Raw genomic sequence first — 144,179 nt, 5'->3', positions numbered from 1 at the left:
CCCAGACTTTTCTGCTCAAGCAACCACTTCTAAATCTCAGAAGAATGAACACATGCAGTCTTGAAACAAAAGAAACTCCAGCCTGGTTATAACACTAAATCTCCTGCCCTAGGCTGGCTAGGTCCTGCTGCATGCTGGGGTCCTACAGGGATTGGGCGCGGGGTGGGGTGGGGGGGTGAGGGGGTGGCTAGGTCCTGCTGCATGCTGGGGTCCTACAGGGATTGGGCGTGGGGTAGGATGGGGGGGGTTGGTCTCTTTTCTCTTTTTCCAGCTTATGTTCAACTGTCAAACAGTTTCTTACTCCTTCAAGATCAAAGCAAGAAGATGGAACTGTCTTAATTCTCTTTAAACACCCTGTGTGGGTGCTTCACTGATATTCCTTTCCTTCAACTGACTGCTTACTCCTACATTAGCCTCTGGATTTCTGGGAACTCTAGCTGCTGCTGTGCTCTCACTCTTGGGCTAAATTTAGAGTGGCCCTGGCCAGCCCTGTTGCCCACATGGCCCCATCTAGTCCTCAGGACATCCTCTGCCATCCTTTACTGTGACAAACTCTGGAAAAGTGGGTGATCCTGTAGTCCCAAGGCAGGAAACACATGTATGGCTCAACTAATGGTTCCCCAAAAGGCTCCCGAACTAGGTTTAGGACAAAGGAAATGCCAGTACATCCCTTCAAAGAAATCTCTTTAACAAAGTCTCCGCTCTCAAGCTTTACATTCTTGAAGTGATCAGTGTTTCATGAGTTATGGGAAAGTCCTCAAACATCTTTATGAAATTTTCTTCTTTGTGGTTGGTCTGGCAATTTTCTAAGAATGTTCGTCTCAGTCAAAACTTTAATACTCTATTTAATACACACACATAAGTGTTTAGAATAGACCGTTAATTTCCAATTGTTTTTAAGTTCATTTTACTGTTAAATATCTAATAAAATTAAGGAATTTGAACACTGAAAGGGGCATTTAGAGACACAAAATTCAACACCCTCCTCACCCAGCATAGATTCCTCTCCTCACTCCTGACAGAAGACCACCCAGCTTTGGTTTGATCTTCCTCTGGTACCAAGCCCACTTCCCTTCCTGAGGTATCTGAGGACTGACATCATAGCTGGCCAAGGCTCTTTTTTGCCAGGTTAAATGCTTCCTGTTTCTCATATGACTTGTTATTCAGAACCTTGTCATCTGGGTCACCTTCCTCAGGACATTTTGTAGTTGGTCTCTGTCCTCTACAAAGGGGCAACCCAGAATGACACACTGAATGGACCTGGGCTCCTTTGACCCAAATGTCATAGTGGTTGAAGGGCTCAGGTTGTATTTGTAGCTCTACTGCTTATTGGTTATGTAATCTCAGGAAAATTACTTAATCCCTCTGTGCCTCAGCCTTTTCATCTGAGAAATGGGAATGGTGATAATTACATTCACTACACATGGGGTTATTACAGGGACTGAGATAAAATTGTGAAACAAGCATAACCATGCCTGCCGCATAATAAGCTCCATACAAATATCTATTTAAAAATGCCTGTCCTAATCAATACAACCCAAGTTTGCTGTGGAGCAGCAACTTCACGCTATGGTTCCATGAAAACTTGGTGTGCCATTGAAACCTCCATTTTTTTTCTCTCACATAAAGTGCTGCTCAGAGGGGCCACTCCATCCTTTACTTTTTATATTTACTCTTTGAACCTAAATGCAGATCTAGACCTTCAACCCCACTACGAGCTCAACATTCTAATATTAGTATCTCTCGTCCATATAAAAATGGGTCTCATAGAGTATCCTCCCAGCTTTGTAGTTGCTGCCTCTCTGATGAATGTCCCATCTTTCTCCTGATGAGTGATACCACGGAGGACAGGGACAGAGCTTTGGTTTATATCTACTTTTCAATCCCACCTTATCCTTGGGAACAGTATAAAACTTTGTCAAATGCCTCTGCAAAGGTAGGACAAGCTTTAGATTATCCACGATCAGGAAGGAGGTCAGTGACTGAATTCTTTGTAGGTCCCTAACTTTGGGAACCATCATTTGTGAAATGTAAATAGCAATACCCATCTAGCCGTAAGGACCAATGGGGACTATACATTAGAAAAAACTATCCAAGATGCTGTCAAACCAAGACATTAAAAGGTCAACAATAAAGGATTTGGAGATGAATTCTGGTAGGCAAAATACCTCAACATCTGGGGCCTAGGAAAATGAGGAGGGGAGGCTATATTTTCCAGAAGGTGCTGATGAAATAATCTGCAAGGAAAAAAGTGATCCCTACTCTGAGCAGAGTGGGGTTAGCCTGGAAGAGCAAATGAAGGCAGCCAGGGATAGGTATGCATGCCCAAGCAGAAGCAGCAGGATAAACAATGCAAAACAACACACACACACACACACACACACACACACACACACACTTCACAAAACAATACTTAGTCTGGCACAGACAATGAACTCAGATGCCTTCTCTTCCCTTCTACCCCTTCTACTGATTTTGTTTTAAAAGTGCTGATGCAACTCACTACACTGCTATCATTACCCTAATGAATCATAACACACATTTGAAAAACAATAGATTTGGCATGCCCCAATCTACAGACCAGTAGTTTGCTAGAAAAGAGAAATAAATTCGTTTGGCATAAATTGTCTTCGCGAATTTCTTCTAAGGTGATCTCTAGCTATCTTCAATCATTTATTTTGGAATGCTGCCAGGATTTAATGTTCCCCTCTTTTGAAAAGACTCCTGGCTCTGCTCTTGTCTCTCAAGCCTGCTCAAAGGTTACTGCTAATGCTTTCATGCTCTAGATGTCTGTTATTTGGGCCTTGAACAACCCAGACCAGTTCCAGTCTTCCAAGCCCTGTTAAAGCGGTTTGGGCTGGCCTTCCTATTTTGAAAAGAAAGAAGTAGACTTAGGAGCAACTCTGTCTTCTGTCACCTGTTAGTATCACCTCATCTTCTGTAAACATTGAATTATCTTGCTGATCAGAACAGAACTCCTCCATTGTGGGCACTACAGCTCACGGTGGCCTCTTGCCTTCTGGACTTTACCCCTGCAGGCCCAGACCACCTTCCTGCTTTCCCGGTGATGTGTCCCGTGCGATGCACCTAAGGGATACTAGACTCACAGTTCTAGTTTCCAGACCCCTACTCACCACTATTAACTGGGGGATTCAGCTGGAAATTTTCTTTAATATCTCGACCTAATTTTCTTCACGTATAAATTGGAAATACTGCTGCGATTGGAAATACCTTTGCGATTTTCTAAAGAATTTATTTATGGGCGTTCCCTTCTATTCCCTGGAATAGCACAGACACTTCCCCCAAGCTCCCTTTGCTTTCAGAAGACCATGGAGTGTTATGATGTCGTCAGATTAAATCCAGGGTAATAACAGATTCCTCGATTCATCTAAACTGCTGCGGAAACCACAAAACCTTAAAACAAGTCTCTAATGAGGCGATTCTTTGTCTTCCTTAACTAATTACGAGGAAAGGATGCAAAAGGGAGAAAAACAAACCCAATATTTCCCTCTAATCAGCAAAATGAGCGGGACGGAGGCTTCCCAGTACAAACAAAATGAATTCACTGTCAAGCAGGGTTCATTCTGAGAACCCTGCCCACTCAGGGACACGCACCCGGGGTCAGAGAACAGCGCGTTCATTTCGCCTTGACCCGCAGGGACCCCGCACTGAAAGGGTGTCTCAGTTGCAGGACACAAAGGGGCAAGCGGGCAGAGCATGGAAAGTTTTCTCACCTTCAGGCGTGACCCGACCCTCCTCAGCAGAGAGGAGGAAACCCACCCAAGTCCCTAGCGCCGCTGCCTCCAGTCTTTTTCAACGCCCACCGGCGGGAAACACATCGCCCGGCTCAAAGAAAGGTTTTAAACTTGGCTGCTCTCCACGGAGACCCCACTCTTCCCCTGGGCACCCTCAAACCCCAGTTATCTTCATCCCACTCCCATCCTTCCCTCCCCCGAACAAAATCCCAAACTAAAACCACCCCAAACCCAATAGAGCCCGACTGCCTTCAGCGGGACCTCATGCACCCTGCGCCCTGGCTTTGCGCGCCCCTGGGCGCCCCCTCCCGCTCGCGGTTACCGGCTGGTCCGCCTCGGCCCACAGGCGCCGCTGCTCTGAGCACCGTCGGCCGGCGCTGCCTCCTCTGGTAGCCCGGGTCTGGGCCAGTCGTTCCCGGCGCTGCGGTGCTCTGGGCGGGGACGCGCGCTCCCGACCAGGGGCGGCGCGGGGTGCAGGGGCCGCCTCCCCGGCTCGAGGACGGAAGGGAGCTTTGCAGAACCGTCTTCTGATAACGCTGCCCTCCACTCTCAGTGTGGGTAAGACCCTGTCAGGAGGAAAGGGAACAGGAATATGAGAATATTCTTTATACCACCCCTTCCCCAAGCTCTGCAGTGGGTCCCTCGGGCCAAGTTTTAATTACACAGGAGTGGGGCAGCATGAGTGAGATTTATGAAAAAAAATTAGCATTGAGTTCAAGTTCAGTCAGGCTGGAGCCTCCATCACACGCTGTTTAAATTACTACCTCAATTTGAGTACCTCCTCCTGCTGCCTGGTACATACAGATGCCAACAGTAAGTCAAATGCCTGTCCTAACAGGGCCCCCAAAGAATAGGACTGGGCTGGGAGTAGTTTCAGGTTACCAGATGTGGCTCATTCCTCACACCCAGTAAATATTTATTGAGTCCATATTTTATACCAGACACTGATCTGGGCACTAGGGGTATGGCCCCCCTGGAGCTTATATTCTAGTGAAGACACAGGCAATAAATATAGGTAAAATATATAGTGTGTAAATTAGCGATAAGTGCTGTAGAGAAAAGTGATACCTTTTGAGTAAAGAACTTAAGATGAGCCAACAAGTTACGCAGTTATCTGGAGAGAAAGTATTCCATGCCCTGACGTTCTTTATCGTATGAGTCACTTCTTTTACAACTCACAGTTACTTTATCAGGTAGTGTTATTACCATTTCCAATCACAGATGAGGAAACTGTAGTTTAAAGAGATTAAATGAACTGCACAGTCACATAATGGCAAACAGAGGAACTTGCCCTCAATCTCAGGAAGCGTGATACCCAGCTTAAGCAGACCACACTGCAGTAGGGGAAATGCAGGAGAAGCAGCACCCATACAGGCTTGCAGTTTTATGATTAACTCAGTCTCCTGGTGCCAGAAAAGGATGCCTGGAAATGACATCGGATTCATTGATTTTTTTTTTTAAAGCTAGTTTCATTATTACATGTAAAATAAAATATTTTGCAAACCATCTTTACAGCTGTATGCATATTCCTCAGCCTCATTCACAGGCAGTTTAATTCTAGGTGACAAAATTTGACTATCTTTGATGAAACTCATTAGTCCTTTCCTAATTCTCCACATTGATTTCATTCCACATTCCTGTTCATGGGAATGTAATCCATCACCAAGGCAGTAGAACCAATACTGCATGTCAGCAGGGTGTGGTAAAGCTGGTCAGAGAGCAGAGCAATAGAAGGAAGAAAGGAAGGAAGGAAGGAACAGAATGAAAGCTTGCCATTCGCGACAATACGGAGGAGCCTAGAGGGTATTATGCTAAGTGAAATAAGTGAGACAGAAAAAGACAAGCACCACATGATTTCACTTATATGTAGAATCTAAAACGAATAGAATAAAAATGATCAAACAACATAAAACAGAAATAGACCCATAGATAGAGATAACAAGTTGATGGCTGTCAAAAGGAAGGGTGATGGGGGCATGGGAATTTCAAGAGAGAGGAAGAGAGAGGAAGAGAGGTGGGGGCGAGAGAGAGAACATGCAGAGCGACAGAGCTGCTGCTGCTGAAACGCAGCAGTGCACACAGGCCAGTCTTCGCCTTCGCAGTCACAAGCAGATGGCCTTTTGGGGGCAGAGTGCCAGTGAGGCAGAGAACAAGGGCGCCTTGTACTAGGTGGAAAGGCCACTAACCATCAGTTGTAGAGGCTGAAACTGCAGCACCCAGTGGGAGAAATATCAACAGGGTGGCAGAGCTCCCATTTCTCTCCTAAGTATCTGTGCCTCTCCATGGCTGCATTCATTCCCTCATCCCACCCCCAGGGCCAGCAATAGCTTCTGGCCTTACCTTCAAGGGCCATCTCAAATGTCTCTTCTTCCAGGAAGCCTGCTTCATTGCCCCAGCTACAAATAAACTCCTACTCCAAAATCTGATACCTTACTTATAGCCCCTGTCATTTTAGAGTTAATTCTAAAATAATCTCCTCTTATTCCACACTAGTGGACATTTAATGAGTATTTATGGTTAATAAATGAATCTACAAGAACACAGCTTCATTGTTTCTTAATTTCAGCTTTTCGTTCAAAAATAACTTTCAAGCTCACAGAATTTTACTGATAGGACTGAGTTATATGTAGTCACAGTTGTTTGTCGATATAAATCGACAACTGTTTACTGTGAGGTAAGTTCTACTTGTTCCATTCCGAAACTGGAAAAGTGAGGGTTAAGAGCAATTTCCCCAAGGTCATAATACTAGTCAAGGATAGAGCCAAGATTTAAACCCAGGACTGTTTGACTTCGGAGAGCATGCTTTTCACCCCAACCTCATGCAGCTCCTCATTCAATCATTCATTCATGCATGCATTCATTTGAGCGTTCAACAAATATTTATATTTGCTGTGTTCAGCTCTGCACCAGCCACTGTGAAAATAGCAATGATAAAACACAGTTCTTGGGGGATTGGAGGAAGGTGGTCGAAAGGTACAAACTTCAAGTCGTAAGATAAATAAGTTTAAGGGATGTAACGTACAGCATGGTGACTGTAGTTAATGCTACTGTACGATATATGGGAAAGTTGTTAGGAGAGCAAGTCTTGAGTTCTTTTTACAAGGAAAGCTTTTTTTCCCCCCTTTTTTATTGTATCTATGTGAAATAATGGACACCAACTAACCTTACCGTGGTCATCATTTTATGATATATGTAAGTCAAACTATTATCCTGTGCAAATTAAACTTTTACGGTGGTCTATGTCAATTGTATGTCAACAAAACTGGATAAAAGCCCACAGTTCTTACCCTCGAAGCTGCTTTCACTATAGTTAAAGGGACAGATAAGTTAGGAAAAGTCAGACTTCAGTGTTATATACCTTATAAAAGAGATGCATAGAAGCCCCAAGGAATACTTTGTTTTATATTAGGTGACGGGAAAGTAGAAATGACACTAAGGATTCACTGAGAAGATGGGATGTAATTTTAATTCTGAAGGAGATATAGTAGTTTGATATAATGATAATGAAGACAAGTGAATGGTAGACAGAGTAAAGATCATATGCAACGATATGGAAGAATGAAAGAAAAAGATGCATTCAGAGAAGATTACGATAATTCAAAAAGGCTGCAGGATAGTAAGAGTGGTATTAAGATGAGGCTGGAAAGGTAAGCAGAGCCAAACCTTAGGGGGCCCATAAATAAGCTTTGTGGAGTCCATTACCTCCTGAAAATGTATACAATCATGGATGTCCATGAACGTGAACTTTTCACAGGAGAGGTTTGACAGCTTTAGTCAAATTCTCTAAAGTGCTAACTGACCCAGGACTGGGGCGTGGGAAATATTTTCCCTTGCCAAGGCCACTGCCCAAGCCGTGGGCCACAGGTAACCTCCAAGGGATTGCAATATCAGCCAGGACACACTGGATACCTGGGTGTGGGTACAAGGCTTGCCCCTGCTAAATCACCTCCAAACATGCAGTCATGCTGCCAGGCCTGGGCAAGGATGGCTAGATCCCGACCTTCCAAGCATCTGCACTCAGGCTCCCTCTGAGGGCAGGAGTGGGTAACTGGGCAGCTGGCAGGCCAGGAGGCAGGGAGCTGGCAACTGAGATCATCTCCCAGAGAGGCAGTGGAAAGCGGAACCACAGTGAGCCAAGACTCTAAGTGCGCAGTGCATGCTCCATGGCCCCATCAGACTTCACTTACTATTATACGCTGAATTGTGTTCACCAAATTCCTGTGTTGAACTCCTAACTCCAAGTACCTCATAATGTGACTATATTTAGAGACAAGACCTCTAGAGGTCATTAAGATTAAATGAGGTCATATAGGTGACCCCTACTCTAATCTGACTGATGTTTTTATAAAAAGAGGAGATTAGGACACAGACACGGGGGGCACTCACGCACAGAGGGATGACCATGTGAAGAGCCAGCAAGAGGACAGCCAACTGCAAGTTCAGGAAAGAGACCTGAAACAGATCCTTCCCTATGGCACTCAGAGGAAACCAACTCTGCTGGGACCTTGATCTTGGACTTCTAGTCTCCAAAACTGTGAGAAAGTAAACTTCTGTTGTTTAAGCCACCCAGTCTATGGTATTTTGTTATGACAGCACTAGCGAAGCAATAGGTTTACAAAACAGAAATTTAGAATTCAAAAAATAACATATTTAAGAGGTTCAATATGGTAACCACAGATCATTAAATCTCAAATGAGGGCCCTCATAAGCATGGGCCACTGCACTGGTCACATGCCCATGAGGCAGATCTCAGGAATGTAAAAATGGCCATCTGAAAACAACTTGGGATTCATCAGTGGAGATATGTGGTTGAAGACGAGGAAATGGGTAAGATTGACCTGGGAACATGAAGAGAAGACAAGAGAAGAGGGCTGACCGATATCGGAAGCTTGGAACATGAACCTGTCAGGAAGACAACTAGAGAAATAGAGGTGAAGAAGAGAAGGTGGAACCTCATGGAGAAATGGTGTTCAAGGTCCAAGATCGTGATTAAGAACCAAAACCCACTGGCCTCTGCATGGAGGTCATGTGGTGGGAACGGATACCAGATTGCTGCTGGTTAAGGAGGAAGACTGTTATTTCAGACTACTCCTCTAAGGAGGCTGGGGAGGGGGTGTGTAGAGGGACTGCTGAGGATATTTGTGTAAGCCTATAAAGGCCAAGGGACCAGGAGACTGAAATCCAGCCCACACTCTGTCACTAAGGCCACATCAACCCATAGAAAGGGCTGATGGAAGATGTTTTAATGAAGGCACCAACTGTCCTAACCTTGAGTAACAGAGCTGCAGTAGAGCTTGTGTTGTTTGTATATTTATTATCTGAGTTCCCTCACTAGCTCCTGGAGGGAAGCAACTGCTCTGTCTCCATCATCAGCAGCAATAACTGGCCCGTAGGAGGTACAGGAACATAGGTTGAATAAATGATTGGGATGCAAAGTTAAGGGAAAGGCTGCATTTGTTTTGTTTTGTTTTTATTCATTTGTTTGTTTCAGATAAGAGAGAGTTAAATGTGCTTACAGATTGAGAGAAAGGACCCAGAAGGAAGAGAGAAATTGAAGACAGAATTGAGAGAGGAAATAACTGATAAAATAAGATACCAGCAAATAGAATAAGAAAATAAATCAAAGTAAATGCTGGAAGCAAAAATAAATTATCTGAATCATCCTTTGGGAAATTTAGGCATTTATTCATTCAATGGTGAATACCTCACTTTATCCTGGACCCTACCCGGAATGGGAAACTTTGGGGAAGGGGAAGATAGATAGATACATGAAAAAACATAAGAGATATGTACTTCCAGCTGTACAAGGTGAGGTTGTCTAGTTAAGAAATTTCTCATGGGAAAGATAAACAATGAAACACAGCAAAGGTGTTACCAAGTAGATTTGGAAACAGAATGAACTTGGAAAAAACCTGGAGACATTAGGAAAATTTACTGCAGAGGAGGTGAGATGATAAGCTAAAGGAGCTAGAGAGTGAATAAGGGACTGTGGGCTCTGGTATGACTTGCTAGCAAAGCGCTGGTTGGCAGCTTTCAGGATCCAGAAGGCAGGGGCTCAGTGTTGGCCCAAGACCTGGGACAGCTTAATTTATTTTCCAGTTGACTAGGACCCATGCCAGTGGCCCCAGCAGAAAGCAGTAAAATCTAGACCTGTCTCAAAGAAGGACACATCTCTAATAATTAATGTGTCTGAGTGAGGAAAACTTGGCAGTGTTTCAGTGAGGCCAAATATGAGGCAAGGATCAACTGAAGAAAATGAGAAAGGAAAATCGACATTGTTTTCACATATAATTTGACACAGTTACCTGTCCAACTTGATAGTTTTTTTCAAAGAATAGGATGATCTCTTACCATCCAAATCTAAGGCAAAATTACACACGACAAACACATATATACTTTACTATGCCAAGTTGTCCAAAGGAGCAGCACAACTCGATTCAATGAAACAGTTGCTCCATTAAGTTTCAGAAAATAAATAGGAGGTGAATGTTCAGACATCTGAACTTCTGAGATGTGAGGTCCACAGGCTGCAGATTCCTAATCGGGAATCTCTCCCAGGTCATTAATGGTAGAAGCTCCCACCTATTTTCCTAGGGGATTTAAGGATTGTCACATCTTTCTTGCTCTTTGCATAAATCGAGTTTCATTGCCTTGTCTTAGCTTTACATTGTTGCTCTTTTCAACTGAACAAATTACCCCTCGATGTATGTAAGCTCCTTTCCCTTGCCAACTATTCCCTCGTTTCATGGAGCAAGCATACACAAGGGGACACCATATGCATTCACGTGCACACCCAGGGCCCCTCCTTGTGGGATCCATCCCATTCCCTCCCTTCCAGTGCTCCAGTGTTTGTTGAGAGCTTCCCTCTTATACCAATCCTGTTGTTCCTCTGGCAGAATTGCACAGACTACCACCCACAGAGCATAGCATCAGGCAGACAAAACATCGAACGTGTTTTAGTTCATGTTTGGCATTCAATCAAGAAGATGGAGCTGCCAGCCACTCTGAAATGTCAACTAGAATACATTTTACACTACCAGAGAGAGACACAGTGCGCCAGGGAGAAATCACAGTTTCAAGGCGATAACTTGTAGCCTGAAGCTCTAATACAAGAATATTTTTTTCCCCTCAAAATCAAATTGTGCATTTGGGAGTGAATTTCTAGTGGCTTCTTATTTGTTTACCATCACAAAATAACGAGGAAGCTTCAGTGTATTGGTTCTGGGCTCATCAACTCTCCGACAGCAAATGGAAAAGAGAGCATAGCTTGTCCTGGCTCCTTGCTTCCTATTCTTTCTTAAATTGTATCACAGCCAATATAAAGCATGCAGCAATAATTCTGAAATGGAAAAACACATCGACTCCAGCTCTGACACTGGAGGTCACAGCCACATGAGTGTCCCGTACATATTCATACCTCTCTCAGTTGACATATCAGTGAGCAAGATGAAGTCCTGCAGCACTGTATGCATCATCTTCCCATGGAGTCCACCTTCCTTCTACCTTTCTCTTCCCAGTCTCTTTGCCTCGGGGGAATTTTCTTTTCACCATATTTACATGAAGGACTTAAATCTCTGGTTTCAGTTCATACTCAAGCCAATGTATCCCGGCCATTGTAGAACACAAGCTGCCCCAAACACAGTCCCCAAAATGCCACTGCAAATGGGAGCCCACCGCTACCTGAATTCCTGCAGACTCTTAAGCTGGTCTAAAACCTGTCCAGTATACTCTACACAATCCTTGTTTCTCCCTCATCTCCCAGGAGCATCAGGCAGTCAGGCCCCTGCTGAGCTTACCTGGGGGAGACTGCCTCAACCTCTCAGCCACAGCCCTGTTGCCGCTGGTCCCCTTCCCCTCCAGCCTTCCTGGGCAACTCACATTTCTACACATACACACACACATGCACAATTTCAATGCATTGGAATTTTGCAACTATCTCAGAGTAGAAGTCAATAATCCCCAGAGCACATACTTCATGCCATGCCAAGTCCCTTGTAGACATCACATCTGATCCTCACGGCAATCCTATGAAATAGCCATTATTATCCCCATTTTATAGATGAGGAAACTAATGCTTAACAAGAACGGAATGTGCCCCATGTGCTAAAAGCATTCAGCATACTTCTGCCTCTCCTCAAATTCTAAAATATGCTTAAAATTTGCAACTCCACCAAAGTACGTGTCTCTTTTTTTTTGTAGAAAATGACTCAATGTGAAGAAGATGAAGAATGAGGAGGAAGAAGAGGAGAAAAAGAAGAGGAAAAAAAAATGTGTGTGCGTGAATCTGGGTATGTGTGTTTGTATATAAAAAAGGCTCAGAAAGAAATGTTGAAATAAATTTTCATTATTTTAAAAGTAGCATCAGCACTTTATAAAAAGCTGAAAAGAAGAAAATGATCTGTAACCTTACTGGCATAAAACTATCAATGGTAGCATTTTGATTTTAGACTGTTGTAAAATATGGCTGTTTACGACTGTTGACCTAGTAATCATATGGTACTGATAAATTCATGTTTATTTCACGTAATCCCATTATAAGCATTTTCTACTTTATTATATAATCTTTATAAGCATCAACTATTAATAGCTATAATATTTCATTGAGTAGGTGCCACAATTTATCTCTCTCATTATTGATAGACAAGTAGATTCCAGGGTTTTTTTCTATAAGTTTTGCTGAAATTATATTTGCATTATCTCATATAATGGCAGATGTAACAAAATTCACAGCAGTCATTCTCTCTGTACTTTAACATTCATTTTACATTTGCAGACATTTTTCAGATGTCTACCAATTGGTGGTGCCAGAAAGGCCCACCTTCATAAAAGCCGGCATGGGTAACAGCAGTCATATAGTAGTATAAGGTTTTGTTTTAAAATTCTCAATTTCTACTTATCTTTCTAACAAGAAATATGGTTATTAAGTGCCCTAAGTTTATAAATTATTTGATTGAGTCTAGACACAAGAAATCTGAAGGCAGGGAGATGGGATAACTGTCTTTAAATATTTGAGGGCGGAGGAGCTGAGGCAGAATTATTCTGTAGCCTCAGGTGGAGGCAGGTTTCAACTGAGTGAGGGGAACTTCTGCCAAGGGAGAGCTCCCTCGGTGGCTGTGATGTGGAACAGGCTGAACAAGCCTCCGGCAAGGACTGAGTCAGGGAATTCAAGTCAGCCTGCAGAGCTGGACTAGGTGCTCTGTAAGCTCTCTCCCAGCCCTGAGATGTGGTGACTCTAGAAGTTACACAAAATGAGGTTTTTTTCCTTTTGTAAAAAAAATATTCAATTATGAAAACTTTGAACTGTTTAAAGTGAAAAGGCAAGATTTTTTTTGCTATTGTGTGCATTCATTTAATAAACATGTATCGTGCATATATTATGACTCAGTCATTGTTTTAGATGATAGGAATGTAAAAGTGAGCAAAACGAACAAAAATCCATGCCTTCAGATACTTGACACAGTCTTCAAAATGTTCGTGTTTCCTTATTTGCCCTCGTGATGATGGTGTGAGATGGCAGGAGAGGGGATTCTCTGTTATGCATGAGGAAGCTAAGGTTTAGAGTGGTTTGATGGCTTCCCTAGGAGCACTCACTGAGCTGTACTCCTACGGTCTCACATCAGTTTTGGGGAGTGGGCAACATATCCTGGGTTCCCTAAAACTTACATTTTTAATGCAGCAAAGATATGAAACCTCACAAGCAATGCTCCTTGCAAGCCTAATATATTCTAATTGCTAGGCTATGAGGTTCTCAAAGGCCAATGTTGATTTGTTCATTTTTTAAAACTTTATGCCTGGTACATAGCATGTGCTTTGTCAGTATGTGTTAATGGAGAACCACAAGAATCCTAAGAATCAAGTGCTTTCCTTACATTGTGTTTTTAAAGTATGCTATTCTTGTGAAATTACAGTACCTAGGAAATTGAAAGCTATACCATTTCATATGACTTTGAAGAAACTTGGAAGGGTAAAATAAGGATCTATGTATCAACAACAGAAATGGTTGGTAAAACATGTACAGCACCAATGCCTTAGCAAAACAGGGGTCTGGCTTAATCTTCATTTTAAGGCGCTGATAATTTTGAGAGTTTCCTGGTTATTTTCCAGTACTTTACGTACATAAGTTCTTTGATATTATAACTATATTATATTTACCCAGAAGTAGAGTCATCTTGTGAAATCACAGTCATTCTCTACACTCAGAAGCTAAGAAAAGTAAACATATCTTTTCATGGCAGGTTTCTAGCAGGTCTCTGTTTAGAGGGAGAAGTTAATGAAAAGATGGCAGGATGCTCCCTCTTCAAATTCTCATTGAGGACGAAGCCATATTAGCCCCCGATTCGAATCTCGGTTCTGCCACTAACTTGTCCTGTGTCTCAAGTAGAGATGAATACTGTCTTCGGGACTTTTGCAACTAAAATGAAATCACTTATGCGAAGAGCTTTAGATGGGGTCTGTCATGGAGTAAATACTCATCACAGAGCAGCAGCTGTCATTCTTGGTTATGCATGATGTTGACAACAATCACATGGTCACAGTCTCCACCTTGGATTCAAAATGAGATTTCGAGTCTTGACTTTTAAATTTGAGCCTCAAAGTAAATAAAGTTGTACTCTGGGTATATCAGTGACTCTGTTTTATGCTCCTTTTGGTGATAAAGCATCAGCCATCCAATCCTCACTAGTAACAACTAATTTTGTTTCCATTCCAGAGTCACATAAAGAGTATAATCAAGGATGGGCTACTTCAAATGAGCATCACTGCAAGATCTGAATGGATTATGCCTCTAATAGGCTGTCCATAAAATTGGAACGTCTCCCAGGGAGATGATGCAGCTGCTCTCTGTGGTTCATGTTGTGGTTTTGATCTGTGCCCAAGAGCATTTTCTAGAATGGGTGTCTTCCTTTTCACAAGGAATGGTGACAGCTTGGTAAAATTAAGCAAAACATAATGAGAGAGGAAAAATCACTGGGCTGAAGTATTCCCATCTCAAATAGAAAAAAAGTTTCTCACTATCTGCTGTTTTGGGAGGTCTCAGAACATGGCTCTTTCTTGTGATGAGTAGACTCTGTGCTGTTTGCTTTCAGCGTGGATTCCCTAGACAGTGCTTCCCCAGCCTTTCCCAGTAAGCAGCCACTTTATTACTGGAGGACAAAATTAGTAGCGGGTCTGTAGTCCATTCTCCCTGTTGTTCAGTGGGAAGGGAGGATGGGTCGCAGGAAATAAAGGTGACCTGGACTAATCTCCTTGTGAAGATGCTAATGACAGGTCTCCTGCCAAGCAGAATAATTGAATTGCTAGGGGGAGACTCCTTCTCTAAGAAAGGTTTGGCCATGTGTTCAAGATTGCCTACTATTGCTTCTGAAAAGAAAAACTGAAATGTATGAATGTATTAGATCGAGGGCTCTGAAAAGTCAAGTAAGCCATGAAACCAGCTGAGTATAAAGTGGAGAAATTTCAAAACCAAAATGGTCCTCTTCTGTGTAAATTATCTGACCCACACACATCACTTAGAGACCTCACATAGAGACCTCACATATTCATTTGGGCCAGAAACAATCTGGTATTTCGAGAAAGGACCTAGATACCTGAGTTGACAGTCCTAGACAAGATCCTACTTACCTTATGCCTGTTGATTACTTGTTTCCTTAAAATCATTAGTAAAGTTTGAGCCTAGGTAAGATCTCTATGTCAGTCTGATTTGACAGTTCCATCCTTGTGACCTGTCAGGAGTCTGGTAAAGGAAGAGGGAAGGGTGTGTTCAAATTTTCAGTAGCAGGCATTAGGCTGTGGCGGGAACTTCGTGCCTTTTGGGGAGAGTCCATAAACTAAAGACAGGTACCCATTATCAATTGCCTTTGAGATCTGCCATATGGAAGGACCTGGGACTTGGTCCTCAAAGAAGAGATAGTCTAGATGAGTATTACGAGAAATAAAAAATGGAATTTACAAACACAAGTCTATGTCATCCTGAGCCCGCAGATTTCTCTCAAATTCAAAATAAAGGGCTTTCGTTATAAACAGTTTCTTTGACTCTGAATTCAGCTCAGCCCATAATAATACCAAACATTGTTAAATCTTGCCAGATGGATGGAATGTTTGAATAAAAGTAGTCATTCAAATAAGACAACCATGTCAGGCAGGAAGGCAGATATCGTTCAGGTAGCATGCGGATCAGTGTTCCTAGGCACACATTTCTTCGCGCTGCCTCTAGTTGTGCCTCTTACCAAACCTGCCCCTTTAGTCTACATAGTCTACCTTTGTCCCTGGACTTTCCAAGTATTTTAATTTTCTACCCATTTTTTCTGACTTTTATTTTCATCCCTCTGGGCTCGGCCTTGGTAGATATCTGCCTTATAAGAAAAAAGCCAGAGTCCACAAATATTTCTTTTCATGATGGAAGGAGCTTTGGTTTTTTTTAGTCCTTCTGAGAGCATTTTGCTGTACACTTAAATGAATCAGTAAGCAGCATGTCACCTAATTAAATTTAGAACATAAATGTGCATGTGGTTGCTTTAGTCACCAGAAACAGTCACCGGTGGAGTGGAGTTGAGAAACTGAGCTGTCAGCCCCCTCTGGGACCAGGAGAAATCATTTAACTCAAAAATCAGATGAACTAAGCAGGGTATGTCTTTAGAAGGCAATTCAATGGTTTGGAAACCAGTTCTTCCCTCCGCCTTCTGATGAAAACTCACGGTTTGCTGTGTGGATTAGAGAGCAGAGTTTCTGGCATATTCTAATGGATATTCCCCTAGATTTTGGAAGCAGAATGAAAATCAAGTCATCAAAGAGTAACCAACTGTGGCTCCATTTCAGACATCTCATTGGGCAGGAGAGGTTTAACTCTACACCGGATGCAACATTTTATTTAATAACTAGTGCTCCTTAAATCTCATGCAGACGTCATGGACTTCCTGTAAAGAAGACAAGAAATATAGACTATATGTAACAGAATCAGAGACCAGAGGCTAACGTACATGGCAATGTCCTTATCTTCCTTTCTTCAAAGACCATTGTTTATATTTAACACACATTTATATATTTTTACTATAAGTCATTCATTGATATAAGTACTTTACAAAGATTAACTCGTTTCATCCCCATAACAACCATATAAATTAGGTAGGAATTATTGTCTTTATTCTCATTTTGCAGTTGAGGAAATTGAGGCACAGGGTGTTTAAATAACTTGCCCCAGGTCACACAGCCTGCCTGATTCAAATCCAGAGTCTGCTTGAGAATCTATGCTTTTACCCATTCTACTATGCTACCTTATTAAATATTTTAGTAAAAATATTTAAAAGCATTTAATTTATTCTCTAACTTAAAGCCTTTCTTCTCTGTCTACAAAGATTCATGCATGGAAAACTCAGCATGTGCGTTGAGGAGATTACTCACAAGGCAGTGGACAAAATGGACAACTGCTGCTTTAATTCAACCACCTTACTAAAGCCTGGAAAGCTCCCTCTTCTACCAGTTTTGTCTCTATCAATTGGATCTGAGTGGAGGGTCTCACCTGCTTCCTGTTCCCTGTTTTATACCCAGCATCCCAAATTATTGTTGCCCATTGGAATACTAAACTCTCCAAAGGTCACTTATTCATTCATTCTATAAACTCCTTCCATGCACCAAGTCTGTGCTTGACATGAAGGATAATTGAGAACATCTTCTAGGTGAGTGAAAATATGAGAATGCTACTACAATATAATAGAAGTGGGGCTGGAAACCCCTGAAGTTGATGCAAGTTAATTCAGCATATACCAGACAGACCAAAGGACATCAATTCATCCCACTTTAATGGCACACCAGTGCTAGACACTATAATAATGTGAATCAAAACAAACATTAACTGCCTTTACGTTCTTGGCTCTGTACTAGGTTCTAGGAATATATTAATGAACAAGATAAACTCTGCCCTGCTTCATAAAATATATAGGCTTTGGACAACACTACTATTTTTAAAAGCAATTATAAGTTCATTATAAGAATTAAAATGATAAGTTTAATTATAAGAATTAAAAATTCTACATTATGTTTCTGGGTTTGACTTTGTTAAATGCTGGGATTCCCTGACCTGACAGTAACATTCTCAGGAGCACTATACCGAGTCAGATAATTTCATTTTAGAACCTTTGGAATGTACATGATACTGCGCACTAAGTAATTGAATTGTAATTTCTAAGCTGGTATTGCTGGGGAAGGAGAGATTCTTTAGTTATATAGGCAGTGCCATGGTGGGGTGCACAAGGGATGCTCCCTGGGGAGGGATTCTGCCTACATAGAGAGAAAGTCAGCCAGAGCATACTGGAGGGGGGCAAACCCTCCCTTAGAAGTCAACTGACAAAAATGCAGTACATAAACTCTGTCTGTAAGGGAAACATGTTAAAAAAAAAATTAAGACAAAGACTTAGTAACATAGGTCCCTAAGCAAAAAGACAGAAATTAATCCTGTACAGATGGGGAGGACAAGAGCCACAAGGTCACACACATGAATCCAGACTGTTCTGCTATGAAGAGCACTTCCTTTGTTATCATTCTCTTAGGAATGAAAAGTGGCAATTGGTACTAAGACCCACTTTGCAGCCTCTGAAGATTGTTGCTTAAGTATAATGAACCTAAATATTCTTCTTAGTTGGAATGGGCTATCATTTCATTATGTAATCTTCACAAACTTCTCTATACTTCCCTGGAAAAGGTGGGTCGTTTCTGACTAGAATGAGCCAACCTAGTTAAACAGAGACCCCAAAGATATTTACAACTTTTTTACCAGAGCAGTGTTCTCTGTTCTTAGCTTCATTCAGCTGCAATTGGAAGTGTTTTGGAGAGGGACAATCTCATCAAGAAAACAACTTTCAATTTGCTTTAAGCTCCACTATTTCTTCTTGCAAGAAGACATTGACTCCAAACAAAATGTTCAGTGCTGTACCCTTAAGCATTGTGTATGGTTAGCATTTCATTTCCATACTCTCTAGGGAAAACCCCAATACCTTTCAAAAGAATTCATTCATTTAATAGATATTTACTGAAATGTATATAAGTATGACAATACATGATAAATGTGCCAACCAATGTAATAGAGCACATTTAACTAAAGGATCTCTCCTATTGAGAATCTCAATGTCCTAAATAATGTGGGTAGAAGCCCTTGGCACAGCTATAGACTGATGACTACATAAGTGTGTTTAAGAAAAAGCTTTAGGGGCTGGGCCTCTGTGCTCAGTGACCCTGGCAGGCTTTCAGAATCTGGTTAAACACATTCCAGGTTAGTGTGAGCCATTAGATACTCTTCTCTGGGACAATAGCAGGAGTTTGGAAAGGGAGGGGGGAAGACAGATCTGAGCAGTGCCCTGCAGTAACCACAGAGCACTTGCCAGAGCTGTGTGCCAAGAACAAGGATCTGAGATGCTGCTTCAGGCAAGTAAAATAAGGCTGGTCCAAACCAGCACAAAGGGCAATGAAGCATACAAAAAAAACTAAACTGAAAACCAAACCCCTCAGGCTTCAAATGATGGAGTTGGCAGATTTACTTTCTAAACTGGCCAACTTTCCCCCAACCCCGGTAAAAATCATTTGTCTCTAATGCTATCTGGTTAAATTATTGGTGTTGTATGACTAGTCTGGGGATCCAGATTTGCATATAGGCAATGTATTAGTAAATGGGATGTGTTAAGTGACCACAGAACCTTGAAATGAAAAGCAATTATGGGCTCAGAAATTGTTTTTATGTCATTTCCATTTGAGAAGCGAGACCTGAAAAAGAGATATTAAAAAACAACGACAACACTCCATTCTAATGGACATATGAGAGCTTTAATTCATAGAGTATAAGAAAGGATTTAGGTAAGGAAATATGCTCAGTCAATACTTGCTTTCCAACCCCAATGGACATACAGATAAAGATTTGGGAGGCAAGACATAAAACCATGCAATTAATTACATAGCCTTTGATTAGTTTAGGGTTTGGGATTCAAAAGACCACATAGTTTACAGACCTCTAAAGAGTGTCTCTCAATATTATCCAATATAACAGTTCCATTGGTACCTTTATAGGTAGCTCTGGTACTTTTACATTCTATCAGAAAAGTATATTTATGAGCTCACACTTGTTTTTGTAGCCTGACTAGTTATAAGTAGCCAGCACATTGCCTTAGGAACCCCTGTGTCTCTTTAGAACTAAATCTGAGGCCCCTAGTACAAAGAGAAAGGGAAAAAATTCAATCGTGACTTTTGATGCTGTGATTCGAAGTGCTAGTACCTTCTTTGAGAGAGCTACAAAGACAGCAGGAAGTAGAATTCACAAGGTTATGCTGTGTGGCAATAGAGGAAAGCTTGAGAAAAATGTTATTATAAAGCTCTTCATCAGGCAATGTCTGGCTCCTATTATTTCTCAAGATGAACTTGCTTATCCTAACACACACCTTGCAATGCTCAGGTAATACAAATATTTCCTTCTAGCCAATTAGGTATTGTGTATAACCCAATTGACAGTAAGTGACCCTAAATTCAAAGTCCACCGCCTCATTTGTTGATGCTGAGAAAGACAGGTTCCCAGCAATGTGACTTTCTGAGTAAAGGAAAAGGAAAATTGCAATGGAAGTTTAACTCTTTTACTTTCAGTCTTTTGCCACAGTTTAAGGACTTGGCCATGAAAATCACAACACATGAAGAAATTCTACCCATAGTTCTAAATGTTAAAAAATAAACAATTTCATTTTTTCTTTCTACGGAGAAAAATGATATCAAAGTTTTACTTGCATTTGTGTTCCCTTTCTAAATCCAGGATCAGGAAAATACAAATTTAGTGAAGAAAATCAGGACAAAAGTAGAAAAATAGTATTTAAAATAGCCCAGGAGCTGACAATTTTTTTGGGGGGGAGGGGGTTGCTTTTTAGAAAAATATTTTCCTCAGTACCTCCTGCATTTCAAGAAAGAATGCCTGTTAGCAGGGCGAGCACGAATTTTACCAAGGGAGTTATAAGTTTCTTTCTCCGAGAAAAATCGAAACCTGACCCAGAATGTCTTGCCGGAGTCACCACCTAAATATGACTCATGCTTTATAAGTTTCTGCTTCTACTGGTGAATCTTCACCTGTATTTTTATTTTATAATCTTTTCCAACTGAAGTTGAAGGCATTATTGATGGCATCATGCAGCTTTAAGAAATGAAGAAATGAATGGGAGACAGTAGAAAACAGGAAGAGATTATTTATGATCATATTGATCCTTGAAGTTATGTCTACAGGACTATAATTTTGGTTAGAGTATTAGTTTCCCAGAACTGCCATAAATAAGTTCCACAAACCTGATGACTAAAAACAACAGAAATTTATTTCTCACAATTCTGGAAGCTAGAAGTTCATGATCAAGGTATAAGCAAGTTTCATCCATTGTAGAGGGCTCTGAGGGAGAGTCCGTTCTATGCCTCACTCCTGGCCTCTGGTATTGCCAGTATTCCTTGCATTCCTTGGCTTGTAGACCCATCATTCTAATGTCTTCCTTTATCTGCATATCTGTGTCTGTGTTTTCTCATAGCAATGCTAGTCATATTGAATAAGGGGCTCACCCTCCTCCAAATAAGGTCATGTTCACATGCAGCAGGGGTTAGAACTTCAACATATCTTTTTGTGGGATGCAATGAAACTCACAACAGAGGTTTGTTTTTTTTTCTTCTGATTTTAACAAAAATGACTAAAGAGCAAGAAACTATTTTGTGTAAACCGTTTCATGAATCCATTCACCTCTAAAACTGTAAACCTTTGGCTTAACCTATGAAATTTGGATGTCAGGAGGTTATGTGTTATACAGAAAGACAAACTGACAAGTGACTTTTAAAATAGACCCATCAGGTCAGTGCCCTTTGGCTTTATTAAAATAAACCACGTGAGTTGCTATCCTTTGGCATTCTCTAGAAAAAGCCTATTTGAAGTTGACTTTTAGCATCCAGATTTATCATGTATGATGAGAGACCAAAATTTTAAGTGCTGAAGTTAGTTTATGCAACTCACATATTGGATGCCCAGGTAGGGGACATAAAGCTGGAAACCTATTTTGGATTTTTCTACATGACCCACCAATCTTAGACTGCTTGCAATGGAATTCCAGGACAAGATTGCTTGGGAAGTAGTTTTTTATTTCAAAATAGTAATAGGAGAGTTGCCTTTGTACCATTTCCACTGAAATTAGCTCTATTTGATGTTGGTCTCATTATCCTTTGAGAGGTCCTAGCCAAGAGCACTTTACCTTAGACATTCAAGTTAGGACAACCCAACCTCTTAACTTAACAAGCCAATCAGACGCCTTTGAGAAAAAGGCATAGTAGAGAAAAACCATTATGCTGCTATGACTGACTCCCCAATTTTTACTAATTGAAATTAAAAGTACCAAGCCCTTGATTTGGGAGCAATTGCAAATGCCATGAAATCAACAACTGCATAGTAACTGCTTTCACTTCCACAATCTTCCCCAACATTCTGCAATGAAAAATTTGAAGCATACAGCTTCAAAGAATTTGAAAGAATTTGACAGTGTGCATCGCCTAGAATCTATCATTAGCATTTCACTACACTTACTTTCTCATATATCTGTCCATTGGTTCAATCCTCTAGCCACCTATCAATCTATCTTATTTTTATGCATTTCGAAGTGAATTACAGACTTTAGTACATGTGCTCTTAAATACTTCGGCATGCATATAATTACCTAGATTTCTTTTTAGCTGTAGAATAGGCCACATTAATGATGTTTATAGAGGAATGCACCTCAATGAGGATATAGCATTTCATGGTAAGTGTCCAGATTGCATATTTCTTTTCCTGAGCATTTCAGTGACTATCTAAAGTGCAAGACAAGCATGGTTGTAAAGTTTATACTAGGATATTTTATAAACAAAATATAAAAAAATTATTAAGCCATCTTATTCACAAATATTGATACTATATCCCTCTCTGGGCATATGTACAAGAACTTAGGTTGGTATTACTTCAGAATTTAGGCCTCACAGGTTCCCAGCTACCTTATAATGACATTAATTGCTGGTGAGTTTTCTCCAAAGACCACAATCATTACATCTGTATTAGGGTATCTCTCATACTACTTTTCTATACAACAATCCTCTTTCAAATACGAGTTTAAATTTGGTTTCATCAATAAAATTTCACAAAGCATAATCTTATACTTTATTAATATCTGTCAAACACTATCTTTCCATTAAAAAGAAAGCACTCTTGCCCTGTCTATTTTATGGGCAAATAATATAGCCCTATTGTCGGGGGCTGTTTTGACTACAATGACTGCCAGGCCGAAAATGGCTGCTCAGCAGGGCTTCCCGCCAAGCCCCACCCCCCGTAAGCCTCCCGGGTGTATCTGCCTCGCTTCCCGCCAAAGGGACTTTCCGTGGGTCTTTCCGCCCGGACCCCTAGTGTTACACAATATATATGTATATATATATACACACACATATGACTTATGTATGGTAATATGTGTATTTTTAAAAAGAGGTATGTTTCTACATGCAGGCAAAATGATAATGATCTTTAGCCACCTGTATTCAGATGATATAATACCAAGTAATGAGAGTCCAAGAACAAGTGCTGTGCTATGAATGGCTAGTCAGATACAGTATCCCAACAGAGTCAGCAATATAATAATGCTCATATTGTATTGTTGATAAATGCAATGTGTTATCTAGGATTAGCTGTTATAAGATCCATATAAGGAAAAGCCAAGACTAGCCAAGACAGTAGGATGCAAGAATAAAAGGGTTTGAGAGGAGAGAGAGAAAGAGAGAGCATGAGAATGAGACAATGAAAAAGTAGTCCGGGCGAATCTGAAAGAAGGCTGAAAAGACGCAGGCATAGACAGCCAGGCTTGCGCTATACATTGGCACATGTGGGAATGCTCATTGCAGAATCCCAGATCCAGTATAACCTTTTCATTATGAAAGTTATGGTTTAAAATCAATTTTATATGGGGCTTCTTTGTGAGCTTGTATGGAATTTGGGCTGTTCAAACTCAGTTCTCTTTAGGGGCAAAAAATTACTTTCCATTCTTTAAACAGACATCTTCTGCTACCTGATATAAATAATACTTCAGATTCCTGGGGGTGAAAAGAGAAGATATAGATAGGGCTCGAAGAATCACATTCAGTTTAGAGTTTGGGGGTGTCAGACTCTAACATGTGTCAGGCAACCTCGTGTTCATTCAATGAGCCTTTTATTGCAGTAGTAGAGTCTAATACTGTCCATGAATTGCGTTCCCTAAGTAGAAGCCTGCAAAATTACCCGCTGGTAGAGAGAGTCATAGAACTCTCGAAACAGGAAGAGTGAGCACACTTTGGAGAGAGTTGAAAAGCCATTGTCACCATATGTGTCAGCCTTCAAGCTAAAGATCCCTAGCATAACAATTGAGGAAGTGATATTGGCATTAGAACACTAAGTGCCACAGCCCACTTCATTCAGCTTCCGGGGCTGTTTCCTCCATCTCCCCTGCATGATATGATGAAAATCAAAGAACACGAGAAGCCCTTCCCGGTGATTTTTGAGTCTCGACGTTTAAAAGAAGACACTTTCTCTTCGTTCGTTTGGGCTGACTGAGAAATGTGAAGCCTATAAGGCCTGAATACTCATTTTCACTTAAAAGATGTGAAGAACGTCTCAAATTGTTCCTTACCTCAAAGTTTTCTTTACCGAATATGCTGGGTAGAGTGATACAGCATTATTTTTACTTTTCCTTACTTTTTAGGACAATGCTTTGACTTTTTCACTAGCGAGCATGGAAAATAAGTGGCCAGCAATGATTATCATTAGCCACATTCAAATCCTAGTTCCTCACTCTTCTAAGGCAATGGATAAGGCAGAAAGTGAATATGAATGTCTGTTTAATTTTGCTGCTAAGTTGCTTGACACAACATCTCATGCATGTTTTTTAAACAGTGTATATCATGTAATAGGTGCATTCTTAACAAAACTTTTCCCAAGGGGTCTATACATTACCACATTTGTTTACTCGTTAAATGCTTATTGAATACCTGCTATATAATACATTGTAACACCAGGAGATTTTATCATGAGTGCTCCTCCTAGTCAGCCAAATGCAATTGCTCCCAGTCATCTTTGGATTAAATGATAGCACTGATAATGATAGTAATGCCGAAGAGCATACAGAGGGATTGAATAACGTGAAGAGTGCCTTAGCAGGTATATGTATTTCTATCCATCTGACAGGTTAGTATAATATATACTATTGCTAACATGAGCATATTCTGAACCTTACAGAGACTAAACATCTTGCCAGAGTAACAAAACTAGTTATCCACAGGGTCGAAATCTAAACTCAAACTGTTTGACTTCAAAGCTAAACCTTTAAGTCTTGTGAAGTTGCATAAATTCGAACTCCTTACCGCATCTGGTAAATGCACCCCTGTCACGTGATCCCATTACTTTTATCTTCTGTTTCTTCTGCCCTCTACTCCAATGACAGAAGTATAATACGCGCTCACTTTTTATGAATCGCAAAATTTATCATCGCCTATGTTCAGAGTCACTTCCTTCCTTCTTGCCCTTTCCTTCTTTTAGATCTTATCTCTCCATGAAGCTTCAAATGTACCGGGTTCTGATTAGTCTCAAAATCCTAGACACTTAGCTTATGATTATATAGCAAAAGATGTGAAGAGAGAGAAATAAAAATTCCTTTAAATTTGCCAAGCATATTTAAGGGCGAGGAGCCAATGGGAAGAAGGAAAGGGTAAGAACAGGCTTCCAGCTGCTGTGCTAACACTGGCCTGATTCCCCCTCCTCAGAACTTACTCAACTTTACTACTTTGGAAACAAAACCAAGAGGATCCGTTTACTTCCTGTCAACCCGCACAAGATAAAGAAAAAAAAATTTAAAAAAGGATCTACACTTGATAGCCATGGCACCCTGAGCAAGCCCAACCCCGTCTGATCTCGGAAGCTAAGCAGGCTCAGGGCCTCGTTAGTACTTGGATGGGAGACCGCTTTGGAAGACCAGGTGCTATAGATATAAAAAATAAAAAATAAGGGATTGTGAGCTGACAAGTTCCTTGCAATCTGTGAGGTCAACTAAGGGTTGCCTCACTTAAAAAATAAATAAAAATAAATAAAGTTCTTTTAAAAAGCTAGTACTGTTGTGACTTTGGTTTGTAGCTGCACTGTTTTATTTTTTTATTTGACTTAAGAGACTAATGCAGTAAAAAAAAAATATATATATATATATATTAGTCTATGTTTTTGGACATACAATGTATAAAGATGTAATCCGGTGATATCAACACCATGTCAGGGTCAGAGCTATGAATGAGAAGAGTTTCTATATGTTCTTAAAGTTAAGCAGGTATAGATTTACATACAGTGCTACAATTCTGGGATGTTAAATCATTTCAGTGACAAAAAATATTCCTCATATATATTTGGTCTTCATCTGTGATTTCTGGCTCATCACACCCTGAAATGTTACAGACGAGGAAGAAACTAGAAGAAAAGGGTACTACAGGTTGACAGGATAACAATGTAATACGTTGAATAACGGCCATCCAAAAACGTCAAGTCCTAATCCCTGCAGGTGTTATCTGCGAAAGAAAAGAGGTCTTTGCAGATGTAATTAAACTGAGTTGACGTGGATAAATTATGGTTCATATAAATGATGGAATATTACTCAGTCATTAAAAAAAAAATGAAATCCTACCATTTGCGATGACATGGATCGACCTAGAGATGATCATGCTGAGTGAAATAAGCCAGGCAGGGAAGGATAAATACCACATGATTTCACTTATCTGCAGAATCTAAGGAACAAAAAGAACAAACGAATCAAAAACAGATTACAGATATAGTGGACAATTTAGTGATGGGCAGAGAGGAAGGGAGTTTGGGGGGCTAGGAGAATGGGGTGAAGGGTTAAAGAAGTACAAATCAGTAGCTGATGGATGGTCACGGGGATGGGGAGCCTGGCATAGGGAATGCAGCTAACATTAATATGTGGTCTAGGTGGAGGGCCAGGGGAGGAAGGGAACAATTGGCGGGATCCTTTTACGAACTATATAGATGCCTAACCAATGTACTGCATACTTGAAACTAAATAGAATTAATAAATTATTTTTTTAAGAAAAGAAAAGCTTCTCTAGAATTGAAAAAAAAAAAAAAAAGAGAAAAGACTGTTGTGCTAGCATAAAGACAGCTACATAATACACTGGAACAGTACTGAGAATACAGAAATAAACCCTCGCATATATGGCCAACTAATTTTTAACAGAGGTGCCAAGACCATCTTAATGGGGGAAGGAATCATTTTTTCAACAAATGGCAATCAGACAACTGAAGAGCTACAGGCAAAACAATGAAACTGGGTATTTTTCTCACATCATCTACAAAAATCAACTCGCAATGTATTGCAGTCCTGAATTAAGAGTAAAACCTATTAAACTGTTAGAAGGATACATGAGGCTAAATCTTCATGACTTTGGATTTGGCAAAGGCTTTTTAGATTTGATGCCAAAAGCACAAGCAACCAAAAACAGATAAGTTGGCCTTTATCAAAACTGAGAACTTTTGTACTTCAAAGGATATCATCAAGAAAGTGAAAAAACAACACATAAATGGGAGAAAATATTTGTATTCACATGTATGTCTGAAAAGAAACTAGTATCTAGAATATATAAAGGATGCTTACAACTCGATAATGGAAAATAAATATCTCAATTAAAATTGACCAGGGGGATTGTTTTATAAACTATATAAATGTCTAACCAATGTACTGTATACTCGAAATTAGTAATTTTTTTTTTAATTGACAAAGTATTTTGTATTGGTCAGCTCAGGCTGCCATAACAAAATACCGCAGACTGGGTATTTTAAACAAGACATTCATTACTCACATTTCTGGAGGCTGAGAAGTCCCAGGTCAAGGTGCCAGCAGATTCACTTTCTGGTGAGGGCCCGCTGCCTGGCTCGTGGACAGCTGCCTTTTCATTGTGTCCTCACACGGTGGACAGAGAGAACAAGAGAACTGGTCTCTCTTGTCTCCCAATAAGGACACTGATCTCATCATGGAACCTACCCTAATGACCTCATCTACACCTAATTATCTTTCAAAGTCTTCACCTCAAAAGACCATCAGATTTAGGGGGGAAGGCTCCGACATTGAAGTTTGGGGGACACGCATTTAGCCTATAACAGATCCAGATAGACATTTCTCCAAAGAAGATATGCAGATGGTAAACAAGTCCACGAAGAGATGTTCGACATCATTAGAGAAATGCAGATCAAAACCACAGAGATACCACTGCATACTCAGTAGTATAGCTAGAATCAAAAAGTCAGATAAAGGTCAGCAAGATGTGGAAAAGGTGGAACCCTCACGCACTGCCGGTGGGAATATAAAGTAGCGCAGCCACTTTGGAAAACAGTCTGGCAGGTCCTGAAATGATTAAATACAGTTATCATATGACCCAACAATTCCACTCCTAGGTAAATACCCGACAAAAATAAAAACATGTCCACACAGAAATTTGTAACTGTATGTTTTTAGCAGCATTGTTTGTAATAACCGAAAGATGGAAACAACTCAATTATCTAGGGATGTGCAAATGGATAAACAAAATACGGTATATTTATACAACGACATGTGTATTATTCAACCATGTTAAGGAATGAAGCACTAATATATGCTACAACATAGACGAACCTTGAAGACATTATGCTGAGTGAAACAAGCCAGTCACAAAAGACCACATGCTATAGGATTCCATTCATATGAAAGTCCAGAAAAGGGAAATCTATAGAGATTGAAAGTAGATCAGTGGTTGCCTCGGGCTGGGGGAGAGGGATGTGGCAGATGGAAATAACAGCTAAAGAGTAAGGAGTTTTTTAAGGTTATGGAAATGTTCTAAAATGGACTCTAGCGATGGTTGCACGTACCTGTGCATATAATGAAAACCATTGCATCACACAGGTCTGTTTTTTTTTCTTTTCTTTTCTTTTTCATGGAGTATACAGTTTATTATAAGACTTGGGGAAAACCAAGTACTTTGATAAGAACCACCCCCTTCCTCACAAATATGGAAGAAGAGAGGAGCAGAGGCAGGGAGAAGGGCCCCAGGGAAAACAGTCCAGGCTCTGAAGTTTCACCCAGGTGGGGGTCCCAGGTGTAGATCTCCAGTGAGGGCCCTCTCCTCTTGTCCCTCGGAGAGCTCCAGGCCATCCTCCAAGCTCACCAGGGTATGATGCTGCTGAAAGCCACGAAGATGCCCGACACCATGCTGATTTCACTCCCGTGCACAGAACGCTGACACAGTTCGCACACCTCCATCGTCCTGTGAATATAATGAAAACCATTGCATCACACGGTTTTGTTTGTTTTCTTTCTTTCTTTTTTTTTTTTTTGTGGAGCATACAGTTTATTATAAGACCTGGGGAAACCCAAGTACTTTAATAAGAACCACCCCCTTCCTCATGAACGTGGAAGAAGAGAGGAGCAGAGGCAGGGAGAAGGGCCCCAGGGAAAACAGTCCAGGCTCTGAAGTTTCACCCAGGTGGGTGTCCACGTGTAGATCTCAAGTGAGGGTCCTCTCCTCTTGTCCCTCAGAGAGATCCAGGCTATCCTCCAAACTCACCAGGGTACGATGCTCCTGAAGGCCATGGAGATGCCTGACACCGTGCTGATTTCACCCCCGTGCACAGAACGCTGACACAGTTCGCACACCTCCTTCGTCCTGTGAATATAATGAAAACCATTGCATCACACGGTTTTGTTTGTTTTCTTTCTTTCTTTCTTTTCTTTTTTTTTTTTTTTTTGTGGAGCATACAGTTTATTATAAGACCTGGAGAAACACAAGTACTTTGATAAGAACCACCCCCTTCCTCACAAATATGGAAGAAGAGAGGAGCAGAGGCGGGGAGAAGGGCCCCGGGGAAAACAGTCCAGGCTCTGAAGTTTCACCCAGGTGGGTGTCCACGTGTAGATCTCCAGTGAGGGCCCTCTCCTCCTGTCCCTCAGAGAGCTCCAGGCCTTCCCCCAAACTCACCAGGGTACAATGCTCCTGAAGGCCACGGAGATGCCCGACACTGTGCCGATTTCACTCCCGTGCACAGAACGCTGAGACGGGTTCCACCCGCCATCGTCCACCGGACCAAGTCCTTGCACCGTGCCCTCCCACAGCTGTTTGCATCCAGCCTCTGGCCGATCTCCTGGGCCACATTGCCAGCCTCCCCTGAGCTCAGCAAAGGACTCTGATTTAAGATGCAGGGAGAGCGGCTTGAGCTCCCCTACCGTTGACTCCGACTCTGCCTTGTCACTCCACCATTACATGGGTTTCACCTGGTTTTTCCTCAGTTTGGTACGACGCCTATTGGCAAAGGGCTTGGAGCACACATGCTTGACCATGAAATTCCAAGCCCTCCTGGCCAACCCCCGACAGCCCCGGCCACGGCCCGACGAAGGGGTTGGGGCACAGCATCAGGCTGCTCGGCAGCAAGGCCGTTTTCTCCCTCGACTCCCTCCGGGGCTTTGCCACCACTGCACCTGCTGCCGGTGACGTAGGTGGAAGAGTCCGCTGTGCCATGCTGCAGGGCTGGGCTGGGGGTGGCAGTCCTCAAGTCCAGGCTGGCCGGGGGAGTGGCTGGCTCTTCGGCCTTCTCACCAGATGGCTGATTGTCGTCGCTCGAGGAAGGACCGTCGCTGTCGGGGAAGGACTCTGCACCAGGGAATGGCCTCACTTTGATCGTGCGGTGCTTTACCTTCGGTGACTTGTGACTGAGGATCAGGTATGTTGCCAACACGCTGTCGTACGTTTGACCTGTTACCGCCTCTTCGATTTCTCGCTGCTCAAAGCCCAAGTTGAGCATCTCCTGGACCACCTGGGGGTTGACGCTGCCACAGGGCAGCTCCGTATAAGGCTCGAGTTTCTCCCTGTGGTACAGGTTCACCCACGGGTCTTTCATCAACTGTTCGAGACTTACTCGCTTTTGGGGGTCGACTGTCAAAATTTTGTTCAGAACGTTCTTGCACAGAAATGTCACAAAATAGGGGAACAGGAAATGTCCTTCGATGATCTTCCTCCGTAGCGCGGGCTCGTCTACCGCCGTGAACGGGTATCTTCCCGTCACGATCTGGTAAAGGAGAACTCCCAGGCTCCAAACGTCGGCTGCGTGGCCCTCGTAGCCTTTTCCCAGGTAGACCTCCGGGGCGATATAGTAAAGGCTGCCACAGAAAGTCTGCATCTGACGGCCAACATACCTGCTGCTTAAACCGAAGTCTGTCAGTTTCGCGTTGAGTTCCGCATCCAAGAGGACATTCTCTGCCTTCAGGTCCCTGTGTATGATGTTCTTCTGGTGGCAGTAATGGACGGCGGAAATCAGCTGTCGGGTGATGCGTCGGGCCTTGGGCTCGCTCATGCGGCCACAACTCTGAAGATATTCAGATAAGCTCCCTCTGCTCGCGTGCTCCATCACAATGAAGATGGTGTCTTCGGTGGCGATCACCTGATATAGTTTGATGATGTGGGGGTGGTTCAGGCTTTTCATGTTTCTCACTTCTTCTCCGGGTCTGTAGGCGCCCTGCCGATCAATGGCTTTGACGGCCACCTCTACTCCTGTAATAATATGTCGGGCCAACTTCACTACGCCAAAGGCGCCCTTGCCAATCGTGTGCAAGAGCTGGTAGTGACCGATACGAGGCTCCGTGATGGGAGAGGTGGCTGCAAGGTCATGTGGCATAGTGACCACTCACTACACTAACTGACACTAGCTCTGTAAACTAAACTAGCAGACAATACTAACTATGCTAACTGCTAATACTAATGACTAATGCTAACTATACTAATTAATTGTGCTAATCCTAATAAACAATACTAACTATACTAATTAACTGTGCTAATACCAATAAACAATGCTAAGTATACTAATTAACTACGCTAATACCAATAAACAATGCTAACTATACTAACGATACCAATACTAACTCTAAGAAATGTACTAACAATGCTAACTACCAATACTAACTAAAAAAATTTTCAAAAAAAAAAAGGAGAAAGCAAAGGAAAAAATAAAAATATGAGAAAAGAACAAAGAAGAGAACCGAGGGGAAAAAACTGAAAACGTGAAACAAAAGACACGAAAAAAGAAGAAAAGGAGAATTAAAAAAATGAGACAAAGGGAGTAAAGAGGGGGAAAAAGGCAAAAGAAAAAAGAAGAAAAAGGAGAGTACAAAAAAATGAGACAAAGAGGGTAAAGGCAAGAGAAAAAATAAGGAAAGCGACAACCAAAAAAGGAGAAAACAAGCTAACTAGTCCAGTCCAACAGGTCACCACAGATCAGCTTCCTGGGCTCTACGGACAAAAACCTCAGCCCGGTCAGGGCCTTTTATAGGAGTTTTTTGTCATTCCATCACAGTGGTGCTTTATGAGGTCAGAGCAAGACACGGACCAATCACGACTTCATATACACCAGTGGTTTCCTCACTTCTTGGTCTCAAGATCTTATATCCTTTGCACTTAAAAAAATATAAATGAAACAAAACAAAAACAAAAACAAATAAGGACCCCAAAGAGCTTTTTGTTTATGCGAGATAGTAAAGATCGATATTTACTTTATTGTAAATTAAAATCGGTAGGACGCTTCCATGACCTTTTCATTTAGAATTTGAAGAGCTGTAATAATTTTTGCTTTTTAAAGACCTTAGAGTATCTACACTTAGAATATTCAATTCTTTTTTCTTAAAAATTATCCTACGAGTTAACTGATACCATGATACTATAGGAAAATGTTCTGTTGAATAAGATAAGATACATCATTAACATCTGTAAACCCAAAAGGAGGTAGCTTCATCATATTTTTGCCAATCAGATGATGAGCAGATTTCTCAACAGAAATCGTGGAGACCAGGAGGCAGGGGGTTGATGTATTCAAAGTTTGAAGGGAAAAAAGCTATTAGCCAAGAATCATATATCTGGCCAAACTATCTGAAAATGAGGGAGACCTTAAGACATTCCCAGATAAACCAATGCTGAGGAAGTTCTTTACCACTAGACATGGCTGGCACGTAGCACATCCTTCAGGCTGGAATAAAAGGACACTGTGCAGAGATGCAAAGCTTTGTGAAGAGATTAAGATCTCTGCTGACACTCAGTGCATGGACAATTAGAAAAGCTCGTACTCTATGGCCATGGCACTCTGAACAAGATCCCATCTGATCTTGGAAGCTGAGCAGGGTTGGGCCTGGTTAGTACTTGGATGGGAGACCACTTAGAAAGACCAGGCGCTGTAGGCATAAAAAATAAAAAAGAAAGGATCGTAAGATGACAAGGTCCCTGCAATCTGTGAGGTCAACCAAGGGTTGCTTCACTTGAAAACAAACAAACAAACAAACTGATCCACAAAAACAACCTTGGGATGCAGTAAGAGATTATCTAGCATGAAGTATTTTATTGGTCAAGGTTTTCTCTAGGGTCCAGGGTACAAAAGGAATGAAAGCAGCTGCTGTTTCACTGTCAAGGTGCGTGCGTGCGTGCGTGTGCGTGTGTGTGTGTGTGTGAGGTGGGGTTGGACACTGAAGCAGCAGAGAAATTGGGTGTAAATCGGTGCACCCCTGGGACTGCAGTGCAGGTGCCCATAAAGACAGCAATAATGGTAAATCAGTAGCCTTCACCAAAACAACAGCCTTGGAGAAACATCAGTATAGTGGCAGCACTGTCTCTGCAGTGTGACATTTGTCCTCGGCGGTGGCATCAGAAGCTCGAGGCCTTCACGCACTTTGAAGCCACTGCACTCCACCTAAACACCCTTGAAACTAAGGCACACTGGGGATGAGGAGGATTCTGATTTTACTTCCTTAACCCCCAATCTTTTGAATATAACATTTGAACTAGACTCTATCTAGCTGATACTAAGCTATAGTAGAAAAGATGCATTTCCCTCTTCTACCTCGACTCTACCTTCAGCCTGGTGTAGCTTGACAGATAACAATAAAACTCATTCCTGCTGCTAATTAAGTTTGTATACATTGTGAATTCATTTATGCATCCAGATAACACAGGCAGAAAATAAATTTTATTGGAATCATAACCATGTTTTATTTACCCAATAAACATTTATTGTAGTCCTGCTATACTAAGAAACAGATACACATTGGTGATTTGTTCCCTGCCTTTCTTGAGCTTAAAGTCTAGAGAAGAATCAGAGAATAAACAAACAAACAAACAAACAATTATATATATAATTACAAGGTGTCATGAAATGAGTAAAGGAAATTAATAGAATTGGGGGAGTATTGATGACAAGAGGGCCAGGTAAGGAGGTACTTGAATAAAGAGATAAGAGAACTGACCTTTAGGTTGAGACCTGATGAAGGAGAAGGACTCACACCCCAGCAAAGGGGGAGAATTTTGGTTGCAGCATATAAAGGCTTCTGGGCAGAAGAATTAGGATAATTGAAGGGCCGGAGGCAGGAAGGGGCCCAGTGCCGTTGGCAGGGCTGAACCACGCTCTATTGGGAGGAGAGCCCGTGGGGGGCTGTTTTGACTAAGATGGCTGCCAGGCCGAAAATGGCTGCTCAGCGGGGCTCCCCGCCAGCGCCCCCCCTCCCCCCGCCGTAAGCCTCCCAGGTGTATCTGCCTCTGCTTCGCTTCCCGCCAAAGGGACTTTCCTCGGGTCTTTCCGCCCGGCCCCTTTGTGTTACACAGTATATCCTGACTGCCTCTGGCCAATCAGCCCCGCTAACGCAACATCACCCGATCGCGCCCTATATAAGCCTGCAGCGAGCCTTAATAAACGAGACTTGATCAGAAAGCCTGTCTCCATTCTTTGCGTGGTCTTGTCTCCCTCCCCTCCCCGTTCTGTCTTAGGGTCCTTGTTGACTGTCCCGCAGGCCGGGACACCCTATTCTGACAGAAAGTAAATTCAAGTAAAACAGAATTTCACTAAGCGGAGATAAATAACAAGGACAGGAAGGCATTTGTAAACTTAAAAAATGAATGAAGCAATTGATTCTCTATAAGAAAATCAGAAAACAGAAATGCAAGAATTCGGAGAGATGGTAAAGCATTGGAAGGAGACAGACTAGAAATTAACAAAGAATTGGAAAGGAAAAATCAGAAATAAGTCAAAATTGGAGGAAGCACAAAATGAAAAAATTTAAACGGTAAAGTAATCAAAACAAAAAGTTATTTCTTTAAAAGTTGAAAAGAGTTAAGGAGAAAATGATAACAAAACAGGCAGAGAAATTCAACATATATTTGGAATTATCAAATAAGGATAGAAAAAAAGACTTAAATAGTATGAGGATTAGAGGAACAGAAACTGGTAAATATTATACACCCATACAATAGAGAAATTGTAAATGTTATGTGTCTGGCAATATAAAAGTGATTTAACTACCAAAGATTGAAATAAGAGGATGGAATAGAGGTGGGAGGAAGAGTAAGTACAATGATCTATAATATATATGAGTGAAGGATATCATTTAAATTGAAAAAATGAATATAAATATGAACATATATAAATGGTACAAATATAAATTTCAAAAATATATTGTTGACCAAAGTTGGTAGGTGAAGGGAAAGATGTTGGGGGAAGGATGTTATCGAAAATAGCTCATTTTACCATTTACACATGATAGGGAAAAATAAACATTGTTTCTAAAGAATAAAGGGCTATACATCTATTATTATACAAGTAACTGCAGAACACAACACTAAGCTTCCTAAATAGCAGATGAATCATCCATAAGTAAAAGAAAATAGATCACAGAGTGAAATACTTTTTTAAAACTATAAAAACAGCAAATATAAATAATACAATAGAATTAAGACCATATATTTTTAATTAATAAGTATATAAAAACCTAACTCATCTATTAAAAGAATTATGATCAAAAAGAAAGAAAAATTTCAAGCTGTGTGTAAAACTCATGTAAAACAAAGTGATTCAGGGAAAATATGACAGAGAGATGTCCTCAGATTTCTCCACTTGAAACAACAATAAGCTGAACACATAAAACTCAACAAAAAACACCCACATTGCACAAGAGCACGCCTGAGCATGAGATTTGCACATAAGAGCTACCACAGGTCAGAACCCCAGGTGTTGCTGTGGACTGGGAGAAATAAAGAAGCTGCCTCTCATAGCCACCAGAGCTCCCTGCAGGAGGAGGGGGAGGGGAGAAGGAGCAGCGAGTTCCCTGAACAGCCATGCCTGGGCAAACTGTGAGCTTTTCGGGGCCGGCTGGCAGCAGGGCCCAGTTATCAGAGCAGAAGGCAGAGAGAAGCGGGACAGCAGAAAAACAGTTGATTTTTATTGGCCTCAGTTGCAAAACCGAGGCTGAGATGCAGTCCCCAACTTCCAACCCAGAGGGCCTCTACCCCCATACCCTCTGAGCTTGATCACCACAGAGCCCCAACGGGAATCTGAGCAAATAGTGCCAAGACTGTCATTGACACGACAGGGATGGAAACTGAGAGTAGCATGCATGATTAAATATCGCCAAGAAAATTAAAAAGGCATTATTTAGGCTTATGCAGCAGGAATCGAAGAGGCTTAGACTCCACCTACTGGAAACCAAAAGAAAAGTGCCTTCTTAGCAGCAGGCCAAAGAGAGACCTCTATATAATAAATCTTCTTTCTGGAAAAACAGCAGAATACACTTCCATTAATGCCTAGGCGCAGAAATAGTCCATTAAACACCATGAACAACCAAGGTGACAAGGTGGCTCAGAAAAAAAGAGAAAAATCTCCAGAAAATAAGCTTACAGATATAGAAATATGTGACTTAGATGACAGAAAATTCAGGATGGCACATCTGAAAAAACTCGGCAAATTCCAAAATGAGTCATATCAACAATTTCAGGAACTGAAAAAACAACTAGATGGGCAGAGCAAAGAGATTGAAACCCGAAAAAGAACTGAATAGATCTTCTGGAGATAAACACACGCGCGCGCGCGCACACACACACACACACACACACGCACGCACACACACGCACGCATGCACATTGCAAAAGCTGAAAAATGAAATAGCAAGCTTGAGAAATAGATTTGACCGAATGGAGGAAAGGATCAGTGATATTGAAGACAGAAATCTAGAAATGCATCAGAAGGAAGAAGAAAGAAACCGAAGAATGAAAAATAATGAAAGAGAAATACAAGAACTAATTGATACGATCAGAAGAGGAAATATAAGAATAGTGGTCATTATCGAAGGCGAGGAAAAGGAGCAGGGACTAGAGAGCATTTTCAGAGAAATAGTGGATGAAAATTTCCCAAATCTAGTGAATGAGTTGAAGCCTGGAATTCAAAAAGTCAAAAGAACACCCAATTATCTCGACCCAAAAAGGCCTTCAGCAAGACACACTGTATTAAACTTATCAAAAATCAACAACAAAAACAGAATTCTCAAGGCAGCCAGGGAGAAGAAAATGGTAACTTATAAAGAAAAAACCCATTAGATTATCATCGGACTTTTCAGTGCAGACCTTACAAACCAGAAAGGAATGGAATCAAATATTTAAACTATTAAGTGAAAGGAACTACCAGCCTAGAATAATGTATCCAGCTAAGCTCTCTTTTAGATATAAATGAGAAATTAAGACCTTTCCAGACATATAAAAATTGAGGGAATTCTCCATCATGAAGCCTGCACTACAGGAAATACTGAAAAGGGTCAGCTCATCTAAAACAAAATGACAAAAAATAAAAAGCATAATTAGGAGTAAAGTGACTATCAGGCAAATGGAAGCAGAGGAGTGCAACCCTTAGTAAGAACAGGGCATTATAAGCATAACTAATAAGAAGTGAATTGTTCTAACAAGATAGTAATAAATTTTCAGCATACATAGGGACAAACTGAGATAACAATGACTGAAAAGGGGAGGATTCAAAGATCCAAATTCGCAAAGGGGAATGGAGATAAGACACGTGCAGAAGAAAATGGATGACTATATATATACAACTATCCTTTACATATTTGTAATGGTAACCACACACAGAAGATTCAGAACTGAAGTATATAACATAAAACAAGAAGAACCAGAAACAAAACCCACAAAAGCCAATCAAAATAAAGAGAAACACAAGGACAAGGAAGCAATGGAAACGCTGAGCTACAATGGCTATAAGAAGACCTCATATTTCAATAATCACCTTAAATATAAATGGACTGAACTTATCAATAAAAAGGCACAGAGTTGCAGAATGGATCAAAAAACAAAACCCAACCATATGATACCTCCAGGAGATACGTCTCAGCTCTAAAGACAAATATAGATTCAAAGTGAAAGGGTGGAAAATAATATTTCAAGCAAACAGCATTCTGAGAAAAGCAGGAGTAGCGGTACTAATATCAGACGAAATAGATTTCAAAACGAAAAAGCTAAAGAAAGATGATGAGGGACACTTCATAATGATAAAGGGAATCATGCACCAAGAAGACATAACACTTATTAATATCTGTGTTACAAATCAAGGAGCCCCAAAATATGTAAAGCAATTACTCATAAAACTAAAGGGAGAAACAGAACAAAATGCTATCATAGTAGGGGACCTGTCCACTGTCAGATATTGACAGATCATCCGAACAGAAAATCAATAAGGAAATAACATCCTTAAATGATACGATGGACCAACTGGACATAATTTACATTTACAGAGCCTTCCATCCCAAAACAGTTGCTCATGCATTCTTCTCTAGGGCACATGGAACATTCTCAAGTATTCGACCACATAGTAGGATACAGAAATAGCCTCAACAAATACAAGAAGATCGAAATCATACCAACCATATTCTCTGATCATAATGCTTTGAAACTAGAGATCAACTGCAAAACGAAATCAGGAAGAACCACAAATACATGGAGATTAAACAACATGCTACTCATCTGATCTTAGAAGCTAAGCAGGGTCGGGCCTGGTTAGTACTTGGACAGGAGATCACCTAGGAAGACCAGGTGCTGTAGGTGTAGAAAATAAAAAAATAAAAATATAAGGGATTGTAAGCTGACAAGGTCCTTGCAATCTGTGAGGTCAACCAAGGGTTGCCTCGCCTAAAAAAACGAATAAATAAATTAAATAAAAAATAAATAAATAAACAACATGCTACTGAAGAATAACTGGGTCAGGGAAGATATAAAAAGAGAGATCAAGAAATACATAGAAACAAATGATAATGGTAGTACAACATAACAAAACCTGGTACAGATAACATAAAAAAACAAAACTACAGACTGATATCTCTCATGAACACAGATGCAAAAATCCTAAATAAGATACTAGCAAACTGAATATAGCAACATATTAAAAAGATTATACACCACGATCAAGTGGGCCTCAACCCAGATGCACAGGGATGGTTCAACATATGTAAATCAACTAATGTGACAAACCACATAAACAAATTAAAAAATAAGAAACATATGATCATATCAATAGATGCAGAAAAAGCCTTCAACAAGATATAGCACCTATTTATAATCAAAACACTTAACAAAATTGGTATAGAAGGAAAGTACCTTAACATAATGAAGGCCATATATGACAAGCCCTCAGTCAACATTATACTTAATGGTGAAAAACTAAAAATCTTCACTCTAAGATCAGTAATAAGGCAAGGCTGTCCGGTATTGCCACTTTTATTCGACATAACATTGGAGGTCCTAGCAAGTGCTATCAGGCAAGAGAAAGATATAAAATGCATCCAAATAGGAAACAAAGAAGTCAAACTGATACTATTTGTGGATGACATGATTCTCTATATAGAAAACGCTAAGAACACTACTACGAACAGTAAACAAATACAGTACAGTTTCTGGATACAAAATCAATGTTCAAAAATCCATTGCATTTCTTTACTCTAATAATGAAGTGTCAGAAAAAGAAGTGGAAAAAATAATTCCTTTGCAATTGCAACAACAACAAAAAAGTATCTAGGAATAAATTTAATGAAATATGTGAAGGATCTATATAATGAAAACTATAAGACTCTATTAAAAGAAACCAAAGAAGATACAAAGAAATTGAAAGATATTCCATATTCTTGGATTGGAAGAATCAACATAGTTAAAATGACTTTATTACCTAAAGCATTATACAGATTTAATGCAATCCCCATCTAAATTCCATCCATATTTTTTGAAGAAATAGAACAAAAAATCATCAGATTTGTATGGAAGCACAAAAGACCCCAAATTGCCAAAGTCATCCTGAGAAAAAAGAATGAGGCTGTAGGCATCACTCTGCCTGACTTCAAATTATACTATAAAGCAACAGTAATCAAAATGGCATGAAATTGGCAGAAAAATAGACATACGGACCAGTTGAACAGAATCGAGAGTCCAGAAATAAACCTATATTTATATGGGCATATAATTTTCAACAAAAATGTCAAAAATATACAGTGGAGAAAGGAAAGCCTCTTCAATAAGTGATGCTGGGAAAACTGGAAAGCCATCTGCAAAAGAATGAAACTAGACTTTGTCTATCATCACACACCAAAATTAACTAAAAATGGATTAAGGACCCGAATATAAGACATGAAACAATACAATGCATAGAAGAAAACATAGGAACTAAACTCAAGGACCTTAGACTTAAAGAGGATTTTATGAATTTGACCTCAAAAGCAAGGGAAGTAAAAGCAAAAATAAATGAATGAAACTACATTAAACTAAAAAGCTTCTGCCTAGCAAAAGAAATCGTCAACATGGTAAAGAGACAACCATCTGAATGGAAAAATATATTTGCAAGCAACGTGTCCAATAAGGGCCTAACATCCAAAATATACAAAGAACTCGTATGACTCAATAACAACAAAAAAATAAATGATTCAATCAAAAAATGGGCAGAGGACCTGAACAGACACTTCTCCCTAGAGAACATACGAATGGCTAGCAAGTATATGAAAAGATGTTCAACATCACTAGCTATTAGGGAAATGCAAATCAAAACCACAATGAGATACCATCTCACACCTGTTAGAATAGCTATAATCAACAGAACAAGTAATAACAAATGTTGGAGAGGATGTGGAGAAAAAGGAACCTTCATACACTGCTGGTGGGAGTGCAAAGTGGTATAGCCACTGTGGAAAACAGTATGGAGGTTCCTCAAAAAACTAAGAATTGATCTACCATATGATCCAGCTATCCCTCTACTGGGTATTTACCCCAAAGACTTGAAAACCCATATCCAAAAAGATATTTGCACACCGATGTTCATAGCAGCACTATTCACAGTGGCCAGGACATGGAAGCAACTGAAGTGTCCTACGATAGATGATTGGCTAAAGAAGTTGTGGCTCATACACACAATGGAATATTACTCAGCCATAAGAAGAGATGAACTACTGTCATTTGTGACAACATGGATGGACTGTGAGATAATCATGCTAAGCAAAATAAGCCAGGCTGAAAAAGTTCAGTCACATAATATTACTTATATGTGGGATATAAACCTAAAAGCAACAAAAGAACAGGACAAACAAACAGAGACTCATGGACATGGACAAAGGACTAGTGGTTACCAGAGGGCAGAGGAGGGGGAGGAGGGGGGAGTTAGACAGGGTAAATCGGGTCAAATATAGGGGAATAAGGAGAGGGCAAAGTAGTTAAAGGGGGTCAAATATATGGTAGCTAAAGAAAACTAGACTTCGAGTGATAAACATACAATAGACTATATAGATTGAAAATTATAATGTACACCTTAAAATTACACAATTGTATTAACCAATGTTACCCCAGTAAACTTAATTTTAAAATAAGTGATTCCGAAAAATTGAAAATAAAAGTGTGGGAAAAGTTACACTAAGTAAATATAAACTAAAAGAAAGCAGGGATCCCAATTTTAATATTAGAATAGATGGAATACTAGAAAAAAACATTAAATGAGACAGTAAAAGGGATTTTATAACTCCCAAACTTGCAATTGATGATGAATATGACAGCTATAAATATTTACTAAAGTTCAAAGTAACAGCATAAATTTTTATAATTTTAAAATTGCAGGAAATACCAGAAAGGTTGACAAAACCATGTTTTCAGTAGGAGGCTTAACTCCAACTTTCAGTCCATGGGTGATAAATTGGAAAAACAAACAAACAAACAAACAAATACAAGGCCTACATAAAAGTAATAAGGGAGATACATTAATAAATATGCAATACACAGAGAATAAAGAATACTTCAAGTATTCATAGTACAGTCACCAAAATGAACTAGATGAGGCTACAAATAAATAAATAAATAAATAAATAAATAAATAAATAAATTCTTTATGAGTTAATGAGTTTTGCCGTCCAAGAAAATGAATGCCTTTCCATTTGTCCAAGTCTTTTTTTTTCCTTCAGGAGTGTTTTATCATTTACTTTACATAGGTTTTTGCCTAAGTATTGCTATATTTATTTCTTGATATTTTATCTTGTCACTATTTTAATAGGCTCTTTCATTCCATTATATTGTTATACTGACTATATACGTATATAGAGAATTATATGTGTGTGTGTGTGTATAAAATTTCTGACTTAGTTTTATACTATGCTCCTTTACTAAACTGTAGATTTTTCAGCTGTTGTTTGTTATACAGAAGGAAACTGCAGTGACAACATCCCTGTAGTCCTGAGAAAGGTCGCCAGCAGGGGGACCTGGAGGTCCCTGCAGAGACTCAGCACTGAAGCCCACTTACCTGCCTTCACTCTTGGAAGAGAACATGGTTTCTGCCTTCTTTCCACCTTCTAAATTTGTACCGGCATGCACTTTATTCATAAAATATAAATTGCATCCAGAGGGAGAAGGGAGGCAAGTAAATGTACTTTCTAGCTTCCAACCCCCATAATATAGACGAGTGCATAACAGGGGGTGGAAAAAGAATATCTGACATGAATATAAAATATATTAAATGTTCATAATAGATACAGAAAAAATGGCCAAAGGATAGAAACAGTTTGCAGGAAAATAGGCAAAGGTATGAATAAACAGTTCATACAAAAGAATGCTTATTTAATGCTTCTTAAATATACGGAAGGATGTTTGTGCTACTTACAATAAGAGCAGTGCAAATTAGAAGTGACCCTAGATATGTTTTCATTGTTTTACTGGAAACATCGTAATGTTGACACCACACTGTATTTGTGAGTGTGTGAGGAAACAGGAGCTCTTGTATTATAGAGGGAGAGTGCAATTTGGCATTATCTATCAAAATTACAATTGCATATATATATATATCTCATTTTACATAGAAATTACACTTCTAAGAACTTATCATCCAGATCTACTCCCATGAAACTGTAATAGCAACCATCTGCCCACAATCTAAGTGTCCCTCAGTAGGGGGTTGGTTAAACAAATTATGGTATTAGTCACACGATGGATTATAATGCATCTTAAAAGAGAAGAAAGAAATACTTTAAGAAATGCTTCAGAAATATTTTCAAGACATTAAGCAAACAAAAAGTGCAGAATTTTATGAAGAAAAATCTAACATTTGTTTTAAAAAAGAGCTAAAATCATACATATTGCATCAGCTGGTATATGCTAAAAATTCTGGAAAGGCAAATAGGAAACTAACAATAGCAGTTTTTTTGGGGAGAAGACAGTAAGAAACAGGCAGGTGAAGGACAGGTCGGGAAAGATACTTTTGGATTTTATGATGGAATTGTATAAAAATAAATAAATAAATAAATAAATAAATAAATAAATAAATAAATGACTTTTTAAATGAAGAAGATGAGTGGAGGAAAACAACTTGGCAGAAGTTGAGAGGAATGCTACAAAGACAATATCAAAAGACTTGAGAATAAGCCCCACAGGGAGTGAGTCTATGTTATTCAGCTTAGAAAAAAGAAAGCCGAGTGGGGTAGAACAGAACTCTCACAGAAAATATGTCTGTCGGCCACTTGCCATCTTCCCTGAAAATAGGAGGCAGTAGGGTTAAAATACAAATAGACCATGCATACAAGACTAAGTTATCAAAAGAATATATAGATTGGCCTTCTCTGATGCCAACCACTCCTTTAAATACAGAATTCTCAGTTCACTGGCTTAAATACCCTGCACTCACATTTGGTCTAATTGCTTTAGAATGGAGTTTAAAGCCCTCCCTAAACTGCACCAGCCTAACAATTGTCTAACCTAGGGCTATAGCAGGGTGCATTGTGCTTTTCTCCTCCCATACAATACATTCTCGCCTCTGGCCTGCTTATAACTTCCTGTTTTAAAAATCTATTGTGCATTTTCATGCCTCTATGTCTTTGCTGACGCTGGTCTCACATTCTGAAATATCCTTCTAGGTATCATCCTTAGAGCTCCTACTCTCTCTTGAGACCCAGCAAGCAACACCTTTGTGAAAAATTTTTGGAGCCCTCCCTAATTATGGTGTAACTTGTTGTGCCCTGTTAATCATTGATGCTTGAGGGGTAGGCTTTTTACTTGGAGAATGAGGAGACCTTCCTGCTTCTGCTCCCAGACAGTCACGGAGTGAGGACCAAAGCTGCCCAGCCACATCTGTCTCATACAATTATTTTACTATTTTGGTTTGATTTAAACTCCAAAGGGGATCGACAAATTTCATCATTGACAGAGCTGAAAGAAAAAGATAAACTAACCCCAACCAACAGAGGGTATGCTTCCTGCAGGGTTTGCTCCTGGTAACTTGTCAAAAACAGTGATGTTAAAAAAAGTGATGCTAGTTGGAGTCCATAGTGGATAAACTGGTATTATGCTAACTGGAATAAGTCAGGCAGAGAAAGATGAATGCTGTATGGTTTCACTTATATGTGGAATCTAAAACAAAAACCAAACCAAACAAAAACAGGCTCATAGAAATAGAGACCAAAGGAATGGTTACCAGAAGGCAGGGTGTGGGGAGTGAGTGAAAGGGAGAGGGAAAAACAGTGAATAATATTGCAGTAAGTTTGCATGGTGACAGATGATTACTAGAATTAGTGGAGTGATCACATTGTAAGGTATAAAAATATTGAATCACTATATTGTGCACTTGAAACTGATGTAACTAATATAAAATTTATACCAACTATACTTAAATAAAAAATAAAAATTAAAAATAAAAACTACCGAAATTGAGTTAACAGGCCATGCTGTCACAATCTCAACTGGAACAGCTCTACTGACAAAGCTGTAAATATTTCCCTTTAAAATCACAACAGTCCAATACAGGATGTCTCTGCAGTAAATTCCTCCCTCCTGGCTGATAAAATCAGTTTCCATGGTAACAGGTAAAGTGGCAAGTGGCAATAAATCATTTTTTATCCCCAGCATGATGCCTTCCCCTTTCACAAAATAACACCAACACTCAGACAGGCAAAACAACAAAAATGAAAAGCCCTAATTGTGGACACTCTAGGATACAATCTCTTACTTGCTACTCTAATCCATCTCCCTACACCACCCCATCACCTGATCCCTACCAAAAATACTGATTCATCCCACCCCTTACTAGAAATCTTGCTTCTATTTAGACGAATTTGCTAGCGACAGTGTCATTCCATAGTTCTTCACAGGCATCCAGAAGCCAGGACAGCCCCAGTAACACCTCCAGAGCCCCATTTAAGCACACTGCAAGGCCATTTACAAACAAATCTAGCTGAATCCTTACCTGTGAAGGTGAACACATCACCTTCCTTTCCATACTGACTCTATTTTCCAAGTTTCTCGTTTCATTTGTTCTTGTTGAGGAAATCATCTAAATTAGAATCAGCTGCTTTGGGGTAGAAGCTTAGCCTGGTGGGCCTGAAAGTGGTAAAACTGTCCTACATGAGGTGAGAGGATTTGTTGCTTCAGCAGAAAAGGACACAGGAGCCAGCAAGATGGCAGAAAGCTTTGCACCCTGGAGTCTCCCAAACTTTGCTGAAGTGGGCAAAGTAATGAAATACTTGGTGAAAGTAGATTTTAGTTTTTTATTTTGTGGGGTTTTTGCGTGTCTCTAGCAACTGACGAAAGTGCTATGCTTATCATCTAGATTGATATGGCAGCACTTAGGCAGCCAGGTGTCTCAGGCAGGCAGGGAGCTGGGGGAAATCATGAATGAGTGAGTAGTCAGAAATTCTCAAAACCTTAGAAGAGCTCTGGATTCTCATTTGCCACGTGTTCCAGTGTTAGATGTATATTTACATAAATATCTGAAAAAATGGGAGGCCATAGCTGATGTATAGCTTGTATTTTACTAAATTTATGCAATTTTGTGTGTCCTTCTGTCTTAGTGCCTAGAGCATGGTAGGCCCCCAGTAAGTATTAATGAATAAATGAAAAAGAATGTCTGCAATAATGGAGAAAAAATGATACTAATGAGATTTTTCATTTATTGGTGTATTCCAGTGTGGCCACAAAAATACAAACAAACAAATAAAACCCTTCATTCAATACATTGAGATTCCTAAAAATTTTGTAAGAAGATTTGCATCTGACAATTTCCAACATCGCCTATAATTCTAAATGTAAACTATGTATCTTCTTAATTATTCAGCAGGTGTGAGCCCTATGGAGATGTGGACAGACACTTTAATCTTTATTCTTAGGGGAGCTATGTGAACATGGCTTGCTCCAGTGACAGGCTGTGGACCATGAGGGAAGAATTTCAGGAACTAGGAGTTAAAATCACTTGCCAGTATTCTCTCAGCAAATGAGGAATGGAGATAGGAACAGACTCTAGTCCTTCCCCAAATTTTATTCTTCATCCTCTATAAGTGACATTGCTTCTCAGAGGTAAATTTCAAGCTTTTATTATTGCCATATATATGAAGAGAAAGCTACAGAAATACAAGCTCCCTGATTATTATTTTATATGAGTTTCAAGAACTGCAGAGTTTTGAATTGGAATATTATGAAAAATAAGACTGAGTGCCTGGGTTGGCTTTTAAGAATAGAGTGAACCCACTTTCAAGGATGGATGAAACAATGCAGCATGCTAATACGCATTTGGAGATTTCTTCTTTAGCAAGATGCTCCCCCAAGTTGGTGACATGTTTTTGGTTATACATACACCCTAAATTTTATTTTTGCTGGCTTTTAATTTTCTGTGAATGACAGCACACTCGTCCCAATGAAATGATTTCTCGGTTCATGGTCGAGGTCCACAGGTTAGCAGAAAAACTCCTTGCTGTTCTCTGCTGGAGTTGTGCTTCTCTTCCAGGTCTCAACATTTCCCAGCTCAAACATCCTGGCACATCCTTCCAGTCGTTTTGGCTGCCTACATGATTGTGCATTTATCTTTGAGCCATCAGGTGTGGTGCAATGAAGTCTACCCATGTCACGTCCATGAGACTGACTCTGCTCTAAGGATCTGATCTGTCTGCTGCTTTATCTCAGCATATTTGATGAACCCAGAACCATGAGATGGGGCACTGGGGCATCTGATAAATACAGCGCTACAAAGCCTCAGTATGAACTGAGTGCTTCTCTGCGTTGGTCAGCTCTCACCGCTTTTGTTCATGCTTCTCTCGAGCCCTCTACTCATCAGGGATGCCTCAGAAGTGCCTAGCATCACACACAAGTTAAGCAACTTAAGCCTGGCTCGACAACCTTACCTTTAGAGTACCTACAGGCTCTAAATCAGGTTAGGTGATGAGAGTAGAAAAACAGGCCTACGTGAGCACAACCATGCAAAAACCCTGAGCAGGTGTATCAAATGTGTAACAGAGTGTGATTTTTTTAACCCCAAGCCAAAGAATTTGGCATAGAAGGGACTATCTTTAATCTGGCATGAGCAGAAACAATAGTCAGGAGAGAGATAATTGATTGTCTCTGAGTCATTGATTCTGTTACTTGGTAGCAGAAGCAAAGTTATAGGACATTTCCCCTCAGATTACAGACTGTTCTTAGAGTTCTGTTTTAAGTCTATATAAAGGTATAATAACACTGGGCAGTGTTTCCCAAAGCATGAGCCAAGAGCCTTTTTTCCCCAGAGTCATAGGGGTAGTGTAGGGTGGGGTGGGTGGCTTATTTAAAATATAATTTTGTGAATTGCATCCCAGAGCTAAACCAGAATCTGGGAGAGGGGGTAGAGATGCTAGGAGTGTGTACTTTAACCAGATCCCCAAATCTGAGACCCACAGATCTAGAGAATATGGATTTTGCTAACTTCATCTATGTTTCCAAAATGTGCCCGAAGCCCTGAGGTGCTTGTAAACAGGCCCCCAGGCCCCTCTCCTGGAGATGCAGGTTCAGTATATCGGAGGCAGGGCCCTAGAATCTGTGTTTCACAAGGGTTCTGGGTGATTGTTGTAATGGGGCAAGTTTAGGAAAACTCTAATAGGAAGTAATTGCTTAAAACACTGTCTTGTTACTCTATAATGATAAAGTTGACAGATATTGCCTACTTACCACTAAATACTCTCCTGAATGTTCTCCTGTATTAGTTCACCTCAAAACAATCTTACAAGATAGATGGTATTCTGATCCCTATTTCATGGAGGAGAAAATGAGACTTAGCAAAAGAAATTTGAGGTCATATAGCTAAAGAGTGCTGAAGACAGAATTTGAACTCAAGTCTCAGGAGTCAGAAACCACTACTCTTTCTCATCAGACGAGCCTGTCTTTCTTTACATAACAGCCAAATGCCAGAACCGAGTGACTTTTCTCCTGTCTTATACCTGAGAGATTCTTCTCCACGTAGGTTTGCAATTTTTGAACCAGGATTTAATACTCAAGCTCATAAAATCTATTCCTCTTTATTCGGCAGTTTTTCTGACCAAAACCTTATTTTTAGGTTTTCATTTTAAAAATTGTTTTTCTGGTGTTCACATTATATACTCAATTCACTTCTTTTTTGGAATACCTGAAGTTTCTACACCATGAGCTTCTCCTCCAGTGATCTTGTGGACTTTGACCCTATGTCACAACCCGGAATTCAGAATTATTACCGCCAGAGGCTTGAATGAATGTCACAAAACCTCTCTCAGCAGCCGCAGTGAAGATGCTTTGATCTTAGGAAGTCTTACTTTTTAACTGTGTCTACTGATCACGCATACATTTTGAGTCAGACTAACCTCTTGAGCTCATGAACTAATTTTGAAGTTGGCTGAAGAAAGTCCATAAAAAACAACCTTTAGAAAACTACTTCCTGTGCATACACGCTACCTGGGACCATGGTACATCAAAGAAAGGGTTGTGTCAGGGCTCTGTAGTGCAGTTGCTGGGAGAGGGACAAGGAGATGAAGTTGATTTTATCCAAATTAATGGACATTGTCGTTTTTTCTTATTCAAATTCAAAGTTGGAGAGAGGAACTCGATGGTGGGCACAGTGAGTCTGATTGGAGTGTGGTTGCCTTCCTGAAGGATTGGTTCTAGGCAGTCTCTAAGCAACAAAGCAAAGGATCACGCATAGTCCATATAGACAGGAAAAACAAATTAGGAACTGTTCTTAAAAAGTAATTGCATTTTTTTAACCAGATGAAACAATGGCCTGTTTAATTACTGGGAATGTTGAAGTCACTACTCAAATGTGACTGCTTCAATATCTTCTTTTTGTCTATTTTTTCCTTTAAAAATTTTAAACAACTTTACTAATGTATAATCTGGCACATATTTAAAGTATACAGTTTGATAAGTTTAGGCACATGTATACAGCCATGAAACCATCAGTATAATCAAGATAGTGAACTATGAAACACCAGTAAAAGTTTTCCTTTGTACCTGAACAAAAGTAACCTTTTATAATCACAGCCTTCTTTCTCCACTCCTTGGCAACCACTGATCTGCTGTCACTATTGATTAGTTTGCATTTTCCAGAATTTTCTAAAAGGGGACTCATACAATATATACTCTCTTTTTTGTTTAGCTTCTTTCCACAAATTTGTTTTGAGATTCAACGCATGTTGTTGCGTGTATTAATATTTAATTTCTCTTTATTGCCGAGTGGTATTCCATTGTATGAATATACCAGCATTGTTTATCCATTCATCAGCTGATGGACATTTGGGTTGTTTCCAGTTTGGAGCCATTATTTATAAAGCTGCTATGAACTTTTGTTTACAAATCTTTATGTAGACATATGCTTTCATTTCTCTTGGGTAAATACTTAGGAGAGGAATGGTGGGGTCTTATAATAGATGCATGTTTTTTTTTTTTTTTTAAGGAAACTGCTCAGCTGTGTTCCTTCTCTATTCCCACCAGCAATGAGTGATTTAGGGGAGTTCTGGCTCCTCCCCTAACGCCTGGTGTGGTCAGTTCTTTTAATTTTAGCTCTTCTAATAGATGTGGAGGGGTGTCTCATTGTGATTTTAATTTGTGTTTCCCTAATGACTTATAATATTGAGCCTCTTTTCATGTGCTTGTCATGCATATATTTTATTTGGTGATATGTTTATTCAAATCATATGACCACTTCTTTAACAGCGTGTTTTATTTTTGAGTTTTGAGAGTTCTTTTTATGTTCTGGGTACAAGTTCTTCATCAATCATGTGATTTGCAAATAGTTTCCCTAGCCTATAGCTTTTCTTTTTATTTTCATGGTTCTTTTGAAGACTATTAATTAGAGGAATCGGATGTACCAGCAGTGTGGGTGTCGCATGCCCATGCGTCGGATGCCCAGCCCTTGGTGGGAAGAACCAAAGGAAGCCACAGGATCTTCCTGGACTGAGTCAGTGCCCCAGTGTGGTGCAGGGGCAACAAGTGGAGTGGGACAGGGGCGGGCTGTGGGTAGCAGAGCCAGGAAGGGCATCTGCTAGAAACAGGCACCGAGGCCGTTTCATGTTATCTTAGTTTCATTCTCCCTGTCCTAACTGTTAGCCACGGTTACCCTGATTCTGTAGCCAAAGCTTACAGAGCTTGTAAGGAACAAGGCTTAAAATCAAATTGTGTATGCCCGACAATTTAACCCACGTATGTTTGTTTTTTCACACCACCACCCTGCCTCCACCACAGCCTTGCACACCCATGGGGATGGGATGAGTGGATAAAATGGCCAGCTTAACCTAACACAATGTCAGTCCAAGTGTTCACTGAACCCCATTCATGTGCTTGGAACTCAGATTTTCTGAACAATAATAACAACAAATGTAAGCACAGCCCAAATGAACAGTGATTAGGGTTAATCTACATGGCAACACCAGAATCGAGGGAAGCCAGTTATAAATTTTCAGCCACATAGGCACAGATACAGAGCCCAGCTCACTGAGTTCCGGAGTGCCAGAGCAGGGTAGGAAGACCACGCTTGAAGTTTGCACACAGGAGGAAGGAATTACAGAACAAATGAAAGGAAACCCAGCTCAAGTCGCTGGGCAGGAAATGAGCGGAAGACTACAAGACTCGCAGCGGATTTAGATAAACTGACAGTGCGCTAGAACTGTAATGATCGAATAGAAGGACTTGGGGATGTTGGAGGATATAATGTCTCTGGCCTTCTGTGGAGGCTGTCAGAGAAGTACGACCATGGTGTCCTCACTCAAAATCACATCAAACCCCAGGCAAGAGAGACTGCTGATGAGATGCAACATTTCCTTAGGTCATTGATGCCCTTTATCCTGAGGGGCCAGATGTATAGGGGACCCTCATGCCCTTGGATGTCAGCACCGATCATACACCCTGTTGGCAACATCTAGAGTCTCTGGAGTTGAATAGAGGAAGGCAAGGAAGGGCATTAAACTATATTAAGCACCTGACCTACTAAGTCATTCTTCACAAGCATCCTAGAGGCCATATTATAACATCCTGTCTCCCTTTAAGAAGGATACCCTGCTTCACACTAGATTGCTAATAATGTCTCTGCTGTTACTACACACTAGTGAGTTACTGTCAGTTTTTGCGGGTTGGTAGACTAGTACTTGTTCTCTATGGACAAAGGCAGCAGTTCAAGGGTCTTCTCAGATGTTTGTTAAAAACCACCTACTTTAAAAGGCTAATTTAGTCACTGGCATTTTCCTATGTACAACAAATATATTGGATAAAGAGTGTGAAAGATAATCTATTTTAAGATATTCTACAATGACTAAGTCCTCTCTCTAGGATATAATAGTTTCAAAAGATTTCTTAAGGCTTCAGAGGCTTATTTAAGACCACTTTTCCTTTATTCCAATTCTGAAGAACATTATCCTCATTAACAGCCCCTAGGAAATTAAACACATCTAAACTCCAGGTATTATAGTTTGAACGGGGGGAGCAGGGGAGGGGGAAGTGTTGCAATTGATCCAGTTTCAAGTGATTTTATGTCACAGACAACATGATGTGACTAAATCAGATGTATAATAATTAGCTACTTTGTTGAACAAACTACAGCCAAAATTACTTTCTTCCAGGAGATAAGCATTCCCAGCTACCTTCACGGTGTCTGAAAGGGACATACACAAGATAGAAAAGATTTATCGATCCTTTTAAGCAGGTTGGCACTTAGTAACATAATTCAGAAATGTTTATTCTCAGTCTGAGTTTTTCTTCTCTTCTGTTTTGTTCCTAAGTAATTTCTGTTCAGAGAGGTTGTTCTTCTCAGCCTTCTTCTGATCACCTTTGATATTCATATACAGGTGAAAAGAGCATCTCGTGAAACAGTCGTGTCTGAGAGGTGGTCATTTCACTTGTCCAAGATGTGGAAAGTTTTCTTCTCTAAGTAGGGTGGTTCCTCTAAAGATGCAGCCAGATGTGACCCAGAAGGGGATGCTAAGGCAGGACTTGGTTTCAGAGAGCCCACTAGGGAAGGCAGGTGGTAGGGGAAGAGGCTGTAGGACTTAGAGACCCCCTAACCCCTTTATCCTCATTTGTGCTGCTTCCAAGACAAGCCCAACATAAAGCAACGAGCTATGGCAGCAGTCAGTGGAGTCAGGCAGAAGCAGAAGGCACTCAGAAGACTAAGTTAAAGGAGGCTATGAGAAGTCTGTGGAAAGATAGGGACAGTGCTCAGGCTATGATACCACTTTTCTACTCTGTTTCCATGAGTTCAACTTTTTATTTGGATTCCACACATAGGTAACACCATGCAGTATTTTTCTTTAACTTATTTCAATGTAATGTCCTCAAAGTCCATCTATCTTGTTGCAAAAGGCAGGCTTTCTTTTTTTCTCATGGCTAAATAACAGACATGTGCGTGTGCGCGCGCGCGCGCGTGTGTGTGTGTGTGTGTGTGTGTGTTACACATCCTCTTTATTTATCTGTGGGTGGACTTTAATTTATTTCCATATCCTGGCTATTGTGAATACCGCAGGAATGAACATGGGAGTACAGGTATCTCTTTGATATCCTATTTTTATTTCTTTTGGATATATATTCAAACGTGGGGTTGCTGGTCATATGGTAGTTCTATTTTTAATTTCTTGAAGAACTTCCGTACTGTTTTCCACCGTGACTGTATCAATTCATGCTCATCAACAGTGCACAAGGGTTCCCTTTCTCCCCATGAGAGAAGCATTTACATAGCCTTTACATAAGTGCGGAGAGCCTTCTTTGGTTCAATTCCAAAACTCTACAGTGATAGTTTCTTAAAGGTAAGTTGCACTATGGAATCTGAAATGATATCAATGAACTTTTTGCTCTTTGTAATATTAAAATCCACTGGTCTATCTTGAAATTTAAATGAATCTTTCATTCATGCATGTTTTTACCAGGTCACATAATGGTAAATATCAATCAGTTCACTAAGTCGTAGAGATCTTCCACGTGTTGATATCAAAAAAAATTATACAAGATCGAAAAAATGCACTTATTAATATCTCCATCAATTTCATCAAAAATGTCTTTGAGTACTGAGAAGCTGTCAAGCTCACAAGTTTTCCAAGATTCTAATATCTTGAAAATTGAAACTTAGTTATTAGCACAAAGTACAAAATTAGCAAAACTGTCTGTCTTGGCAGTAACAGGTTACTTTGCTAACTTTCCAGAAAATGTCTGCCAAATAAACCTGTCTGAATAATCATAGTTTGTATGTCTCTTGTTCTTGCAAGTATAAATTGTCATCTATGAATAAAGCAGCTAGCTCAGCTTGCAATTCAAAGTATTTTTCCTCGAAAAAGTCTTCCTTCAGTATACAGTGGAAATGTTTTACATGTATTTACATGTATTTACCATGTACTAGTAACACAATATGTTATTGCTTCATCAAGGACATTCTTAAGTGAAGTTGGCATTTGTTGTTTTCTGGGTCATGGGTATTGAAGAGTATGCGATGGTTGGTTCAATGTTGTTGCCTTAATTTGTATTCAAACACTAGTGGTTTTACGCCCTCCCCTCCCCCGACCCCCATTGCTTTTGTGTCTTCAGTAAAATGTCAACACGTTTGTCCCATAGGTAAACTGTAAGATTCAAAAAAGTTATCCAACACTTTGAATATTTCAGTGACACTGTGGCTAGTTGCCGAGCAGTCACGTAAAAGGACCTCTTCTTTGTGCTTATTTCTGCTGATACCAGGTGAATGCGAGCAAAATAGCAAATTCAGCCATGTCTGTAGATCAATCCATTTGGGAGGCCAAAGTACAATTCTGCGGAGGAGATGTTAACTCAGTCTTTATGTCCGTAGCTAGATCTTTAATTCACCGAGTTGCCATAACATTGGAAAGTGGCCCTGCTGCGGTTTCCTTTCATTTCACGGGCATTCGGCAATATCTGATTATAAAATTGTTAAAGGCTGTATTTTTCCCTCAGTTATTGTTTGTGTTCCTTCAGTCACATACTTTATCCTAGAAGATGCTTCACAGTTTTTATTTCTAGTTCAAAAAATTGTAACAAATAATTTTTGGTATTTAAAGAGCTCATCGAATCTATGCTTAAAATACTCAATTATTTCTTCTTTAAACTCTGAGTTAAAATTGGCAATTCTAAATTGACAATAGAGTGAAAACTGAATCGATACATTATGTAATCTGAAAAGTTTCTGTTGCATAAGACCCAATTGGCAAATTACTAACATAACTTTTGTCATTTGTATCATTTATAGTTTTGCACAGTCTCTTTGGAGAGTCAGAGAATTCTCTGTTATGTCAGTTTTTATGTTTTTCAGCGTCATTAGACATAGATGGTACAACCGTGGGTTGAGAAAGCAATCTAATCTTTTTATGTCAATAACCCCTCTTTAAATATAAGATAAATATAATTTATTATTTTATAATTAAATATTAAACTCTAAAATAATTTATTAACATTTTAAATGCAAGTTTTCAATAATTTTTAAAAGTATTGCAAAATTGCATATATAATATAATCTCATTTATACAAATTATATATGTGTGTATAGCTAAACATAGAAAATACATGTTAGAATGGTCACTGACATGTTAATGGTGCTCATCTCTGAGTGGTGGGATTTTAGTCATTTTTCTTTTTCCTTTATACTATTGAGTATTGTCTCAATATTTTACCATATATTATTCACAGCATTTGAAAGCTATTTTCCTTATTTGTTGTGGGGAGAGGACCTCGTTCCCTGTGATCACTGTGCAGACACCCTGGATACTGCTTTGGGATGTGCTGTGGAAAGGATGAGTGGGACTAGTCAGATGATTTGATAAGTGCACCTGGAAGTAATTTAAGGAGGAGAGCTTGTCCTCACTAATCAGAGCCCACAAAGATGGATTTGAATACCAAGACAGACTATTTAATTTAAATTACTAAATAATTATCCATGTCCACTGGAATATCATCTCATTCTCTTCCAAATCACAGAGCCTATTTGAGGCTGAATCCTTTCTTCTTCAGGAAGCCTTCAGCTAATTGAATGAGGCCCACCCACATCACCGAGGGCAATCTGCATTGCTTGAAGTCTACTGATTGGAAATGTTAATTACTTCTTAAAAATACCTTCACAGCAACATCTACTCTAATGTTTGATCAGTTGACCGGGCACCATAGCCTAGCAAAGTTGACATATAAAATTAACCATCACCAGTTACAAATGAATCACATACAAATTACCTGTCTTATGTCCTAACTCACCGGATCTTCTCTGAAAGAATATCACTGATCATGAATTACCCTCTCCTCATGCCATTTCCTTTCTGGAAAACATTCAAAGGGTTTCCACCATCCTTACAATGACACACAAACTCCTTATCCAACACATAAGACCCTCCACGACCTGGCCACAGACCTCACCTGCCGTCACCCTCACGCAGGCAGCCAAACTGTACGTCTGGCCCTTCCAGGCCCTCGAATTTGTTCTTAGCCTTCCCTGAGCCCTGCCCATCAAATCCTACTGCCTGACAAAGGTCAGCCAAAATACCAAATCCGTTCAAAAATCTTCTTCGATGTTCATAATCTAAAATATTTTCCTCTTCTGTGCTTTCAAAAAAAAACAAGTATGTTAAAACTTTCTTTTTAAATGTCATGCCTTAAAAATACACAAATTCCCTTCTAAATGTAAGCGCTCGAGGACAAGAACCATCTCTACATCCTCCCAAAACAGGCGCTTATATATCCAATTAAATTCAGAGCTAGAGAAATAAAGTAGAACAATTTTCTTGAGGTCACTGAGCATCATGAGAATAAACTTTACTTTGAAGCACAAAAAGCAAAGTCTTGTTGCAATTATCTGCCCTGTCCTACTCCTGCACTCTGCCATCTGAGGCCACTTCACCCCCAGCTACCCCTGACTCTGACAGCAGATAAAGGAACATAAGGGCTACGAGTTCATTTTATTGGCTCAGCCTGAGCTCCTGTAATCACTGATCCTGTCTTGTGCTTCCCCTGACCGAGGCCCCACTGGGTACAACAGGTTTTAAAGGACTGGATTTCCTGCCCAACCTCCACCTTCCAGCTGCAGTGGAGAAAGGTTGATGAGAATTACGCGAGGCTACAATCCGGCATAAGAAAGGAAGCCAAGGCTCAAGAGTCAAAAGAGCTGGGTGTGGGTTCTGAGTGTTGCACTCAGTGGCTGAGGAACTTGGGTAGGTATGTAACTTCCCCTACCCTCTTTTCCTCACCTGCAAAGTAAGAATTATTAACATAATGTAGCTCATAGGGTTTAGTGAGGAATAAGTGAGATGCAGCTTGTGAAAGTGCTTTGCAACATTGGTTAAAGCTCTCCATCATTCCTGTGGTTGGGCTGCCACCGGCTGCTCATGCAGCCCCTCTGTCCCAAAAACACTTTGGATCAAAGACTTGGTCCCAATTTAACAACCTTTCATGTAGGGCCAAATTAAGATCTTTACATAAACTTATGGAAGTGTAAGAAATTGTAATACAATGTTCTGGTCATCCTTATGGCAATAGCTTTGAAGTTATTTTTGAAATAGAACATTCTCTCAATAGAATGTTTTGGTCCCCTGCTTTACTGACCCTGAGCACATAGTGGGGCCAGCCTCCTGGTAAACCAGTGTGGTCTTGATCCTGCTCTCATGTCCTAATGCCTGGCTTTTACAGACCAGAGCAGCCTAGGCCCCAACCCCCAACCACCCTGGTCTGGCTCAGTTGATACTCTCTTCTAGAAATGACAAGGTAGGATACAAAGTCAGCAAACAACATGGTCCAGATAGTGAGATCTTATTTACAAATCAGTCATTTGAGAGCAAGTGCAGGTCACAAACCAGTGAGGTGAGAGGGAGCAGATGGCTCATTCTTGGAGTAGTTCTGGTTGAGTCAATAACACTATTCTCCCTTTGGGTAATATCTAAGAATTGGTACATATTTTCTGTGCTGGAAACCAGCCACTGGCCATTCCAATCAAGAAAGGTATGCTTTACCACTCACTCCTCCTCCCAACTCCTGCCCCCTTTCTCATTACTAGAGCATTTTAGCAGATGGGAACACTGGCTTCTCTGTGGTCTGGCCTCACTGTGTTTCTACAGCCCACCAATCCCTTTACTCCTCTGGCCTAACTTCTCTTAACCTTCCTTGTCCCTTTTGAAAGACATTCCATCAGCTTGATAACCTGAACTTCACTTCTTCCTCCAGGAATCCTGTTGTAATTCTTTAAGGCTGAGTGAGGGATCCAGTCTCTACCTTTCATCTCATAATAACCTTTGCATTATTTCCAATGTATCATTTATTGTAATGTGCCATAATTGTTGGCCTACTAACCTGTACACATTAAACTAGGAGCTTCTTGATTTAAAAGTAAATATCACTATATCGAGGGATGGAAGAAATAGCCCAAAGTGGGCTCATAGGACATCAGAAATTCTGAGTTACCAAATTGGTAAATGGTAATAAAGATGTATCTGAACGAACTCTTCCTAATATTTCTATAGTACTTGGGTGCTTGCAGATGCTGGAGGCAGGGAAAATCCTGCCATTTGTGTGGGTCCGGGCTGCATGTGGGTAAGGGCTCATCAGCTAGGCAAAATGCCAGATACTAAAAGGGCTCAGCCTATGGACTGTGACTTAGAAATAAATCACAGTCGTTGCTTTATTATTTTTTCCCCTTAATTGCTAAGCTGTAATGTGATGTTTATGAGCAATACAATGAATCACAGGATATAAAGAAAATAAAAGATCTTTTTTCTTTTGCCTCTAGGATTGTGTAGAAATTCATCATGCAATAAAAACATTAACCTTCTCTAAAATGTTCCTCTAGAACATACCTTCTAGGGCTTTCCAAATAGCTCAGAAGAAAGATTTCAAAACTTTTCCTTTAAAGAACTTGAGCCTAGCACTTCTCAGAGAAAATTTCTGTCTCAATTTTTCTTGGCTTAATTTCCTTTCAAGAATAGTACATTTTCTTCTTCCTACCCTTAAGCTCCACTCCCTAGTCCCAGGAAGAAAAGGAGGCATAGTAAGGCATCCACACTGAATGGAAAATAAAGGTAAGAGCAAAAGTAATGAGATTGAAAACAAAAATATATTAGAAAGGATGGATGAACTAGAAACCCATTCTTTAAAACATTAATAAAATAGCTAATGCTTTGATAACATTAATGTGAACCAGCAAAAAGTAGAAATGGGAAAAAAATGAACTTAACTACAGCTATAGAAGCAATACCAAAAATAAGAAAATACTTTGAATTTTTTCCAGTAATTAGAAAAGTTAGATGAAACAAACCCTTTTCTAGGTAAGTGTGTTAGTAAAACTGACTCAAAGGCTAAAAAAAGAAAAAAAAAATCACAGGATCTCTGTTATTGTCTAAATGTTTGTGACTCTATCTCCTAACCTCCCAGTTCATAGTATATTGAAATCCTAACCCCTAAAGCTGGTGGTACTAGCAGGTGGGACTTTGGGAGCTGCTTAAGCCCTGAGAGTGGAGTCCTCGTGAATGGGGTTAGTGTTCTTATAAAAAAGGCCCCAGAGAGATCCCCAGCCCTTTCAACCATGTGACCACGTGGGGATGCAGCAAGACAGGTTAGACTATGAACTATGAAGAGGCCTTCATCAGAATGTGACCATGCTGGTGCCTTGATCTTGGACTTCCAGCTTCCAGAACTGTGGGAAATACATTTCTATTGTTTATGAACTATCCACTCTGATTTAAGAAAAATAGTTACAATTACTATGTATGATGCATTCTGGTATTTTCTACTCAGCTCCATTTCACAGAAAACTGAAACAGGCATAATTGCAACCCACAAGATTGATTTCATAATCATGGCAGAGTTGTGATCTTCAGTTTGAAAAACCGCAGTGTACAATAAGGTTCTTGATAAGGAGTTCTCTGAGAGGTGTGCTAGTACGTTAAGCAACTGGTTCCCTTGCTTGGAGAGGGAGTTCATTTGCAGCATTTGCCTATTTCTTTGGTATAAATATTCTCACCATGGCTGATATGACCTAGCAACAGGTTTAACAACCAGTTAATGAAATTTCTGAGAATGTAACAGTGGATTTCCATGAGCTGGTATGAGGCAGCTTCAGAACACCCTGGTTCTAGATAGCTGGGTTACCCTCGTGAAAGAAAGTAATGACCAGACCTCGATATCGTACCGTGTGTGAACGTGAACTTCAGATCAAGTAAATACCTGACATGTGAAAAATAAAGCTTGATGTGAATGTGAAATGTGAAAAACAGAAGTTAGAAAAGTTAAAAAACAAAACAACAGTAATATATCTTTTTGACTCCTGGGTAGGAAAGGATTCTTAAGGGATATGAAAAATACAAGCCACAAAGGGAAAGCTTGACACATTTGATTACATTTAGAATAAACATTGCTGAGCATTAAAATACTTCACTTTAAAAATAATAATCTAAGCCTCCAGCCAGGATAAAACATTTGCAACTCATATATAGTCAGAATTTTTAAAGAATTCCTACAAATTAATAAGATAACCCAGTAAAAAAAAAAAAAAGACACACATGCAGTTAATTTAAAGCAGATACAATCAAAATGGCAAAAGAAGAAAGGGGGGAAAAAAAAGGAAGGGAAAGAGAGAGAGAGGAAGGAAAGAAAAGAAGCTTAATCACACTTGATTTAGATCAGCTGGGGTTCAGAATAGACAGGAATATTCACATCCAGTCATTCAATACAAGTAATTTAATACAGAGGCTTTGTAAACCCCAAAGGTAAGGCAACCAAGACATAACTACAGAAACCCCTAGGATGGAAAGGAAAGAGAAGACACAGTGTTTTCAGAATCCAAGGCCTGGGACCGCCCGGAGGACACCAAATGGAGAAGCTGCCTCCAGCAGCGTTGTAGCCATGACGGGGGCCGGACAATGGGAGCAGGGACTGTGGAGGAGATAAAGCACTGCTGGAGACCCCACCAGAAACAGAATGGATGGGGAGAGAGACCCTGGCTTCCTCGCTTCCATCTCCTACCAGTGCTTTCTCTTATGCGGACACCAGTGGGTGAGGGCCCCTGGGAACTGTTCTTTCAGAGATGGACTCCCTCCAGGAAAGAAGAGGGGAAAGATCTGAGAGCAAACAGGTAGAGGCCCAACTCATCAGGGAAATGCAAATTAGAGTTACACTGAGACCATTTCATATCCATTAGATATGGAATATTTCTAAATTCAAATCATATAAAGCATTTTAAGGATACAGATGATTAGAACTCTAATATACTGGTAGTAAGCAGGTAAACTGACAACAAATTTGTAAATAGGTTTTGTTTTTTTTTTAATCTCTAGTAAGAATAAAAGACCTAGAAATTCTACTCCTAGGTATAATTCTAGAGAAAATTCTCACATATATGCCCAAGGAGACATGTACAAAAATATTAACCATTGTGGGATGTTAAAAAAATTGGAAAAAAATTCGATGTTTATCAATAAAATTTTTTAAATGTTATATATTTATTCAATAATGGAATATGATAATCATAGTTAACAATGAACTAGTGTTGCATGTATCAACATGGAGTTATCCCACACACCCTGCTATTGAAAGAAAGAGCAGAAAGCTGCATACAATATCATTCATATAAAATTTAAAAACATAAAAAATAATTCTGTACTTTGCATGGGGATATTGTTTGGGACTATGTATATAAATAAAGTATAAAAACAAGCATGGGAAAAATAAACAGAAAAATCGGAGTAATGGTAACCTTGGGAATGGCAGAGGAAAATGGGATCATGGAAAGGTCCCCAGGAGTCTTCAGCAATATTTAAATGTTTTGTTTCTCAAGCTAGGTTGGCAATACTTGGTTCATTATGTTTTCCATCTTTTTGTGTGTCTGAAATATTTGTTTTTTTATTAACAGAATAAGGGAGCCCTGGCATCGAATTACTTTATCACTCAACTAAAAATATTAATCCTAATGTTTAATAAAACTCTAAAACGTGTTTCTAAGAACCTATAATAACAGCTGGTTTGAGAAAACAATGGTTCATAAATTGTCCATTAATTAATTACTCCCCAGGTTTCTGGACTTATAAAGAATGCATAAGCTTTCCTGCAAAGCTCAGCTTGTTTCATCAAATATACGAAAACCCAGAACATTTTGAGAAAGCATGCATAGCTAACATTTATTAAGCACTTACTCTGTGTCAGGCACCAATCATCTCCACTGTACATATGAGAAAACCAGGGCACTAAGAGGATAAATCATTCCCCAAAGCCACCCAGCTAATCAGGGACAGAGCAGGGCCTAGAGCCTTCTCTACATTCTCTCCTCTGCCCCTCCCAGAGCAGCCATTATATTTGTTTCATTTCTGAGTAATTTTTTAATGAGCATAGATAAAAGAAGAGTGCTTCTGATAGTTTATAGAACTGACCATAATGTGGAGCTTTCTAATTTCATAGCCTAGAAAACAAAACTTAGAGGGCTCGCTCCCTCAGAAGTGAGGCCTGACCAGAACACCTGGCTCCGAGCTCCTGCAACAGCTCTGGCCAGTTGTGTGACCCTGGGCAAGTTAATCTGACCAACTCAATTCTAGTCCTGGCTCCACCACTTTCTGACTCGTTACTGAGCTTCTTTAAGCCTTCATCACAAAATAGAGTACTTAATACCTATCTCATTGAGTAAGACAGAGGGAGTTGAATGAAAGCATGCACAGTGGCTGGTTCGCACCCCCTCTGAGACTGTTACCCACTGGGCAGAGCTAATGGTGCCATCTCTTCCCCAACTCCATGTTCAGTCACCTCACGTTGAAATTGGCCATGATGGAAGCCAGTTGTTAAACATTTAGCAGAAACCACTTTGTCAATATGAAAGCACTAGATAAAGGTTGCTTTGTCAATTGAAAAACACTATATAAATATTAGCTGTTATTTCTTAGGGACTTCATGGCCAAGAGATCAAAAAGGAGAAATATGAGAGGTGAAAACACCTCTCACAAAAATATTGTTCTCCATCTCACAGAACACCTCATTCAGGACACAAATTTAAGGCCTTCCTTTTGCCCAAGTTACTATGATGTGTCTCCAGACAACTAGTTTTTCCAGGGCCATCAGCACAGTGGGGGCAGAATTCCAGGGCTTTGTTCTTGAGCGAGCAGGTGGGCTCCATACAGGTTAGTTTTGACTATTTGTTGTGCTCCTCTTAAAACCACACTGAGTACAGGGAACCCTGCCCTTGATTTCCTTTGCCACATCCTAACTGGGTGAGGGAGCATGTCCTTTCTTCTAATGGTTTTGTGTGTGGTGTGTATGTGTGTGTGTGTGTGTGTGTGTGTGTGTGCAAATTCCCACCTCACCGAAGCTTTAGAATAATAAACTCAGGATTTAAAAATATAAATATCTATATCTAAAAACACCACACAGTATATGAAAGGTAATGATGAAAATCTACATGCAGTATAATGATTTCTGTTTTCTCCTAAACAGCACAAGAATGTGGCTATTCTGAGAACTACCTTGTGACAATTCTTAAATAAAACATTAACTTCCTCAGAAAGTGAGAAACTCTTAGCATAATAAACACCTGAATGTATTTTACTGAAAATGTCAGCAGCCTTTTCCCTCAGACACGCTCAAAGAGCAATTGCAGAGCACAAATAACCGCTTTTCTCAGTATGTTCTAAATGAGAGGAAATAGAATTGTAATGAAGTCTACACAGGCTGCCTCAACAAACACCTCAATAAAAACACTCCCCTCGCTCTTCTAATCACCACAGGCTGAAATGGCTAATTAGAAAATCCTAAGTCAGAACATAAGCTCTTCGAATTTGAGAAAGTTGCCAGTTCATTTTCAGATTTTCCTTTAAGTCTCCAGTTGCTACAAAGCAACCAACAATATGTACTACGACCTGTAAATGCTTTGTTCCTCCTATGTGCCTTCATGGCTAGAGTCATGACTTTCATTATTGTGTTTTCCACTGAAGCAGAACTGAAGGTGTCTCATGGTCCTGCTTGTCATTAGCTGCCTGCCTCTCAGGCCTGTTACCTCTAGAATGTCCTGTCCACTCTGCGACCAGAGTTCTCTTTCTAGGATTCCAGTCATTCACATATCAACTTCACAGATGCCTCCTCTGCTATTATTTGTTTTACATTTTTATTTTGGTCAAATTTAATTTGACTTATGTCTTTAAGTTTATTTGCGCCTTACACACTAATAGCCGTGAAAGCACCTGTATGATGTGCTGTCACACGATGGAAGAAAATATTCACAAGACGTTATCTGATAAAGGACTTGCATATGGAATGATTATAACTCAATGACAAGAAGAAAAACAATCCAATTTACAGATAGTAAAAGATTTAAACAGACACCCTACAGAAGACAATATACCAATGGCCAATAAGCACATAACATGTTCAACATCATCGGACATCAGACAAATGCAAATTAAACCCCCAATGAGATAGCACTACATGCTAAAACTTTAAAAGATTAATAATTCAGTCAGCATTAATATGATGGCTAGGTGGAGGGCCAGGGGAGGGAGGGAGCAATTGGGGAGATCATTTTATGAACTATATAGACATCTAACCAATATACTGTACGTATACTTGAAACTAATTTAAATAAATTTTAAAAATTTTTTAAAAATTTAAAAAAAGATTGATAATTCATAGTTAGTAAAGATCCGAAATAAGAAAGTCTCAAATAATGATGGCCAGAATGTAAAATAGTACTATCAGTTTTTAAAAAACGAACTCCAGCATTTCCTCTAAAGTTTGAAACAGTAGATTCAAAAGCATGCATTACACCTAGAAATATACACAGAATAGGGTTAAAAATAGTTAAATGTACAGTTACCACAGGACCCAGCAATTTCACTTTTAGTTATTCATTCAAGAGAAGTGAAAAAATATACCCCCCCAAAGACTTGGACATGAATGTCCCAGGAGTGGGGACAATAGCAAGCTTCTCTCTAACTGACGCCTCATTCTAAGAGCCAAGCTCTTGGTGGAGGGGTGCAGGCAGCAGTCTAAGATCCTCTCCACTTTCTTTTTGTTTCTCCTGGAACAGAACCATTGCCTCATTCTAGGGCCCAGTATTGGTGTGCTTCATCGAAGGAAAGGCCTCCAGTCCATGAGTGGGGATCAGGCAGCAAAAAAAAACTTTAACCAGGAAAAAAAAAAAAAGAAGAAAAAAAAAACAAACAAACATGTTTTTGCATTTAGCTAGATCACTCTGGCATTCTGCTTTGAGGTCTGCCTAATTAGCATTCTTGGATGAAGATAATTCACAATAAAACCAAAGCAGAATGAAACCAAGAGACTGCAACAGGTTGAGGTTTTACTTTTCCATTTTAGCCTCTTAGCCCCCATTCTAAATATGGTAGACTAAACAGAGTCTGGTTCATCTGCCCAAAGGTGGGGGTCTGCAGCCAGCAGTAGACACAGCCCCAAACTATTCTAGGACAAGTTTATGTGGCAGAGTAGATGGACCACAGAGGAAGTTGTAGGCAAGCCTTTGCCAGCGTAATGAGGTTGAGTACAGGCATACCTGTGTGTTGCTTCTTGTGCTCCACAGGTATTGCTTTTTTTTTTTTTCCCCACAAATCAAAGGCTAGACCCTCCACCAGCAAAGATTACGACTCAGTCTATTGTGATACTCATTTTATTACAGTGGTCTGGAACTGAACTGCCATATCTCTGAGGTGTGCCTATATTCTGCAGTGTGAAAGCACATTTCTCTCACGTTCTATCACATTATGGTAAACATCGAGGGCCCATAGACAAAACACAATTATCTGTCCTTGGACTAGCTTCTCTCTGTTCTCCTTACACTGTAATAAGCAGAATGGCTTCCCTAAGATGTCAACACTCTAATGCCTGCAAACCTTTGCATATGTTATATTAAATGGTAAAAGGGACTGTGTAGCTGTAAGAGTACCGATTCTAAGATAGGGAGATTATCCCAGATGACCTGGGTGGGCCCAACCTAATCATGTAAACTCTTAAAAGCAGTAAACTTTCTCCAGCTGGGGCAAGAAAGATGTAGCTGAAGGGAGGTTCAGAGAGAGACATTTAAAACATGAGAGGGACTGGATCTACCAATGCTGGAGGGAGCCACATACACAGCCTGAGAAGGAATGTGGGCTGCTTTTACAAGCAAACTGTGGTCCCCAGCTGACAGCTAGTAAGGAAATGGGGAGCTCAAGCCTACAACCACAGGAACTGAACTCTGCCAATGCCTGAGTGAGCCTGGAAGCACAATCTTCACCAGAACCTCTGGAGAAATGCCCAGCACAGCTGACAACCTGATTTTCGCCTTGGGAAGCCTCCTTCAGCAGCAAACCCAGCTGAGCACGTTTGTGCCCAGATTTCTAAGCCATGTTAATGGGAGATGATAAATGGATGCGTTTTAAACCACTGTGGTGATTTGTCCTGGTAACAAAAGAAAGCTAATACATTAACACACTTTTTTTTTTTTTTTTTTTTTTAAAGCAAGCAAGCAGAATTCTTAAGCAAAAGTGACTTTGGGTATAATTCCCTTTTCTCACTGTAATTATGTGAAGTAGGGGGTCTTTGAGTTCTTCACTCAAACATAGTGGGAGTATAATATAATCTATACCCCCATCTGTGCCTCACTGTATATGGCTGTATTTAATGGGAGACTGAGCCTCTATTCACGGGATTTTCTCTCAAAGGCATTCTAGAACACACTGGAATAGAGAATAAGTTTCAGTGAGATCATGACTGCAATAGGAAGAATCATTATCAGGCTATATACTAATCCATTTGAAGATGATAGGGCAGGTTTAGCTGGTATGGAGAAGTCAGAATGGAGAGGAAGATACCGATATCTAATGGTTCCAGGAAAGGGTGGCTAGGTAGAAGGTAGTACCACTGAATTAAAGAGAATTCAAGAGAAGGAATAGACTTGGGGAGATATAATAAGGTCCATATATGACAAACTCTCAGCTAATATTAGACTTAACGGTGAAAAACTGAAAACTTTTCCTCTAAAATCAGGAACAAAAAAAGGATGCCCGCTTTCCCCACTCTTATTCAACATAGTATTGGAAGTCCTAGATAGAGGAATCCAGCAAGAGAAAGAAATAAAAGGCATCCAAATTGGGAATGAAGAAGTCAAATCCTCAGTTTTTGCAGATGACATAATTCTCTATATAGAAAACCCAAAAGACTCCATAAAAAAAAAAACTATTAGAAACAATAAACAAATATAGTAAAGTTGCAGTGTACAAAATCAGTGTATAAAACCTACTGCATTCCCATACATTAACAATGAAATTTCAGAAAAAAATTTAAAAATAACAATTCCTTTCACAATTGCCAAAAAAAAAATACCTAGAAATAAACTTTACAAAGCATATGAATGACCTATACACTGAAAACTACAAGACTTTATTAAAATAAATTGAAGGAGGCACAAAGAAATGGAAAGATGTTCCATGTTCCTTAGAAGAATTACCATAGTTAGAAATAGCCATCTTATCTGAAGCAATATAGTTAATGCAATCCCCATCAAAATCTAAATGGCATTTTTTTTTTATAGAAATAGAACCCCCCCCCCAAAAAAAAAAACCATCAGATTTGTATGGAACCACAAAATACCTTGAAAGCCAAAGCAATCCTGAGAAAAAAGAACAAGGCCAGAGGTATCACACTGCTTGACTTCGAATTATACTACAAAAGGGAGAGTAAACAAAACAGCATGGTATTGGCAGAAAAAGACACACAGACCAATGGAACAGAATTGAGAGCCCAGAAACAAACCCACATATATATGGGCAAATAATTTTTGACAAAGGAGCCAAAAACATATAATGGAGAGAAAGCCTCTTCAATAAATGTGCTGGGAAAACCGGAAGGCCACATGCAAAAGAATAAAACTACATTGCTGTCACCATACACCAAAATTAACTCAAAATGGATCAAAAATCTAAATACAAGACCTGAAACAATAAATTACATAGAAAACATAGGTACTAAACTTATAGACCTGGGTTTTAGAAAAGATTTTATGAAGTTGATCTCAAAGGGAAGTAAAAGCAAAAATAAATAAGACTTTATCAAACTAAAAAGCTCTGCACAGAAAAAAAAAATTCAACAAAACAGAGGCAACCAACCTTGTGGGAGAGATATCTGCAAACACTACCTCCAATAAGGGGCTAATATTCAAAATACACAGGGAAATCACATAACTCAACAAGAAAAAAAAAACAATTCAATTAAAAAATGGGCAGAGGACCTGAAGAGATACTTCTCCTGAGAAGACATAAAAATGGCCATCAGATATATGAAAAGATGCTCAACTTCACTAGATATTAGAGAGATACAAATCAAAACCACAATGAGATACCATCTCACACCTGTTAGAATGGCTATTATTAACAGGACAAGTAATGAGTGTTATAGAGGTTGTGGGGGAGAGGAACCCTCATATACTGCTGGTGGGAATGTAAATTGGTACAGCCATTATGGAAAACAGTAAAGAGATTACTCAGAAAATTAAGAATAGAATAACCATATGACCCAGCAATCCCTCTTCTGGCTATCTGCTCCCCAAATTTGAAACCATTTATCTGTAAAGATATATGCACCTTGGTGTTCACTGAATCATTATTCACAGTGGCCAAGACATGGAAACAACCAAAGTGTCCTTTGATAGATGACTGGATAAAGAAGATGTGGTACATATATACAATGGAATATTACTCAGCCAAAGATGAAATACTCCCATTTGCGACAACATGGATGGATCTTGAGATAATTGATTTGATTTTATGAATATGATTTTATTCATATGTGCAATATAAAACTGAAAGTAACAAATAAGGCTAACGAACAAAAACTCATAAACACAGACAACAGTTTAGCGGTTACCAGAGGGAAACGGAAGCTGAGGAAAGTAGATATGGGTAAAGGGGTTTCAAATATATGATGATAGAAGGACATTTGACTTTGGGTGAACACACAATGCAATACACATATGACATATTATTGAACTGTACACTTGAAACCTATATAATTTCATTAACCAATGTCACCCCAATAAAATTAATAAAAAAAGATAGTTTGGGAAATGTTGAGTTTGAGAGGCTTGTGAAACATCCAGATGGTATCCAACAGGTAAGTGGATATTGTAAACTGAAACTCAGCTGACTGATTCTCAATTTGGTCTCTACTCAATTTAAGAATTAACATATATGTTGATAAAATCATGTGAACCAATGAAACACCCCAGAAGATGCCAACGGGTTTTTTATTGCTTTAAAATACAATAAGAAGAGGAAGAGACAGAGTAACAAAGATTTTGTTTGCTTGACGTAATTAGAAAGGGATGGGAGGAGAAAGAAAAAAAAAGGTAAGAAAAGGTTAGAAAGCTGTTGGCTAATGTAGAATTGCTATATTAGTAATAAACTATGAAAAAAAGGTATGTTCAGAAAGTACATGATCCCACTTAAGAGGAGAAAAAGGAGGTGGTAGAGAGGTGTGAAGCTAGATAATGTTGCTGTTAGGCACCAGAAAACACTGTCAGCCCAGGATGGCTAGATCAGACTCTGCCTGGGAGGATGACAGTGTGCGTAGAACTGGCTATAGAAGAAGGAAACAGGAAAAGATGAGAGTGTTCAACCAGCCACTTGTACACAGGGAGCTTTATAAGCTGGGTGCTTGTAATTTGAGGAATGTTAATATTGTGTTCCTTTTCGATATATCATCCATTCAGTGAAGATTTAGCTATTACAAAATCACTTACAGGGAAATTAGAGACTCTTCCAACCCCCATATTTCTGTGAAAACACTGCTGCTATCTTGAATAAGACTGAAAATCTATTAGTTTACATAATAGCCACCTATTCATTTAACATAGTTTCCTCATAAAAAGCTCACGAAGACTTTTCTCAATGTCTTTTGCTGAATCCCAACTTGGGGAAGCATATGAAGGTTGCACACAGCAGCAGCAGAAAGAGAATAAGTGTCACACACACTAGAGCTTAGAAGGGCTCCCTGCTGAACTGCCAGCTGTAGGGAGAGCAGCCAGCTAGGGAAAGTACCATTTAGGAGAGAGTGTTCCTCATTTTCCCAGCTGGTCTATATGGGCTCAAAAAGAATTAAAATTTAACCCAGTCCATAGCACCAAATGATTATTTTAGGCTTGGGACCAGATGCTACACTTTCATTATCCTTCCTAATGCTCTTGCTTTGGGCTAAGAATAAAAACAGCTGTCAAGTTTCTCTTAAACTCTCTAATACACCTGATCCAAGCTGTGTGTTTGAAGTACCCACAACATCTTTTATTGTTGCCTTCTTAGACACCAACCCAATATTGTCACATTCAAAAGCATTTCTATGACAAGGGTTAAAAAATATTTAAATATATATTTTATTCTACTCGGTATCAATGCCACACACATGCACACACACGCACAAAATGTTTGGATCACTTAGTAAGTTATAACATTCCATGTTTTAATAGTAATAACAAGGTCATAAATGATAATTTCCTGAGTTAACAGTGCAATGTAAAATTTACTGTATTGCTAAGACATTTTACAGCATAGAAACGTGATCAAAATGATCATTTACTTCATCATGTCATAAAACACAAGAGCTCATCGTAGAACAGTGTGATACAGTTTAAATGGTAAGGAACTTTGTGATTTATAACAATCCTGTATACACCTGTTGCCATGACTGACTTTCTAGGTCAAATATCAGTAGTAAAATAAGTTATGGTATAAAATAAAGTCAACAAGTTATCTATACTAAAGGAACATTTGATTTCATTTAAGAAACTGAAGACTGGATTCTAGTTAACCTTTCAGTATATACAAAAATGTTGTCTTAAAAAAACCCTAAGCAATCACAAATTTAGATAAAACAGTTGAGAAAAGGACAATGACAGCTCTTCATTATGCTGTAAAACTATGGATCTCATCTTTGGAAAAGTTAAGATCATGCAGCAACCTGAAAAACAAATACGAAGCACAAATCTCTTAGAGAAAATGTTTAAATCTAAAAGAAATCGAAGTTTACCATCATAAACATAGTACTTTTTCATTTCCACCATTTCCTATGTATTTAAAAAAATACAATGATCACTTCTAAAAAATTAACAATAATTCTTTAACATCATCACATATCTAGTCAGTGTTCAAATTTACAATTATCTTATAATGCCATAACTTTTTAAAGTTTGAGTCAAGATCCGATTAAAATCTACTCATTGTGATTTTAATCATTATATATTACATCTATAGCACCTGGTCTTCCTAGGTGGTCTCCCATTAAGTACTAACCAGGCCTGACCCGGCTTAGCTTCCGAGATCAGACGGGATTGGGCTTGTACAGAGTGGCATGGCCGTAGACATGATATATTCTTTTTGACAATACTACTTCATTCTTCCATCAGGAGGCACATAATACCTGGTTGCTTCTCTTTGTGGATGCTAACAACCACTGATGATTTACCTATAGATCCATCAGTTCATTAGGGACTGAAATTGGTAATCTATCATTCTTTCTTCATTTATCAGCTGAGGAACTCTATAAAGAAAAACTTCTGCTCATTTATTATGTGGTTACCCTATAGTATAGCTTGGATATTAAATAAATGCTTTATTTTCACCCTCTTAATTAACCAGCTTTCAAAGTAAGTTGATCCCCATAGCATTCTATTTTTATTCCCTCCACTAAGCAGAAGAAGTAGAAATACTGCTTACTGGTAATGCAACCTGGAAAACTGTACATGGAGACTAAAATCTTAGAAATGGCTCTGTTTAAAATATACCTGATCATAAACATTTATTTAACAATTACCATACATAGTTACTATGCTAAGTACTTCATATGAATAAGCATTATTATTTATTTCCTTTTATAAGTGAGTGCACTAAAGCTTGGAAAAGTTAAGTAATTGGCCCTAGGACACCCAGTTAATGATTGTAAGACAATTCTAAGTGGTAGAGGTGGGATTCAAACCCAAATAGGCAGCTTTTAAAGCACACACATGTATTCAAATAAAAGGAGAGTATGGCATAGGAGTTATGAGGCCAACCTGGTGTAGCAGTCAAGGCTCTCACTACCTGAACCCTTCCTACCTTTCCAGCCATACCTTCTGTCTCTCCTTGGCAAGCTGCTTCATGCTGGCTCTTCCAGTCTGGACTTCTGAACACCTGCACCCTTAATGCATCTGCTCATCCTCTCCCTGCCTGTACCACCCTTCTCGACCTCCTCTGACTGGCAACATTTTAGATATTTTTCAAAGTACAGGCCCTGGTGACCATGCAGTTCTTGTCTCTCCAGTACACACACCCCTAGGTAAAAGAACCCTGTCTGTTCCTGACTTTCCATTACAATTTGTTTTTATCGCTAGTAAGTGTTTACAACATTCTGAATGGTATTTTAGTTAGCAGTTCATGCATTTGTTTCTATCACTAGACAGTGTGGGCCTTGAAAGTAGAGCCGGTTATTTATCTCTGTAATAAACTAAGTGGGTATTTAATGGTTGAAAGAACCTTCACCAGCCAAATAATTATAAGTTTTTACCTATATTTTTTTAAAAAACGGTTTCTGAGTTATCACATCATACAAATTTGACAAATTTTCACCAAATATAGAAAGTATGTTTGGAATGATTAAACTGAGACTATAACTTGTGTAGCAGACATGAGACTGCAGGGCACTAGGAGTGAACATCGCAAAGAGTCATCTTTAAAGACAGCAAAAACTATGATATAATAAGACTCATATAACTGTCATGTAAGAGAGATAAATCGCAGGGTGAGGACAAGGAAATAAAAGAAATGAGAGTCCTAGGCTGAAATTCGCAAGGGCTATGAATTGCATGTTCTGATACGATTCAAGCTGCATATCACAAGGCAACTTGATGCAGCACGTTTAAGGGTGAGCGACCACAGGGGTCCACATATGATGATTGATAACACCCCTGAGCAATTCTGGGCAAGCCAGCTGGCACAGCATAGAAAGATCAGCTCTGAGGTAAAGCTGAGAAAAGAGGTTATAGGCAATTTTAAAAAGGCAAAAAATACTAGAACCTTGGCTCCCTTTTATTTAATTCCACATGCACTGAGGCTCCAGTATGCAAGAAAGCAGGCTAAGTCTCATGTGGAACCAAATGGAAGAGCTCTCAAGAAGCCTGTAATTCATGGGAGAAAATAACTCACTTCTACCAGGAGGCTGTACAAGGGATTCCCTTCATAGATCAGAGGAAAGTGGACCAAGTGGCCCTAAAGTCAGTCTCTTTCTTCATGAAGTTTATAATTCCCATCATTTAAAAGTATTATTGAGCTATGATCTATATTAAGTATTAAGATACTTCTAAAATAGCAGTGTCGATAAAGTAGAAGAATGCAGCTTAGTCTTTTTTTCTGAAATATTGTTTTACCTAATTGTTTTTGTTAGTCTTAACTATAATTTTTATAGTTTTGTTTGAGCTTTTAAAAAGTTTAGTTTAACAGTAATTAATTTTTTTAAGTTGAGAGAGCTTAAACAGAAGAATGTTCTCCTGAAGGTATTAAAATCCAGAAGTATACTCACATTTAATTAAAATGAAATTTATATACAACATGGAAATACTTTTTAATGTCTATTTTTGAGCTCAATCTTTTTCATAATTAAAATTAAAAATAAAATAGCAAGAGAGAAAGAAAACTATCTAGAAAATAATAGGTTTAGTCATATACCAAACAAGGAAAAACAGGGCATGTAAGATCTAGAAATCCCATAGTGGCTATATTTAAACAATATTTTAAAGTGTCATTTTAGAGTTAAATCAGATCAAGGTGAATTTCAAATAAGATGGGAACTACTTTTTCTTTATCTTTTTCCAGAATTCAACTCTTACTCTTGGCTTATATTCTACTCTTTCCTTTCTGTCTTTCTGTCTGGCTTTCAATCCCTGTATTATTTACTAAATGTCACCCAGTTGCAGAGAATGAAGAAAGATGGAAAGCTACTACGAGATGAACACTGCTTATTAAATACTATATATTATAAAGTTTTGGGGGAAGAGGAGGTTGAATCTGGTTTCCCAAATAAGATTGTGGTACCCATCTTATATCCATATTTCTAGTGATTGGCAGAGGCCATTTGAGAGCTGGCTGTATCTTACTTTTGTGTTCACATCTAACTCTACACGTAATAATTTTAGCTTCCAACCTTCGCCTGCATGAAGATTAAAAACTGTCATCTTCTCAAGCTGTAATAGACTTAGTAAAGTGCAGGTTCGTATGACTAGGATGAACTGAGAGCTAAGGCAATTGTTTCTTATGGAAAATCTTCATTTCTTATGGAAGATCTTGAGGATTCTTTTTCCTACCACATCACACACTCACCTTATTCCTTGCTCTGTAAATGGCATTGGTCCACAAATGCAGATGAGGACTTTGGATTTGTCTAAACTTCTTTTCAAAAATTCAGAAAGAAGAGCTGGTGAAATGTGTCCCTGTTTGCCATTCCACTCGGAAGTAGGTGCCGAGAGAACAAATTCAATATCAAATCTAGAGAAAAGAAACATTTTTTAAACATCTATTTTTAAACATCTACGAATAAAACATATTCCAAATTCACTACAACTTCCTTTTCTCCCCTTAAAAACAATATATAAAAACTGATACACTTGCTAGAAAAGCACTGCAATAGATTATAGGCAAAGATTTAACATATAAGGTAAGCCCATATTTACTAAGGATTAGCTTTTGCTACAGAAGAGAAAAATAGTTTCACATTTTTTTATTGAACTCATTAGAAAGAGAGCTTCAAGGGATCTCAGAGAACTCCACATTTCTATTAACAATTTGCTCTTATTAGTTATAGTAAAGAGTGATTTACAGTGACAAGTGCATTTTAATCTCTGGCTCAAACCTCTAATGAGTTCTAGAACTTTTAAACCAATGGTCTATTTGACTTCTTAATGCTGCTTTCTCAAAGGCCTCAGTCTAACCTTACAATGTCCCTACTCGACAACCTGATGTTCTCTTTTTCTGTTTTTTTTTTAAGTTATTTTATTATTATTATTTTTTATCACGGTGATATTGGTTAATGAAATCCAGTAAGTTTCAAGTATACAATTCAACAGTAAGGCATATATATATTGCACTGTGTTCATCGCTCATAGTTAGATTTCTGTCACCATATATTTGACCTCCTTTACTCCATCTACTTCCCCCTTCCCCACCTACTCTCTTCTAACCACTAGTCTACTCTCCATGTCCACGAGTCTCTGTTTGTATGTCCTGTTTGTCTGCTGCTTTTAGGTTTATATCCCACATTTAAGTGGTATCATGTGGTCATGAATGGCGGTAAAAGCCAGGAAGCTAGGATTTATCCCGAGGACCTCTCTCTCCCTCACTCCTCATACTCACATCCTAACCAAATCCTAGCTCCTATCTATGTGTCTGCTTCTCCCAGTCTTCAGTGCCACAACACTGTCCATATTCTTTCTTCTTTCTGTAATGCTTCTACCACACTCCACTCCTCAGTTCTTCGTTAACCTAAGCACCATGCCCACAGGCAAGCACTGCAGCCCCGCCAGTCTTAGGTCCCTTGTTATATCTGATGTAGAAATGTTTTCTTTTTTCTTTTCTTCATAGACCTTACTTTAGGTGGTAAATATGTGGTCACCAAAATGATTATTAATGTCCACTTTCCCTGCTATACCATAAGCTCTAAGAGAGCAGGGACCATGTGAGAGCTTTGGCTATCACTAGGTCTCTAGTGGCCAACACAAAGGAGGCATTCAAATACTATGAAATGAAACATGAAAGAAAAAGAAATAGTACAGAATTAAAATGAGAAGAACATAAAACCAAGTTTCACAATGTAACTACAGAGCATTTCTTCCTACTGTTCTGTAACCCGTTAAGTGAGTGAAGCGCCATAGTAAACGGTTCCAAATTCAATGTTGTACCTGTTCCCTTTGCTCCATTTTAGCAGAACACAATTAATTCTTACAGATTTCAATAGCATCAGAACAACTGCATTTCTACATTTTCCAATGAGTAATTGAGATATTTCCTCTAAGAGCAGAAGGGATTATACATTAATTTCAATCTTAAGAAAAAGTTGAACTGAACAGTTTCTCTTGTGAAGGGGTCTGGGGAGCCAAATATCAGAACAGAAACAGGATGTGGCTGGCACAGCAGCCCTCACGCTGCTGTGCTGCAGCGGGGCTAAGGTTCGCAAGAGCTGACGAGCCTGGCACAGGCACACAGACCAACTGCGAGTGCCCTGGCACTCACCTAGACGCCAGCCTCTAGGTCTTATTGATCCATTTGTGGAACAAGATGAGAGAACGATATTGTCTCCTACAATTCTAAAACTCCAATTTTATTATTTCTTACCTTCAAGGTTCCCATTTAGTTTTAGCAGCAATACTAATCCGCCCTATATAAAACAGCCTCCCCAAATACTTTCACTAACTTATTTTTTCTTTCTAGCACTTAAAATTAAGATAGTTTGAGATAAACCTGGAATGTAATATCTGCTTACTGCTCCACGAAGGTAGAATCCTTGTCTGACTTGTTCAATGCTGTATATGGGCCTGGTTCAAGGTAAGTGTTTAAAAAAAAAAAACTTGTTATATGAATGAAGGAATTTATTTACAAAGAAGTCATAGTGACTAATTTTTTTAAAATTGTAGACAGAAGAATAGAGCCATATGTTGGCATCTATGAAATTACATATAAAAATGAACATCAATTTCTCAGTGTATTTTTCTAGGAAGAGGGTCCATAGCTTTCATCAGATTATCAAAGGGAACCCAAAAGCAGCTATAGAACTAGTGTCTTAATAAATTTCCAATTATACATAAACAATTGGATAAAAGATAGCAACTGCCTTGTTAAATTAAAAATAATAGTCTCCTCTGGCTCTGTTTCCAACAAGTCTATCGCCAGAATAAAACTGCTATTGGTATATAAATAAATATTGGCATTCTTATCATCTGAAAAAATTCTTTTACTGAGATTCAATGGCATACTTTTTGCAGGAATCTACGAAACGGTGATAAGTAATTGAGGTCCTTATATACATGGTGTACACTTCTCATTTTGTATTTATTCACATAATGGGTCCCTTGGCTATAACTTTTGGGCACTCAACTGAAAAAGAGGAACTGAATACAATTTTTAAGGATTTTGTAAAGAGTCTCTTGTGCTTTACTCCTTCATAGGACTAGAGAAGAGCTTAACTGAAGCAGACTCAAGAATACTTTAACAAATGATTTCTTATTCCACATCGAGATATAGATGGTTACTGTAGAATCGATCATCTCTTCAGAAGTTTCTGAGAGAAGGCCAAATTACTGACTGAAACAATTATAGCCTTGAAGCATAAGAGCACATATTGGTAAATGTCCTGAAAATACTTTCTTCCCAATAATTTCAACAGTGCCAGAAAGGACCAGGACTCTTGAAAAGGTTATCTGAAGGTAAATTTACGTAACTTACAAAGTTTAAAGCAACATTTTTTAAAAGATAAAGAGAATATACTTGCTTCTAACGAATGTCTCTGTGGTCTTAATGCCAATGGAAGTAAATAAGCTTATCAAAAAATATTTTAAAGTAGATTTATAATAATCTAAGATCAAAAAATCTTGAAATGCAAATATATTTGTTCCATCTAAATCATGTGCAAAGCCTGTAGGCATCCAATAACTTATTCCCTCCTTCTCTAGCCAATCGGCTTCCAAAACCTACCTCCTTCATATTTCTTACACGTGTCCCCTAAGTTCCCATTTTACAGCCACAATTCCAAATGAGACACTTATATCTCTTATCTAAAATATTGCTCTACTAGCCTTAGTCCTACTCTTTCTTACATACACATCATTGCCATATTAGTTCTTCTAAAAACCCGGATCAAATCTTACAATTTCTTTACTTAAAAAGCCTCAGAAGAAAAGTTTAGAGTATTTGGGGTTCTGGCTTTTCTCGGCTTCACTAGCTAAAGAAAAATTCTAGAAAGAGCAGGAAAACTTGCTATTTGCTCATGAGAAAAACAGCTCACAAAACAAACAGCTAGGGTTTAAAATTAGATAAACTGTACATATTATGTATAGTTGAATCTATTGAATCACTAGTACTCCTCCAGATGTTAATGGTATTCCAATAAAAATAAAAAAGGCTAACTGTTAATATTAAATACATTTGGGACTACTGGGTTAAAAAAAGTTAAATAGATTTCTTTAGAATTTCTCACAGCCATAACTATGTTAAGTTCAAGGTAAATCTTCAAGAAGGGAATACAACGCACACTGTTTCTCAAACTTATTTAGTCACAGAGCCCTTTGGCAGGAACACATGAACATGTTAAGAAGAACATTCCAAGAAACATATCATCTGAGGAGCATCGGAGGAACAGAAAATGGTATAAGGCAGCGGTCTCCAATCTTTTTAGCACCAGGGACTGGTGCACCTAAGAGAATCTAATGCCTCGTGATCTGGGGTGGAGCTGAGATGGTGATGCTACTAGCACTGGGGAGTGGCTGCAGATAAAGATGAAGCTTTGCACAGTCGAACTCTGCTCACCTCCTGTTGTGCAGCCCAGTTCCTAACAGGCCACAGACTGGTACTGGCCCATGACCTGGGGGTTGGCAACCCCTAGTATAAGGGTCTAGATTACGGGCCCACATATCTGTGAGCACAGGCTATGGAAAAACAAAGAGGTTCAGTCACGCCATTCAATTTAGGCTTCTGCAACCACTGGCTTCTGCTGTCTTAACTGGGACTAATACATTGCTAGTCCCAATACTGACACCCAAGTACAGAAACATGGTTGGTTATTATCTACTGAGCCTGTCAATAATAAAGGGAGATAAGCTGCCGAGTGTTGCTGGGCCTTCATACATCCATCTAATACATACTTATTTACTATATGAATTATATTCAAGGTCTCCTATCACCTACTCTGTTTCTTCAACTGTAAAACAAGATGATTAGAAGCGATCACCACTAAGATTCCTGCTAATGTGGATATAGAGTTTAATGGTTTTATTTTTACAAAGTTATTTCGCATTGTTCTCTTTCATGAATTATATTAACTTCCAACAGAATTGGGCTTTGCTCTTTTGCTAAAACACTCTGAACCTCCCAGCCCTCACGTTCTTTTGTTCATGAAATCCTAACACCCAAATTTCTTTTCTTGTTTACAGTAATGCTTATTGTTTCCCAAAGCCTACTCTACTCAAAAGCCCTGTCTTCAAACAAGCACTGACCTCTCAAAAACAATTACTCTTTCCTCTCCCTAGACTTCCAAACATGTGATTTGTTCCTCTTGAAGTAGACTTTATAGTTACTGCAGTACTTGAGAACTTCTCCCCCCAGGAGGGTAGTCTTATTCATTTTGCATTAAAAACACTTTGCAAATAGTGAATACAAATGCCTGAAGTGATCTGTTGTGTATATAACTGGGGATATGATCCCCTATCCTCTGTGCTCCACTCCCCTGCTGCCTGGAGTCCCTTTCTTCTTCTCTTATGTTCCAACCATTAGCCTCATCCTTCCTAAAACACAAAACAAAAAGGTATGTGTGTATAAGTACAAGTACGTTAGTGTGAGGGAGGGGTGAGGGGGAGTGGAGAGAGAAAAGGGAAACATAGAGACCATAAATGTTAATAATTGTTCTTTGGAGGGTGAAATTATAAGTGATTTTTTCCTTACATTTTTTTCTATATAAATATGTATTAATTTTATAAATAGAAGGGAAAATCAGAAAATCAACACATTTTACTATTTATACAAAAGTATATGCTACTAGCTTTACTAAAATAACTCTGTCTCCAAAAATGACCACTAAAGGGAAGGAAAATAATTGTTATATTTATGTATTACAAATGTCCAGAATTGAATCTCTTTGTCAAACTGTTCTATCCCTTGAAACTAGTTCTGCAAAGGCTGGAACCTTACAGAGCTAGTACATTCTCCTGAGGGGAGGGAGAGGGTGAGCCAATGTGAAGATTGCATCAATTAGGCCTCAAAACACTGCAGAGTAGTTGAGAGAGATGAGTGAAATTTAATTTGGATTTCAGTTTGCATAGTAATTAGTTACATCTGCTGCTGTACATATTTGCTTTCTGTTTTCTCTTATTTTTAAGAAAAATAAATATGTGAGATTTTGCTTGACTTGGAATGCTGTGAATTGAGTTTCAACTACCGAAGTTAACAGTCAAGTAAAATAACGTATTTGGATAAAATTCATGTAAGTTAACTTCTGTTCAAACTTAATACTTAATGATATGAAAACTAGGCTGAAATAGAAATATCCTAAAATAATACTTATAGTATACCCATTGCTTTGTATTTCTACTAAGTTTAGCACTGTGGGAAAATGAAAATACACATTCCCAATACTGCCTGAGAAAATAAGCTAGCACAGTGTCTTGATCACTGTTGTACCCCTGTGTACAAGCACATGGCAGATGTTCACATATATTTCATGAATGAATGAATGTTACAAATATGCTAATTCTGGGTTAGGCAGTGCTATCTCACTGCCCCCATACTCAAACAATTCTATGATGTAGGTATTGATATCCCTGTTCTACAGATGTAAAAACTGAGCCCCAGTCAGATCAAGCAACTAGCCCAAAGTCCAAGGTTAATAAGTTTCCATTATACAATATTTCCAAAAATTTCAGTTGCTAATCACATTATCAAGATAAACTGAGGAAAAGCACAGCATGCTTGCTGAAAATGAAAATATTAGATCATATACCAGCCTTGTTATCCATCCTTTCAACCCTCCTTGTTCCACAAAGGACTGAGTGGAAAGCTGAGACCTAATATTACAGATAACAGAGTATTTCATTTTTTTAACTATAAAATCTAAGAAATTTTTTTTAAAAAATTCACAACCCAATAGTAATTTAACCAAGGAGATGTGTTCAAGTGTCACATTTTGTTTTCAGAAACTTTCTTACTAAAACTAGAAGTGATATAGGAGAGTTGAGATGCAGGAAAGGGTGATTTAATTCATATATATAAAATAGATTTAAATGCTAACTGAGATATAGATGTGGCTAATTAAAATTACCTTATATTAAATCTGAACCTTTACTTTCCTTTTATGTATGAGACTCAACAAGTATGTTTTTGAATGAAGAGTACTCCAAAACCCATATGCATAAAGCCTCAAAATATGGTAAAACTCCTAATAAATATTCCAAAGCCATCTACACACGCATGGCTTTTCATTTTTCAGTGAGAGCCTGACCATGAATCTCCACAGAGCAGTAAACTATACAATGCTAGAAGCTGGTGCCAAAAGAGTGCTTCAAGAAAGGAGAGCCATGTTTCCAGAAAGAGGAAGGAGGTTAGGAAGTAGAGAGAAACTGTGAGCACACGGGAGCAAGCAGGGGAGAACAAGAAGAGAAAGAGAAGGCATAGAAGAGGGAGGATAAAGGCAGGCCAGAAGTTGGAACACTATCACTTCTCTCAGCAAGCTGGAGAGTACCGCTCACCTGGTGAGTGCTGTTAGAGCCAGTCATCCAGAAGTGGGAAAAAAGGGGCCTTTCCTCATCCTCAATACTGCAGCCTATGCAATTCCACCAACCCAAATTATGTAGACCAAACAAAACAAAACAAAACAAAGCACACAGTTGACTTTGTTAAAAGAGGCTTTACGTTCATAGGCTGTCAACACATTCCTTTCCGCCAATAACTTCTTAGATTAATTTTAACTCCTATGAATAGACTGAAAGTATAATATCTGTTCATTAAAATGCTGGTAATGGACTTTTATAAGAGAACTATTCTAAAGAATTTAAAAAAACCTTTCAGAAATACTTAAAACAACAACAAAAACTTAAAAAGCCTACCTATATCTGTTTAAGTTCTTTTAAATGTTTGTTTAGGAAAACAGGAACTGAGACAGTTAATACAGAAAGAAAATACATGTATACAGAGGCCCTCTATTAACTACAATTCAAATATCTGAGGTAGGGCTTCAGTTTTCAAATCATTCACATTATCTTCTCTAATCCTCATAATAGCCTTATGAAGTAAATAGGAAAGATGCCACTGTTTTGTTTTGAAGATGAAGAGACAGGCTCACAGAGGTAAGTAATTTCTGAATAAAGTTTCAAGCTAGGGAAGGATAAAATTAAAACTAGAATTTAGGTCTTTGGGATTTTCAATAAAGACTACTTCCAATTTTTCGCTTTCAAAATTAGTGTAAAAGACACTTGAAAACTTGAATCCTTAAATCATGCTCTAAATTGCCATACAGCTAAATAAATACAGTAAAAATTCTTAGGTTTATGTTTTGTAAGTATGTAAGAAAATACTTCAAGGATAAATAGGTTCAGGTCATCCTTAATTTGTGAAAGCCATTTATTAAAAGAGGAGGAGGCGAGAACAGGAGACAACAGAAAGGGAAAAAACTAGAAAAAAACCACAGCATTACCTTATTAAGACTATCCATAAAATATTTAGAAGAACCTGGAGCCCTCAGAGAAGCAGCTGAGTTTCTGAGGTTTTTAACTTTTAGAAGGCCTCAAACTATCTATACCATATTATCATAAACACAAACATTTACTTCAGATACTTTGTGTGCCTTATGGAGTCCTGAAATTATAAATGGCTTTTGATGATTACAGAGAGTATGTTAGCTTACCTAATTCACTCTTCTAAAAAAATTCATTTAGAATTTCCTACTGCTTTCAAATCTCTTTAGGAGAGATGGGGCACATGCCCATTTAAATTATCTTATTTCAGTTGACTGTACTAGGGCTCTTTCTTGAATGAAACATATTTTCATTTGCTCTCCTTGCTGCCTCATTCTACCACTGAGTTCAGTCTGACTCAAACTTTTTTCTATTACCTCTAGTAGCATTTCCCAAAGTGTGCACTGAGGACCACTAGTGATACAGCTATTAGTAAGTGTTAATGTAAACAACAAAAATAAAAAGAATCTTACTAAACAATGGAAAGAAATCCCTCCTTGAAAAGTCACATGGACATTAATAATATTAAAGGCTCTAAGAACTCTTACAGTAAAAAAACATGTTTATTTTTGCTTAGTCCATTTCACCAAATTTATTTGAACTGTCCCCACTATAACAAGAAAATCCTGAATTACTAAATTGACTACACTGGATCATTCTGAATGAAACCCAACTCTGTAAATAACAAACATAAAACACAGTATATACTGATATGTATATACACACACACGTACATATATATGTCACATTGATATTTTCAAACAGTATTTCTTTGGGGAAGGAGTATTAACATTATTTACATTTACAAAATTATTGATTAGTTTACTTTTTCTTTGAAAAAGCTTCCTGGTCAATTAAAAACTCCAACCAAAGGAGAAAAGGCCAAGACTGACTACACATGTATGAGCAGAGCTAATACTAGTTTAATACCTTTTATCTTTAAATGCTAATTTCTCCAATTGGCTTCTCCAAATTATATCATCCTCTGTTTTATTGAAGAACATCAGCTTCACTTTCCTTAAAAGAAAAAAACAACAACTCAAAAAGAACTATTTCGATTACATTTAAAATATGCATGAACAGAAGTCTAAAAGTGAACTAGCATGTTTTTTAGTGCCAATTAGGTAACCAAAAGTATTCAAATAAAAAGAACAAAGTTAATAAAAGTTAAGACTTGAGGAGGTAGAGTAAGAAATGAGGAAATGAGAACATGTCTATTAGGATCCACTGAGTAATTAAATTTAGAATACTTTATACTAATCTAACAGCCTCACAAGGGTGGTAATTAAAGATAAAATTACATACCTGAGAGTGGGTATATTAGTCAAAGCATAATTCAGTATTTTAATCATTGGTGTGAAGCCTGTTCCAGCTGCCAATAAAAAGAGATCTTCTAATTCTTGGAACTGGGATATTTTAAAATTGCCCTCAGGACTGCTTATGGAGACAAAATCTCCTAAACAATAAAATATAAACTAAATCAGAAAAAAAAAAAATCAAGGAAACTGAAAAGGCTAAACCTAGCTGAATTTAGAATACTGATGAGTAACAGATGAATGCTTAACTTTCAGACTACATCTCAGTCTTTAAGGTATGTAAAGAGTTTTAAGAGTACTCATTAGGTCCCCAGATATGTCTGGATTATATCACTATAATTGAATTAATAATGAGGTTTTATTACACTCATCCCCACATTATTTTCCCAAACCATCCAGAGTCTAATTTAGAAACTGATGCCAAGTACTTAAGCTCAAATTATCAATAAAGGATTGATGTATAAATTAAATTATAAGCACCTCAAAAGCAGAGTCCATGTCTCTCTTGCATAGTACAAGGTAAAAATAGATATTCACTACTTACAAATTGATTCTTAACCACAGTAATAAGACTAGTAGGAGAGAAAATTGAAACAGACATGTATTCTAAAATTTCATATTAGTAACTGGGCTAACTTCACCTCCATCAAATCTTTGAAAAGACCTATCAGTTAAAAAAAGAAGAGCTCTTCTGAATTCAATTCCTATAAAAATAAAGCAAGATCAGAAACTACTTGGAGCATGCTACTTCCCAATATAAAATCAAAGTAATTGAGAAAACATATAACCATTATGTACCACTCATGTAAGAGAACTATCCTTAGGACACTTCAGAAATTTTCAATGTAATTTAAAAAATAAAAATTATATATATAAAATTATATATATATATAGAATACACACACACACAGATATATGTATATATTTAAAAGCTGTCCACATTTTAAAAATAATTTGAAATACTGTTCACTTTTAAATGCTTGGATGTTCATAATTTTTCCTTTCCTGTCCATAGCAGGATAGAAGAATCTTGCAGTAACAGATGACCAAGAATTAGAAAGTAACAGAAGCTCCTTGTTAACAGGTTTGAAAGGGACCATAAGATAAGACTATCCTCAGGAAAAACTCAGATGGTTATTTCCTAAAGAAGCATTACAGAAATGATGTTAATATGGTAACTTTTGTTCGGAGTTCAGCTCTTCAAATGTCATAAAATGGATAAGACACAGATAAGGTACTTGATGCTAACTGAACTCACAACGGATTAAAATGCACATATCAGAATGGTCACTGATTAACAGCCAGGCTATCTGCATCTAAACAGTACATGACCCATCTAGGACATCTCATTCATTTGACATTTGAAATGCCAAAATAATCATATGAAAGTTGCTTGGTGAACATGGGATTGAAACAAATAAAATGGTTAATTTTATAGGGTAGTTTATTTAGGGCATGATGAGGCTGCATGAGTTATCATTACCATGCCAGTATACATCCCTCCAAGTGAAATAAGTATCTGTGTCATGTCTAGCTCCTCTGTGTGAGATTAAAAAAGCACTGATTTTGTTCTTTAAGCTTCCCTTTTCCATGTTCTAGGCTATTTCTCCACCTTGCTCTGTTCACACAATCTCTATAAATAGGTTATAAATGCCACTGGTTAAGCTCCCATTTGCGATATTACAGTTATGCGATAGTCATTCACAAGATTATAGTCACCTTCACTAGATTTGCAGGTATCCCAAAATTTATTAAGTTCACATTTACATTCAATATCTTGATTTATGCAATGACGACTAATCACACCATTACATATAGATTTCCAAGCTTAACTTCCAGAACACAACACAATTTTCTTTATTTCCAAATATTCGTGATCTATTTCACTCTTACTCCAATGTACTGTTAATAATGCCTGAGAAAGGGGAAGAGTATTTTTACTGTTAGGCAAAGGCAGTAAAAAGTTGAAGTCAGAAAAAGGAGTAGAAGCAGAAAGAAGTCTCTAAATCATAATAGATTTCATTACAGTCCTTTTAGTCATTCTTTCAAAGTACATTTATTAAGAGCCCATTATGTGCCAAGTGCTATGCTAAGTGTGGGAAATATAAAGATAAGTAAGACATTCTACCTTTAATCTCAAAGTCTTATATAGAAGAAATATTACTTGTTCTTATCCTAGAGCTACGAACAAAGTGTTAGTTATTGGAGGATTCAGAGGAGGGAAGATTCATAAAAGAATTGTTTTGTTTTGCTTCTTTAAAAAAAGGCACTTGACAGAGAAAGGGTTGATGGGCATCCTAGGTAAGGCACTGCATATAGCTATGAATGAGGATGACAGGCTCATGGAACTCTGAGTAGCACAAGGATTTTTGTATAATGAGAGAATGAAGCTGGAGAGATCATGAAAATCTTTGCAGGCTATGCAGAGGACTTAGTTAGGTGATGGAGACTCAGCAAAGGTTTCAAAGCTGTAGAGCAATATGATTAAATCTATCCTCAGGGCAGTTTGGAAAAATACCTGGAAAATGCAGATAAACAGAAAGAGAAAGATCCCAGTTAAAGGCAAGTGAGAGAGACCAGTTACAGGCTAAAAGAGAAATGATGAAGGCTTAAGAAGGCAGCAGAAGGGATTGAAAAGAAAGAGGTAGATTCAGTTGAACACAGTGGCTGATTAGATTGGAAGGGAGAAAATGAGAAGACTCAAGGATGACTCAAGTATCCAGATCGGGTCAAGGATGAACAGTGATGCTGCTATAATAATGATGAGTATGGAAGTATCGATAGGCTGTGTGGGACAAAGAAAATATAACTTTGCAGACTTGTTGAGTTTAAGATATTTGATAGATTCCCAGATGGTGATAACTAGAGGGCAGTACAACATGTGATCTAATCTAGAACATAAAAGAAGTAAAAGCAAAGAAAAACAAAACAGAACACAAACAAAAACAAAATTACTAACCAATCTGAAGATGATCAAGCTCTGGTGTGAAGAGTCCAGCAGGATAGATTTTGATCAGAAAGTAGATGTACTTATTGTTCGGAAGAACTGGTTCCTTGAACTCTGAGAGTAAGGAATCAGATACAGGTGTGTATGGCTTCACTATTTCAGTACCTGGAAAAAGTCATGACAAAGAAATTTAATTCTAAAAAATTTAAAAAGCTCTGAATGAAGATGAAAAAGACTAATTTTACGATGCTGTCAGTATGTATGTAAAACTGTACATGTAATGTTTATGTAATTCTAACTATATATTCTGTAGATATATAGTATAGATATATATACCCCAAGTCTGTGCTGAAATAATTTTAACAAACCAATTTCATTCATTAATATAAAAAATCTGTTTTTATTAAGTGTGGAATAAGATAGGGATCTAGATTAAAAAAAAAAAAACTCAGACAGCCATCTATTCCATCAACATATAAACTTTATAATGAGTCATAACAAAAACAGCATCAAAAGTTCACACGGAGATGTAAGAAGGTACTTACGTAATAATTTTAATTATACAACAAATTTTTAATGATCACTGATCATTTATTTGGGTGTGAGAAAGGGAAGAAGTTCACATTTTACTTTATATATTTTAAATTGTTTTAATGTTTTAATATATATTACTTTGGTAACTGAATTAAAAAAATAGTAATTCAACTAACTTCTTATAACATTTAAAAATGGGGTAAGAATTCATGTTATATTTTAGCTAGCCAAATTCCAGAGAGGAGTCATCACACATGTATAAGACCACAATCTTATACATGGCTGCTTGACATATACAAAATTAATCCATCTATTATAATATATTTGACAATAACTATACTGGGGAAGATACCAGCTATTCAATGAAAACCTGACATTAGTGATAATGAAGAGAAAAACTCTACAATGTCATAGTAACATATGACATTCACCAGATCCTGGCTGGTAGTCTATTAGACTGATTGCTGGAAACACTATAACTAATATGAGAATGTAACCTTTTGTAGCTTCAAAAGGGCAAGAAAATGTCAGATATTTTAAGAAGGGGTTTTAACATAAATCAATGAGATAATTTTAGGATGAAAAGGAGGGAACTAATTTACACAGTAAGGAATACATTTATAGAGCTTCTTAAACTAGTGGCATATATAGGTACATCATTTATAATCATCCTCTCACCTTGAATTTTATAAATTCAACTGTATAAATGACCCAACCATAAGTGGTTACTAAGAGATGCTAGTATGTGTTTTCAGGAATTGTCTTCATGAAGGACCATTTGTGTTCTCTCTCACTTCTTTTCTCTAAGGGTTTGTTAGTGATAAATTACAATGCTGGTGGACACATCACTATGGCTAGTGGCAATTTCTTTGTTCCATGGGATATGGGCACAGCTGTAGTTCCAACACATAGGAAGATGACATCCACAAACCTAGAATCTGGCCATCACTAAATCCAGCTGCCCAGAAACATTAATGAATAACCTAAATGGTGCTTTCTGAAGAGATTAGTACTGATTTTGAACTGCTTATTTTAAAAAAATTGTTTTCCCAAAGCCTCTCTTTGCCTTACCTGTAATAGTTAGCTTGAGGTAAACGTGTTGCCCAATTGGCACCTGAAGGTGAGTGCTTGGCGGCAGCATCAAGCAGAAAAGCTTCGTATCATGAGTAACGTCTTCCTTGGAAATTAACTGGCATTTTCTGTAGTACAAACCTAAAAAGTGATTGATTTCTTATTGATGAATAAATTAAATAAGAATACTAGATCCACAAAGTGAAAGCATAGACTCGGCTTCTGCTATTTGGTTGAGCTTGAATTTCACTAAAAGGCCTAAATATTTTAAAATTTCAGTATTTTAAATTTTAGTATTTTGAAAATCTTATAGTGTTAATTTTTTTCATTTTATTTCCCAAGATATCTTTTTCTAAAACCTGTAAATACTTCTATAATTTGAAAGTGAATTTTATAAAATGAATATTATTTCCTCATGTCTGATATAGCATGTTAAAGCCACTACATTCTAAGAAATTAAAACCTAATTTATTTCTTCTTAAATTCATTTTTTTATAATTCTATCTTCAAAAACCTTACATTAACAAATTATATAATTAAATTGTATATGTGAAAAATATTTGTAAGGAAAAAATGTATATTCCAAATTCTTTTCTTACAGAATGGAAAAGTTCTGAAACTCAAGTATTTGAAGTTTAACAATATTAGCCCTATTATATTTCTAAAGAAATAATCTTTAGTAAAGGCAGAAAAAAAATATACATTCTTGTGTCTCCATGTATTTATGTATTATATATGTATATGAATTACAGGACATTTTAACTGTCGAAAATGATTAAAACAAAGAATAAACTTTTAGGTTTAAGGGTATAAATTTTGATTATCTGAAAACTCAATTTAAGTGAAAAATTGAAGATACGAGGTACTAAAATACAAATAAACAATACCTAAAAATGTATTGTCACACATAACTAGGTATGTCCACCTAGGAAAAAACCACAACCTACAGCCATTCAACAGTTATGTAATGGGAGAAATTCAATATTATATTAACACCTTGGAAGAGGCTTAGAGCAAGAGGTGATATTGTCTTTTAGTTCAATTATATCAGATATCTGAAAGGGTGAAGCCATATATTGCTGAGATCACTCCTGCTTTTAGAACCTGTCAAATTGGAAACCTGAAATCTGGAGTGGTCTTACCCTGGGAGACATTTTCATGTAATATGAGGATGGACTGGATAATTATTAATGATTGAATGAGATCCTACTAATGTGCCAGTATCTTCTGAGCTGTGACTAGAGACCATGGGGGTAGGCTACGAGGTAACAGAAATACATATATAGTGGTCTCTGTCAACGGTTCCTAGCTGTTACCTCTTAAAACCCTTATAAATTCCTAAGTGATAAGAGTACTGGGAGCATATTTTATTCTAATGAGGTGACTCTGGGTGGACTTCTAGAAGGCTTCTGGATGAGAGCTGGTCACCAAAAAGACCAAGCCATGATTAGAAACTTGGAATTTTCAGCCCCGCTCCCTATCCAGGGAGGAAGAAAGGAGTTAATGATTGATTATGCCTATATGAGAACACCTCCATAAAATCCCAAGAGTGTGGGGTATGCAGAGCTTTGAAGTAGGTAAACGCATCCGCACTGGGAGGTGACACACTCCAACTGCTCAGGACCCTCTCAGACCTTGCCCTATGTATATCTTCATCTGGTTGTGCATCTGTATCCTTTATCACATTCTTTAATAAAACAAGTAAACAAAAGTTAAGTGTTCCCCTAAGTTCTATGAGCTGTTCCAGCAAATAAATCGAACCCAAGGAGGGGATCTTTGAAATATCCAATCTATATCTAGTCAGTCAGAAGCACAGGTGATAACCTGAGCTTGTGACTGGCATCTGAAGTATGTGTGTGGAGAAAGGGGAATGGGGGAGTGGCAATTTTGTGGGATTGAGCCCTTAGCCTATGGGATATGATGCAATCTCCAGGGTGATAGTGTCAGAATTGAGTTAAATTGTAGAACACCCAGAGAGTATTGCAGAGGATTGCTTGTTGTAAGGAAAAATACACATATTTGGTGATCAGAAGTGTCAGAAGTGTTTTGTGTGGACAGTAAATGAAACACATAAGAGAGAGAAACATAGTAGGGAAGAGCTAGATTTTTCCCTACATGGGATGGAAAAATCTGGGGTTTTCCTTTATAGAATCTGTCATAGTTCATACAGCAGGTGACAGGCTAATTAGGCTTGCTAGCTGTCTGTTTCCACCAAGACAGTGACCTTAATAAGCAATGAACTTAACCACAGGATGATGGGCAGTACACTTGAGAACAAACTATTTTCAAGCACTGTACAAATGTTTAACATTTTGACTACTGATAACTCAACCTCATGAAGTCATTAGAATGCCTTCCTATACTCCAGAAACAACCAAGTTTGAGTTATTAAATGCTTTTAAAAGTATTACATAATTGGATTAATTTTTTATAAAAATTATTCAGCCTTTTCATTAATTCTGATAAGGCTTCCTTTTAATCTCCAACAGTATAGTTTTATTATCCTCGTCCAAAATATTTTTGTATATATAAATAAGAACACATTCACAACATATATTTTCAAAATAAGGATTTTGTAGAAGTAAACAGTGTTAAATTTGGAGAAAGGCGGCTCCTTCTCCAAGACTAGATTTAATGGGGCAACACACCATTTAGCAAGACGGCAACTAAGCTGGAACATTTCTATTGCCTTTCCTTTTATGTTCCATAACTGATAATTCAGCCAACATTATCCACTGAAGTGCCTGAATCACTTGAATTTTAACTTTCGAAATTTCTATTTTATCTTTTAGTAAATAATTTCTTACTCAATTACAGTCTGTCCATCTATTCTGCATTCTTCATATTTCATATTCAGGCCATTTTGATATAAATGAAAAAAAGGAAAGATACCAAAGCATCTTATAATTATTGTGCAAGCAACAACTTTATACCCACTGAGCAGAGGAGAAAATTTAAGAGAACAAAGCACAATGAAGTTTTTATTGGCTAACCACAACATTTCTTCATTTCTAGTAGTTCTGAGTGCTTACTTCAGGCAGCAAAGAAACATGGATGTGCAGAAAGGAGTGGGGAGAGGCGAGTGGTTCTTTCTACATCTGTAGGAAGAACTGTCCATTGTGAGAGTAAACAGCTTACTTGCAGAATCACGGGCCCTACAAAACGTCTCAATTAAAGGACTGCTTACAGTTTACTGAAAAGCAGATGTACAAGTACGAATAGTACTTCACTTTGTGTGTGTGTGTGTGTGTGTGTGTGTGTGTGTGTGTGTATGATGTCAGCAGTTAAGAAGCTCTGATTAAAATATAGGTCAAACCATGTAAAGCTTTCATTTTTCTAGGTAAATAGTTAAATGTCAGGAATTTCATATAATTCAATTTGAATTAAAAAGTTACAGATTCGATAATATAAGTTGATAAATGGTTGCTGACATATCAAAATTGTGACACGATTTTTAAAAATCTTGTTTACAAATCTGTATCTCAAGTTTCATTTCCTGAGTTGTTTGTTGGCAAATCTTTAAAACTACCTTAGTCTGGTGATCCTCATATTAAAGGCAATCAAAATTAAAGTTTTAGGTTGGGTACAGAAAGAGCAATCTAATTATCTATTAGTTTCTGACTTTTTGTAGGAAACCAGGTTCCTTAGCCATCACTCACTCACACACACACACACACACACACATACACACCCCTCACTCATAAACTTCATCTCTGGGGAGATAAAATAATTTGAAGCATCTAATTTATAAGTAATAGTCTGGTTCCATTGATTAAGTTTAAAATATCACTTATTACATTTGGATTAAAGATAAAAATGAAGTAGATTCTCTTGTCCGATTATGTTCTTTGCTATATTTGAATCTTTCACGTAAGTAAATTCTATATTTGACATAAGAAGGTACTGCAGTAAAAGTCTTCAACTTATATGGTTATTTTCTTTTTTTGGTGGGCTTTTCTGTGTGTATTTTATTTTTTAAAAACGAAATGTATTGAGGTTACATTGGTTAAAAACATTATATAGGTTTCAAGGTATAAGTCAATAACCCGTCATATGGATACTGCACAAGGCCAGAGGTATCATACTGTCTAACTTCGAATTATACTACAAAGTGAGTTATCCAAACAGCATGGTTTTGGGGGAGGGGGGGAACCAGACACACAGACCAATGGAACATAACTGAGAGCCCTGAAATAAACTCACATATATTGGACAAATTATTTTAACAAAAGAGCCAGAAATATATAATAAAGAAAAAATAGTCTCAATAAATGGTGCTGGGAAAACTGGAAAGCCACATGCAAAAGAATTAGACTAGACTGTCGTCTATCACCATACACCAAAATTAACTCAAAATGGATCAAAGATCTAAATATAAAACACAAAACAGCAAACTGCACAGAAGAAAAATAAGTACTAAAGTCATGGATCTTGAACTAGAGAGGATTTTATAAATTTGACTTCAAAGGCAAGTGAAGTAAAAGCAAAAATAAACAGGACTATATCAAACTAAAAAGCTTCTGTAGAGCAAAAGAAATCATCAATAAAACGAAGAGGCAACCAACTGAATAGGAAAAGATACTTTCAAACACCACCTCCAATAAGGGGCTAATATTCAAAATATATAAGGAACTCATACAACTCAACAGCAAGACAAGAAACAATCCAATTAAAAAATGGGCAGAGAAATTGAACAGATACTTCTCCCCAAAAGACATATAACTGGCCAACAGACATATGAAAAGACATTCAATATCACTAGCTATTAAGGAAATGCAAATCAAAACCACAATGAGATATCATCTCACACCTGTTAGAAAGGCTATTATCAACAGGACAAGTAATAACAAGTGTTGGCGAGGTTATGGGGGAAAAGGAACCCTCATACACTGCTGATGGGACTGCAAATTGGTACAGCCACTATGAAAAACAGTATGGAGGTTCCTCAAAAAATTAAGAATACAATTATCACATGACCCACCAACCTCTCTTCTGGGTATCTACTCCCAAATTTTGAAAACATTTATATCCACCCCAATGTTCACTGCAGTATTATTCATGGTGGTTAAGACATGGAAACAACTGAAGTGTCCTTCAATAGATGATTGGATAAAGAAGATGTGGAATATTACTCAGCCCTAAGATGAAACACTGCCAATTTATGACAACTCTGATGGATCTTGAAATTATCATGCTAGACCAAATAAATCCAACAGAAAAAGTTGAGAACCATGATTTCACTTATATGTGGGATATAAAACTGAAAGCAACAAACAAACAAGACAACACAGACACAGACAATAGTTTAGTGGTTACTAGAGAAAGAGGGTGTGGGAGGTAGATAAGGTAAAGGGGGTCAATTATATACTTATTTCAAATTACAGTTCCTTTAGCTAAGAACTTTCAGTAAAGGAAGCCAGTATGCTAATCAATTTTGGTAATCCATACTGAAAGCCTAAGAACCATGTGATGAACTATGAACATTTAAAGTATTCAGCTTTGCTACAGTGAATAAAATAATTTACAGCTTTTGTTCTGATTTAAGGAGGGAAAAAGACAAAGAATTATCTTTGCTAATTCAGTCAAATAAATGAAAATATCCCCTAAACTCTGAGTCATTTTCCAAAGCAGAAAACCTAATTCACTGAAAAATATATGCATAGCACCAATTTCAGACAAGAAAGCTAAAGTTAACTATGGCAGTTCATGACTCAAGGAGAAATTCATGGTTGGGATAAAGAGTTCATCGAAAGCCTCAGGAAATTACAGAGAAGAATAATTGAGCAATGTTCATTCTATTTCCAAATGGAGGTCAGCCTTGGGTCTTAGTATCATTTATTTCTCGGAGTGAGCTTTTATCTGGTTTGCTATGATTTTTCGATCACTAGTCCGATAATTTTAAGGCAAGAAACTTCACTTCAATAAAATCTCTTTTTATTTTGTCTTTTATCTAGTCTTTTCTGATCTGTTAGATTACACTATCATTCCTCTATGTTCTCTCTCCCTACTTAATATTATAAAATTCAGACCTCCTGCTCTGATAAAATTAATTTATTTGACCTTTCTCTATAAGCTGCAAAATGCCTACCATAATTTGAAGCCCCTCCCTGAAAAGCCCTTCATAGGTTTTTTTTTTTTTTTTTGAAAGCTACTTTCAAACCATTGCTTGAAATCCACCTTCAGGGAGTCATTCAAGGTCAAATTCATCTCTATCTGTTAACTTGGAATTACCTCAGAATATGTAAACTTTGTACTATATAACTTGCCATCGTTAGCCTGTTCCTTTATAAAAGTATTCTTCAATCTCATATTTGTGATTATTTGCTTCATATTACAGTGCCTAAAATCCTAAAATAGCCTTCTACATGCAATGTGTACTCAGTATAAGATTACTTGATACTTTTTTCTGAAAATTAAAATATTATCCAAACATTTTTAGAATTTTAAATATTCAAAGATGGTAAACTGAATACATGTAGTTAGTTCCTTCTAATACTCACATCCCCTAAATAAAAGCAAGGATTTTTTTGTTCATGTTTGGTTGCTTTTCAAGACATAAGGCTGCAAGGGCTTAAAGAATAGAAATTTTTAAAAAGCAACAAAACTCTGAGATTTGACAAGGCAAAGAGATGACTGGTAACTGACTCAACAGACTCAGTAGAGTTGAATCCTAAGCTAGAAGCATAGAAAGCCAAGAACCAACCTATTTGTAACATAAGCTCCTTTTAAGGCTCAGAAATTGGCAGGACCAATACCTTTAATCAGAGTGAAGGCAGAGCTAAGACCACTTTCTGGATGGAAAGTTCATTTAGGCCTAGATGTCCTCCCACCCCTAAATTTCCTGAAGTTCCCCCCTATTTAACACAACCACATGACTGACCCTCTCCTATTCTGGCAAAATATTCAAAGTTTGCTTTCTAGAGAGGGTAAAACATAGTATCTCTGAATTAGGTCTATGTTATAGGCCAAAATGCATCCTGCTCAATTTTCATATGCTAAAGTTGTAACTCCCAGTACGTACCTCAGAATGTGACTGTATTTAGAGACAGCAAAAAAAAAAGGGGGGGGGAGTAAATATACAGGCACACTAGCCTTTTTCCCCACATGACTTCTGAAATACTGGGTACAAGTACAAGGTAGGAGAGTATTTACTCTAGAGACTCTGACAAGTAACACCCACATGAAGTTTCCAATCAACTTTTAGAGTTACATCTTGAAATATGAGCAGATAGTCATGGATCACCAGACATTCAAAGAAAGTATCTAAACGAAAGAGAGAACAAAACAAAATAATGGGGACACAGAGGTTACACAGACAGAATAAAACTCTAAAACACTATTGGTAATTCCTAAAAAGATAAGAGAAGCTAATAAGATGCTAAAACAAAGGAACACAAATCAAAAGAGTTCTTAGAAGTTAAAAATATGAGAGTAGAAATAAGTAACTCGAGCTTGAAGACATAGCTGAAGAAATCTCCCAAAAGCTAGAACAAAAAGACAAAAGTGAAAATAAGAGAGAAAAGATAATTAGGGGACTGGTTAAAGAGGTTTAAAATAAGAATATAAAATAAGAAAGTAAAAACACAACATGAAGTGAAGAAAAATCAGTATTTCCCATAAGTTTGGATAATAAAAAGATTAGCAAAAAGGATGACTATCCAGCATGAAGGATGAAAACAGACTCACATTAAGGCATATCAAATTGTGAAACTTCAGAACACTTGGAACAAGGAGCAAATACTACCAATTTCCAAAGAGAAAATGGTGTGCTCACTCTGAAAATTCCTCACGAAGAAAACTTATGCTCCATTTTCTATAAATGTTATACTAAGATAAAATGCTTAAAAAATAAAAGAAGAAAGGAAATGAAGAAATGAAATGAAGAAAGGAAATGAATTACATCCTTCAGGATTAAACTGAGAAACTGGTTTTTAGGTAAGGAGAAAAACAATAAACATGTATCTTTTAAAAGAAAAAAACTAGATGTGCATACAAGGCATAAACTTAAACTTGTTTTTGCACCTTTGATAAAAAGAAACCTGATGGGAGTAAATGGCTGGACAACTGCCTAAATATTAGATAGCAGAATCTGAAATTTAATCTGTTAAAAAAAAAAAAAGAAGAAAGGAAGAATAACAACAGACAAAATGTCCCTTTTTAACTTCTAATTGAGAGATACAAGGACCCTTTGGCTCATCCCAAAGTGGCCTTCCACAGTCTGGAACAAATGTGCCACCAACACAATAATTTCATAAACACAGGACTCAAAATAACAGCACAACATACCTGTGTCTTTTTTTGGAATAAATAAATTATGATTCTCCAGGGGATGACCAAGACATGTCCAAGAAGTATTCTCCGTTTTCTTTAGGACAATTTCTATTTTTCCTACATTCTCAACAATCCGCACTGAAAAGAAGATAAATTCCATTTGTGTTCACTAATATCAAATATAAGCTTTTACTTTAAAACCAGTCTTTCTCTCTCAAACAATCCAAATGTTCCAATCCGATACAAATGATACTGACCATTAGTAAAATAAATAAGATTTTGTGTACATATTCATCAAAATTATTTATGATGTTAAATTCAGCTTTATTTTAGATTCAGATGAACGTCTTTCAAACAAATTCCAGTTTTCATACAATTTCAAATTAACACATAGCTAAAAAGGGGGTGAGGTTACATATACAAATTAATCACCAAATAGAACCATTTAAAAAATTTAATTTAGACCCTTTTAACATTTCTTAGTTGAGATCTGAGGGGTTCTTACGAGTGATTTCAGTAGCCCAATACTGTGCTTAATAAACACAGGAACAGCCCCAGAAAACTGACTCCCTGTAAAGTGCAAGTGAACCTTCAATAATTAAAAATCTTTTACATTATCTTTATTTTTGAATAATTAAAATAGTTTGAATACATGGGTAAATTAATAAAATATAGACTTTTATACATTGATTAAATTTCATGAATGTGCACTTAAAGACCTAAAATAGATTTCATTTTGTCTTTAGAAACAATGTCTATTCTTCCTCACTGTAAACACAAAAGTCCATTGTAATTAAACAACTTCTTAAGATAGACTAATTAAATAAATTCAATTCAATTCAATGAGTATGGATTTGAAGTTTACCAAACATAAAAACACAGTCCTTGCCTTTAATGAGCTTTGATTATACAATTTATAGAGCTTACTATGGTTCATAGAAAAAGAGACAAAACCATTTTAAGGTATTCTGACAGCATTTTAAAATAAAAATGAGAAATTATACACACACACACACACATACATAGACACACATACACACATACACATATTATTTAGCCTCAAAAAAAGAAGGAAATCCTGCCATGCAATAACATGGATGAACCTGGAAGATGTTATGTTAATAGTGAAGTAAGCCAAAGAAGAGAAATATACATGGTATCTCTTCTATGTGTATGCTTCAAAAAAAAACAAGTTGAACTCACAGAAACAGAGCGCTAAACCACCCCTGGTGGTTGCCAGGGCCTGGGGGGCTTGAGGGTAGAGGAAATTGGGAGAGGATAAAAGAGCACATAGTTTCAGTTATAAGATAAATTAGGTCTGAGAATCTAAAGTATAACATGGTGATTATAGTTGATAACATTGTATTGCATAACTGAAATTTACAGAGAGTAGAACTTAAGTATTCTCACTGAAAAAATTAAAATAAAGGTAAATATGTAAGATGGTGAATGTGTTGATATGATTGTGGAAAGCCTTTCACAATGTATACATGCATCAAATCATGTTTTATATAATAAATATAATTTTGTTAATTATGCCTCAGTAAAATTTCTTTAAAAAGACTCATTCTATAATGAGTCTTCTGTCATTATTGCTGCATATACACACTGGATTTTGCACAGCTAGTTAATGACAGAAGACTCATTATAGAATGAGTCTTCTGTCATTAACTAGCTGTGCAAAATCCAGTGTGTATATGCAGCAATAATCATAATTTAACATGCTCTGTCAACATTAAACATTCAAATATGTATATATCTAAAAAAATTTGTCTGGTCTAGTATATTTCTACAAGCTGAATGTGAGAAGTAGGGCAGAGATGCAGAAGGAAGTTAGAATAAAAAGAAGACGCAATTTTTTTTTAAGAGGAAAAGATAAAGAGATGGAAGAAACAAGAGGAAAGGAAAAAGGGCAAGGAAGGGGTGAAATCCTCCAACCAGAAGTTGGAGTTGTTTCCATTAATAAAGAATAAGGTATTTACCAATATGTATATTTAAAAACTAATGTATTTATCTAGAACACATCATGTCTCTTTTACAACATGAATACATACAAGAAAAATAAGACAAATGCTGATTCCCTCCTCCGTATATATGTATGTATGTATGTATGTGTGTGTATGTATATGCATATATATGATTATTTTTTAGTAGCTTACCAGAAAACTCTTCTTGAATCTCATGGCTTAGCCCTGAGGAAAAAATATATATTCAGTTAAAATCCAACTTTAATTCATACAGTTTATCAACATCATATAAGATCATTTAAATGGTTCTTTTATGTATTACTTCAAATCTCTCAAGATAAGTCAAACATTCTGAGAGATCAAAAGAAACTATATATAACTAAAATGTAAAATCAAATTATTTAAATATACTACATACATTTCTTCATTTTTCCATTTCTCTATCAATTAAAGAGTAAATACTCGATTTCCCACAGGTGGGTAACCGACACTACTCCACGTATGGTCCCAGATGGACAACCCTACAAACCAAGAAGAGAGCAGGGCAGAGAGAGAGGCAGTGCCCAAAGCATGGAAGCTCTGCTGTGTGCACACATACATGTGAAGAGGACAGGCCCAGGTCTAGCTCAGTTTTTCCTTTCTTACTGTTCTCTAAAGTTGAATGTTCATTCGGTTATTGAAAAAAATTACTGACCATCTATGTATGCCATGCACTTTCTAGGTGTTATGGGTACAGCAATTAGTGAAAAAGAAAAATCCCTATCCTTATGGAATTTATATTCCAGAAGAAGATGCAAGAAATATTTTTATAAATATCTGCTCTAAATTTCACTGTGTTAATAGGGTTATCTGAAACTCAAAATTCTGCATTATTTTAGTCCTTCTGATCCAATATTAGCAACCAAGAGTTTCATATTTTTGAATGTAGAATTTTGTTTTAATGTGTGATAGATATAGTTAGCTACAGTATGAACAAAATTAGCCATAAAATCTTTGAAACTCAATAGATGCTGGCACAGAGGTTTTACTTAAAGAAAAAATTATGACAGTGCTAATAAATAATATATACTTTTCTAGATATGAGTGCTTGATTAAAACTCTCCCACAAGGGGCAACATATATTAGATCTTACGGTAACAAAAAATAAGATAGGATGATATATTTCTATATCTTCAGGTTTAAAGTTTAAGGTTGATTAATCTAATGAAAGGGGGAAAGACAGAAAAAGACATTCATCAACTCTAATCAAATTCAAGACTATATGGGTACTTCATTAATACAGCAAAGCAGTGAGCATAATCCTGAGTCAGTTGAGATCTGGGGAATTTCAGTCCATGTTTAGAAAGGTAAATAAAAGGTTCTTTACATAATAATGCATCCTTAAAACATAGTTATCAAGACTATTTTCTTGTTGTTTTTGTTTTCATTTCTACCTTCTAACTAGAACATCTCCTTCATAAAAGGAGAACAGGGTGAAATCCTAGAGTCAAGTTTATTATGGGTGAGAAATGGAATTTGAATTTGGTGTCTTTGGCTCCAAATTTTAGTCCTGATTTTCTTTCTTCTGTTAGATCTGTAATCTCTCAAAACAGAAGTGAATTGTATGGTCAGTCTTTGGCCATGAGGGGTACAATACAACCTACAATCTCACAATCCATGCTGCTTTGGTGCAGCCTCTAACTTTCTGTGACAGAGTTGTAAGCAGGTCAATGAAACTAGCACCACGTGATAGGTGGTTAATAGGAGCATGTAACAGACGGGCCTCGGACATTTGTTTGTAGATGCCAAGTAATAGAGTCTTACAAAGCTGGGTCAATGAATATTTCATATTATTATTGATTCCAATTACATCTAATTGTTTAAATTTGAGAAAGGTGAGGTTATACCGCCATTTCTAGCAATTTCATTAGTATAACAGAAAAAAATTGATCAAAAATGACAAACCTGAACGATAGCTTATTAAATGTTAAACCAAAATAATAGCATATAGGATATTTAGTAACTAGACCACAGACCAAGTTATTGCCATACTTAAAAGAAGTTGGGGTTGTTTCTATTAATAAAGAATAAGGTACTTACCAATATGTATAAGATATGAATAATCCTTGATGATTGTTTCGGCTCTAAAGGAATCATTCTGATAATCAACTATTACTGCGTCTAAATTGATATCCTTAAACAGAAAGCAAAAAGAGAAAGAGTAAGAAATAATTTTTTCAAAATTTCTACAACTATACTTTTAAGATGATCAGTGAAAGTCACATGGCACTTCTTCACAGAACCCGCAAGCTAAATAAACATTACTCCTGTTTTTTCTCCCTCCTACAGCCCAGTTCTTCCCCAAAGTATTTATTGCAATTTGAATTACATACTTGTCTGTACTTACTATCTACTTTGCCCACTCATCTCTAAGTTCTAAGAATAAAGAACTGTATATAGAATACTGCTTGGCATCTAGTAGGCATTCAATAAATATTTGCTGAATAACTAATATGGGAAAAAAATTAAAATCGGATCAGAAGCCAAGATATTTGTGTTCACTTTAATCTTTCCACTATTGTGTGACACTGGGAAAATTATACAACCTCTCAGCCTCGGCTTATCTAAAAAATAAATTCACTAACAAATTTTTAGATGTCTATTATTTCCACACAGCCTTGGTGCAAGTTATTTGGGTACCTATCATTTATATCATACACTGAACACATTATTCCACATAGAAACCTTCTCCTTTCCCTTCCCTTAGTCAACCATCCTCTGCCTCACTGATATTAAGGGAGTAGACACCAACCTCCCTAGGCTCTGCCCTCTTGGTTTTGGACTGTGCAATGAGAAGACAACTGAGGAGACAATAACCAGAGGGAGTGGAAGGCAGGACAAGCAGCGTCTTTGGTCCTCCTGACGGTATCAGGAAGAGGCTAGTCGCTGCCGTGGAATGGTCAGATCATGCTGTAAGAGTTGGAGGAACTTATGAGTTCAGATGTGGTTCTGCGACTACAGAAGTAGCATGAATTCTCAGAAACTCCTAGCTACCAGAACTTGTCTTTAAATCCACATAGTTCCTCAAGTATGGGAAGTTGCTGTTGGATATGTTTGAAGATGCTTTAAGTAGCTTGCTTATTTATCTGATTACCCAGCTGGACTAAAAGCCCAATGAAAGCCTGACACTGAAAAGAGCAGATAAAGTAGGTGTAAAAGAACTACTGAATAAATTATCTCCAGAATTTTAGTTTCAAGAGGGCATCCAAACCCCATTAGTGGTATAAGTATACTAAGGCACAGCAACGCAGTCTCTCTTATCTCTCAAATCCCAATTTATGTTCAGGAAATTAGTTCTTATGGTGAAGTTAAATGGGATTCTCACTTTTGTTATTCATGCTTTCAAAAAAAAAAAATACTGCAGAAAAGCATATAAACTACTTCTTGGTCTAGTTTTTCCTAAGAGGCTATATAGCATGATTATTAAGAGCATACACACTGGAGCTAGCCTGGCTGGGTTCAAAAAGCTAGATCTGCCACTTACTGTGTGACTCTGGGTAAATTATTTACTCTCTGTTTCCTCATCTGTAAAGTAGGGACAACAAAAGTATTTACCTCACAGAGTTATTGTGAGGAGTAAATAATTCATGAACAGTACTTAGAAGTACCTGTCACATAACTAACATTTATTATTTTTCAGACATATTTTAAAGACATGTTTACCTTCTGTTTAGTATATATGACAATGGTGACTAAAGAGTCTGTTTGGAACCAGTCATAGCTGTAAAACATCAAGAAAAGAATGAACAATTATATCAACAATGTGCACTGACATATGTTAAGTCATTAAACATTTCAAATCTAGTGAAAAATATATTTCTCTAGATAAACTCTTTTCTAAATAATCAGTGGTCTTACTGGCAATTATTTCCAAATTTAAAGTACCTATACTTCCGTATGTTCCAACTTGGATTAAAAAAAAAATCTTTGACAAGACACTTTCTATAAAAGTTACACATCTCATTAAAATATTTTAACAGAACAATAACAAAATTCATTGTTCTCTTAAGGAGCATGACAAAATCTACATGCTTACTACTTTCATTCCTACCTGTCTCAAATATATTATTATTCAATAAATTAATTCATCAAGGCTGGTCAATAGAAAAACTTAAGGAAAAGCTAAGTCTTTTGTTCAGTAATAGCTACTGACCAAACTGATATGCTTTTGCACTGGTTACCTACATATAGGCACCCACAGGTAAATCCTAGAGGAGGTATCCTTAGGCATCTAAGTTAAATTTGCGTAAGAAAAATAATTCAACAGATTTAACAAATATAGCAGGATGATACCGTTATAATATTGACTGATAGTGGGGAGAAAGAGAGAAAAACTATAAAGAACATACATTACTCTGAGGGCATCTTAAATGTCCATAACAAAAAAATGTATATAGCTTGCTTAATTTATAATGACAGTGTGCAATAAATACATTTTGAAAGATTTCTCTTAAAAATGATACAACAAATTAGATATACAAAGAATAGTTAAATAAATTATGGTACGATCATATGATGGAATGCAGACAAAAATGTTAAATATGCTTTTGAAGAATATTTAACAACAGAAAATTGCTCACAGAATATATCATAATACCAATATTATCAAAAACAGAATAAATGAACTAGGCATGACATGACTTAAACTGGGTGGAATAAACCAAATATTAGGAGTATATATATCTGGGGCTGATGAACTTACAAGTGATTTTTATCCTTTTCTTTTGTATTGCTCCTCATTTTCCAAGTTTTCTACCATGAATGTTTATTTTACAATCAGAAAAAAATATGGCTTTTTTCAAAGTTTTGGTGTTTAAAATGAATCAGACTTCAAATATATTAAAAATTCATGCTGACAGAACAGTTCGTTCTCCAATAATGTCTGACAAATGAAGTACTACAGTTCTTGTGTCAAAGAAACATGATTAATATAGTAAGCAATAAATCGAACCCAGAGCTGTTTTATTTTTATTTTAATGTGAATATTTTGGTGTACATCTGATTTAGCTTTACAAAAGTCAACCAAGAATGCATACCTTGGAGAAACAGGACTTTCTTTGGCAAGGGGATCTGCAGCTTGGCTCTTGGGAAGCATGCCTTCACAAACGAAAACAAACAAAATTGCCACAGTTCATCAATACAGCGTTTGTTTTTTTTTTCTTTTCGGCAAACTTATTGAAAAATTATAGAAGGACACAAATCACAGATGTACTACTCAATGAATTTTCATAGACTAAATCATATCCTTGTGGCCAGCACCCTCCTTGTGCCCCATTCTGATCACCACCTCCCCTCCAAGGGTAACCACAATGCAGACTTTTAACATCATGATTAGTTTATGCCTGTATTTGACCTTCATAAAAGTGAGATCATTACATTATATGAATATAATGTATTCATTATAGAATGTATTCATTCTCCTGTTGATGGACATTTGGGCAATTTTCAGCTATTATATATATATATAGTTGTATAGTACTGTTATAAACATTCTTATACGTGTACGTGTACGTTCTTAAAGAACATATATATCCACATTTCTGTTAGGTACAGAGCATGTATATATGTTTGGCTTTAGTGGACACTTTTGAAAAGTTTTCCAAAACGGTAGTACCAATTTACAATTTACACTAGAAGTATTTGAGAGTTCCAGGTGCTCCATAACCTCACTGACACATGGAATTATCTTTTTCCATTTTAGTCATCTAGTGGGCATGCAACAAAACATTCTAAAAGCCCACTAAAGTTGTGGTTTGCAAACTGTATTCGAAAACTCTTGAGGCAGGGAAGAACTCTGGAGATTCCATAAACATTAAGTATTTTCCTTCCACAACAGGAATGTACTATTGGTAGCTATAAGGTTTTATTAGGAGAAAGAAGAAAGTACTGCTGCTAAAAGACTTTTGAAGATCACTGCATCAATTATATTACTATTACTCAAACTGTGCAGGAAAAAAGTTCAATGTTTAGTCCCGGGTGAGTCTTGAAATTCTCAAGTTAGAAGTCACAGCAATTATATAAACTTAGATTTGGGTGACACCTTTAAGACAAGCTAGTTTAGAGGTTTTCAAGATTCTTTGTAGTCACATAATCTTCTGTTTAAACATGAGCATCAATGCAGGTACAAGCTATCCAACAGCCATATTTTTTTGGATGAGGCTGATTGTGAGCTCTGACTTCAGGCCTTACTCAGCGTGCATCTCTTACCATGTAACTCGGCATAATACAATTAATTTTCAGATAAACAAAGGAAGTCTCTGAGATGTGATATAACAAAGCCAAAGTTATGAAGTAATTAGCAGTGATTAATTATAAAAGACAAAACTACAATTAAAATGTATTTTTTCTATGATGACAAAAAAACAAGAAAAAATGTCATTAAATTTCCTGAGAAGCCCTGAAAGATATTTTATTAAGATTAAAGTCACTTATCTTTTCGAGGCCCCTTATATAAATAAAAACATAACACAGTCTAAGATTTTCTATAATAAAAAGCTATCAACAGAATTTATAAATTGTTAAGTCAATTTTGATCTTTTATAACCTATTCAGGACTAGAAAATCTGAATTTGAGCCCAGTATCAGCACTGTGATTTTATGAAAACCACTGCTTCTTCTTCCTCAAATTCAAACTAGTCAAGAAATCTGCCCTGTAATCTTATACCTCATGATAGCAAATAAGACAATGTCCAAACATTCTAAAAAACTACATAGTACTATAAAAATATAACTTATTAGAACAGAATAATGCCATAGGCAAAACAAAATACAATACTTTACATATAATATTCTTCAGAATAAGCTAAAGGAATCTAAGATGAACGTAGGGTAGAGTAAAATAAGATGTTCTGAATGAACATTTTCTCTACCAAAAATGCTAATTGATAGACCAATGTCAATGTGAAGGGATCAGATCTCTAGTGGAATACTATAGTAGTCTATCCCATTCAGTATTTTAAACATCTACATGAATAATGACAAGCAGACAGATCATATCTGCAAATACACACACTTAAATGAGCCAAATATGAGAGGAAACTAATAAATATGTAGGTATTTATTATAATCTTAGAAGATTTTAAGGTCTTAAGAGGTAACTGTGCTTGCCAGACCACTTGTGAGATGCTGTATTCCATTCTAAAGGCCATTTTTAACTGAGATATTAAATGCAGTGCATCTGAAGCAGGGCAACAGGAAAGTAAAGATTCTGGAACCCCTATGGTAGGAAAGAAAATACCCAGTCTATCAGTAATTAGCCTTTACGTGAAGGTTTTTGCTTATTATCAGAGAAGAGCCAATTATCACATGAAATCTAAGATCAGTTCCTCATTTATGCAGTGTTATACTATCAGACAAGCAACTTCAGATGTTACATCATGAACTGCAAAAATTAGTCTACCATACACATCATTTTTTCTAGTTAAGAAAAAAGGTAATTCATCTGGCAATCTAGCCTGTTAGCTGAATTTCTGTAACTTTCTTTTCAGAGACAAAAAAAAAAAAAACTATTTCTAAACATACATTAATATAGTTCAGTCATAGTAGTCCCATGTATTTCCTAAGAGTCAGTACTGACACAACATTTTTGAGGGTTAGGAGGTGTGTCAATTCCAAGTCACACTGAATGGCTGTAGAAGGCAGAGCTCATGAGCCGACAGAAGAGCAGATTAATGGGCTACTCAGTATCTGCATGTGAACACTGGAGGCGAGGTCACATACTGGAGGGAGGTGACTTGTTCAGTCCTGCTTCCTAATGACTACAAGTCTTCAAGCTGAGGGCAGATGAATACATGTTCAGGGATGTCACAGAAGGGACTACTATTAAGAACAATGGCTGTAATATGGGATCTATAAAGTTCTGTCCAATCCTCTAAGTTTGAGCAGGTAAAGACATCTTTCATATAAAAAATATCTAAATATTCCAGGTAATTCTGTGAAGCAATATTATAACCGTGTGAGAATGATTCACTCATTTTTTACTATAAATTTACATGACTTACCATTTAAGACTTTCTTTTCCTCATGATAGTCTGTGCGGTAATTTAGAAAAAAAGTCACATAAGAATATTACAGTGTCAAAGAGAATATCAGTTAATAGTATTGATTTAAAGATATTGGCCCTTCTTTCTTGAAGGACTTTCTTCCAAGGCCTGAAGAGAGAAAGAGGCTAATAGGGAGATGGCCCACATTTCTAAGTAAGTTGCATGGCTGAAGATTGCCAGGCCATCTCTCTGGTACTTATCTACCATTTCACGGGGCTTTTTTCCATTTCTTTGGACATTTTTTTTTTCTAATGTCTTGGTTAATTTCTTTAGAAAGCATATAAAATCCCACATTTTGTCCAGGTTATCATATTTTAAATTAGTCAAAATTAACCAGAATTTAATTACATTACATAAATGAAATACACATATTAACGACCCAAAGGACACTACCTTATTATCTAGGTTAGTACTTAAAATTATCGTTACTCCAAATTTAAATAGAAAAAATGATGAAAATATGTTAAAATTACCACAATACAATGCAATTATTAGTGTTACAACCTGAAAAAAAATTAACAGGTATTTTCTTTCAGGAGAGCAGTCAACTCACAAATCTATATTATATCTTGATCATGAGTGCTATATAATATAATTGAAATAACCCTCAGCAGTCAGTTAAAAAAAAGAAAATGAATGACAAGCTAACACAAAATATCCAAGTAGTAGACTGAAAACTTGTTAATGTGACATCACCTTGTTTTATAAAAAGAGAAACTTAAATCGAAGCTTTTTTGTGTTCTGATTTTCAGTCAACCAGTAATCCCATAATTACCTCCATTTCACTCACCTGTCATAAAATAATCATGATTAAGGAGGCCAAATGACCATTCTTTTTGTTTATTTTCCCCATTTTACCAACATAACTTCATAGCTAAGAAATCTTAACAACATATAGCGAATTATCATTTGGTCCCCTCATTGACAACTGACGATCAGAGGTAAAGGACTTGACTGAAATCCACAGCTCTTGAGCAGCAAAGCCAAGATTAGACACCATTGCCTCTGAAATTTGGCACCATATTTCTTACTATGCCATTGCTAGAGTGAATACTTCCTGAAAAGACAAAAGACCTATATACCATCTAATTATACCTCAAAATGAACTTTGTTTATCAAATGTCGGAGACAAATCTAGTCACTATAATTTGCAAGGGATCACTGATGTCTTTGATCACTTATTCTCATCTATTTTCATCTGTCTTTGCTACCGCAGTTGTGATTACTTGTTTTACGTCTGAACAAACAGCAAATTCACAGTAACATATGTAAATTAAATCTATTTTCAGGGTACCACATAGCTGGCCATCTGATGAATCTCATTTATCATGTACAGCAATTTGTTTTTATCTAAAAGCTCACAGATTTTGAAAAATTGCCCCAAGTAATTAGTTTCTAGGGAAAAAATTATATGTACTTCCTGATTGATGTGAATTGATTTGAATCTTCCAGAACTTTCTAGAGCCTCCTAAATTAGTAAATTTTTCCCAGAGTCTTTTTTTAATACAAGAAGTACTAGTAGGAAGAGAACTTCTACTTAAACGATCTAAATTACCTTTAAAAACTCTGCTAGTCTACTTTTGTAACTCTTCAAAAGCTGAGTCATAGAAATAGACTATTTTTTGCTATTAAGCATATCTACATTTGAATCATTTTAGTCACATGATATACTTTTCTTTCTGACAAGAAATCTGATATTCTGTCTCGATAATTAATTCTCTTGGCTCTGCAGCTAAGAGAGAATTTATCTTCTCTCATAATGCTGTTTGAACTGCGTTATTTTGATTAGAACCTCTGCTTTCTGGGGAGGTAAGTGTTATTTAGAAGGCTAGTTCTGTGATTTATCAGCATTCTTCTCTTCTTTGGTAAGAGGTCTGTGTGATGATTTTTATTTGTAACCCCAATCTAGTTTATCTCTGCTGAGTGGAGCCACCAGGGTATCCTAGGATAAAGAAAGAAAAATCCTGTTTACCAGTGACTTCATTCTTTTAATAAATATCTGCTGATCATCATCTTAATAGGGATACTGACATAGTAAGAAATTCTCTGAATATAAAGTTAGGAAAATGTGAATAGATATTCAGTTTGCTTATACATGCTTAGACATAATATGAAAGATTCACAATAAAAGTAGTAATGTGGTTACCTTTGTGTGTGTGTGGGGGGGAAGGGTAGATGGGAGACAGGTACGACAAGGGAACTTCCCATTCTTGAATCATGTGAGTGCACTGCTTTCTCAAAAAAATTAAACTAAATTAAAAATAAATGTCAAGGTTCTTTTTAATATGATGGGATAAATACTGTAAAAGATGTATGTAAAAGATGGTATGGAAGCATAGAGGGTGGGCATCTGTACTTACAAGGAATTTGAAAGGACTCCATTGAGGAAGTAACATTTTAGGTACATTTTGAAAATACACAGGCATTTGTCAGGAAGGCCCTGAATAAAACATTTTAGGAAGACAAGTGCTGAGCAATTTATATTTGAATTTTCTACATTCAAATGTATGTAACTACATACCTCATCTTCCTTTCTCATTCCAAAAGGTTGATGTCATGAAACCATTAGATATGAGTTCAGTCTTCTTACCAGAGATTTTAGTCACAAAGTCTAAAATATACCGTACTATGTTCCCTTTACTGCTTAGCTTTGCCAGAAGACTTCTTGGCTCTCTGCAATATGTTTAGTAACAACTTTTCTCTGAAATTCTTCCATATCTCTAAATAGAATGCCTCATAACACCACCGAGGCCTAATTCTTGATTTTGTTTCAAAATTTATACACTCATTTCTCTCATCTTATACAACTTAATAATTTCTATTATTTCTAAACTATCTTTACCTTTTACTTTCCTCTGTTCATCTTTTTAATCAATTTCCAAGTCACCTTTCAATGTTACACATCTCATAAACTTCAAAGCCCAGAATTACTCCTTATCCTCAGAGCAGTTTACCAGAATTAAAATAAAGATTTAACAGTTCGAATACACACTATGAAAACTTTCAGGAATAAAAGGTTTTAAAAGTACCAAAGAACTTATTCCTGGACAGTTTTTTTCTCCCATTACTCATTTACCTAATCACAGCATAAACTATAGTTTTAGAAGTTTATATTTTCTTCCTAAGTAGGCTATACTTGTCATTTTTTATTCATTTCTCCAATTTATCAGTTATTTCTCATTTTTGTTCTACCCTCTGAGGGATTAACCACTTCTTCCCTATTGGGAGTCAACTGCACATAAATACATACATGTTCAAAAATCATCTTTCTCTGAAAACAAAACAAACAATAACCTAATCTAACATGGTCAGTCATACACAAAATGCAAGACACACTTCCTGTTCAGCTTTGTAACTGCCCTCTTGGGACTTCTCATCCTCATTTTTAATGACCTCTCCCTTATATCTTTCCAGCAGGAATCACTTAGACAATATATCCTATAGGAGCAAAAGCAAATTAAGGTAGCCTGACTGAGATAGCAAATTTGTTCACTCAGTCAAGTCCACTTCATCATGACACTCTGCCCCTTTCTCTCCGTTAGTAACTGCCTTGCTTCTCCTTTACCAGTTAGCTTCTGAGCTCGTGTTTTACCCATTCACTTGAGTCTTGAATTGTCCCCATTATATCAATGAGGAAACTGATGCTCCTAGAAGAGAGAACTTTAACTCCAGAAGCTGAACTTCCAGCTGGCAGCTAGAATAGTTGCCTTGTCTACATACCAGCTTCATGTCCATATGTCATTAATGTCATCATTTTAAAGAATAAAAAACTAATTCATATACATGGGTTTCTCTCCTTGAGCATTATTAAAATTTGGGGCTGGATAACTCCTTGTTGTGGGACTCTGTCATTGTAGAAGACTTAGCAGTATCCCTGACTTCTCCTCTACCCAACAGAAGGAGCATTGAGCTTATTCCTGGCAACCAAAATGTCTCCAGACATTGCCAAATATACTCTGTGAAAAAAACCAACCCTAGTTAAAAAGTACTGGCATATACCAAAGGAAAATAAATTATGCAGAAGTGGATAGCTTTGATGAGGTGATTGCTTTACAAAGGAAAGCACCAATCATTTCTTTAAGTGGTAAACTTCTCCAATTAAATAATGATAGCCTTTGGTAAGGTATCCAATGTCTACAAATCTCAGTATTCTCACTTTTAAGCTGAAGGTGACAGAACAGCTCTAAGTACCTCTTCCACTTCTAGGTATTCTATTGATTTATGGTTCTACACGATTTATAGTCATTAACTACTTGAGAGAGTGGGCGTGAAAATTAAAAACATAAAAGTATTAGAAACCATAATAAAGCAATGAAAAATTAAGAAGAAACATTCCTGAGACTGTACTATGACACAGGAAAATAGAACATTTAAAAAATATGCCTTTTTATTTATATATTTTTTTAGGCAAGGCAACCCTTGGTTGACCTCACAGATTGCAAGGACCTTGTCAGCTTACAATCTCTTACTTTTTAATTTTTTATGCCTACAGCACCTGGCCTTCCTAGGTGGTCTCCCATCCAAGTACTAACCAGGCCCAACCCTGCTTAGCTTCCAATATCATACAGGATCGGGCTTGTTCAGGGTAGCATGGCCGTAGACTTATATTTAATTTTTTAAAGTACATTTATGATTTAGAATAGCACTGCCCAAAAGAAATATAATGCAAGCCATAAGTATTTCTAATTTTCTCGGATTACATTAGCAAAGTAAAAAGAAACAGGTAAAATTAATTTCAATAATATATTTTTACTTAACACAATATATCCAGAATATTATCATTTCAATATGTAATCAATATTAAAATTATGTGATATTTTATTCTTTTTTCATACCAAGTCTAAGCTACTGGTTATTGTAACGACAGAAAAGAACTAGAATAAGGGCAAAGAGTAAGAACATTTTTCATCTTTGCCAGAGAATGAAGTGTTCCATGTAAATAAATTAACAGCAACTAATATTTATCTTTCCAAAGTTTTTCCTTTTATTCGTTATTGATATCTTTCTAAAGCACAATACAAACCATTCTTTTTAAACAAAGGATTATAAAAATCATTTTAAATGTTGTTGTTGTTGTTGTTGTTGTGTTGTTGTGAAGCATTATGAGGATTATCTGCCTTTCACTTCCAGGAAGGAAGGATAAAAACCAGAAAAGCCCTTTTATTAATTTCATATTCCTATGGAACAGAAGCCCAAGGGGCGTAGCATACTTTCTGGTTACCCTGAATGGTATTACATAAGAACAAATGACCTTTAGTACCAGATTATGTAAATAAGATATATAATGTTTAGGATGAGGTAAAATCAGTCATCTAGGATTTTTAGTTAATATCATATCTCCTGCTGGCAATGCATTGGTGAATGTAGGAGCCAATTTATAGAAGAAAGGGACTGGTTTACAAAAGTAAACTGTTGGGAAGAATTTCCAGACACGAAAGTTTAAACTAGTTTGCTTTTGGTATGTAAACGTATTGCTTATTTATTTTGTAGCAATAGGAAGGAAAAATAATAATTCTTTTTGAGCATTTATTACTGTCATTATTCAAGGAACTTTACGTATGTCAGTTAATTCTTGACTCTATGAACCATTATACAGATTAAAAAACTGAGGCTCAGAGACAGAAACTGGCCCGAAAATTACACAGGTCACAGAGCTAGGGTTCAAATCTAGGTATGTCTGTGCTATTTCCATATAGCTGATGGAGGTCTCTGGCAACAAAGCCTTGAATTACAAAACTTATTACACTAAATAAACAGTAGAAGACTTGAGTCGAGTAAGACAATTTTTATTTGTAATTTAGGTGTCAAAGTCAAGAGCTACTAAAAAAAAATAAAAGGAAAAAGATTATCTTTCTTCCACAGCAAGTGTTTGTGCTACTTCTACTGCAAGTCTAAAATTTTCAAAGGATGCTATTCTGACAGAAACCTAGGAGATAAAGAGATGATTTCCAATAGCATACAGATTGTAGAGCCACGGGTTAGAAGGTAAGGGCAAAAAATGCAAGAAATGGGTTGTATTTTATATGTAGTTTACAATCAGAACATATGTTTTCCATGGTAATGAAGAAGTGAAAAGATTTAAGGCAAAAGGGAGGGAGACAAAGCTAGGAGGAAAAATATCACTGTGTAACTTTTTATATTTTCTCATGTTTGAGTCATGTGAATGTATTATGTATTCAAAAAATTAAATTATTAAAAACTAATCTAAAAGTCAACTCTTACCAAGTGCTTTAGCTAATCTGTCTATATAACGGCAAAATAAAGACAAATGAAAACTAAATAGTCTTTCTCTTCCATTATGCTTATTCCTCACATTATGGATGTTTTCTCAAAACATGTCAAAAATTTAAAGTAAAGTCATTGTTTCATTCTAAAGAAGAACTAGAATAAAACCGCAGACCATGAAGCCAGTGAAAATGAGAACAGTACAGTGATTTCTTCAAATCTATTTGTGGAAATCCAAGTTAAAAAAAGTACATGTGTGTCAGACATCAGTGCCAGTTTTGCACTGGCACCACTTACCTTTAGGAACAGCAGACTTAACTGCCATTCTGCCAACCAGGCATTCTTTCAGCATGGATTCATAATTGACCCAACGATGAACCTGGTATGAGATATAAATGACAGAAAAGCAATATGACTAACTTCAGGAGATGCTCTAATTTTATTCTGAGCAGAACTAAACATTTTTACACTGCTCTGAAAAATAAAGAAGCAGATCCAATTGGCCAAAAGAGCATGATGGAAAGGCAGCATACATTGGGATTATTTGGAACAACGTTCTCAAAGTGTTGTCTATTGACCTCTGGAGGTTCCTGAAACCCTTCAGATATCTATGAGGTCTCAACTGGTTTCATAATACACTAAAATTTTTTTGCCTATTTCATTCTGTTGACATTTTCACTGACATTGAAAAAGCAATGGCGGGTAAAACTGCTTGCATCTTAGCACAAATTAAAGCAGTTGTTTAAATCATTGTTTTCTTCACCAGACCCATGCGCAGAGGGCAAGGGTGAGTGAGGATATAGTTTCATTAAAGAATATCCTTCATGAAGCAGGTAATATTAATTTTCTTAAATCTCAACCCTTGAGTACAGGTCTGTTTTATATTTTGTGTGACAAAATGGGAAGTTCTTAAAACACTTCTGCAATTGTTTGATTTACAAATTGAACTGAGCTTTTTTTTTTTTTGAAAAGTCATTTATGTTTAAAAGAAAAAATGACCTATAAAAAAGCTAGTTATTCAGACTTGAATATCTGCTAGACATTTTCTTGAAAAGAAACAAGGTGAGACTGTCACTTCAAGAAAAATAACTGGGGGTATTTGTTGCCAGACTTACTGGTGGGAATTAAATTTAAACAATCTTTCTGAAAGGCACTTTCTGAACATACATTAAAAACCTTAAAATAGACAGCTCTTTTACTCAGCAATTTAGAAATTTACCTGAGAAAATATTTGTATATACACAAAGATACTCTTCACAGCACTATTTATATTAGCAAAATATTAAAAAACCTAAACATCCAACTGCAAAAGACGAGGAAAATCGTAATATATTATTCAATAAAATACTATATAATCACTAAAATAATCAAGTTGAATAATTCTGATGTCAGAATTTTATGTATGTTCCTGAGTAAATATACACTAAAATAGAAAATACATAAAAATTATATATGTAATTATAAAAGGACACTCATTTATTAACAAATATTGAAATTTGATTTACCAAATATTTATGAAGCATCCAATCATGTGTAAAGCATTATCTCTGGGGCTACGGGGTTGGGTAGAATTTTAACATACAGATGAAGGAGGAAATTATTCAAGGAGGTTTTGTCAATGATGGAACTGGTGATTTGCTCAATGAATTTCTGTTTGCTCAAAGCAAGATGTATGTTGGGAACATTTACCTTGATAAAGTCTTTTTAGGGCTTCAAATAATGACTTTAAATTTATTCCACTGTCAAAAATGAGTTGATGTTGTAGAGCAAGGTGCTAAGATGACTGTCTTTAAGAATACAGTAATCTTCCCTTATTTACAGGGGTTAAGTTCTAAGAACCCCTTGTGGATGCCTGTAATCATGCAGTACAGAACTCTAATAAAGTTAAATTTATAAATTGGGCTCAGTAAGAGATTAAGAATAATTACTAATAATAGAACAATTATGAAAATATACTATAATAAAAGTTATGTGAATATGGTCTCTCAAAATATCTTATTGAACCATACTTACTTTTTTACTTAGATGAAGCACTATATACAGCTTGTTTTTTGGCATATTGGAATGCCAGCAATCACTACTCTTGTGCTTTGGAGTCATTATTAATTAAAATAAGGGTTACTTTAACACAAGCACTGTGAAACCATAACAGCGAATCTGACAACTCAGAAAACTACTAAATAACTAATAGGCAGGGAACACATACAGCATGGATACGCTGGATGATTCGAGTCCTTGGCTGGACACAGTGGGACGGTGTAAGATTTCATCACGCTACTCAGATGTGCAATTTAAAACTTATAAATTGTTAATTTCTGGAATTTTCCATTTAGCATTTTTGGACCACGATTGACCACCACAGACTGAAACCATGGAAAGCGAAACAGCAAATAATGAGGGATTATTGTACTAGTCTAGCTGTCATGTTATCTAAGTTGGGACTGAAAGTAAAAATATTAGGACAATATTAAAATAGAATGGGAGAAGGTGGTAATGGCTTGATCTAAGGCAGTGACGAGAGATAAAGGTGTAATGTTTAAAGACAGCATCATAGTATTTCCCCAGTGACTGGATATGGGGCACAATCAGAGAAGGCAAAGATTACTCAAGTAGTTTCAAGTTCCCATTACCAGAAACAGGAAATGGTTGGGGGAGCGGAAGGGAAAAGGAGAGCTAATATTATTTGAGGGTACACTGAATTGGAATGCTACCAGGTTATCAAACTGTCTATCAGGCATTTGGAAATTGGGAGTGGGATCAAAACTAGAGACAGAAATCTGACAATAAAGAGATTACTTAATAGTCTTTGTACAATTCAAACACTAGGCATGAATAAATCTTTAAATATTTAAAGATACAGGAAACTTCGCCACTTTCTAGAATATTAAGTTATGTGCTTCCATGGTAAGTTAAAGTCACAAATAAATATCATGGGTCTAATTAAAAGGGGAATGCGACAATCTGGTAATTAAACTATTAAACTTAAAAATATAGCAGTTCTTGTGACTCTTCTGTGACAAGTTTACTTAAATAAGGTCCATCTAAAACCTCATGACACTTAGGAATATAAACAGAACTAGATCCTATTAAAAATCACTCTTGTGGAAAAGTACATTCAGCATCAGAAGTTATGGGACAGATATAAAAGTATGGCAAATAAGTTTTCAGGCAAATGTTCCCAAATTTTTCTATTTGGCTTCCATTTCTAGACAATAACAAATACCAAAATACAATGGGAATTTGTCTTAAGTCAGCAGTAAGAACCTCTCAAGGGGAATGCTATTATGACCAATGGGCAAACATGACTTTTCTCCAACCCAGGAAGTACATTAACAGCAAATGGGATTCTGCACACCAAATCTCTGCCAGAACTCTAGGAAAAATAAGGTTTCTATTAATTGATCAACTCACTTTCTATATGGCATGAAGATTCAGTCACCAAGACAGGCTGATTATATAAAAATCCCCAAATGAGAAATGACTAAGAGCAAAGAAGCTAAGTGCCTTGTTTTTCTCTCTAATCACTACTGCCTGCTATAAGTCAATTATCATTATTATCAAAATTGAGCAAACAATTGCCGGCAGAGGCAGAAAGCATTTAAGAGCAGACTCCTAGACACAGATTTGAAACCACCTCTAACATTTTAGTAAAATAATTCGAAGACAAATTAAATGAACAGTTACTACTGAGCATATTCTCACACCTCAAAATTCAAGCCAATATATCTGAAATTTATGCAACTATTTTTTTCCCCAACAATTGTCACAATGCTACATTTAAGAGTACTCTTCCATTGTAATACTATGATTACTTTCAGCACCTTACCTGATCAAAAAGGTCAGTACCATCTGATCCTGCTGCTCTCATTAGTTCATCTTCTCCACCAGGATGATACTCCATATATGGGCTGACATTATAAACAAACCCTATATCAAAGCAAGGAAAAATAAGATCCTAAATAAACTTCTTAAAAATTGTACAAACTGGAGATATAAGTTCCAATCAATCTTCTCAAATACATCCTATTTACTATGTTGAAGTATTAAGAAAATAAACGGTCTGAGATCTCACCATATTTACAAGCTAACAAATTAGCCTACCAGTTTCAGGGGTCCTGAGGAAAACACAAGACTCCTAGGTCAGAGGCAAAGGAGAGTTTAGTACTCACATTAGTAGCAGCAGCTAGAGTATCAGCATGTACACCAGTGTCCTGAACCCCAATTCCCACAGAGCTATGTGAAGTGGGCCAGATAACACCTGTAAACTCAATATGCTGCATTAACAGGAGAGAAACTCTGAGCATAGGAAACTCAAATCTTTTATAATTGGCAGTGAGTACCCCTATCCTTTGGTCTGAAGGGAGACATTATCTTTATTTCACTTACCAGTAAGAAACCTTGTCTTTCACTCTAAAGGGAGACATTAGCTTTTTACCATACAAGGTTGTTCGCTATACAAATACCCCTCAAAAGATTGTCCAGAACAAAGACAGTGGCTCTGCTCACAAGATGTGCAGGTATGGGAAGACCTATAGAGAACTGCCTCCCAAACCAAAGAAATAATGAAACATTATATGTAATTTTTTAAACTTCCCCCTCCTTATCCCCTCTCTCTATTTCCATTCTATCATCCTCTACTGCCCTGCCAGAAGAATCCAATGAAAAAAAATTGAGCTGTTACCCATGTGTCTGATTATTTTAGCAACGACTGAGCAATGGTGACTAGGCCACTTACGTATACTCTGTGAAAGTAAGCACAAGTCTTCTCTGCAATTGCCCAAGGAACAAAGATTATTGTTTAGATCTTAATTCGTTTATCTTCTCCAAATATTCATTCTATCTGTTCATATATTTAACTACAGTTTTATCTTTTAAGAAAAAGGAATAGGGAACAATAGAGAATAGCCTCTATGAATAGCCGTCCCAAGGAAGTGAACTGCTTTTTAATCCTTTACTTGAAAACTAGATAACAGACAAATCCATCCCTAAAGACACCTCAAGAGTGAATAAAAACAACTGGTTTTCTTAGGTTCAGGACTATTCCCCCTTTACATGATGACTTCAATGAGTTTAAATGACCTCAGCTAACTTAAAATTTTTCATCCTATATAATAATCTTGGAAAGAAAAAAATGGATTTCAGACCAAAGAAAGGTACTACAGTTTTTCCACTAATTTTAGGAAAAAAACAACCAGTCAGGATCTCTTTATAAAATTGCTCAAAGCAATTTTGGCAATAAAAAGAAGTAAATTCACAAAATCACTCTTTCAGCAGTCTTCAAAATAAGTCTGAAAAAAAAAAAACTGGTAGAGTTCTCTCCTTTCTCCTTCCTATATACTTTTACCCATCAAATTTAAAAAGAATTTACCTATTTTTTAATGCTCCAAAACCCAGAGACCACAAATGTCAGATAATGACTAGTATCAAAATTATTCCCAGTAGACTTTTTAAAACAGAAAACCCCCTTCCAAACAAAAGAATTCCAAACTTTCTCTACAACTAAACCTTGAATAGAGTTCTAGAGTTTCTTAAGAACATAAAATCTATAACACATGGTCAGCTAGTTTTCTGTGATGGAATTTCATGTGTTTCAGCAACCAGCAAGAAGATAAACAGGTAGCTTTAACAGCTATAAATGATCAGCATATAAAGCCTGAAATGTCCCACGAATGTAATCTGCTTTCTCTCAACCCTTTATACTGACCTGACTAGTAATCTTCATTTCCTTTCTGATAGAATGAGATCATTCTGGACCTAAAGAACTTCTCATCCCCTTCAAATGGACAAAACTAGGAATGCCTATAAAATCCCTCACTATAAGGAACTAAGACTGTTAGTATATCTCAGCCCAAGAAATGTTAGCTCCAACCACACCCGGCCGTGTTAATTATCTGCTGATTATGAGACTTAAACCCAGTCCCCCAATGCAACTGGTCTGTTTCTTCAGGTCCAGAGGCTCTTTCGTCCCTTTCTTTCTCCCTCGTATTGCCTTCCTTCTTTTTTCCATTTCGAAAGCATTTCCTATTAATTAAAACTTAGACCTCTGAATGTAGCAGAAAAAAAAAAAATACAAAGAACCTAACTTTATGCTTTTCCTTCATGCTTTACTGTACTCTATTTGTATTATACATGGATTCTACGGAGAAATCTCTCATGTGCAAGGTTTTTGCTTCCTATGAGTTCTTACTACATGGGTTTTTTAAAACTAATTTTGCAACTCTGAATTTTGCAAGGACACAAGGTACTTGTTCCAATGCTCTCATGGCTCAGGTATGGAAGATCTGCACAACCAATAGTATTTATTTATTTATATCTGCAAAGCCTAAGTCCTAATTATTTTAAGAACAAAAACAAACAGGAACAGACCCAGGAAACATCAATCATAAATGATGTTTTTAGATCATTTACATGTGCGATCTTCAGTAGCAGTGGGAGATTTACAAGAGTGAATCTGTCTGTCCGTCATCCATCCATCATCTTTCTATCTATTTTGTCCTTTAAGCTCACCATTTATTTTGTTTCATATTTTATGTTTTAAACTCTCCATGAGTAGGTACTAGAAAAGAATTGACTGAGTGTTAAAAGGAACTTAATTTCATAATATATACAGAAAATTATAATGCTGTACACCCTTACCTTATATAACATTATTTGTCAAATATATGTCAATGAAACTGTGGAAAATAGTGAAGAAAAAAAAAAAGGATGAGGGGGAGAAGGGCAGCAACAATTTATCAAAATGAAAATACAACAGTTCTATTAGAAATATACTCCAATGTTTAAATACAGCATTTTTAAATGCCTTAGCAATATTCGGGGGTGTATTTTATAGCTAATTCATCCTAGCAGTGCTGCAGTGCAATTGAAAGCACACATTCCGAACAACAGCTACACTGAGTTCTCTAGGCAATGTACTAGTAGTACCTGTTCTAATATTTTCACATAAAATTATCACTTTTGTGTTTTATGTCTGGAATTCTGAGCTGTCAAATAAGTTCTTAGAATAAAAATTACCTATTTAAAATTACCACTTAATGCTTTGTATTGTCAGAAACTAATACTGCCAATTCAATCACAGAATAATAAAAGTCTTAAAAGATTGGGAGAACTCTAAAGGCAATTTTTAGTCTGATCTATTTAATACAGGATTCGCTACTACAGAATCTAGACAGATCACCATCCAGCATCTGCTTGAACAGTACCAGTGCCTAGGAGCTCAATGCTTGTTTAAAAGCTTAGTTCAAGGATCAATATTACTTTCATACTTGAAAATTAATGTTGCCCTTTTACACAGAAAGAATTCATCTCTATCTTGGCAAATACTGCCTCTAGTCTTTCACGTGTGCTTTTTATATTTGTTGTAATTTAAATCCCAACTGCTTCTGATAAAGACTACAGGCATCTTACAATAAAATATTTGTGTGTAATTTTTTTTTAAAAAAAACCTATACCAAAACATGTAAAAGAAAAGAAAGTATACAGGTTGCCTACTGTAGCTAACAATATTACTGTGACTGAGCATTACATATAGTCTGAACTTCCAGCAGCCAAGGCTAAAAGAGATATAGTTAACAGTGGTCTCATCATCAGATCTTAAAACATATGAAGTCTTTCGAGTCTTCCTTCTTTCACTTAGTATAATATTTGCAAGGTTTGTCCATGTCAGTGCATGTATCAGTACTTCATTCCTTTTTATGATTAAATAATATTCCATGTATGGATATGTCACATTTTGTTTATTCATCAGTTCACGGACATTTAGGTTGTTTCTACTTTTGGCTACCATAAATAATGCTACCATGAAAATTCATGTACACGATTTTGTGTGGACATATATTTTTATTTCTTCTGAGTACATACCTAGGAATGGTTTTGCTGGGTCATAGAGAAATCTGTATTTAACTTTTTGTGCAACTGTCAGACTGTTTTCCACTCTCAATAGTAATATGTGAAGGTTCTAGTTTCAGAAAGCTCTTTTTTAGTCACTACTCCAACTCCTCATTCAGAGGAAACACCTTTTTCCACCAATAGAACCTAAACTACACCACATACCTGAGATAACAAGTCAGAACTGGATGGCAGCATGCTCGAACTTATTCCTGACCCCTAGCTAAATATGAGACAGTACAATTTAAGACTTAAGTGACATTTTGTACCATTAATATTTCCCAGATGAGGCTCCTACAATTTTTCTGGTTAGGCAACCATTCATGGGAACCCAAACAGCCTACCAACAAGGAGTAAACTGTATGTACATTGTTCAGGCCACGCACTCAATACTAATTCTTCATTTTTTCTTTGTCTTGTTTTATAAGTCAGAGAGACTCAAAGTATGGTCCAGGACTCCTGAGGGAGTTCAAGACTCTTTGCGTGATCCAAGACCAAAATTGTTTCATAGTAATACCAAGATGCTATCTGCCTTTTTAAAAATCTTATTCTTTTGTGAGCATATAAGTTAAATGCAGAATATAACATGAGAATAGAGCTGCTGATCATACATAAGAATATCTGCCAAAATGTAAAACAATGCCACTTGCTGGCCTATTTTTTGTTTTGAAAATGTTATTTTTGCATAAAAATATGTATTATGTATCAATAGGCAGAACCATCACAAACGACAATTTTTAAAAGAGTAGAGATCTTAAAACCAAAAAGTCTGACAAATACTGCTAGAAGGAAAAGTGGCATTTTTGTAATTCAATTTTAAAATAAATTGTTTTAAAATTTAAACGCAGATATAACTCCAAAGCCCCGTATTTCATTCATTCGACGAAAATATATTTAATGCCTATTATGTATGTGCCAAGTATTATGGCACTATACTGCAATATTCCTATTTATTTCATTAATCACCACTGTTCGTTTTGTTGGCGCTAAAGAAAACAGTATGTTCACATAATAAAAGAATGACATATTTCACTGTATTCAAATACAAAGATCCAATTTTGCAAGTACTGTGACTACTTTGCCATCTTGTGTTCAGTAAAGAAATTGCACATTATGTTCATTATTTTATGTCTACTGATGTTTTACCTAGTTCTTCAAACAACTGCTGAGATAGGTTGTTAAAATATGCAACAATGATTGCAGATTTTTAATTATATCTTTCAATTCCATTAATGTTTATTTCATATATTTCGAAACTTTATCAGGTATAAACAATGTTCCTAATGAATTAAGCCTTTTAACATTACAAAATATCTTTACCTCTAGTAAGATTCTTTGTATGGTAATATTTTTTACCTGATATTAATATATTTCAACCTTATTATACTTTGTTTAGATAGTATACTTTTTTCCTATAAAATTACTTTTAAACTATGTCTTTAAAGTATATCTCTTATAGATATCATGCAGATAAAGTCTTGATACACACAACCTCTCTCAATTAGAATGATGGTCCATTTACACTTAAACACTGATGTGGCTCAATTTAGAGCTATCATTTAATTAGTCTCCAGGTCAGTCCTGCATTTTCTTCCGCAGCCCCCACCATCCCCCCACCCCACAAATTTTCTATTTGTGTTTCTGTTTCTCTATTTCTCTGACTGCTTTTGGTTTAAACAAATATTTTTTCAGAATTTCATTTCATTTTATCTTCTGGCTTTTAGAACTTCTAACTGCAGCAAACAACTTCAATGATGGTCAGTTCAATTTACAAAAGAGCTACAAAAATCTACTCTTGAGTGCCCCGATTTGCACAGGAAAATTAAAACAGAATGTGATAAAGGCCTCTAAAGCACTTCAGAAAGTTAACTGGGCATAATCATCAAAGATCATCTTATGTGACATTATTAGTATTAGGAAAAACAGTCCTGACATTTAACTGAAAGGAAATTGACCAGTAAAAGCATTAAAAATTAACCAACATTCTGAGCAATCAGTTATACTGGGTATTTTGAAAAAAAATTCACAAACTCCTCTTAAGGAGAATAATAACCACACATCATTAGCAGTAGCCACATTTATCATTTTTAAACTGGATTTAGAAGTTATATAAAAACTAAACAAGATACCCTCTTGCTAAAAGATCGGTTTTCCTGCCTTCCTCTATCTCTTTCCTATTCCAGATCATTTCCCTCTGTCTGCCTGTGCCTTAGGTCTACCAGTTATAGCTAACAGCATTTAAATGTCTTGCTATTAGTTACTTGGGGGAAAGAAGCCAAATATGTCCTTATATGCTTTGAGTTATTTCCTGTTTTCCAAAACAAGTCAGCTTCAAAGGTTAAGATTTATTGATGAACTTACAAGGTAGAAAGCTTCAGGAAATATTGCTTTTACCCTTAATAAAAAGTCAGATAATCCATAAAAATTATGTTTTGGAGCCCATCAGTAAGGTGAGTCTTAAGGCAACCAATAATCTAAATTCCAAAGGGTAACAAGCCCCTCTTAGTAGACAGGACACATGAATTATTTCACATTCGCCAGAGCATAGAAAAAAGAAAGATTACTATAAAACAAGTGAACTTTTAACAAACTCTTTAAAGCCAAGTGTGCACTACTGCCAATTTAGAACCTTGAGAGCCTCCGACACAGGGGATTCTGCACCCACTCACCAATTCTTTCTTCAGTTTTCACCTAAGGAGATGCTCATGAGAAACAGAGTGAGCAGGGCACAGGCCCCCTGGTGGTACAGATGTGAATACCTGCTCCAATATTTGAAGGTAGAGCAGGAGTACCAACAAAAGTCCATCTACACTTTTGGCCTGTATGAATACAAGGTGGTTATCAGCTAGTGCTGGCGTAGGAACAAGAAATTCACCCAGACTGAACCCTGGCATGTGGCACAAGATGTCTGATGCTTGAAAAGGAAATTAAAGACTCTCACCCTCGAGTCTGCAGTGATATCAGTGGCTACTGGAAAGGGTAGGAAACACACCTCTTTTACTCTGTACTGACACTAGGCAAATGCAAGCTAAACACTGCAAAAGGGATAGAAGGCCTACTCATGCCAGATTCTGTGCTGATAACAAAACAGAGCTCTTACAGCACTGGAAGAGGGGCAGGAAATTGCTTATATCCTGCACCCTCAGCCCAGTCCTCCTCTTCCTTTTTTACTGATAAAAGACAAGGCTGTAATGGGGGGCGAGGGGAACAGGAGAATAAGGCAATAAAGCTGTCTGCATTCTAGCATTCTAGATCCTACATTGGGTAGGAGGCAGAGAATATTGCCACCAGGGAAGTGACAGGAAGTGACTGAGAAAGCTCAGCCCCTAAGGCTCAGGTGCACAGGACTTGCCAAAGACAAGAGGCTGAAATATGAAAACTGCAAAACCCCTTCTGCCCTTACCCACAAGTCTTGCACCAAGTAACATGCAAGAACAGTCTGCCACTGGGAGAGGAGCATGAACATGAAGAGAGACCCTACACAAGTATGTAGGGCAAGCTGTCAGCTAAGACTGGAACGGGAATAATGAGAAAAATCCTTTAGCACTATAGGACCCACACTAAAAACAAGGTAGCAGTAACCCACTGTTAGAGGAATCTGAAGTCTGTGGTACACTGATGGTGTCAATAGCAACAACAACCATCAAACTCAGATCAACAACTAACTAGACTAACTTAACCTAATTGTTTGCCAGAAAAAGTATACCTCTTAATGAGTTCAGGTTCTACTGTTCATCTACATGCAATGTGTGACATTCAATCAAAAGTTATAAAACATATATTTCAAAAAGATAATCCACTGTCAAGAAAGAAAAAGAGCAATACAACCAGACTTAGAGATGATGCATATGTTGGAATTATCAGATAGGGACGTTAAAATAACTATAATTAATATCTTAAAGGACCTGGTAGGAAATGTGGATGATGCTTCAAAAGTAAGAAATTTCAGCAATAAAAACCACAGAAAAAGGAGTCTAAGAAAATACGAAAATTAAAAAACATTATATCAGCAGACTAGACACAATAGATGACAAAATCTGTAAAGCTGAAGGAAAGTCAAAAAAAATTATCAAACTGAAATACAAAGAGAAAAAAATGAGTGAAAAAGTTTTAAGGTGCATCTGAGAGCTGTGGAGTTTAATGTATATGCAACTGAAATTACAGAAGAAAATAGAAAAAAGTATAAGAAATACTTGAGGAGATAATGGCCAGAAACTTTCCAACATTTAACTTATAAAACTCTGAGCCAAAAAAAAAAGGAAAAAAGGACAACTACATCATAGTCAAACTGCTGAAAGCCAAAGATAAAAGCTCAAAGGCAGTCAGAAAAGAAACCTTACATACTATAAAAAAAGTTAAGAATGAGAGCAGAGTTCTCATCTATGCGAACTAGAAAATTAAATGACATTTTTAAAGCACTTAGAAAAAGAACCTGTCAACTTTGATTTTATACCCAACAATATATCTTTAAAATGAAGGCAAGAAAGATGTTTTCAGACAAATGGAAGCTAAGAGAACTTACTACCAACAGAGCTGCACTTACAAGAAATGTTAAAGTAAGTTCTTCAGGAGAAATTTTAGTCAACAGAAAGAAATAACAAGCACTGAAAATGGCAAAAATATGGATAAATATAAAAGATAAATTTTTTATCTTTATCTCTTTAAAAGATAAGTGACTGTCTAAAGCAGCAGTCCCCAATCTTTTTGGCACCAGTGCTCCTATGAGAATCTAATGCTTGATGATCTGAAGCGGAGATGAGGCGGTGAAGTTATTAGCACTGGGGAGCAGCTGCAAATACAGATGAAGCTTTGCTGGCTCACCCACTGCTCACTTCCTGCTGTGCAGTCCAGTTCCTAATCCGCCCTGAACTGGTACGGGTATGTAGGACCCTTGGCCTTAAGCAAAAATAACAACATATTGTGGGGTTTATAGCATACGTAGATGTAAATAAGTAATGATAATAGCACAAGGCAAAGGAGAAACAGAAGTATAAGGTTCTTATACTACATGTAAAATGGTATATTATTTGAAGATAGACTGTGATAAGTTAAAAATGTATATCTAAACTTAGACCGACCATTAAAATGAAGACAGAAGTATAAAGAATACGTTAATAGTGTAGATAAAATGGATTAATTAAAATATAATGATGATTATGTCAACAATGATTGAATCTAGGCAGGTAAAGGGTTTATAGACTTCACTGCATCACTCTTGCAACTTCTTTGTAAGTCTGAAGCTTTTTCAAAATAAAAAGTTTAGTTTAAAGTATTTAATGACAAAAATGGCCCTTAAATCAATATTTACCCAATCCCCATGGTATACAAACCCTACAAAAGGAAATACGAAGCTGTACAAAGGAAAAAGAACATATGATCCCTTAAGGCTATGGCTCACATTCTAAAATGAGGCTCAAAAATGAAAAATTGACCATTAATGTATATTATAAAATTGTCCAGAAATAACAAAATTTCTGATTAAGGAACTGGTATACTCCCTAACTCCAGGAACCAATCGTTTGGGAACAGCAAAATAAAAGTCCCTCAACTGGTTACTATTTTGTAAAATCATTAAAATATCACTACTATAATGTGGTTTTAAAGTCCTATACATGATTCAAAGAACATTTCTTGACCACTAGCCATGAATCATGCCCTGTACTGTATGCTAGGGGTAGAGAGAGAAGTATTATATTAATATCCTGAAATTCAATTTAAATGGAAAAAAGAAATATAAAAGGTAACTAAAAAATGTTATAGGTGTTCTAATAGAGGTCCTACACAAGGTCCAGAGAAAGAAAGCAAAGTCAGGTCTTCGAAGATGAGGAGACTGAAAATAAGAAGCTATTGGAAGAAAGGAATGAACTGAGGATGTTAAACAATGTGGGAGAAGCAACTAACTGCCCAACATCATAGAGGAAGATGGAGATGATAAAAGCACATAAAGGGACCAGACTTAGAAAAGAGAGTGTTTTAGAAAGGAGTATGTCTTTCTGATACAAGAAAGAGAGAAGAAAAAAATACAGACATCACTAACTTTACGTTCCGTATATGCACAGCATGCATGTGTGTTTTCTTCTTCCCTCCACCCCTTCTCTCATATATACTCATACCACCCAGCCTTTGCACACACTTTTTCCTGGAGCCTCGACTATTGTTCCCATTTCTCTTTGCCTAGTTAACTCCCACTCATCCTTCACATCTCAGCTCAACCTTCTGCAGTCTTCACTTGGCACAGTATACCTCTCCACAATATCCATCAGACTTGATTAACACTGTATGGTCCCCTCCAGATTGTAAATTACATAAGAGCAGGGGCTATCTTGTTTTATATTTCCACGTTAACCACCAGAACCTGATACAGTACATGACACATATTAGACTCTCAAGAAATACTGATTAAATAAATGAACCAAGGTAGAAAAAAAGTTAAAATCAATCTTTTCTATTTTCTATGAATGACAACTACACACAAAGTCGCACAAAAAAGCAAAAGCTATGTTTCATTAAATTACTAAAAACAAAAACTGTCTCAGAAGGATATCCTGTGTGATTGTTAATTAACAATGTTAATTAGCACAACAGAAGAGCTGCAAGTAATCAGCACCCTATGATAACTTCTTAATAAACAAATTTACATATGGCACTCAAAGTAACACACAGATGCTAAGCCAGGATTATATGTAGAACTGAATGTGGTAAAACAGAAGCCATGTAGTTTAATAGTTTAAGCATAAAAGCTTAGAACCAGGCTACGTTGGTTAAAACAGAGCTCTATTTTCATTTGCTACGTCTTTAGCAAGTCACTTAACTCTCTGTGGTAAGCATTTTCTGTACCAGTGTCTACTCCCCTTTGGGCAACAGCATCACTTTTTCTTCAAAGGGCCATGCCCTCCCCAACTCTCAGTTATGTGCGCTTCAGTTTGGCCCTAAAGAGGCTACAAGATGAAGCTTGTGACCTAGGTTTAAGTGTTTAAGTACATTATTTCCTCCTAAATAGATTTACTGTCACAGCAATGTGAACAAGATCAAAACTGTGCCAATCAGAGCCAATTCCAAGACTTTTATTTTAGCTATTATTAGGTAAAGAGAACAGAAACTGAAAATAATGAGGGGGAGAGTTGCTGTGATCATCATGCTGCTGTAGTTAGTCCTAAAGTGGAGCAATCCCAGAAGGGAAACTAAAAATGTAAAAGCATGTCCTAGGGATACTATCTGAGCCCCTACATCAAGCCTCACCTCAAATCAGCTTTACCTATTAATTTTTAGTCAACTTTTGTTTTATACTTAAACCAGGTTAGACTGGAGTTTCTGCCAGGTACATCAATGAGTCCCTACTGATATATTTCCTCAGCTTCAGTTTCCTCTTTTGGAAAATAAGGATTCTCTAAGCTTCAGTACCCTCATCTGTGAAGTAGAATACTCACCTTATAGGTTTGTTCTGAAAATTAAACACTTAGCACAGGTCTGACATATCATCAACCTGCTAAGACATTTAAAAACAAAAAATATTCCTTTTTAAAAATATTGAGCTATATGTGTGGTTTTAATTAAAAAATTAAAATTATATGACTGGGAACTGAGTTAAAGTGAACCAATCAATACAAAACCATGTTTAATCTGTTTCTGTTAAAAGGCACTTTATTTAATATGTATTGTTGATTTATGAACACTGAACTCACAGCCAATAGCACTATGACGCATGCCTGAAGAAAGCTTATGTAACATGTGTTTCTTCCACTAGGCATATTACAGCCTTCTCATGACGGCACTTCAGCACTATCCTTGGGGACCACTTTATATCACAAAATCACCAACAAAAAGCACAAAATATGAAAAACATGGCATCAAATAGGTTGCAAAAAAGACATCTATTTACAGTATGAATGCTGAAACAAGAAGGCAGAGCATCACCTTGTGTGACTTCAGCTAGGAACAGGCAACACAAATTTTTCATTGTACTGTGTATGTCTGTGAATGACCGTGAAAACACTGTAAGTATGGATTTTGGGGTTACAAATAAATTTAGTGAGTAGACAAATTTGCAAATTTGGAATTCACAAATAATGAGGATCAAGTGTATTCACAAAAACTTAACATTACTATCAAGTAAATTTGAAAAAAGTTTACTGTAAATGAACCTACACACTGGGAAACTGTAATAAAAATATAATAGGGCTACATACTACTTCTTAGAATCAATTTGCCACAATTTTTTTAAATAGAGATGAAACATGAAAAATACAGACTCATTAAAAGTCACTTTTTTCAGGGGTCACATCCGAACTCCTTATTAGTATATGATGATTAGCATTAGGAGAAATCAAAGCATGTTCAAGTTATAAATGAAATCCATTCAATCCCATTTGGAGAACTTAATCCACTAAATTTTTAATAACAGGGCCACTAGTCTATTGACTGTAATCAACTATTTCTGAATACCATTTATTTAAATAGACTATCAGTCGGCCACACTCTCCCTCACCCTAAGATCAAAGGCTGCACCATGCTGCCAACTGATGATTTCAGGACTTAGCACATCATTACCCTCACTGACTGACTATCTACTACAGTAGAATATACTACAGAAAAAACAAAGTCTGATATAGGCTCAATAGAACTCTTACAGATGAGTGATTTAGATATTTGCTCAAAGATTCACATGTTTGTAAGTCACCTTTAGTTCTTGAGAGAGGGAGAAAACAATAAGGGAAAAATCACAAAAATATGAATTAATGGTAAATTCAACAAAATTTTTGAAAAAACAATGTCTCCCATCCCCTCAATGCTCCAATTAACTTCCGCTGCATTAAAGGAATTACATACTTTACAGAAAATGGTGAGAATTAAGTGAACAAATTAGAAACTCCATATTACCTGCCTTAGAGATTATGCCAGGCCAATATCCACATTTTACATTTTATACATTTTACAATCTGCTGCCAGCCAAGAACTTTTCACATCATTTTTAGGAACATGATCCAACTCAGCACACCTGAACATGAAGCATATACTTAAAAAGAGAAAATAGCCCCAAAAATATGAGTTATAAGAACCTACAGTGTATATTTTCTAAGGTTTCTTGAAGAGGAATCTTGTGTCTCTCTCAGCCCATTCATCTAAATTTTGACCTGACCTAGAAATGAGGCAATTTTTAGAAAATGAAAAATTTACTACTAATATATGTATATATTCATTCTCCCTTTAAGAAGGTATCATTAATATTTTATTTTTTTATTTATTATTATTTATGCCCATGGCATCTGGTCTTCCTAGGTGGTCTCCCTTCCAAGATCAGACATTGGGTTTGTTCAGGGTGGCATGGCTATAGACCATGGACTGTGGCTCCACTGGGACGTGAACCTAGGACCTTTCACATGCAAAGCAGACGTGCTTGGATATGGAACCATGTCCAAGAAGGTATCATTAATATTTTAAATTAGAACTAAGAAAAAAAGTCAATTACAATTAGCCATGCGGTTTCTTTCACTTTCATTTAGAACTGTTAGAAATTCCCAGTAATTTACTTGTCTCACATTCATCCTACTTGCCACTGTCTTTGTCAACACCCTGGTTCACCTACTGTGATCTGAACCCCTATAATGAGCTAAATGTTTTCCTAGTCCCACCGCCAGACTGATCTTTCTAAGGCACACTCTAATTCTACTGTCCCCACATTCAAATACCTGTGATAGTTCACACTGCCATCTAAATTAAAAACACATTTCTCAGCCAGGCTTTCAAAGTCTTCCACAATCTGATCTTTCTAGTCCCTCCTTCTTATAACTCTCCAATAGTTAACCTCAGCTCTGGAACATACCTCAAGTTTGTCTGTGTCTGTACCCTTGTTTAGGCCTTTGCCTCCACTTGTATATAACTCCTCATTTCCTGTTGAAATCCTGTCCACCATTTCAAGGTTTATCTCTACCACAAAAGTGTCTCTGATTTTTCTAACCAACATGTCTCCCTCTCTTCAATCTGATATCACTTTCTTTATAGCCCTCTTATGGCACTTCACTCAGACTTGTCTAACAGTCAGTCATTTTTCATCTTCTACTAAAGTGGAAACTCCAAGGGTAGGGACTATATTGAATAAGTGTTTCTGGATAAAACTACAAACAAAAACAAAACAATACAAACAACAACTAAAAAACAGACTGTCCAAAATTAAAAAAAACAAACAAACCAGAAGACAAACTTTACTTTTGCAAAGGGAAAAAAAGAGCCACATTATCAATAAAGTGGAACAAATTCTCCAACAGAAACTTTTAACAAATATATCTTTAAATCAACAAATCAGTATAGCAGATACCGTAATTGGGAGCAGAGTGTACTACTTTCCAAATATAGCAAATCAGTCCTTTATCTATGTCAATACATCAAATGAATAATAAAGTATGACTATATTATAATAATGCCTCATTTATTTGATATCACTAGGATATGAAGGATTCACATAAGCAAGTTTCCTGCAGAGGTGGCTTCCTACTGCAGAAACAGCTCAGACATGCCTGCAGCCTTGGCCAGCCAAGAGATGATTCTGGGAAACTAATCCTCCATTTCAACCAGTTAATCCCCCATTTCACCCCATCTAGCATAAAACACTGAGGCAGAGTGGGGAGGTCATTTTGTACAAGTTACACCTGTTAAACAGGTAGGCAGCATGGAGGGAGGGCAAAGAGGGTATTAAAGACACTATAAAATGACAAAAGGAGTGTTTTGCACGGCAGAATCCTAATTCCAGGTTGTTGGCACTACTCATGGTTCTATTCCTCTAAAAAACTCTGGAGAGTTAAGCAGCTGTTCTTCTGTCTTGGAAGAAGTTATCTAATAACCTGCTGGAAGATTCTATCCCCTTTCTCAGTGAAAAAAAAATTTCACTCTCTAATTATGTCGGTTACAGGTTGACTCGTATACCCCCAAATTCATGTTGAAACCCTAACCACCAGGTACTTCAGAATGTGACCTTATTTGGACATAGAGTCATTACAGATGTAACTACATGAGGTCATACTGAAGTAGGGTAAACCCTTACTCCAATATGACTAGTGTTCTTATAAAAACAGAAAATCTGGATACAGACTAGCATACAGGGAGAAAGCCATGTGAAGAGAAAGGCAGAGATCAGGGTGACACTTCTACAAGCCAAGCAATTCCAAAGATAGCAGACCAACAGAAGCTAGAAAACAGGAATGGGACAGCTTCTTCTTCAAAACCCTCAGAAGGAACCAACCCTGCCAGCACCCTGATTCAGACTTTCAGCCTCCAGAGCTGTGAGCCAATAAATTTCTGTTGTTTAAGGCACCTAGTTTTCGGAACTGTGGGTATTCCTAGGGAATTAACTAATGTCTACTGGTGTCTCTCCATTTATCATATCACCGATCTACTCTGACAAAACACACACCTCTTTAAGAAACCAAACTTCTTAAAAATAGTAAGTGCAACATTCATTCAACAAACACATATTAATGACCTCTATGTGCCAGACACTAAGGACAGAGCAGTAGGACTGACATGGTCTTTGCCCTCATAAAAGTTACAGTGTAATCAGGATAACTGATGACAAACCAAAATAATACAATGATAAATTTATAACTGTGATAACAATAAATGACATACTTCCAACAAAGAAGAGTGAACATATTTAACCATGTGTGGATGGCTCAAGGACATTGTTACAGAGACCTACTGTATTCTATTTCTTGCCCTTTACTGTTTTGCTTCCCTCCTAGCTGCCAAGTTTTGGACACCATGAGGTCTGCTCTTAGCAGCTACCCTTCTATCTCTCTGCCCGTTCTCTCCAATCCCCCCATTTCTAATTGGAGTTTCTAATTTGCCATGGAATACAAATAACAGGTAACTAACATTGCTAAGAAATATACATTAAATAGTAAAAATTGCTGCAAGAAATAACTGAATATTTGGCTTTAATGCAGACATTCTGATTTACTTTAGATTCTCAGAGACATTTTTTTCCAACCAATTCTGTTTCAAGGCATTAAGGTGGAACATTATTCTATATAAACTAGGTATTAGAGAATAATTTTACTACTTTGGTATTAAACTGGCTGGCAAACAACTGTTTACTTTCAAAGAGAATATCATATAGAGATGCTATTTAAATGGGTACATAAGGAAGAAATACAGTCCAAATTTGGAATTATATAATGTATCACCCAATATAAGGTACATTTTTATTATCTAATTGTGAATTATATCACCAAATTACAGGACCATGAAGTTATAGAGTATTTCAATGGGAAGGCCTAGCCAATATTTTTTATAGTACACAATAAATACCACCTACCTCTTATGCATATCCAACAATCATCCTTTTTGTTGTGCTTTTTAAGTTCTTCTTCAGTTACTTCAATTAATCTGCCTTTTAATCCTGTTAGGTCTTTTCCACTTTTGGTCAGTCGAATCCAATCCATAAGACTTCTGCCCTGTTTTAGAGGTACCTAAAGAAAAGGAAAAAGGGAAGAATACAATATGGCTTCTTCGAGTTAGCTGCTTTCCCTTCCCTCCTGCTACTTGTCCTCAGGTTATTTCATTACTCTTATTCTCATTCAGAAAGATAAAACTCAAATCTAACAACTCTATAAATCTTCTTAAAGCTTTAGGAAGTTGTCAAAATCATTTTTGCTATATTGGAATTATAAATAAAACATTATTTAAAATACCTGGACTATGAAATAGGGCTTAGAAATTCCGTCACAGAAATGTTCGGCATAATAGCACTACAATATAATAAAAATAGTATGGAACCTGGAGTCAGAAAAGAAGTTTTGGTCCTGGCTCTGCTGCTAATATGTTACAGTCACTTACCAATTTGGATCAAGATTTCTTTGCCTTAAAAATCAAGAGTTTGATAGGAGAAAATATAAAACAACTGGCTAACACTGATTTTCTGGACTGTCAACATACAGAAAACATTAGAAACCACTAGCAGCAATTAATTTTCTAAGAATCTACTGAGAAACAAAGGGTATCAAATAATGGAAAACAATAAAACTGTAACACTCTAGGGAAGGGGCTGGCAAACAGGCTCACATGTAGTGGTGGTGGTGGTGGTGGTGGTGGTAGTGGTGGTGCTAGTGGTGGTGGTAGAGACTGAATCCTTATGTAGCCATGTGGCCCTCAAAGCTTAACATATTTACTATCTGGATCTTTGCAGAAAAGTTTGCCAATACCAAAGGGATTTTTAAAGTAAAAGTAGGCACACTGAAGGAAGTTTATTACTGCAAACTAAATGTTTGTGCCCCTCCCCCAAATCCATATGTTGAACTCCTAACCCCCAATGTGATGGTTTTAGGAGGTGGAGCCTTTGGCAGGTAATTAGGTCATGAGGGCAGTGCATTCATCGATGGGTTTAACGTCCTTTTAAAAAAGAGACCCCAGAGAGATCCCTCACCCCTTCTGCCTTGTGCCCATATGTGAAAAGATGGCCAGGAACCAATAATCAGGCCCTTACCAGACATAGATTTGGTCAGTGTACTGATATTGGACTTCCTGGCCTCCAGAATTGTGAGAAATAAGTATCTGCTGTTTATCTGCCACCTAATCTATGGTATTCTGTTATAGTGGCCTGAATGGACTAAGACATTCATATACCTCACTTTCCTGAATCATACCTATTTTATGCATTTATTTACTCCCCCTAATAGCCAAGTTAAGAGGTCTGCAGTGCCTTTCTAATTTTAAATTCCTTCCTATCAATCTACGGCAGCCCATTCTTACCATCACTGAAACTCTCCAGTTTTTTATTTTTGGAGCAAAGAGTGAGACTACGATTTTTCCAATCCCAAACTAAAATCTTTTGTCTCTCTTGTCTATGTGGATTCCATAATCCACAGGGGATTTACAAGTAATTTTTTGAAAACACAACTCTAATGATGAGCCCTTCTTACTTCTGTGGCTCACCACATTACTTTACAATAACGTCTCTAAATTCCCTGGAGTGGTTTACCAGACCCTTCAGAATCTGGTTATAGTTATCCTCACCAGCCCCATATTTTAACTTTTGTTCCTTCCCATTATATTCTTTAGCTAAATGAGAACAGAGTCCTTGATTGCTATGAAACACCTGCTCCCCTGCCTGGATCAATCCCCCTTTTCTCGCTGGTAGACTGTTCTTCCAGGGGCCTTCTCTGACCCCAACTCCTTCCTAGTCACAACACGCTGTTATACCATTTACAACTGCCTGTCTATTAGTCTGTGCAGCCTATTAGACTCTTCTTTGAAAACAGAGACTATATCTCCAGCATGCGGTAGGTTCTCAATAAATATTTACTAGTGTTCCTAGAAATAATAATAGCTATTAAATATTGAGTACATATGCTATGCCAAGCACTGTGCTAAGGGCTTTACACAACAATCCATGAGATTTGAATAAAAGCCTCAGGATAAGTAACATTTAGTGAGTGCTTAACATAAAGAAAGGCTGTGCTAAGAGAATTATCACATTTAACCCTACAAACAACCTTATAAAATGGGTACTATTATTCCCCTTTACACCCAAAGAAACTGAGACTCGAAGAGGTTAAGTGCTTGACTTGGGAAAAGAATCTGAGTCTTTCTCACTCAAAAGATTATTCTTTTACCAATGATGATATACAACCTCCCAAATTAGGTTCTATTTCTCAATCTGTACCCATTTCATATAATCCTGACTCAGCTTCTAACATGTTCAAGGGTAGCTTGTTTCACAGAGGGGACAAAAAAGTCTTAGTTTGCCTTTGAATTGCATAATAGTCTTATTTTGTTCTTTTTGGAGACTCAAAAAGACTCACCTGTGCTATCAACACCTGTGAATCTTTTGTCTTTGCCAAAGTTTTCTCCTTTAAATGGATACTGAGAACATGATTGGTAGTTTTAATGGAAAAGGGAATCAAGTTGTATTCTAATTCACAGATCCTTTCTCTGGAAAGGCCACATATTTGGCCAAACATTTAGCAAAAGGAAAGAAACAGGACAAATATCAAGGAAGAGGGGGATTAATGAGAAGGTGGCTGGATGACATACGGAGCAATAAATGAAACATCACAACCAGAGTCACATCACATCAAGCCTATAGGATCTAGGGCACCAGTCCTTAACCAGTTTCCTTTTCTGTGAAAATGAGATAACAAATGCACCCACTTCATAGCATCGTTGTAAAAATTAAATGTTAATATATATGAAGCAATTAGAACATTCAGAACATACATGACCTTCAGTAAGCATAAGAGGAAGAAGAATAGTAAGAATAAATTTCAGATATATTAGTTTTATAGTTGGGCTTAAAAACTACTGAAAAAGTTAATGGAAGCTACAGATTCCTGAGTCCATAATTCTGATCTAGAGTCAAACTCCACATCTAAGCGGAGAAAAAAAAAAAGAAAGTTGGTGAAGGTCCCAAATGATGCTAAGACCCGAGTCTAGAAATGAAAAAGGAATGGCCCAAGTAGGTGGAAGTCTCAAAAACAAAACATGTTATCACACAATGAGGAACCAAAAAATAACAGGATTAAGCAACATTCATGCTGCAATGAACACAGGAGACAATTTTATCAAATTCTGTAAATGTAAAATACATTTGTATTCCACCTGTTGTTAACTGTAACTATGTTCAACAAAAACTGAAAGAGTATATTAGCTTCAAAGCCATCAAGTAACATCAAGTAATATCAGGAAGAATGGCAATGATAAAACAGAGGTACCCAAGGAAGAAAGAAAGCCAGTATGACTCGGAGAAGTGTCCATAAACCTAACAGGAGGTTTATAGGCGTTCGTCTCGCTTTTCCAATATCCCCTATCTCCTGGAGTCCCCATCCTTAGAGGGATGGTCACTGTCGCCACTGCCCAACCTTTCCCTTCCTCTAAGGAACCCACATCACACAGAACTCCTTCCGAGAGTGAAGAAAAAAAGATCAGAGGGGAAGACAGGTTGAGAGAAGGAAGCTAATACTCACTACCTAAAATATAGCAAGCACAGTGCCTGGCTCTGTCATATACATTTGATTTTAATTCGCGGGAAAAGACTTGGAGGAAGGGAACTGACAGAATGGGGTAAAGGACTGGGAAAGAAGAGACTAGTAGGTGAGAGGGAGGTTAGGTAGAGTTCGAGGTCTGGAGACGACGGCACGGGATCAGGAAGAAGTTGACAGCTAGGACAGATGGAACCATAGATTAGAGACACGGACAGGAAGTGGAAGAGGGGGCGGAAGGAGAAAATGGACTGTATGAAAACACGAAACCCCGGGGTAGGCAAGCGCTAAGCGAAACCGTCGATGTTACCCGCTTACCTTGCTACGCCCCCCGGAGGCAACTCGCTGCTGCGAGCGGGGGGCCGGGAAAGACTGGGAAGGGACGTTCAGCATCCTGGATCCCTGGCCTGGGCCCTGCTGGGGGTCAGCCGCACGGAATGGCTCGGCAAGACCCCACTAGGGTAACACCTCCCGCTCCGGCTCTGAGGCCGGGCAGAGGCCAAGCCCCCGACCCACTTCCGGGGTCGCCGGGGGTGAGGCGCACCATGACGCAGCACGTCGAGACCGGGGAAGGCGGGGCCAACGAGACGCACGGAGCGCCGGCTGGAGAGGCGGAGCCAGGGAAGGGTACGCATGCTCCATAAATTCTCCACGCTGAACTTCAGCACCCAAAGGAGGACACAGCTATTACAAGGAAAGATTAAAGGGGGAGTGGAGCTGTTCCTTAGCCTTGGTGCTGACCGAATCTGAGAATAAATTCTTACAGAGCCCTGTCCATTGTTCGGCATCGCCATTACACTACTTAATATATGAAATAAAATAACACTACTAGAGCATTTTGTTTTCTCTGAAACTTTCTCTAAGGTAGCAAGCTGTACAAGAAAGAGGAACTTTAAAAGCTAAGATGTCAAATGCACCTTATGTGGTGATGGAGAAAAATTCACCTTTAAAAACCCTTGTTAATGACTGCCATTATGAGTAAAGATATAAGTAAAGTCGCTTTCCGTTCCATTCACCTGCTTAAAAGTTCCTCCTCGTCCAACTTCCTGTCTTCCCTGAAAAGTACAGGGAATTGTGCCACCTACCCCCAATTGCAGTGTAGAATAGCTACATTTAAGAGCCGGAGAGGTTTAGTTTGGATGCCATCTCTGCGCTTGAGCAGCCTCATGCAAGGTACTTTAGTATCTCAACGCCTCACTTTTCCATCTGCATGATGGATTTAGTTTTTAGTAAGGATTAAATGAGGTTTCACATGTAAACTATCCGATACAGTGCCCAGTTAATAGTAGGCCCTCAATAAATGGGAGTGGCTCTTAAAACTGTTCCAACATAACAACGAGAGAAGCACAAATACTGTGCAGGTAAACAACAATTCCTAATGCTCAAGGTCCAGATCCGGGACCTAGTGAGTTTTTCCCTGGGGAACACACACTTTCTGAGAATAGAATGCAGTGAAGGGAGACAGTTTTCAGAAGAAATATAATTCTAAATAATTCTCCCCATCCTCCTTCCATTTCTAACTTTTCCTGAGTCTGATACATGGTTGCAACTTGCCCTATTTCAATTGCCTTGTTCTTAAAGTGCCTGTTAATTAATGTTTGTAATATCTTTTCAATTAGAAGGAAAAGTATGTGAATATATGCAGCCAGCCATTCAAGCGAGAGGCATTTCTGAGCTAGGTAAGACCTCCTCTCTGCCCATTATCATTCTGAAATGTTATAGAAACACTATTTGCAATTGAAATGCTTATTGTGAAAAAAAATTGTTTTTGAGGTAAAAGAACTTCATTACCACCGTTTACTATGTTACCTTTACTTTGCAAGGTGCTACTGTTTTCTCTGATTAAAAGATGTATTCTTCTATAAGCCTACTTTAAAACACTAATCACTGTAACTTTATTTCACTTCTCATAAGAAAACGTTAACATGAGACATCAGGAACAGGGAACCAGAACAAAGGAAGGTGATGTCGTTGGAAAACATTTCATATCTGTCAAATTTCTTAGCTCCTCCTGGACAGAAATGGAAAAATACTATCAAATTTTGGCCTTTGTTGCCCCTTTTTTAGACTCTTAGATCATGGCCATTTAAACATTTTAATTCCTGGAATTCTTCAATGTACCGAACACCCATGTTACTTTGCTATTAGATTTAAGGACAATAGAAGTATTGAACACCCATGTTACTTTGCTATTAGATTTAAGGACAATAGAAGTATTGAACACTCATGTTACTTTGCTATTAGATTTAAAGACAATAGAAGAACACCCATGTTACTTTGCTATTAGATTTAAGGACAATAGAAGACTATTAAAGTGAGAATTACTTGACTCATTTATTAAAAATCCCTAAAACTTAATAGTCTTAACACGGATTCCCATTGTCATTATAAACAATCATTTAAAGTGTTTTTCGCCATCTGCTAGCAAATTCATAATAATTTGTGATGGGTAACATAAGGTGATTTTCTTCATTATCTAATAATACTCATCTGTAACTACCATATCCAATGGAAATCAATGGGAATTAATAGATGTCCCAACATTCAGTTTCAAAATACTGTCATTCTATGAAGTTATAATTAAATATTTGCAAAATTACATCTAAAGAAACTTGCATGATCAAAATTATCTTTTGTAAGCCCTCAATGTTTACAATACAATCAATACATCTGTAAATGGCACCTATTTTTAGATTCCAGTATTGAATTATAGTGTAGAGATTTTAAAAAAGGCCCAACTACTATAGTAAGTACAAAATGTTCATTTTATTAAAAGTCTATATACAAATAAATTAGTTGAAAAGGATTATGATACATTTGCACCCTAACTTTAAATCCTACAATCTTTTAATGTCATCAAATGTAACTAATCAGATTAATTTTCACAGATTAGTTCCTCAATTTCATCTTCACTATCAGAATCTTCATAAAATGAAATTGTGGCTTGAATTGGAAAATTTTTCAGAAGAGCTTCTGCTTCTTGATATAAGTAATCATAACACTTTGATTTTGGCCAAAATAGTCTGAAAGAAGCAGACAACATAATTCACTTTATTTTTCCATATTCAAAATCCTTATACTCATGAAATGTTCAAATTTCAAGAGCTCTATATATTTAACAATTGTTTTCATCATTTAGACACAGCCTTAAGATAGTAGCTGTGATAGCTACTATCACAGGTTTCATGGCATCTACTTCCCAAAGTATCAATAACTGGTTGATTATTTAAAAAATATTTATCCAAGCTAAAAATCGAGTCAAACAAATTCACATTAAACCTTGTGTGAGCCTAAGATCATATTTAGCTTACTTCAGACATTGTGGATACATTTATTTTTTAAAAAATTAGAAGGTCTTCTAATTTGCAAATTCCCTAAGAAAAAACAAAGTCCTACCACTGCATTAAAAATTCTGATAGACAAAAAATGTTATACGTCTTACAGGAAGGAGGAAATGACCTAGTATTTTGCTTAAAACTCACAGATTTAACTCAGTTACAGTTGTAGCCAAAGTAAGTTTAGGTAAGTACAAAAAGCAATATTTTTAAAGCTCTTCTATGCTCTCACAAATTGAGGTACAGATAGGCTACCCTTGACCCAAACCTTGATTCCATCTTCTTCCCCTTTCCTCAGTCAATTAAATTTGGGAACACCACATTGAGACAATAAATAATAATGACACTAGGTTTACACAAATAATTTGCATGTAAACATGATTACCTCAGAATTTAAAATTTTTGCACAATATTAATCTTGCCACCTGATCTTCTATTATTTTTCAGCCAAAGAAAAGAAAAGAAGAAGGATAAAGCTGAATCACCAACTACAGTGCAGTCATTTCATCATAAATAGCCCCATGTACACACACAATAGAGTGATTCTAACAAAGAAAAGGTACATTATGTTCAGTATACTCCATTTTAAAAGACAGAAAAATAGGCAATGTAGTTTATAAATGTTTTTAGCAAAATGGTAAAACTAATAGTTTATAATTTTGGTGTCAAATTAGTAACTATCGATAATTCAGTCATTCAATAAATATTTTAGTGCTCTTTTGTGCCAGACATAATTCATAATCCAAAGATAAATAAATTTTGGTTCTTACCCTCAAGAAGTTGATAATTGAGGAAAAATAATCAGAAACACATAATGCTATTCAAGATGGAAATAAAAATAAAATAAACTTAAGAGAAATACAAATATATTGCTATGGTAATTGAGAAAAAAAAGGAATTGGTTATATAGGAAACAATTGATTATTTTGTAACTGAACTGCCAAATACAAAGGATGTTGTTTAAGCATTACCATATTCTCCCTAGAATGTCTCACTGACCATTTATCTTCCAGGAACTCCATATTTTCCTGAATTTCCCCACTCCACCATCCACCTCCTACCCCTCACTCCCCCACTCCATGCTGAGTAATTCTTCTCAATTCCCTTTGTGGACCTTCTTTCTCTGTATACAGGTCAGATGTTGGCCTTCTTCCATGGTCTCTCCTGTCCAACTTCCTAGGGTGACCTGACCCACTGCCATGATTTCCCCAACATTTCACTTACCAAAGGCCCCCAAGTTTGTATTTCTACTTAAGATTTCAATGCTGGGCCCTGATCTATATATGCATCTCTCTAAAAGAAATCGCTATTTGGATGCCTCATAGGCACATTAAATACTATAAATGGAAAATTGGACTCATTATCTTGTTCCTCAAATCTGTTTTAGCACTAACTTCCATTCTGCTAGTACAGCGTTCAGTCTAGTCACTAGTCACAAACTTGGGAGCCATTCTGTCCTTTTACCTCTTCTTCACCTACCATATCCAAACACTATAAACCTAATCTATTTTGTCACCAAAGTAGTCCCCAAATTCACCCAGTCCCATCCCTTATTCTAATGCCCTAAAATAGCTCTTTATTATTCTTGTCTGAAGAATTGCAATAACTTCCAATTTCATTTTTTTTGGTTTTTTACCTAAGCCTATATACCATTTCTTAGTGATTTTTCTGAAATACACATCCGATCACATCTTCTGGTTAAATCCTGTGAGTAACCCCCAATATCACTTACAGAATAAAGTCCATGGGTTCCCAAAACCACATAGAGGATTAGAACAACACTCTGTATTTATCAAGGTGTACAAGATCAAGCCTCTGGCTTCTCTGCTGGAATGAGCACATCTTCACAATCCAAATTCCATCTCCTTGATGCTTCCAAGATTCATGCTGCCCATGAGCCTGTTCTCTCTCTCTTTTCCTTTGCTATTTTTTCTGCCCCTACCCCAGCCTCCACCTACTGTCCATCCAGCTCATATAGAGATTCGGCCAGGTAACCACAACCTATAATACACATTTCCCTGACCCTTGCCCACTCCCTCTGGCAGAGTTAGGCACTTCATGCCTTGTACGTACTTGTACAACTGACCAAATTGAACTCTATTACGACATCTGCCACAGGGCTAAGATTATTTTTTTCCTGTGCCATTCCCTAGGGGCTAGCACATGGTAGGAAATGAATCAACATGCTTTTCATAAACACACGTACATTTTATAAACCTCATATAGCTCTTCACCTAACAGTTCTCTAAAGCAGGCAAACTGCAAAATTAACCTTTCACCTGAATAAAAGCTACAAAGAATTCTACAGAAGGCTGACTTCCTGAGGCTAAAACAAGAAACTAGCTCCTCATTGTTATGCCAAATAACCTGTGTTCCCTTTCATGATCCTTAGTAATCTTTGCAATTTTCATCATATTTTCATTTTCTCTTACATGTCAAGCTCAGCTGCTGTAATACTACAACTGTGAACACCACTATTCTGCTTTGCAAGATTAAAAATGGACACATTTTGCTTGACGGGAAGTTAATTTCATTCGGACTCCTTGGCATTAAAAAAAAAAAAATCTGTTTTGCATGCACAAAATGTCACGGTTCAACTTTTACTATACCACCCACTTTCCCTCTTTCTAATATATTCCTTAAGCTTTTACTGAGTATGTACTGATGAACAATTCTTTAAGATAAGAGCGTGAGCTCCTACATTTTTCAATTCGAGAAGTAACGAATGGATCTTTGGGACTGGGCACATAAAATAAGCTTCAAGACAGATTTGGCAGGAGAGAAAATCTGCAGGACCAGTTGCTGAGCTGCGCTGTGCGATGTCCCCGGCTTTTCCCTAGGGATGGAGAAGGGGAAGTCCTTTGGTTTGGCCTCTCACTTACCTGACTGGGTGTCTGTATTGGGAAAGTTTTCCAAAAGCTTCGATCATTCCGGGGCCATTGGGCATCTGGGGACGTAAGGAGAGGAATCACAGTTATCACTCACCTTCTAGAAACTGGAAGCGCGCGTGACCGAGTCTTCCTCGCGCCCTCAGAGAAAGGTGACCCCCGGCTCTCAGCAGCCTCGTTCTCGGTCCGATCCGTGCGTCCGAGTTGCTCTGGGGGACACACACGCCGTATCAACACCGACAGGGCCACGGGCAGGGGAGATCTTAAGCGAGGGGGGCAGGCTGGGCGCGTGGCCTCCTCTTGGCCAGGTGATCTCAGCCTTGGTGGATCAACTGCACCCCTCCGAGACGCTGCCCGCCACGCGCCGCTCACTCACCGCCTCCGCGGTGTAGTGCGAGGCCTCCTCTTCCTCCTCCTCCTGTTCGCCTCGGGCGTCAACCCACGGTCTCCAGAAGCCTCCAGATCTGCGGGGTAGAGAGCAAAGGCGCGCAGAGGAGACGTGAGCCCAAGAACCGATCGCAGCCAGGCGAAGGCTCAGGTGTCGTGGGGGTGCGGAGAGTGGAGGGGAGGAGCTGGGGAAGCGCAGTAGGGTAGGATAAGGTGGGGAGGCGCAGGGCCACCGCGAAGCGCCGTACCCGGAGTTCGCGCCCGCGCGCGGGGACTGGCCATCGGGGGCAGCAGGCAGGAGGCGGTGGCAGTGCGCACACTCGCCGGCTCCGCTCTCCAAGCGCACTGCGGTCTCCATGGTGCAGCGGGATGCGGCGTATCGCGGTTGCCAGCTCTCCTGCAAATCTTGCCCCTTCCACCCACCAGGCCCGAACCCCGAGCTTATATAGCCCCCGCGGCTTGATGCATGTTGAGAGGTTCGATTCCTCTCCGCCCCTCTCTGCCTTGCTAGCCGCATAAACAAAAAGGCTGCGCGTGAAGGCGCAGTGGGCTGAACCCGGGTGCGAACGCGTGCAATTCCCAAATGGCCCGGGAAGGAGTTTGTCGAGCGAGTGTTAATCGCTCTTCACACATGGCTACAGGGAAAAACAACATTCACCCGAGCAGCCAATTTCCAAGTGAAGAGGTTAGGAGGGGATAAAATTAAGCGATTCTACACGTTTTGTGTATTTCTACAAAAAGGCCAAGCGGCTAGTAATTGTTTGACTAGCTCAGTCTCACGGCTTTTTGGACTTTGGCAAATGAAACTGGTTCTATATTCTAAAAGCTGGGATACGAGTAAATTAAAAGGAATAGCCTTAACTCCTCCTCCTTCTTTCACACTACAAGATGGGTGAATGAATGAACTTATGAAAGGAATACCGCAGATTTTTAAAAAATATATGTATTAGTCTAGGTTCATACCTCTGCCTATTATTATTTGAAGATAATAAAAAAGTCACACGAGATGAATTATAGAAGAGAGCCAGAGACTGGAGTCATATGATTTATTATATTACCTTCTCATGCCTTTGTGATTTTCCCCAACATTTTATCAGTGTCCCCTGAAGATAAGTCTTGAGTTTCAGCTATACAATTCTGTCACTACTTGGCATTTTGTCACCCAGTGATTATTAGAAAATTACTTTGTGGAGTTGGGTATGTGGAGAATGATAACAAAATCTTAAAAAGTTGTGATGTGGGACAAGTTAGTCAACCTCTTCGTGCCCTGTTTCTCTTATTTAAGTTAACCTTCACTCACTACAGAGGTCCATTGACTTTGTTTAAAAAAAAGCATTATGCTTCAAAGGACAATGATTTATAAATATCATATTCTTTTCAAAAATGTTTTAAATAAAAGAGCTAACTTCATCTTAAAATTTGTAGATATAGACCTCGAATGTAAGCTATAGTGTCTCTTCTATTCATTCAGTTACTGCATGGGAAAATAGCTCCTTTA

General features: G+C 37.4%; 4 protein-coding genes and 2 pseudogenes across 13 annotated transcripts in view; all 6 read right to left on the bottom strand.

The window, feature by feature from the left end:
- The window catches only part of MRAP2 (melanocortin 2 receptor accessory protein 2), a 39,676-nt gene extending 35,515 nt beyond the window's left edge, over positions 1-4,161 (bottom strand). Inside the window, exon 1 of the mRNA XM_016158109.2 lies at positions 4,078-4,161. The gene's annotated coding sequence lies outside the window, so the exon portion shown is untranslated. The remainder of the gene's footprint in view (positions 1-4,077) is intronic.
- Positions 4,162-28,573: 24,412 nt separating this feature from the next.
- On the bottom strand, positions 28,574-31,479 carry LOC107517406 (MAP/microtubule affinity-regulating kinase 4-like). Its single transcript, XM_036237791.1, has 3 exons — positions 31,001-31,479; positions 29,379-29,477; positions 28,574-29,078 (listed from the first exon to the last, which is right to left on the bottom strand). The coding sequence occupies exons 1-3, from the start codon at positions 31,477-31,479 to the stop codon at positions 28,976-28,978; spliced, it is 681 nt and encodes a 226-aa protein (XP_036093684.1). The 3' UTR covers positions 28,574-28,975.
- Positions 31,480-69,788: 38,309 nt separating this feature from the next.
- LOC107497121 (cytochrome b5 reductase 4) lies at positions 69,789-136,614 on the bottom strand. Of its 9 annotated transcripts, none has more exons than XR_001593725.2 (17): positions 136,390-136,614; positions 132,411-132,564; positions 116,043-116,143; positions 112,514-112,595; positions 105,950-105,979; positions 102,986-103,046; positions 101,613-101,670; positions 99,990-100,083; positions 98,103-98,135; positions 95,959-96,081; positions 87,673-87,813; positions 86,080-86,232; positions 83,110-83,260; positions 82,735-82,821; positions 75,830-75,903; positions 73,697-73,861; positions 69,789-70,307 (listed from the first exon to the last, which is right to left on the bottom strand). XR_001593725.2 is itself a non-coding variant. In XM_016118623.2 (16 exons), the coding sequence occupies exons 1-16, from the start codon at positions 136,462-136,464 to the stop codon at positions 70,253-70,255; spliced, it is 1,563 nt and encodes a 520-aa protein (XP_015974109.2). In that variant the 5' UTR covers positions 136,465-136,613; the 3' UTR covers positions 69,789-70,252. The 9 variants fall into 9 exon arrangements, 4 of the variants coding, with proteins under 4 accessions (XP_015974109.2, XP_015974110.2, XP_015974113.2 ...); XR_001593726.2 differs by lacking the exon at positions 75,830-75,903 and adding an exon at positions 80,821-80,894 and having other exon boundaries at positions 69,850-70,307; positions 136,390-136,497; XM_016118623.2 differs by lacking the exon at positions 75,830-75,903 and having other exon boundaries at positions 136,390-136,613.
- Positions 70,592-70,709, bottom strand: LOC118605150 (annotated as a pseudogene).
- On the bottom strand, positions 110,475-110,593 carry LOC118606083 (annotated as a pseudogene).
- Positions 136,615-138,822: 2,208 nt separating the features above from the next.
- RIPPLY2 (ripply transcriptional repressor 2) lies at positions 138,823-143,966 on the bottom strand. Of its 2 annotated transcripts, XM_016118628.2 has the most exons (4): positions 142,930-143,966; positions 142,671-142,758; positions 142,289-142,353; positions 138,823-139,094 (listed from the first exon to the last, which is right to left on the bottom strand). In XM_016118628.2, the coding sequence occupies exons 1-4, from the start codon at positions 143,196-143,198 to the stop codon at positions 138,947-138,949; spliced, it is 570 nt and encodes a 189-aa protein (XP_015974114.2). In that variant the 5' UTR covers positions 143,199-143,966; the 3' UTR covers positions 138,823-138,946. The 2 variants fall into 2 exon arrangements, with proteins under 2 accessions (XP_015974114.2, XP_036075752.1); XM_036219859.1 differs by lacking the exons at positions 138,823-139,094; positions 142,289-142,353 and adding an exon at positions 142,377-142,503.
- Positions 143,967-144,179: the final 213 nt, after the last annotated feature.

This window comes from Rousettus aegyptiacus, unplaced genomic scaffold (assembly GCF_014176215.1).
Source record: "Rousettus aegyptiacus isolate mRouAeg1 unplaced genomic scaffold, mRouAeg1.p scaffold_m13_p_1, whole genome shotgun sequence".
NCBI lineage: Eukaryota > Metazoa > Chordata > Mammalia > Chiroptera > Pteropodidae > Rousettus > Rousettus aegyptiacus.
Note: the sequence above shows the minus strand (reverse complement) of the source record. Positions and strands in the feature narration are given on the sequence as shown.

Coding starts and splice junctions, on each gene's coding strand:
- RIPPLY2 (XM_016118628.2), bottom strand. CDS start 143,198: ATGCGGCTAGCAAGGCAGAGAGGGGCGGAGAGGAATCGAACCTCTCAA. Junction 142,759..142,929: donor CGCGCGGGCGCGAACTCCGG/GTACGGCGCTTC, acceptor TCTACCCCGCAG/ATCTGGAGGCTTCTGGAGAC. Junction 142,354..142,670: donor CGCACTACACCGCGGAGGCG/GTGAGTGAGCGG, acceptor TTACGTCCCCAG/ATGCCCAATGGCCCCGGAAT.
- LOC107517406 (XM_036237791.1), bottom strand. CDS start 31,479: ATGCCACATGACCTTGCAGCCACCTCTCCCATCACGGAGCCTCGTATC. Junction 29,478..31,000: donor GACTTCGGTTTAAGCAGCAG/GTATGTTGGCCG, acceptor TTATATTCACAG/GACGAAGGAGGTGTGCGAAC. Junction 29,079..29,378: donor TTCAGGAGCATCGTACCCTG/GTGAGTTTGGAG, acceptor TTATATTCACAG/GACGATGGAGGTGTGCGAAC.
- LOC107497121 (XM_016118623.2), bottom strand. CDS start 136,464: ATGCTGAACGTCCCTTCCCAGTCTTTCCCGGCCCCCCGCTCGCAGCAG. Junction 100,084..101,612: donor TCATATATACTAAACAGAAG/GTAAACATGTCT, acceptor TTTCTGTTTAAG/GATATCAATTTAGACGCAGT. Junction 86,233..87,672: donor CCTCAAGCTAACTATTACAG/GTAAGGCAAAGA, acceptor GACTTTTTCCAG/GTACTGAAATAGTGAAGCCA.